General features: G+C 40.9%; 12 protein-coding genes across 15 annotated transcripts in view; 10 read left to right on the forward strand and 2 right to left on the reverse strand.

Moving 5' to 3' along the window:
* The first annotated feature begins 973 nt into the window (after positions 1-973).
* Positions 974-17,033, forward strand: dgat1b (diacylglycerol O-acyltransferase 1b). The gene is made up of 17 exons (XM_070911570.1): positions 974-1,354; positions 2,119-2,206; positions 4,054-4,094; positions 4,599-4,684; positions 7,873-7,925; positions 8,439-8,544; positions 11,633-11,761; positions 12,051-12,119; positions 12,243-12,346; positions 12,683-12,721; positions 12,943-12,984; positions 13,105-13,149; positions 13,594-13,706; positions 14,144-14,209; positions 14,691-14,778; positions 15,601-15,663; positions 16,075-17,033. Exons 1-17 carry the CDS (start codon positions 1,113-1,115, stop codon positions 16,222-16,224), a joined length of 1,524 nt encoding a protein of 507 aa, XP_070767671.1. The 5' UTR covers positions 974-1,112; the 3' UTR covers positions 16,225-17,033.
* A 6,726-nt stretch (positions 17,034-23,759) lies between these two features.
* Positions 23,760-27,485, forward strand: LOC139290152 (G-protein coupled receptor 20-like). The gene is given in 7 exon segments (XM_070911846.1): positions 23,760-23,771; positions 25,454-25,690; positions 25,795-26,061; positions 26,210-26,454; positions 26,687-26,771; positions 26,887-27,012; positions 27,180-27,485. Coding segments are annotated over 7 exon segments (1,278 nt in total).
* A 3,504-nt stretch (positions 27,486-30,989) lies between these two features.
* Positions 30,990-39,322, forward strand: slc45a4b (solute carrier family 45 member 4b). Its single transcript, XM_070912193.1, has 12 exons — positions 30,990-31,242; positions 34,756-34,944; positions 35,037-35,216; positions 35,457-36,103; positions 36,338-36,487; positions 36,597-36,845; positions 37,005-37,124; positions 37,389-37,488; positions 37,644-37,724; positions 37,840-37,970; positions 38,458-38,526; positions 38,787-39,322. Exons 1-12 carry the CDS (start codon positions 30,990-30,992, stop codon positions 39,084-39,086), a joined length of 2,469 nt encoding a protein of 822 aa, XP_070768294.1. The 3' UTR covers positions 39,087-39,322.
* Positions 39,323-48,411: 9,089 nt separating this feature from the next.
* LOC139290063 (DENN domain-containing protein 3-like) lies at positions 48,412-60,839 on the forward strand. Its single transcript, XM_070911754.1, has 27 exons — positions 48,412-48,495; positions 48,686-48,875; positions 49,054-49,143; positions 49,870-49,985; positions 50,177-50,301; positions 50,643-50,754; positions 51,066-51,185; positions 51,293-51,391; positions 51,916-52,035; positions 52,596-52,711; positions 52,863-53,018; positions 53,111-53,207; positions 53,352-53,455; positions 53,713-53,900; positions 54,054-54,213; positions 54,391-54,586; positions 54,734-54,902; positions 56,116-56,375; positions 56,471-56,641; positions 56,850-56,979; positions 57,416-57,523; positions 58,361-58,500; positions 58,740-58,900; positions 59,002-59,138; positions 59,499-59,605; positions 60,028-60,168; positions 60,266-60,839. The coding sequence occupies exons 1-27, from the start codon at positions 48,412-48,414 to the stop codon at positions 60,482-60,484; spliced, it is 3,816 nt and encodes a 1,271-aa protein (XP_070767855.1). The 3' UTR covers positions 60,485-60,839.
* Positions 60,840-61,488: 649 nt separating this feature from the next.
* Positions 61,489-70,555, reverse strand: LOC139289820 (potassium-transporting ATPase alpha chain 1). Its single transcript, XM_070911456.1, has 24 exons — positions 70,544-70,555; positions 69,691-69,795; positions 69,352-69,411; positions 69,026-69,229; positions 68,808-68,921; positions 68,495-68,626; positions 67,852-67,969; positions 67,471-67,739; positions 67,276-67,354; positions 66,855-66,974; positions 66,547-66,656; positions 66,217-66,351; positions 65,829-66,021; positions 65,367-65,542; positions 65,124-65,260; positions 64,774-64,924; positions 64,379-64,547; positions 63,706-63,860; positions 63,315-63,438; positions 62,811-62,956; positions 62,522-62,655; positions 61,936-62,037; positions 61,632-61,723; positions 61,489-61,517 (listed from the first exon to the last, which is right to left on the reverse strand). The coding sequence occupies exons 1-24, from the start codon at positions 70,553-70,555 to the stop codon at positions 61,489-61,491; spliced, it is 3,066 nt and encodes a 1,021-aa protein (XP_070767557.1).
* A 4,052-nt stretch (positions 70,556-74,607) lies between these two features.
* tbrg4 (transforming growth factor beta regulator 4) lies at positions 74,608-81,083 on the forward strand. The gene is made up of 10 exons (XM_070912138.1): positions 74,608-75,082; positions 75,210-75,530; positions 75,972-76,146; positions 76,684-76,841; positions 76,949-77,056; positions 77,148-77,292; positions 78,134-78,376; positions 78,552-78,663; positions 78,804-78,918; positions 80,279-81,083. The coding sequence occupies exons 1-10, from the start codon at positions 74,657-74,659 to the stop codon at positions 80,378-80,380; spliced, it is 1,905 nt and encodes a 634-aa protein (XP_070768239.1). The 5' UTR covers positions 74,608-74,656; the 3' UTR covers positions 80,381-81,083.
* Positions 81,084-83,109: 2,026 nt separating this feature from the next.
* On the forward strand, positions 83,110-95,966 carry nacad (NAC alpha domain containing). Its single transcript, XM_070911849.1, has 13 exons — positions 83,110-83,194; positions 86,691-86,977; positions 87,095-88,762; positions 88,913-90,910; positions 92,205-92,368; positions 92,449-92,633; positions 92,885-93,133; positions 93,683-93,774; positions 94,476-94,544; positions 94,699-94,845; positions 94,930-95,064; positions 95,205-95,327; positions 95,845-95,966. The coding sequence occupies exons 1-13, from the start codon at positions 83,110-83,112 to the stop codon at positions 95,857-95,859; spliced, it is 5,217 nt and encodes a 1,738-aa protein (XP_070767950.1). The 3' UTR covers positions 95,860-95,966.
* A 1,309-nt stretch (positions 95,967-97,275) lies between these two features.
* glipr2l (GLI pathogenesis-related 2, like) lies at positions 97,276-101,973 on the reverse strand. Of its 3 annotated transcripts, none has more exons than XM_070912100.1 (5): positions 101,624-101,973; positions 100,898-101,006; positions 99,305-99,408; positions 98,766-98,843; positions 97,276-97,700 (listed from the first exon to the last, which is right to left on the reverse strand). In XM_070912100.1, exons 1-5 carry the CDS (start codon positions 101,634-101,636, stop codon positions 97,534-97,536), a joined length of 471 nt encoding a protein of 156 aa, XP_070768201.1. In that variant the 5' UTR covers positions 101,637-101,973; the 3' UTR covers positions 97,276-97,533. The 3 variants fall into 3 exon arrangements, with proteins under 3 accessions (XP_070768201.1, XP_070768200.1, XP_070768202.1); XM_070912099.1 differs by lacking the exon at positions 101,624-101,973 and adding an exon at positions 101,147-101,219; XM_070912101.1 differs by lacking the exon at positions 98,766-98,843.
* Positions 101,974-117,695: 15,722 nt separating this feature from the next.
* Positions 117,696-124,663, forward strand: LOC139290828 (metalloreductase STEAP4-like). Of its 2 annotated transcripts, XM_070912694.1 has the most exons (10): positions 117,696-118,194; positions 118,551-118,658; positions 118,752-118,822; positions 118,958-119,045; positions 119,959-120,237; positions 120,328-120,422; positions 120,527-120,637; positions 121,846-121,888; positions 121,986-122,150; positions 123,827-124,663. In XM_070912694.1, exons 1-10 carry the CDS (start codon positions 117,994-117,996, stop codon positions 124,082-124,084), a joined length of 1,419 nt encoding a protein of 472 aa, XP_070768795.1. In that variant the 5' UTR covers positions 117,696-117,993; the 3' UTR covers positions 124,085-124,663. The 2 variants fall into 2 exon arrangements, with proteins under 2 accessions (XP_070768795.1, XP_070768796.1); XM_070912695.1 differs by lacking the exons at positions 119,959-120,237; positions 120,328-120,422; positions 120,527-120,637; positions 121,846-121,888 and having other exon boundaries at positions 118,958-119,054; positions 121,995-122,150.
* Positions 124,664-126,390: 1,727 nt separating this feature from the next.
* Positions 126,391-128,210, forward strand: LOC139290829 (C-reactive protein-like). The gene is made up of 5 exons (XM_070912696.1): positions 126,391-126,407; positions 126,617-126,671; positions 127,315-127,417; positions 127,514-127,811; positions 127,910-128,210. Exons 2-5 carry the CDS (start codon positions 126,617-126,619, stop codon positions 128,129-128,131), a joined length of 678 nt encoding a protein of 225 aa, XP_070768797.1. The 5' UTR covers positions 126,391-126,407; the 3' UTR covers positions 128,132-128,210.
* A 1,050-nt stretch (positions 128,211-129,260) lies between these two features.
* LOC139290830 (C-reactive protein-like) lies at positions 129,261-132,555 on the forward strand. Its single transcript, XM_070912697.1, has 5 exons — positions 129,261-129,277; positions 129,547-129,601; positions 130,398-130,500; positions 130,584-130,881; positions 131,022-132,555. The coding sequence occupies exons 2-5, from the start codon at positions 129,547-129,549 to the stop codon at positions 131,238-131,240; spliced, it is 675 nt and encodes a 224-aa protein (XP_070768798.1). The 5' UTR covers positions 129,261-129,277; the 3' UTR covers positions 131,241-132,555.
* Positions 132,556-139,398: 6,843 nt separating this feature from the next.
* LOC139289666 (C-reactive protein-like) overlaps positions 139,399-140,821 on the forward strand; it is a 1,489-nt gene continuing 66 nt past the window's right edge. The window contains exons 1-5 of the mRNA XM_070911269.1: positions 139,399-139,416; positions 139,656-139,713; positions 139,907-140,009; positions 140,097-140,388; positions 140,537-140,821. The exon at positions 140,537-140,821 is cut by the window's right edge and continues 66 nt beyond it. Coding sequence (XP_070767370.1) covers positions 139,656-139,713; positions 139,907-140,009; positions 140,097-140,388; positions 140,537-140,755 — 672 coding nt within the window. The 5' untranslated portion in view covers positions 139,399-139,416 and the 3' untranslated portion in view covers positions 140,756-140,821. The remainder of the gene's footprint in view (positions 139,417-139,655; positions 139,714-139,906; positions 140,010-140,096; positions 140,389-140,536) is intronic.

Below are 140,821 nucleotides of genomic sequence, written 5' to 3' on the forward strand. Positions count from 1 at the left end.
AGTCATGTTTTTCCCTAAATCAGACGGGATTTACTTATTACTGTGGCCATTGCGTGACCTCATACTGTGCTTGTCAGCCTCAGCTCTACATTGTCAGACTTAGCCCAGAATTAAGATTTCTGTAATTAGCTCAATATTGATTATAGTTGATCATAAGAGTCCATTTATAGGACCCACTGTTTTCTTATCCTCTTACTCCCTGTGTTGTGATATCCACTTACCGTTCACTTACTAAGCCAAAAAAAAAGGCCACTGGCCCAAACAGACTAAAGGCACATTATCACCATTAAAGCCTGTGCCCCCCAATGAAAAGGAGTCTTTCCAATGTTATTCCAGTACTTGTTCAACACCTGCACAGTGAATAAATCATGGAACTCAATAACTAAGCTTGTACCCCAAAAGCCAACCAAGTATGCTGTCTAACTTTCAACCCGTATACCTATCACATCCATCCTTTGTAAAAACATGGAGAGTTCTAGCTCGTCAGCTAGCTAGGTACAGATGGTGCACTGCTGACCGTGTTTAACATCATGACTAAACATCTTATGCACCCTACAGGATATACCAGAGTTATATTTGTGGATTTTTCTTCAGCTTTTTTTTCTGTCAACTGAGCAGACTCTTTGATGATCATGCAAAATGATTGAAAGCTCAAGAACAGCTACTAAAAGGACTTTCAGTTTATATTGTTTTGTGAACTGTTTTATTCCATCCTGCTGTCCTCATGCATCAGATGCAGTGTCTATTGAGACGGCGGGAATGCAAAACAACAGTCCTACTCTGTTTTACTCTATTCTAGGAGGAGCCCAGGCTCGCATGCAAACTGAAACCAGTTCCTCGTATCTGTTCGCTGAATGACTCACCTGTCGGTTATAGTGTGTCAAGTCAAACAAGTTACAGTACTGATTTAGGCTGCTGTCACTTCATGTGGCGTCATGAGTACACTCCTACGTCCATGACAACTGCACGGAAATCGGGCGGATTGTTAGCAACCCGGGCACTTCCCTCTCTTCGGCTACTACGCTAGTAGCAACAGGCATGCTACTATCAGGAGTCAACTGTAGAAGTAAACTTTAAGTGGGTCCATTGTTGTTTTTTTTACCTCTGTCATCATGGGTGACTCGGAAGCGGTCGGGGCCTTTCCTCGCAGGAGAAGGGCGACTTTCGCGGCGGGGAGAACTGAGAGTCTGCTGCCGATGAACGGAAGGTCCGCGGCGGTGTGTCAGAGCTCAGTGACCGCTGACAGTAGCAGAGACGATGGCCAGGCGAAGCGTGACCGTTCACTGGAGACTGTCCGGTCGAAATCGAAGAGTGAGAAAAAGAAACGCAGGAATGATATAAGTGACAGACTGGGGTGAGTTTCAAAACATAAACAAACTGTCGGAAAGTTTGAGGAAAGTTTAGAGGCGTTTGTTTTGACATCAAATATCCAACGTTACGCTTCAAAAGGCCAACGGCTAACAACATTTATTTGAAGCTAGTATTATTAACAACCGTTGTATTTAGTTAGTGTCGGGAGCAACGTTAGCTGGTTTGAATGTGCAGCAGGCAGAGAGCGGTTAACGGCTGTTCAGTGTTTCACAGTCAGGGTCGTTCAGGGTCGTCCTGAATAAGCCCTGTTTCTCTTGTCGCCCATTCATTCATCTTTTGATTCCCACCTTTTTAATGCTGCTTAGCAAGAGTGGCAAACGCACTTGCATGGCTAGACCAGGAATGTGTATGTGTGTGTGACACACCTCTAACGTGGGCTGTTGCATTGACCAGGGGCGTATCTAACAAGGGCCCCATGAACAGGGGATTGTGGGCCACCTTAATCTCCTTACTACTATACTTGTGTGGCAATAAGGGACATCAATTGAACCACACCTTTGGAAAATGAGACCAATTATTCACCTTTAATTTTCTGATCAGCTGCCACAACATTTTTATTATATTTTTTATAGCTTATAGTTTTTGTTGGTATTATCCTCTCCCTTTCTTCTTACTAAAACTGCTAGCAAATCTTTAGGCCAGCGTGTAGGTTCATAATAGACAACAGTTTCTTTTTTGAAAATAAATCTTAAACTCATGATATTCTTGATTGTTCCGCCCCTTTTATCCATCATGTTTTTTCTGTAGCTGTCATAAGACGCAGGAGTCCCTGCTGAGTTCAGCCAGTGGTTACAATAACTACAGAGGAATCCTCAACTGGTGTGTGGTCATGCTGGTAAGACAAACATTTGCACACACACAAGAAACATACATATACATACAACACCAATCTTATCCGGCTCAACAAACATTAATACCACCACTTTTCAAAATCATCCCGCAAATTGGATAAATAAGAAACAATGCAGGTGTTGCAGTGACAAATCTTTCAGAAACTTGCATAATGTTCTTCCAGTTGGTTGGCAGCATTAGGAAACCATATTTCTGTTACCTCTGACTTTGTGATTGTTTGTCGTATGTTTCACTATAACTCACCACACAGTACACCTGCTGTCACTGGCATTTGTTCAGTATCTGTTATCAGACGACTTCATGAGTATAAAATTGTGATTTCATTAATGCAGCAACGCAGGCATTACGGTTAGCTGTGTTCAGCAGGTAGCATTTAACAAGTGATTACAGAGAGAGGCAGGAACAGAGCAAGTATTTATCCTGTTTAAACCAAGCAAGGTGTCCAGCCACTTGTTGAAAGTGTCTTCTGTCCATCCTGCAACAGTCCTCACCAGATGTAGTAATGCACCCCTTGCTGGCCAGCGAATAGAAGGGGAAAAACAGATTTTTCTGTTTCTCTCTATGGTTAATCTGTTGACATTTTAGTGTGTGTGGCTAATTTTGAAATAATGATCTGAATAAAAACGCCAGTGTGGATGGAAGGTGTTTGACAAGTTAACAGCATTTTTAAATCCATCAATTTTATCTAAACTGAGATAATGCCCTGAAATCTCCAGTGAACACTGCCGTCTTCCCCTGTGTCCTGGTGCCTTTTCGTTTCATACATTACAGTTTCGTTGTCCTTAGTTTTTGCACATTACAGTGCGTGAATGCATTATTCATTATATGTGAAAACAGAATATCAGTAAATTCCAAATGTGCTCTGACGTGAAGTAGCATTGTTGTAATTCAGTTAATATCCAGTTTGTGCTCATCATCCCTTTCACAGAACCCACTTTAAAACAGAAGGACAAAGTGAATACCAAGCAGATAATCCACTGGCCCGGATTGATACAATTGAATAAATCAAAATGACTTAAAATAAGAAGAATCAGTCCAAGTTGTTCTATAAATACCCACTTGTTTTCAAACAGACTCACTGTGTCTGATTCTGTGACAAATCTGGTTTCCTGCCAGCTTAACCACACTGCAAAAAACCTGCCTTACCAAGGGGTTGGATTTGACATAAAGACTTGTCAACCTTATTCTAAGATGGTTAAAGTCAAACATGTTCAGGGAATGCAGATCATTTTGGGGGGTTTGGAAAAAAAAAATTCATGAAATAATCAAAACACAAAACAATCTTGAGTTATTCAAGTTTGTTCTTTTTGAGAAATTGTATCAAAACCCTTTTGTTGCCAAATGTGAATTTTCTTAAAATATCAAAATGATGTGCAAGTACAGTAAAATTATTCAGTATGATTAGCAAGTTTATGTCAAGCTCAACACCTTTTGAAGCTCTTCTTTCTCTGTGCTGCCTAGAAACGACAGAATAGGAGAGAGGAGAAGGCAACGAAGCCTTCTGTTAATCCAGGCTTTCAACACAGATCGTAGTGTTCATCGCAGGAGGTTTTACTTCATTCCCACTGAACTTCTGTCCCATCCCCAGGCATAGAGCCTTTGTGCTGCGTAATGAGATATTACAATCCATTTAGAAAGAGGAAGAGCGAGGAGGAGAGATAAAAAAGAATGTGGGGAGGAGGAGGATGAAGAGGAGGAGAAATCGGTTGAGGAGAGGAAAGAGATGAGATAAAGGGAGAGATAGGAAAGCAGCAGAAGGAGGGTAGAAATGACAATATGAACAAATTAAAGAAACTTAGTGTGTTTGTTTGTGTGTGCTTTGTGTTAAAGGTGCTGAGCAATGCTCGCCTTTTCTTAGAAAACCTGTTAAGGTGAGTAAGGAGTCTTTTTTGTTATTCCTGTCTTTTTCACATTACAAATAAATTATTACTTATCATTTCAAGAGTCTTCCTTTATGCTTGTACCCAGTGTAATGATGAAAGATACCAAACAGAAGTACCAGGTTCTGAGAATATCTTGTCCCGCTCTTACAGAGTGCTTTTACTAATCCTTAATCTCTTTTTTGCTCTGTTTTGACAATAGATCTTTTTCGTCATTTTGACATCTCTCGCAGAAAAAGCACAGGTGTAATTAATACAACCATGACAGCCAGTCACACGTTTGCTTCATTTCAGTCAAAATGTCTGCTATAGAATTAAAATTGTAAACAATTCACTCAACTTAAATCATCCATTTCTCTTGTGTAGTAAACATGTGTGCAGTGTGTGTTGTTCTGAAGCATTTGAATTTTGAAGAAAATTTGGCATGCCTTTAAAAGCAATTTCTGTGTCTTTTTTAATCTGCCATTTCCTTTTTTGTTTTTGTTTGTTTGTCAGGTACGGCATTCTGGTGGACCCTATTCAGGTGATTTCCTTGTTTCTGAATGATCCCTACAGCTGGCCAGCAGCATGCCTGATGATTGGTAGGTAAACTTTTCATCCATCCAATGAGTCACCTTTTAGGAAGGCAACACAATCATAGACAGTCAGGTAATTAAACAGCATAATTACTGTGATTAAGATAACAAGTGTTGAATATGAGGAACATTTGCTTGATTTATCATTTTAGTGTCACCTTTGTTAAGAAGAGCTTGAAAAGAAAACAGTTGTTGAACCAAAACTTGAATCAGTCTTAACCACCAAAGCCTAGAAAATGATATGGGTGATAGATTCAGCTTCATATACATTCGTACAGATAGTATATCTACCAATAAACTTTAATCTTACCATGCCTTTGAATTACACCAGTTCAAGTGGTGTATAAGCAGTCTAGCAATAACACTTCAAAAACATGAAGAACCCCCTTTTTTTCTGAAAAGAACATTTAGATAATTGGATAAAATAACCGAATTGTGTTGAACACAGTGAACATGTTTCAAGTTTTTTCTTTAAATAGGTGGTGTGATCTGCCTTGTTTCAAGCCACACACACACACACACACACACACACACACACACACACACACACACACAGACACATGCTGTATTCAAAGTTTTTTCAATATTTATTTTTATGGTATATCGCAGTGAAAGTCTGCAGTGGTGCAGCTCACAGTGTCTCTAGAGGGACAATCACCTGCCCTATATACTGCACTCTGGTACTGTGCTGCAGAAAGAGGGAGAGAGGACTGGAGAGCAAGAGAGGGGAGAGAGATGAGTGGGGAGGGGGGAGGGGGCGCTGATGTAAAGTGCTGCATCGACACAGGGCAAGAGGAAGGGGAGGGAGGAAGAGATGGATGGAGTTAAGGTAAATGACTTTACCGACGGTGGTTAAGAGACAGGTGAAAATGGGAGTCTGTTTACAGTAGCATGGACAGTAAAGCAGCTCATTCCCAGAGGGCTTTCAGTACTTCTAGAGTCACTGCAGCCACTCACATACACACACACTCCCACACACAAATACCCCAACACAGAGTAAATGAGAAGTGTACAGTTTATGGTAGCCTACCAGCAAAATAAAAGTTTGTAAAGCCAGCCTAGAAAGATTAACATTTGAGGAACTGGCCTGTGAGTGACCAAACTAAAATGAAATGTACACTAGAGAAGGGTATTTAACTACTTTACAAGTCTGTTCCTTCCAAAATATCCCCCAAAATCTGGTCTGGTGATACCTGATGAGAGGTTACAGGGGTCTAACAGGTGCTAAATGGTGCTGTCCGTTCCAGTTTGATGCACATGTGGGCTCAATAGTTGCTGTTTGTCAGTGATGAAGAGATAAAAAAAAGAACATTAGCAGTAGCGTGTTGTGCATTTCCTGAGGTCTCTGCTCGTCTTGATGTGTGATGGAGAACAGAAAATAGAATAAAATAAACACATGATAAACACTCATACACAGCCCCGTTGAAGAAATAGAGGGTTTTATTCAGCTTTTGGTCCTTTCTTCAGTGGAGCAAAGTACATTGAAATGAATAGAATTGTAGCAAATCATTTTATGATACTGCAATTTGCATATACTCTGAAAATGTGAGTTGTCTCTGTGTTAAAAGCCACCTGCTTAAAAGAGTTCCTGAGAGGAAATTACAGATAGTTGGTCTCCTGGCTCTATGTGATTTTTGTTTACTTTGTAGAGGTGCTTTCAGGGGTAAAATAAAATGTGACATTTGCCTAAATACAGAATCTCATGTAAGTATAATGAGCATCATTGCAGAAACCTGGTGAAGTGATGCCTACTTTATCTAACTAACTGCAAATTAGGATAACTTTAAAGAAATAAAGGTTTAATTTAACTTGTACACTATTTGTTTGCTTTATGGACATCCGGTCACGTTGTCACACAAAAAAGTTTTGCCTGTAAGGCATTTGTTCCTTCTTAGAGCCTTCTTGTCTCTTCATAATACAAAGTTTACCATGAAGTCAAAAACAAGCATGTGACTGAACCAGTAAACAAATTGATTTGGAATGGCAATGCTGACGGATAGTTGCATTGATGACAGGATGATAAGAACCAGTAATCAGACAGTTAACACATCTGTTCGCTCTAGATTAGATGGATTGACATGCTAATGCTGTGATTAGGGTCTTAAAATGGAACAATTGCTGCAATTATGTGCTATCAGTGTGGCTCAGCCTAGTCTAGTCAGGGTGATGAGCAATCTACATACCAGAGGTTTCCTTAAGTTCATTCTGCAGTGAGTTACTCTACAGTTTAAACTGACTCTGCTACAAGACAAAAAGGAAAAATCAACATAAAATTTAGCCTAAATTGCTCCGCACAGAATGAGGCTTAGTGGCAACAACTGATGCAAAACAAAGTGTACATTAAAGAAAAAACTGGGCGCCAAAAACATTTTTGCTCAAATATGTCCCAGTACAGCCCTGTAGGTGTTTAATACAAAGCAAGTTATCTTTTATCTCATTCCCTAAATATAAACAATGTTTGTGCAGGTACAGTAACTGAAAATAGCAATAATAGAATATAAAATGTGTATAATTGTGTGCACGTGTATGCACACTCACACACTTGCTTTGTCTCTCAACTATGTAGCAGTTGGTGTGTGCTGTGCAACACATATGCTGTGTTAGTGCTGGCTCATTTCTTTCATCAGGTGTTGCTGTTTAATCATGTGAGTGAGTGAGTGAGTGAGTGAGTGAGTGAGTGAGTGAGTGAGTGAGTGAGTGAGTGTGTGTGTGTGTGTGTGTCACTATGAATACAGCCTGTTTCTATATTCATGTCAAAAGCCGATCCATCCAGTTTGGTTAGATTTGTGTTTTCACTGCACTGTGTAACTTTAGTCTTAGGCTAATGAAGCCTTTCAGAACTGACCAGACATTGACAAAATAATCAGCTTGAAATGAGACATTGGCAGTTTGGTAAAACACGGTCTTCACCAAACAGCAACAATGTACAACATAATATTGTATTTACAGTTGCCAACTGGAACTGGATAGTTGTCTCTATACTCTGACATTTTATACCAGCAATGTAACTGTGTGTTTTCTTTTAATTTCATTATTTAGAGAATGACAATGTTATACCTAAGCCACAAGTAAAGACTTATGAGGGATTATACATTTTTTTTCCTGCAGGGACCCCTCAGAAGTGGGTCTGTAAGGAAAACAGTAATATGGACTGTTTTAGAGGAACTGACATGAATCTCATTGTGTCTTGACAGTGTCCAACATGTTCATTCTGGTGGCTCTCTACACAGAAAGGCAGCTGTCGAAGGTGAGTGGTGAAATTCTGCCTGCACTCAAACATCGGAGCACTGACAACTGAACTGTTGAATTCTGAGCACTTTCACAACTCCCAGTAGGGATTATTTTTCTAAAACTGACTGACGAGCTGACCCTCCCCAACTGCATCTGCAAACGTTAAATGGTAAAATGAGAAATTAGTTTCACCATCTGCATTTAGGGCATATTCAGTTATGCTCTGTCTGTTTGGCATGAATATGGAACATCATGAGCTTTTTTAAAACTTTAATAGGGCACCATAACTCAAAATGTCTGTTTTGTTCAAAAGCAGAGCAAACAAATACTTACAATGTTCATGTTTTGCTGCTGTAGTCTTCTCATTGTTTGTAGACTAAGCTCAAGAACAAATGATTGGAGTTAAAAATCTGTAAACAAAATAACTGCAGTTACGGGTGACTGTGGTTTAAAATAGGACAACTTCCTGTTTTTAAGATTTAATGTAAAAACTCCTGCTGTCCCTCTCTGCCTCTCTCTTTCTGCCCAGGGTTCATTCAGCGAACTTGTGGGATTTCTGGTCCATTGCATTAACATGGCAATCATGCTAACATTCCCTGCTGCAGTGGTCCTATTGGTCCCCTCCATGACCCCAGGTAAAATGTTTTTTTACTGTTATTAAAATACCATCTCTGCAGCTTTGCTACTACCTACTGTGCATAACAGAGAAATAGCTGACCAAAATGGTAGCATCAATTACGCAGACAAACCATTATCCAATCACTGGTAGTACAATGAAGCCATGTGTATGAAACAGAAAAGAATGTAATTGTAATAAAGATTAAGAGGACGTTCATATCCTTACCCTTCAGAGAAACAGTCGACCAGTTTGATAGTGCAGTAAAAGAGATCTCTTATACAGAGTCATAATTGGAGTCGGTTAGTGGTAATGGACCAGTTGGTCATGACTGGATTATTTCCAGCTGGCTCTGAGAAGAGGAGAGAGGAGAAAAGAGGAGAAGGGAGGAGAGGAGAGGAAAGGAAAAGACAGGAGAGGAGAGATGCCAAAGTAGGTGTGGTTTGCAGTACAGGGTCGTCCAAGGGTCACCTTCTTCTGTCTTCATCAGGCTGCCTGACAGAAACCACGGCCGCCTTCCACAAACAACACAATTCACCCATGATAAATTATCAATACTTAACATGAAATGATACACCAGCTCATTCAAAACATTGTAGATCCAGTTTTGAAAAAAGTTTCCAAATGTGCATTGGCTATATTTAAAAAGTACAGATGTTCGCATCCACTAAAATATTAGTGTCTTTGTTTGGTAAGTAAATGACTCAAGATAGCCATTAAGTTGCATTCATCAGAAAATTTCACTTTTGAAATGTGTAAGTGCATACTTCTGGTGTGATGGGCAGTTATCCAACATGCACTGTTCCCTCAGGCCGACTCGTGAAATTGAAATGTGGGATACATATTTTGTACTTGAAAATGTAAAATATTTCACTGGCAAGGTCACATTTGTCATTTAACCCACAAATGTTCCACACCATTAACATAATATATTTAGCTCAGATTTTTGACATAGTCTCAGTCCTTTATTCTTCAAGCTTAGTTGGGACACCTTGAACGAGACAGACAGAAAGTGAGTTTCTAGTGTCATTTGGCACACATTTCGGTGTTAATTTGGTCCTAGAAAATCATTGATTGATTCTTTGCTCCGCTCCCATTTTGGTATATTCTCCTCTCCTCTCATCTGTTCTCTCACTGGGAGGTGAAGAAGTAAAGGAGTCAGTCCATCTGTCTGTCTGTTCTCCTCTCTGCGCTGCTGTTCACACAGGAAGGGCAATAACAGAGGGCAGGTGTGTGTGTGTGTGTGTGTGTGTGTGTGTGTGTGTGTGTGTGTGTGTGTGTGTGTGTGTGTGTGTGTGTGTGTGTGTGTGTGTGTGTGACAAGAGCTATTGCATTTATTGGACACTGCTTACGCAACCAGTATTCAGCCACTTTACATGAAGCAGATAACAATGATGTGATATCAAGCTTCATTTCAAATTATAATAAATTTCTTTTGAGGAATACTGTAGTGATGAGAAACTGTTATCTACTGTCATTATTTTATTATTTCCACTGCTTTTGATGTCATTTAATGTTTGCTACAAGTGATTTTTCTACAAATAGGCGTAAAACACAATGTAACACTCTGCTTATGTAACCAGTATTCAGCCATACATTAACCAGCGTGCTTAATATATTAATGAACAGTTTTGCTGAACTTTGTTTAATTTACGTTTCCTGTCTTTATCATAAAAACCTAAAGCATGCTGATGTTCCTGATGAAATGATTAAAAGAGAGCAACAAGTAAAATATGAGGGAACATAATCTTGGGGCAGGCATGTGGACTCTAAAGGAAGACAAACACTTTTTTTGCATGCAGGTGCTCAAATAGCTCTCAGTTCAATGAATGAGAAAAGTAGAAATCATCTGCAGGTGCTGCCTTTTAGATTTCTAAGTTCACATCTCAGATCTCAACTTAGATAATGATCCATATTGCACAGACTTGAAAGCAAGGTGTGTCAGTTTGGCATCTCAGGTTGGTGAGCAGCAGTATCTTGTTACCTGATCGAGCTCATTTCTGGCGGTGGCACGAGTTTGAACTTTTTGCCCTGATCAACGCTCTCCCCAAAGAGGAGAGACATGTCTTACTACAAACAATGAAGCATGACGATTTTAATCTGTGACCCTTTACACCCTAGCTGAGATTTTTCTGAATATTTGAAGTGGATTGTTGTGAGTTCGCAGACAAATTCATGATTTTGGTGGGAAATTGTGAGTGGGTGATGATTGTCTCCTCCTGGTATGTTTTCCCACTTGAGCTCCACCTCTCTGCATTTCTATGATGGCTATCTACTGTAGCTGTCTTGGAGCCAATCTAGTTGTCTAGCAGCCACATAGAGCCAGAGAGACAGATGGTTAATGGATAAGATCTGCTGTGGTTTGATGCCAGGTGTGCTGACCTCCACCTCACCCTGTTGGCACAACAGGCAGTTTTTATTTGTGTGTTTGTGCACATGTATGTTGGTGTGTGTCTTCCTCTCTGTTCAGAACAATCCTTTTCTATCAAGCATATGGTGACTATTGATAAAGCAAACTGCTCAGTTGGCCTGTGTGTTTGTGTGTGTTTGTGTGTGTGTGTGTGTGTGTGTGTGTGTGTGTGTGTGTGTGAGAGTGTGAGAGTGAGTGTACAAGCACTCCGAATAAGTTTATTAATCTAACATCAAATAATTTTTTCTGTTGACTCACAAAAAGGAACACAGTTTTATGAGTGCACACACACACACTGGTAAACATTGTGACTATACTGTATAATAATGTCCTTCCTTGGCATAGTTGGACTGCTCTCATACTTTGAATTGAGGTGATTTATTTTACTGGGCTTGTTTTGCTGTTTCAAGATCAAATGATGACCTCTCTCTCTTTTTCCCTTCCTTTTTCACTCTCTAAATCCTTTGTTTTTCTCTGGCTTTCCATTCTGCCCCATCTCACACATTTGCTCACTTTCTCCTCCTCCTCCTTTCTCTCTATCCCATCCTCCCTTTTCTATCCTCTACTGGCTTTCATTGTTTCTTCTCATCTTCCCATACTTTTAGGCAGTTGGATACATCTTCTCACACTACAGTTCCATCCACCTCATAGTGTCTCTCTCTCTCTCTCTCTCTCTCTCTCTCTCTCTATCTGTCAGTTGGAGGTGTGTTCGTTCTTAGTACTTACACCATCCTTTTCCTAAAGCTGTACTCCTATAAGGACGTCAACATGTGGTGCAGAGAGCTGAGCACTGTCAAGGCCAAGAAACTGGCCAGGTCGCTGTCTTGTAAGTCACAAGACAACACAGGTGCACATACATATTTTGGCTAGAGTTAAGACCTAATTGAGAATGGATTCTTTGCTAATTTTAAGGTCTGTATATGTTTTAAATGTCTTTGTAGTTCTTACCCAAGATGATCTTTCAGTTCCTTGCTCATGCTGTTACAGTGACATCTAATGGCCGATACTTGATACTGTAGCTCTTAGATAAAGTTTGACAGTTCAGCATGCAGGGACTGTCACAGTACTGTGTGGACATTTCTTTGCAATGTCATGATATTGTCTTAATTCTGCAGGTCCATCAGCACAGCACTTCAGTGGAGGTGACCGTAAGGTGTGTTACCCTGGCAACCTCACCATGAGAGGTACTCAGATGCATCCTTCTGTGTTTATATGAAACATAACAGATAATGTTTCTATTATGTACCTGTATGTGCCTGTTTTTCATATGTTTAACTGTCACATTGCCCTCCTCCTCATCTCTGTAGACATGTACTACTTTGTCTTTGCTCCGACTCTGTGCTACGAGCTCAACTTCCCTCGTTCTCCGAAGATTCGCATGAGTTTCCTGCTGAGGAGACTGTTTGAGATGGTGAGGGAATATCTCATATAAGCATCAGCCAGAAAAAAACACCTTTACTGTAGCTGTATGTTGCCCCTTTTCCTGATAATGATCAAGTGCTTAGGAGTGTTTTCTGAAAGCATTTTTGTGAATGCTCTCACATTTTTAAAAGCTTCTCCCTAAAAAGTACTTAAGAGCAAGTACACCTACACAGCTGTTAAGAGCTTAATGATTGCTTTACATGGTGTTGACGGGGATGTAAGGAGTAATTATTATTTCCCTTATTTAAGGGAAAACATTGGGTCTTTGGTAATTATTAATTTCTGTGAGATTATGTCACTCACTCTATTGTGTCTTTGTCCCCAGCTGTTCTTCACCCAGATGTTGGTTGGTCTCACTCAACAGGTACAGTCATATGTAGACCAAAACTGATGTATGGTGCTTTATGTGTCTGTGCATTCACATTTGGAATTTTCTTTTATTTCATTATTTTTATATTTATACTAAAACATAACTCAAAGCTCGCCATATGAGGTGTTGGTGGTTTTTATACAAGAAGCCAATTGACAGTTTACAGCACATGTCTGAAAATGACTAAACACTGTTTTTTACTTTCTCTCTATCAGTGGATGATTCCCATCATTCAAAGTTCCATGAAACCACTAGAGGTGAGGAAGACAGAGTGATAGTGAAGCTTACACTGCACAATACGGTGACATGTTGTTTTCAAATGCAAAGTTCTGCTGTTCATCGTTGGTTAATCTCTGGGTCTCTCCTCTGCTCTGTAGGACATGGATCTGTCCAGGATGACTGAGAGACTTCTAAGATTAGCTGTGAGTAAAAACACAACATATGTACAGTAAATGCAACATTTTGAACCTTTTACTAATGTTGTTTGCCTTCATGCTTGCTGTGAGTTGATGACCGGCACATAAGATGAAATAACATAACAGTAATGAATACATTATTAAAAGCAAAATCCCCTTAACATTTACGTTTCATTGGCATCTCTCCAAATGTTACACAAATTAAGGATTAGAGGCATAATATGCTGCATATTGCATATTGTCATATATATTACAGTAATTAACTCACTTTACATGAGAATGTACTATATCTCACCATGGCTATGTTGAGAGCATGGATATGAAGCATGCTCGAGTTTTGCATCAGGCTTTTACTAGTAGTTGGTCTGGACATCTCCTCTTAAATGTCTCACAGTCATAGATTTTGTTGTTCATTTGGGTCTTCCATTTCTCTTTTTAACCCGTCTCCAGGTTCCTAATCACCTGCTGTGGCTGATGTTCTTCTACTGGTTCTTCCACTCGTCCATGAACTTCACCGCGGAGCTGCTGCACTTTGGGGACAGACAATTCTACAAGGACTGGTGGTAAGTTTCTGTGTGTTTGTGTTGCTTGTGGATTTTATGAGGTGTGGTGGACTGTGCTGAAGGACTGACTGGGTCTGTACAATTCAGAGTTGCTTCATACACTGATATTTACATGTGTGTGCATGGGAATGGATTTGCGTGCATACTCATGAATGACAAATGGAAAGGTTTATGAAAACATGTGTGGTAGATCATTTCAGTACTTTTTTGTAAAAGTTTAAAACCATTTGGAGCAACCTAAAGGAGCACGTTTTGCAGATGCATCACTTGCTGATATTAGTGAATAAATGTCATCTCTCAACTTACTACTATTGTTACTATTATTTCCTCTTTAATAAAGGTTTTAGATTTTTCATGTTCATCAATATTGATCAAACTGCCTTTATTTAGATCCTGTAATGCTTCAATACTTTATATTTTCATGACTCTTCTTTCAGGAATTCTGAGTCGGTGACATATTTCTGGCAGAACTGGAACATCCCTGTACACAAGTGGTGTCTGCGGTGAGTAATTCGCACTCTAACTCACTGAGAGGGAGCAATGAAATTTATAGAACTGAACAAGGCTTAACAAGGCACACCGATGTATTTGGGAAATTGATTCATCTGGTGGCGAGAGAGTAAGTGGTAGTAATAAATACAGTGCCTGCAGCCAGTTCCACATACATAGCAGCAGGAGCAAATGCAGGGAGGTTATATTAGACAAGACAAAGTAAATGAAATGTGGTTTAAAGGGTTTAAAGCCCATTTAATTCCTGTCAGGGAGGGAGAATTACAGCACACAAGAGTTAAGATATTTCAACATTCAGTATTACACATTAGGAAAAAAGTGACTAAATGACTGACAAAACAAATACGTGAAATTTTTGTCCTCAAGCTATTTCTACAATCTTCATAAGTGATTTGACTTTCTGATTTATGTCCATCCTGCATATCATCTGTCCATCAACCCATTTCAACATCTGTTCTTTTGTGTGTCTTGCAGCCATTTTTACAAACCGCTGCTGAGGAGGGGATTTAGTAAAATAGTCAGCCAATCAGCTGTCTTCTTCTTGTCAGCTTTCTTCCATGAGGTAAGACCTGAGCTCAAGACCACTTTCTCTGATCATGTTGACACTGAAGATAGTTATTAATAATTGGCCAAAGGTGGGTGAGCATTCCTATGAAAGCCTGGTATTCATGTTAAATGATGTTTTGACCTATCATTAGGCCCTGCAGTGGGTGTGAGCCTGTGCCATCATAAATCAACTGGGCCCTCTGACAGGCGACACCATGCTCTAGTAGCACCGACCTAACGTACCTTTATGCTGCCTTTAAATCCTACACTCCCCCAAGCAAAGAGCAGATCCTCGTTAGCTTGACCCGGATTTATACAGGTATCTGCATTATAGCCTCTTAGGCTAAACTACAGTGGCTGGCCCTGCTGGCTTGAGGCAGTTTAATCTGAAGGCCATGATCTGCTCAGTAGTCCAGCCATCATCCCTGTTAATGTAGCTTCACTAGTCTCACAAATAGTTACTAGTTATATCAGAAAACCTTTCCCTGACCTAGTGCACCTATCCTTGAATCCTATCCACACCTATGCAAAGAGCAGCTACGTGGCAGCATTATATCTATATTGTATCTGCTTAGGTTAAACTACAGTGGCTGGCCCAACTGTTTTGATAGACAACTTCATCTGAGTGCCATGGGCTGCTCAGTTCTCCAACCACCATCACTGCATATCTGGTTCCACTGGTATGTGTGTAGTATATGTATCTTCTATGTGTCTTCAGTGTCCTCAAAACTCTTAATCCTCTTTCAGGTAAATGTTATTGTGCAGATGGTCAGATAATATTTTATAGAGAACACAATGTATTTGATGTTTTTTTTTTCCTTGTCTGTTTCTGTGGCAGTACTTAGTGAGTGTTCCTCTCAGGATGTTCAGACTTTGGGCCTTCATGGGCATGATGGCACAGGTAAGACCCAACACATATCACTGATGATAAACAGCTGTGGTCGGCACAAACCTGTACTGATATTAAACTGTATTATATGCATTGTGGTCTGGGCACACGACTTAATGTTTGAAAAGGTTAAAGAAAAAGGGTATATGGTTGGCCAGAGGTATTGTGGAACTTAGTAAATAGTTTATTTGTGTTGCCCAATCATACTAAAAGTCCATGATGTCCACTTCATTTCATTTCTAACCTCATTAGCCTGACATGGTATATTTGATGTATCATGGGGAATATGGCAGGACAATAGGCAATATAAGTGCCTCTTGGTCTTTGCTGACTTTGGTACTTTGTTATTCATTATAGTGAGCTAAGTCACACACAGAATATGCGAGTCTGTAATTATTATTATTATTATTATTTACTCATCAGCTTCCATTAGCCTGGTTTGTTGGTCACTTCCTGCGTGGTAACTACGGCAACGCTGCAGTGTGGATCTCAATCATCATTGGTCAGCCATTCGCCGTCCTGATGTACGTCCATGACTATTACGTCCTGCACTACAGACAGGAGGCTGACTGACACACACACACACACACACACACACACACACACACGTACATTCAAATCTACCATCTTTATCTCTCTTAGTCTCACTCTTGTACAAACAAACAAACAAACAAACACATTGCCGTCCAGATATCAGTTAACAGATATCGTACTTTACATGTCAGGATGAACTGATCACATCCTGATCATAGCATGTTTACATTAGACAACTTGGCCATTGTATCTTCCTGCTTGGAAAGGTAAGAATAGCTAAATGTAAATGTTAATATTTTGCTTTTTAAAGTGGAAAGTGCAGAAAAATGTTGAATCTTGAAATGCTACTTTAGCTTACGGAGGAAGGCTTCACTTCTGTATAAAGTGATATAGTCATGCAGCTTCTCACTCAGGTGATTTTTCTTCCAGTTTCTTTTTAAAACCTCTGACGGCCAGTTTGGGCTGAAATGTTTGCAGAGTGGATAAACTAGTGTATGTGGTACTGCCTTCCTTTTTTGTGAGCCAAAGGCGCCTTCATCTGTCTGGTTTTACTGTGAGATGGAAAATCACTAGCAAAAATGAATGTATGCTGGTAGGATTTTATTCATGTACGATTTAATTTTTTTTTACCTTGTCAGTTATGAAACAGCCAGCGTTACTGTATGTTTTTTTTTTTATTGCCTGAAGTTTCATTACAGTAATACATCACGTGTGAGTTTAGAAAAAAACTGTGTGCAAAATCACTGAATCTGTGTTTTTTTCTCATTAGACTGCTGCCAAGAAATTATGTCTAATGATGTGTCTAAATACAATGTGTGGTTCTGGAAATAAACATTCAAAGAGTTCAATTTAAGTCTTTTTTGTTAAGTGTGTGTTATTTTGTGCCGATGTTTATCAGACTTTTGATTTTTTTTTTTCAACAATAACACCTACCTGAAACAGAAAGGTTCTCTTCTTGAAACTCACACAAAATCTCACACAGAGCCTGAAGAGAGAGAGCAAGATTTTCATGCCTTCCATACATTTGTTATACAGTAGCTGACAAATATATGCAAACATTTATCCAATCGCAGTATAAATGGACATACTGTTTACACATGGCAGTTATATAGGGTGCAAATCCTACAGGAAAAGTAAAAGTGAGAGATTTAAAACAGCAGTAGTTGTACACTTCTTGGCTCTAAAGGATGCATCTTCTTCATCTTCCTGTTGCTACTCCCTCGTCATCCCAAGCAGTCACTTCAGTCAGTTACAGGTCCATGGTATCAACAGTAAGAACATTCACTCATCTTGTCACTGTGGGGCAAGTTATTCCACATCAATGTTCTTCTGCTGGGCTACTTTTTTGAGGAGAGTTGTCCACAGGTAGAGGAGGGAATCCCTGACCCACATACAGGTAGGTAGCTTACAAATTTGTGACAAAGATTTTACCAAAACCTGAAGGAACTGTGTTGGTTACTGTTATTCCTCGGTCTCTATGAAATCCTGTTATGTGTTTAAAAAATACTCCATTCGGGAATGTACTCTTCTAACGGTTGAGAAATATGCAACTCCATCATAATTCAGATGACTTCTTCTCGGACTGCAAATAGCCTTAATGTGACTGCAGAAACCCAAACATAAAAATGTATTCACAATCTGTGGTTTTGCACAGTAGGGACTCGGTCATTTCCCGGTTACATGTTGCAATAACCCTCAACACTTATCTGCCATTACTGTAACTGTAACTACTGTTGTCAAATTCAAGCACCTCTTGCTGGAGGCTCTGAAGGAATAAATACCTCAGTAACTCTAGCACAGGCAGTGATTCAGCTCTACAAATCTGTGCCTAAACCGGGTCAACACTCCACCAGATCTTGACTCCTTCACCAGTGGTGAAATGACCCTCGTGCTCCAGTCAAACCAACAGAGTCACTCCCCTCCTGCAACACTGGTTTAACACATTTGTCTTCAAAAACTACCTTGCTTCGCCCTAATCCCAAACCATGACTCATATTTAATCTCCAGCATTTTATTTTCATTGTATGTCTTGATCTGAGATCACATTAATAATATATGTCCATTTAAAGTCAGTTTTGTCTTTTACCATGGCTCTGCCTTGTGTCCATACAGAGTCAGTTTTAACTCTCTCATTCTCTTGTATTAGTTTCAGTTGCAGACATTTAACACACCACAAGTTAAATGACTTAATACCATTGTTAGTCAGTGATATTCATCATGACTGGGCTACCTACTTAAGACAGTGATAAACATGATTTTATCACATTGCTACCGGGCATCTCAGCCATGGGCACAAAACCGTGGCACAAGAAGTGTGTGTGTGTGTGTGTGTGTGTGTGTGTGTGTGTCTGCTTGTACATTTGTCATCCAGAAATGTGAGGACAGGACTGTGAACCTGTATTTTGTCAGGTTGACAGTGAATTAAACAGCAAGTCTGAGGCAAATCACACAGTTTCTGTAGGCGTGTGTGTACGTGCTCTGTGAGTGTGACATTTGGTTAAACAATCGTCAGTGGGGATTAGAGTGTAGATGTGACAGGAGACGTGGCTTTGCAGGATACACGATGCAATATAGGGAATCAACCCCACAGCAAAAACATACTGCCTCATTTTCTCCATCGATCTTGTTTGTTTTAATCCCAAGAATTAAAATGAATTCATTCCAAAAAAGGACTCGATATTTCAGCAAAGGGTGTAAAGCTAGTCTGGGATCTTAAAGCATGTTGGCGCTCATGTACAAGCGTATGTAACAAGCGCTTGAGCATTTATTGTCAAGGTTTAGGAAATGCTGACCTACTGTCCGATAATGAGGTGATTTATTTGGTAAGTGACAAAAAAAAACTCCTAGACACAGCATTCTCAGCATCACAATGTAAAAATCTAATCATTTTCCTCAGGGATCATTTGAGTCTCACTCTGTTGAGCATGAATACACTATGAAGTGGTGGGTAATGGTTTAAAAGAGATGGTGGTGGGCAAGCAATGTGTTTCCTCTCACATTTTCTACTTGCATCTCGACAAGAGGGATATGTGCAATTATTTGTACAAGCAACCGATTCCTCACATCTGTCCTCATAACTCCGTTCATGCTGAAGAAAACCACCACCAGTGCCAGAAAGTGAGCTTTTTGTTGCAGGACTGCCGTAATCCTCCATCCATCCCCCTCTAATTCCTGACAAATAAACCATGAGAGGACCGGGTGGGGGGGTGGGGTAAAAAGTGCAGAATCCTCGTCATCTCTCGTCTATCATCAATATTCAGGCGGGTTCCTGACATAAACAAAGCTTTCCAGTTCCCCTGGTTGGACTCAGTCACACATTTATGCATATTTCTCTGTACCTGCACACATATAGACACAAACATACTGTATGTCATATAATGATCCGTCTGTCATGTCTATACATACAGACAGACTGTACCCACTCTGTCTTTGTCTCCCTATCTTTGCTTTGTCTAATTTTTTTTTTCATTTCACATCGCCCCCCCCCCACCCCCCGCCCTTTTCTCTTTTCTGTCCTCATCCTGCACCTTCTCTTTGTGCTCGTCCTCTGTAACAGGTTGATCCATGGCTCTTCTCCTGACATCCGTTATTCCGGATCTTTCCAAAGAACGCTGACAAGCTGTGAGTGATGATGATCCGCTAGACAGGAAGCCAGGAGACGCAAACCTGTCTCATTCTGCAAGATGGATGGAGCGCAGGTCCAGAGACACGTCATAAAGCGAGAGACTGCGTCTTAACATTTGAACACAACTTTTAGTCAGGCATGTGTGTATTTAGATTCATACATTTAGATGATACACAAAAAATCAATCATACATTTTATTCTAAATTGCAGTTTAAAGGAGATTTACAAGATCTTGATAAACTCTGATTTTTACCCAAATGTTTTGCTTGTCAATACATTTCATATTCAGTCATTTATTCCTCACATTCGAGAAAGAGCCACACAATACAAACATTTTCTGTAAGCAGGAAATGAATCATTTTGGTTTAGTGTCTGAAAAATGTAGTCAAGATAGAAGCTTTCTGTGTTTCTTCTTTTGTCAAATTGTCTGTCTCCTCCTATAAGATAACATCCGCAATGCAAATAACCTCAACCTCAACACAGTATTTACCTTTATTTTCAATGTCCTAATCTTTTAGGATTTATTCTCAATCTCTGATTTTAGTACAGTACAGTCAGTGGAGGTTTAATGTGATTGGTTGAAGCACGTTTAATCATCTTGAGAGAAGTGATTACCCCCATTAAAACGATATTACCTGTCTCTGTTTTTTGTGTCAGGATGAGAAGAAGAACATCAAATCACTTGTTAAACCTGATTTGTTTTGTAGTTCGAGCTCAGCAGAGTGAGGTGAGGTGAGTAATGTTTTTTTAAAACTAGCACAAACCAGAGGGCTTTCTGTCTTCGTCTGCCAGCTCAGTCACATACATCACTCTTCATTCATATTCATGTTTATCAGCCACTTAAATGTCAATGTTTAGAGGATACAAGGTTTTTCAAATAAAATAACAACATATGAATACAATATACGGTGGGGTTTTTTTTTTAAATATATAATTGCACTGTAACATAAAATAAGGTTAACAAGCTTTGTCTTGACCCAAAGCATGTTTCTGTCCACCCACTTTACAATGTTTGAGATCATTTTTCTTCTCATGTTTTGCAAAGTGTACAGTAGCATTTCACGATGGTTACATACTATAACTCCAGTTCCGTGAGCAGGAGCTGAGCCCTTTAACGGACTCTAAGTTTGGAGCCTGTAAGGAGGCAAAATCAAACTTTCATCTTTTGGAATTTAACTTTTTTTTCTTGTTTAAAATCTTGGGGAGTTAGACCTATATGAATAAAAAGTTGAAACACTAATGAGACGAATTATGTTAAAGAAAATGAATGAACAGCTACACTGTAAAGAGGGAACATGCAGAACCTCCATCATTTGTGTTTTACAGTAGTCCTTTTAGCCCAAGCCTTATACATAACAATATTTAATGGTTAGGAAAAGGACTTTATGGACTTACACAGTATGTCACATATTTAATGTATGAGTTGTGCTTGTGGTGTTGTGTGCCCGAGGATATCTGGTGTGAATATGTGCTCTCTAACATTGGTGTGTGTGCATACTGTACATGGATATGCATGTGCGTGTCCCGGCAGAATGTAAACACACACTAAGACTTCCTGTCTGAAGGCCAAACTGAGGGAAGATTTAGAGTGAGAGGGAGGGAAGTAGAAAGACAGAGTCATTGAAGGGAGAGAGAGAGAGGGATAGAGAGAGAGAGAGAGAGACTCAAAATGATGCTAACAGGGAGAGAAAAAGAAGGAGAGAAGAAGAATAAAGACACATTGAAAGGAATGAGACGTAGATCAACAGAAGGAGGCAGAAAGATCTGAGGATGTTTGAGAAATCTAGAGAGAAAACGATACACTGAGTAACAACAGGCAGGCTGACAAAGTGACAGAAATGACAAGGATGCCTCTTGATGCACAGATCTGAAGAAGTGCGTTGATTACTACAGCCAACTGGCATGACTCGAGAATCTGAAAGGAGAGACACAACTGACACAAGACAAATGAAATTCTCACCAAAACGCTGAGCCGCTCCAGACAGAAAAACGTCTAATGTAAGTGGATGTTCAGAGATGATACGAGGGCGCGCAGGTCACTGAAAGTTGAAGCATCCTTTGCTTGGAAAAGATCCATCATCACCTGGTTGGACACTGACCAAGGATCTTTGGATTAAGACGGACATGAGGACACTCCAGCTTCATCAGACACAGATTCAACTCGTCGTGAGTTAGTCTACTGGTAAGTTGTCATCAGCAGTGGATAAACTGTGTCTACATACAGTATAGTGTTTTTAAAACAGAGGAAAAGGAAATCAAGTCTTACAGTTATGTTTCATCCAGGAAACCAGATCAATGAAAACATGCAAGTACAAATGTAACGCCAAAAATAAAACAGGGGCATGATTAGTAAAAAAAAACAAAAGACTTAAAAATCTTACAATTGCATACTTGTTACATTAAATAGACTGAGCAAGCAAGCAAAATCATCCATTAATACATTTTTACATAAATGAATACACTTATCGGCGAATGAAGCAGTGTTACAATCATGCCCCATCCTAGAGCATGTTTGTAATATGTTACACAATCAGAGTACATGGAAAGGCCACTGTGAACTTTTATTGCAAGTACAAGTACAAGTATCACTAAAATTAGAGTTTCAGCGGCAACCAAATGTTCCGTTTGCCTTGAGGGGCTTTCTGTGAAGCTATAATTTGATGCAGGACAGCGTGAGATCTGTATTCCACTATCCCATCCTGTCTCTCTCACTTTCTATATTTTTCTCTCTTTCACACAATCTTATGCACACACACACACACACACTACCACCCAAATGAGACTCCCACGCTGCTGGAATTTATTTGGACAGTGTTATTTGTGATCTGCCTCTGGGCCCTCTGCTCTCCTCTCAGCATCACTTTACAGTCATTGCATCACCACAGTCTTTGATGTTGGAAGAGGAAGAGCAACAATAGGACAGCAGCAGTGACGCATTAGATTGATATCATAGTTTCTGCACAAACTTGTATTCCAGTATTCCATCCATTTCCAATTAGTGCCACTGGAGACAGTTTAGAGTAAGAACAGGTCCTGAAACGTGTTGCTTTCAAAAACTTATAAATACTTAAAAATGATCATGTTTTATCACTGGAAATGCTACCAAGGTATCAATCACATATGATACTGACTTGCAGATGCAGTCTCATTAGCACAATAACAGTACATCGAACAATAGTGCCCTTGTTTACAGTCTACAGCCACAGCTTGTGATGATGAGCTTTTCAGAATGACCACAACCCATTCACTGTAGGCCTGTACGAAAGGAAAAATTCATAAAAGGTTTTGATTGTTTTGTTTTAAAGTTGGTATTAGAAAACACAGATTTTCAGCCTGATATTAGGATACATCCTAATGTGTAGTTGCTTGGCTAAAAATAACTAAATAAATAGGTAGGTCAGGATATGTTGGGGCTCTACATTCATCTTTCCAAAGGCCAGCTTTGACAATACATCATTGTAAACCACTGGAATGTATGACTTGTCATTGTCATTTGTGTCTGAACAGAGGAAGTAAGTGGTTTAATACACAATTTCCCCAGAGCAGCGCTCATAACACTTGTTAGCGCTGTTAATGATGATGAACTAGCTCCAGTAAGCTGAACAATATCAGGGGATGTTGCTGTGAAAACATCCATTTATTTCTTTCAGTGGTCTTAATGTTCTATGGCTGGACTGGTCTTGTTAATGCAGATGAATCACATTATTCATGCCTCACCCTCAGCTGAGCATGTTATTCTCATTAGCCTTTTTTTCTCATTAGCTACATGATTATTTTGCTGTGAGAGATTAGTTGTGAGCCATGAGCATACACAACACAATATGTCAGGCTTCTTAAACCTTTCCAGTCTGGGACTCACATGAGCAATTAAACTACATTTGTCATGGAAGGATACAGTAGCAAGCCAGCCTCCAGTCAATTTTGGGCTCACACTCATTGGGACGCCCCCATGGAAAATATGGTATGTAAGCTCATGTGACTTTTTTTATGTTTTAGAGCACCCAGAAACACACATCTGCAATAAAGTCAGTGTGTATGAGACTGTCCAGTCTTTCTCTTCCCTTCACACACACCTTTAATACTTTTTTAATTATGTCCTTCATGGATGCTGAAGGCTCTGTCCTAATATGGCCATTGACCACTTGATGGGCTGTGTCAATTGACAAGGGAACACCTACTGTATAAGGACAAGAAGCAATTCATCTATCTATTCAATCTATCAATCTATCAATCTATCTATCTATCTATCTATCCATCTATCTATCTATCTATCTATCTATCTATCTATCTATCTATCTATCTATCTATCTATCTATCTATCTATCTATCCTCATATTATGTTTCATTGAGATTTATGTGGCACAGTCAATGACTGCCCTCTGCTGTCTACATATATTCATACCTGTTAGATTCTAGTTCATATTTGCATATTTTCCTCCTCACAGCTGAAAACACCATATGGAAAGGGTCACATAGTTAACTCGACTGCCTGATTTCATAAAGTCTCACTGCAGCAGGTACAGCAGATTTTGCTTGTTTTGCTAAAAGAAATTACCACCGCAAAAGCGCACTGCAGAAGTGTGAAAAATACCCTTAAGATGATATGTTGCGTTTTGTCACAATGACATCTGTTGCAGTTGCTTTTTCAGTCTGATTTGTTATCTAGCCAATTAATGTGTTACTAGGGCTGAAATGAAATGACCCAAAACTTGAAACTGTATCCGGGAAAGAACTGTTATCCTGTCCACACATATACAGAATTTATCCAGTTTACCCCAATCCACTGTTTATCCCAATTACAAGAATAATTCTCTCAATCTTAGAGGTAAATAAACACAAACAGGCCATACAGATCAGGTTTGATTCACACAGGCACAAAATGACTCTTTGTGGTTCAGATCTGATCTGGTCTGAGCTATTTATATGGGGTGAAACCACAAAGGACCACATCACCCTGTTGTGACTGCCATGAAAAGGTCACATCTTGGCCAGAAAGGGGAAGATGTGTTATTTCTGTGTTTTTACGAAAAAGAGTAAGATCTGTGCCAGTAAGAGATAAAATCAGAATTTTTAAATTCTTAATAAAAACTTGAAATAAATACACTCATAGCCCCTCATCACAGAGGACTGCATAAATAAATATAGTTACATTATAAATAAATCGTCTAAATAAATCAGATATTGGTTTAAAGAGGCTTCGTCAGTGTGGCCATGCCAACAGCAACATCCATACTGAGGTCAGAGACAGTCAGAGAGAGTGGATGTGAGTGGAGGGGGATGTTTATGAATGTCTGTCTGTGTGTGTGTGTGTGGGTGCATTGATGTGGTTAAAGCTATCAAAAAACAACTCATAAACTGAATGGTGGTTTGAAAAGTCAACCTCAGAACAACAGGCTGAATCTTAACCCTGCTCCTAGGGCTTACGTTATTCCCACAATCTTTTACTGTAAGTATGAGTGTGTGTGCATGAAAGTGTGTTCGAGGTGTTTTCCTGGTGCCCAATGCATTCTGGGATAGCCTGCAGTCCCTGAAGAGCTATAAATGGGTATAGAAATGAACATATTTGTGTCTTGCAGTTTCCACCCAGACTAAGATTTAAAGTAAATGTTTACTGTATCACAACATTGTGATTTTGTCTCACAGTTGCTGCGCCAACTTCGGAATATCATCACCATCACCATTATGATGGACTTCAACAGCACTGAGTCTTGGCTTTTCATCAATACTTCATTTCCCGTCCTGCCAGTAATAGCCAGTCCCAGTAACAGCAGTGGCATGGAAGGATATCTTCAAAGACTGGCTCATTTAGACGAGGGGCTCTACAATGACTTTTATGGCCTTTGGATTGCACTGATGGTCATAAACTCTCTCATATTCCTGGTAGCAACTCTTCTGGGAGCCCTTGTGGTATAAGCAGATATTCTTACATTCTTATATGAGTTGTGTCCAGTCTGTATATACTCCTCTCCTCTCCTCTCCCACAGGTGGGCATGGTGCTCAACATAGTCACACTTTATGTTTTCTGTTTCCGCACCAAGCAAAAGGCCACCTCAGTGATCTACACCATCAACTTGGCGGTGACAGACCTTTTGGTGAACCTCTCCCTGCCGACTCGCATCCTGCTCTACTACAGCGGAGGAGCTTGCCTCACCTGCTCCTACCTGCACATCTTCAGTTACTTTGTCAACATGTACTGCAGCATCTTGTTTCTGACCTGCATATGTGTCGACCGTTACCTCGCCATTGTGCAGGTGGGTTTTCTCTGACGTTTTGTAATAGAATTTGTCTCAATGACATTTTCTGTTGCTTAAACTGTCCCTTTGCAACATACTGGATACCTGCTCATCCCGGCTTCAAAACCGGAACTTAAAAACTGCATATTTTCTTTTGTCCTTGTAGGTTGAAGCTTCCCGTCGGTGGAGGAACTCCAGTGTGGCCAAATGTGTGTGTGTGTCTGTCTGGCTGTTTGCCATCGTGGTCACCTACTCCTTCCTTTCCACCGCTTTCCAGCACCCAGGCTGCTGCCTCTCAAAGCTCCTCTTTCTTACCATCACCGAGTTCTTTCTACCCCTCATCGTCATTGTGGTCTTCACGTTGCGGATTATGTGGGCACTAGCCGACCGCCGACTGATGCAGCAGAGCAGGTATAACCAATGTTTAATACAGGAAGGACAGAACATCATGACATTTCTGGTCTTGTTCTGTTGTTTAACTGCATTTGTTTAATTAATTTAAAACTTAAAAATGACAGTGTTTTACATACCATAAAAGAATAAAAGGACTAAGAAAAAAAGACTCACATTTGCAGCATTGAAAGCACTGGAGGCTTACAGCTGACGGGATGTCACACTGATGGTTTTAACTGTGTTTCCTCAGGGAGAGGAGAAGAAGGGCCGTCCAGCTGCTGACCACAGTGCTGATCATCTTCACTATCTGCTTCACGCCCTTCCACATCAGACAGGTGAGTGAGAGACAGGTGTGACTTTAATATCTGTTGCTGCTTTTATACATTTATGAAATTAACAGTTTTGGTTGAATGTAACAACATTGTGTGTGATCTCATGGCTGTATTGTAGGTGGTGGTGTACTTCTACCCTGACATGCCTCATCATATCATAGTCTACCACTTGACTGTCACTCTCAGCAGTTTGAATAGCTGTATGGATCCTGTCGTCTACTGCTTTGTTACAAATAATTTCCAGGTAAGTCCTTCTCTTACACTCTTCCTCACCTTTCTTCATCCCAACATCCTTCCACCTGTCCGTCTATCCATCCATTCTTCCCTCCGGCCATAATTTGTCAATCCATCACTTATTTATTCACTTATTTACTCTTCCCTGAATAATTTACTGCCCTTTTCCCCCCTCAGGCCACAGTGAGAAATATTTTCCGTCGTGCAGAGCCTGAGCAGACTAGTGGTGACATCATCAGCATGCAACACAGCTCCAAGGCCTCAGGAGGAACGGCCAACGCCGTCACTAATAATGTGATCATGATGACCAAGATTCCCACTGCAGAGAGACAATCTGGGAAAAAACCACACACTTTAAATCGCCTTTCACACGGAGTGAAGAGAACTTAAAGCTACCGAGACGTCACAGTTGCCTGGGGAAAGGTGGCCGATACTTCTGGACTCTGCAACATGCTGACCAGTGATGACAGCATCAGTGTATAATGGCACGGTACTCAGGATAAACAGCCAGTGCTGTTGTTAATAATAATAAGAAGAAGAAGAAGAAGAAGAAGGACCAACCAATTCACAAAAACAGTGCTATATCACAACAACCTTAATATTTACAGTAAATCAATTATTACATTGACAAGAGACACATTTAGTCTGCAACTAAACATCCATGCTAGGAAACCTTCCCATGACTTTGGACCTGTGACTTTTCAATTGTGAGACAATCTCCCTAACTGCTAAACCAGTTTACTGCCAAATTCAAACAATACAACACTGATGATGATGTAATCCTATCTACATCATCCACATTCCAATATTATATATTTTACCTTTATACATGTACTTGAGCAAGGAATATTTACCTTGTCCAAATACACTTCCCTGAGTCAGTTAATTTAAAACAAACACAAGATTGACTGCAATGAGGCTGATGAGTACTGCAGCACTATCTAAAGGGTTCTTTCATACTGTATGTAATCCTTAAATTAATCCTCTAGCAGAGAGGAAGCACAATTGCCAATACAAAAGGAGCAATGATAGCTGTGACTTCTGTTGTTCTGTGTTGACATTCACAAAAGGAGATATTGACCATCCTAATACCTGTCTTGGACCATTGCATCGTTTTCATTAGAGGGGAACATATACTGTTAAACCGACTCGGATCAATTTCTTACTGTAATGCCTGGTTAAGTTTGAACATGAGAGAATTCAGCAATATACAATTTGAACATAATGTAAAGCAGAGCACAGCTGTATCAGTTTCCCACATGGAAGGATAGTGACATGTTTTCTGCCTGGATTACCTGAGGATCCACTGCAAGAAAATATTTGGGAATAATAACCACTTTTGTGCAGCAGAGGGCAACATTGCGCTTCCTTTCATGGACCAGCACAGTAAGAGACCAAAGAAAATGTTAAAATGGCAACTGTTTTGATGACTAAAAGCAGCTACAATGTGAATGTTTGGGCTGTAATAATGTTGTCTTATTATAAGTTTGATATTATGTGCTGTTAAGTAAACATTTGCTATCTATGTTTCATTAACAATCATCAGAACCTCTTTTACAGGGAAAAATGTCACGTTAAATGTATAGAAATTTAGAGGGGGGGAAATAAAAGGGTTTTCAATCCAGTCAAATGCTTTGATTTGCTTTATGTATTGATGTGGTGCTTCCCTGGTTCGAGAATAATTGTTTTATGTATTATATATTTTCCTTGTCTCATGTTGATGGGATCAAGTTCTAGAGAAAAATGTATGAAACATTGTAGTTAGATCACATCTGTCTGGTTCTTCCAGTGTAAAATCCGTGTCATAAGATTTTAAATTATATATCTGAGGAATGAGGTTTGGGGGGGGAAAAAGACAGTTGAATGTTTCAATATAATGCAACTGATGAGTAATAAAGGAATAATGAGTAATCCCCGCCATCCGTAGGTGAGTAGCTTGGTGACGTCATCTGCGCTCTCCTATGGCCACGCCTCGCTTTGTTACTGTGGAAACCAATGAGACTGATCAGTGTAGTAAACCAGATGGTCACTCGGTTAGCTTGCTAACCCAAACCGAGAGTTTTGCTGTAACGTTGTCGAAAATGTACGTAACGCGGGACTGCTTTTTCCTTACCTTAGCGGAGTAAAACCTCAGGTATGTTACATCTTTTTGTCTGTAATGTAAGCTGTTCTCTCTGTCTTAACGTGCTAACGTTAGCTGCCCAATTTATTAGCCAACCATGCTCGCTAAGGTAACGTTAGCCATACGTCAAACCTCAGTCAATGTAATGTTATCATGAATGTGTCCAGAGTCAGGTGTGCAACATCCTCACACGCTAAAAAAGCTTTGTTATTAGTTATGTAGGCTGTAGAACAGGTGGGTAGGCAGCTCAGGTAAGTCAGCGTTACCGTTAGCAGAGCAGAGCAAAACAAACATGTCTTGACTGGTTCAAGAAGCCCCTCTGACACACACCCATCATACATTCCTGTGAGAAACACGTGTTTTTTACTCTGGCACTTCTTCTACTTAACAGCCAGGGGAGGTTAAAAACTTTAACGGTTACTACACACAGGGGGAGGTTAACGTACTCTGTCACTCATCACGACAGAAAGTTGCACAAAACTGTCTCCCATCTGTGGGAAAGCTCATCTTGTTTAAACATTAACTTATACGTAACCTAACCTCAGTTTGGGATACCTGTCCTTTGTTGACCTCAGAAAGAAAGTAAGTAATGCTTAAGGAGAAATCACATCGCTGTTTCTTGACATATATCCACCCCAGAGGTAGGTTATGTAGCTGGTTAAGCAGATGGGATCTACCTGTTAACAACTGTGCAACAGCTGTGGTGTTGTAATAAGGGTTGATTTCTTAATGTGGGCATTGTTCATGTCTCTGATGTCTTTATAGCCTGCTGGTTTTGTGGTTTAAAGGTTATGCTAACAGGTGATGTCACGTGAATGAAAATCTTTACAGTAATCCCAGACAGGTGAGATGTGGCTAAATTGCTTGATCCTTTGTTCCTTTATTCTGTTTTATGATGTCTATTCCATCTGTAAACTTCAGGGCAGGGCAGAATTTTTCCTAAGCCAAGAGAATTTCTATCATGGGAACCAACTGCCATGAAACATTGTTACACATGGGAACCTTCTAGTATTTGGCCCATGACCCCATACTTCCCCATACAACTTGAGAAAACAAGTTAAGACGGGGAATGTTAACACCAAGGCTGACACCATGCTACCCCCTGCACTATTTTATAGCTTAAGCTTACTGTCTAACTGGTGTGTGTTTCTGCAGGTTTCCGTGTTACTCAGTGTGTCTTTGCCAAGGAGTATCCACATGCTTTGCCAGGAAGTACACTTACATGCTCTCTCACAGACTTCTGCTCACCCACACTCTAATCCTGCACAATCCAAATACTGCATGCACACAACACTAACTGTACAGCCACAGAAAACACATTAACAGACCCATTCCAAACTATTCTAACCCTTTTCACAGCAACTAGAGTCCATAACACACATTGCCACCCCCTTCTCCCACCTATTCTGCTCTTTCCCGCTCCTCCCCTCTACATACCTCTAGAGCTACGCAGAACTTCTTTGCCCTTCCTGAATTTTGAATCTTTGCAAGCCACAGTGAGGAACACCACCACTCTCCCACTGAGCTACTGAGCCACATATCAGCATGATGGCCACAGGATAAAATGTATGGAATATATTTTTACTACATCAATGCTTTGGACACATTAATCTTATTATAATGATGATTCCTGCCTCTCCTCAATTATTTGTAACCCAGAATGTGCTGACCACCAGAGATGCTCGCTGATTAATCTTTCTGGATGTCTTCTGCTTCTCTTACACAGTGAGTAATCAAGATGAAAACCATGAACATTACATGCTCTATAAGTATATAATAACAAGCACCGTTCAGCTTACATATATAGGGAAAATAATACCAATAAGTGGTATACCCTGATATATACCAATCATCCAGGAAAATAAATGGTTCCTCTGAGGTCAAACCAGACTGTAATGGGAGGAGAAGCAGACGAGAGGGAGGCTTCTGGCCCTCCGGAGAAGAGGAAACCCAAAGAAGAAGCCGAAGAGAGTGAGAGTGAGAAGGAGGTTGAGGAGGAGGGCAGAGGTATGCAGATCCCCCTGCATCGCTGGGTAATGCACGGGGCAGTGATGTTTGGACGCGAGTTCTGCTACGCCATGGAAACAGCCCTGGTGACGCCAGTGCTGCTGCAGATAGGTAAGGAGATGCAATACAGTCATATATTACCTCCCACTTAAATATGTGTTCTCCTGGCTAGTGTCAGGAAGATGGAAGACCCACACTGACTGTTTGCCCAGATTCAGCTATGAGCATCTTGCTATTTGTTAGTTTTCTATATATAAGAGTAGTTGGGTTTGCCCGCCACTGTTATCCAAAAAGACATACTCATTGGACTAAATTCCAGCTGCAACAGTAGTCAGGTAACAGCAGCAGCATTGTGGAATTCGACTGTTACTGCATTAGCCAGACTGGGTCTATTGATTTCCCTGGCTGCACCGCTGTGTCGTGTAACCTGTGTGCCCAGCACTAGCCAACCTATGCAGTTAGGTGTCAGGTTTGCCACCATAGCAGAAATGAAACAAAGGCATTTTCCCCTGGCTAGGTATGACAGGAATGTCTAACACAGCACATTTCAGTCTCTCTGTTTTCCTCCCTATTCACAATATCGTAAGAAAGATTATGTTTAAAAAACTTTCAACCAAGCCCCGTTCTGGATGATTTCTAAGCATCCAGTTTTGCTTTGTTACCATACCAGCAATCTCAGGAAAATGCACAGAGTCATTAAATTTGTAGTTTAATTTATCATTTACATTGTGTCTGTATGTAAAATCGGTTGTTGTCTTCTTTTCATAGCCCATAGTGAAAAGGTTGTTGATAGTTAACAGTTGACTATTGTGGTATAGGATTATTGTTTTGAAGTAGTTGAACAGAACTTGTCACACTTCTTGTTTGGGATGAATCTTTTCTAAATGGGTTACTTTAAAAGGAGAGAAATACGCACATTGAAAACAAACTTTTGAACAGGTGCTGGACAGCCAAAATAAAAAGCAGAATACAACATTTTTTGACAACACCACTATCGGAAACATTAACATGTTAAGCCTGGAAGAACTAGTTTGAACAGTTGAAACATCAGCGTTGTGTGTTTTTATAGGGTTTACTTGGTTATAGTCAACACTGTAAAAACAAACATACATACACACATACATGTACACATGCAATACAACGTATTTTGTACGTCAGGACTGGTTGATTGCAGTCTTGTATTTTACTTTATTGTTACTTAATAAATCTGTCTATCTATAGTTGAACTTGCCAGAGCTCTTCAAGCTTGCATGCATTTATTACTGCAATCTCTTTGGGATTGTCTGTAAGCACAATAGATGTACATTTTTAAGGCTGTGTTACAGGGACACAGCCTTGCTCATGTTTCATGTGGAACCTTCTTTGGTAAGATTTCTTATTAGGTGGACCCGTTTAGGGCAGTGAGTCCATGTGCTGTTGAACATAAACATGGATCAGTTGGAGTGGAGCTTATTACCCCGTGAAAGCTACGCAGGACCAGAGATTTGTGTTAATTTTTTATTTAGTACAAGATTTCATGATATGCTTTACTTCTGGTTGGAATATAGAACATTGTCATGTACTCTCTTGTTTTAGAAGCTATCTAATAATGCAATTATTCTATTACTTTACTAGGAACACCCAAGAAACCCTTAAAGTACTGCTTGTTTTTCTAATTCAAGCTTAAAGAACCAATAGTTTAGCAAGAAGGATCTGATGAAGCACTGTTCTGTTGAAAGCCTGAACTTGCTGAAAAACTGTATCTTGAGTCATTTTACCACAAACAGTGGAATTTGGTATCCTGTTTTGCCATTTTGGAGAGTGACAAAACAAAATCTATCAAATGTGATCGACGATTGATTGATGACAAAGGCGGTACCCCTATCTGAATAAAACAATGACCTCAAGTGTGACTGAACTGTCAGCCACTGCAAATTACTGTACTTTACAGCGTTGAACTCAAGCAGCATGTTCAGTTTTGCCTTCTTGCAACAGAAACCTACCTAATGAGTGTGTCATAGTTTTGCTTAAAGATGCCTCGTGGAGTTTTCCTTAAACAAATAAAAGTTATGTTGACATACAGTGTTACTCATCAAAACTTATTGTGTTAATCCTTGAGGTCTAACAAGCGTATTGATTGCATTTCCTTCCTCAGTAAACATTTGCAGAGCTGATTTGGCTTTACTTGAAACCTGCACTGTTTACATCAGTGGTTACTATCTAGCAGTCTTCTTCTTCCCTGCCTTTGCTGGAGCATTGCTGCATATATTGGCATTTTACTGCCTGTCGATTAGTCCATCGACACAATCCATTAGCAGGAATGTGTATCACATCACCCGCCAGTGCATGCACTTGCAAGTGCATCCCTGTCCGTGTGCATGAGACAAACAAAACAGATACCCTCTCATAAAAAAACTGCTTCACAGTGCTACTAGAGGTCAAAAACTCCACAGTGTGCCTTTAAATCTGGCAGTAGGCATATTGACAAAAGAGAGCGGCAATGACAAAGACATACAGAAAGCAAGATAATTTTCCTACTGCAAAAAAGTCATCTGCTGTTTTGTTGACTTAAGGGAGAGGGAAGGCCGGACCAGAGCAAGGCAGCGAGAATAGCATGTTGTTCCCGTGAGAACCAGCCAACTGACTGGATTTGAATCCATCAAACTCCTCTGCTAGATGGCAATATCCTGATTTTCCACTCCCCATAAAGAAGTGGAAAATCAGGATATTGTCATCTAGAAGAGGCAGATGTTTTTTTTATTATAACTGACAGCTGAAAATGTACATATATTTGGGCCAAATCAGTACATTGAAAACCATGTCAAATCATATTGGTATTGAAATGGCTATAAGGAGTTTTTCTAGAGTGTTTCATATGCTGAAGCCTAGGTCTGTAATTTGGCAGGGTCAACTGGAGGTGATTTCACCAATTCCCTGGCTGGTTGCTTCATATTTCTGTCTGTGTTGTTGTAACAGGCCACATCATTATCTGAAATGTTCCTGCCACCCTGAAAGCTGTTGGTTAAGGAAGCTGTTTAAGAGCACAAGTGGTTCTTCAGCTATGCACTGGTATGCAAGAGCTTCTATGTGCTGTGCTTTTATAAACAATGGAAAATAGGAGGGACTTTCGCCTTTTTGTGTGTAGAAAAAAATGAAAAAAACTTCCCAGACTTCCATTGTTTTTGTTATTCTGGCAAGTTCCTGCATGATGATGAAACCACTAATAGTGAAGCATTTAACCTTTTCTACATGTAACATATTTGCCTTCTGTTTTCCCATTCGCACTCTTATGTTCTTCAGTGATTTATACAGCCTATCGGCACATTAAACCATTACTGTTTCATTAAGTGCCCACCAAGGACTTCTATTTAACTGAGCTGTTTAAGAAATACTGGCAAGATTCCACTGCTATAATATTGTGTAAGTACAGACAATTTAGCAGTATGTTGCTGTAATGGTGTATCTTATTATTATTGTTTAACAAAGTGTTCTAATTTAATAAGAGAGAGGCAAATGTGAGGTAAAGCATTGTTTCATATCAAGTCCTAAAAATAAAATATATCTGCTTTCTTAGTCTTGCCTTGGCTCTAATCTGATCTAATGTATTTGAATGAATGTACCATTTTGTTTATGTGTGTTTTCTAGGTCTTCCTGAGCAATATTACAGTTTAACCTGGTTCCTCAGTCCTATCCTGGGCCTCGTCTTCACACCTGTGATTGGCTCAGCCAGTGACCGATGTACTCTGCGATGGGGCCGGAGAAGACCTTTCATTCTGGCCCTGTGTGTGGGGGTGCTGCTGGGAGTGGCTCTGTTTTTAAATGGATCGTTAATAGGTGAGTAGAAGAGAGAAGATCACCAGTTATTGTACAAATTATAATAGTTACTGTTTAACCCCATCTGTATATATTTTGTGGTGTTCTGTCAGGCCTTTCCATTGGTGATAGTCCCAGCAGCCAGCCAATTGGCATCGTCCTCACTGTAGTAGGTGTGGTGGTGCTGGACTTCTGCGCTGATGCCTCTGAGGGACCAATCAGAGCTTACCTTCTTGATGTTGCTGACACAGAGGAGCAAGATATGGCCCTGAATATTCATGCCTTCTCTGCTGGTAAGAACAGCCACACAGACCGTCTACATAGATCTGTATAAATATCAGCTATTCAAGAAAACATATATAAGTATTGCACACATGTACATCATCAAAACCCACAAATTATTTCTAACTTCTAATTTCTCTGAGTTTTGAAAATGTACATAGACATTACTGTTTCAGAAGCTGCTTGTACTTGTTTCTTAGACTTTGTATAATAATTGTGATGTGTAACTGTGTCCATACCTGTCTCTCCAGGGCTCGGCGGGGCAGTGGGCTACATGCTGGGTGGTCTAGACTGGACTGGCACAGCTCTGGGCCGAGCATTTAAATCACAGGAACAGGTCCTCTTCTTGTTTGCAGGCATCATTTTCATTATCTCTGTCATACTGCACATGCTCAGTATCCCCGAGCAACCTCTCGCTCCATCCAACCAGCTTAAAGTCACAGGAAGTGGGGAGTCTACCAGCCAGCTGTCTTTCAGGCCTGTTGGCCACATGCCACCTTTACTTGATGTGATTGCAGAGGAGGATGCTTCTGCTCGAGCTCCATCCCGAGAGGACAACAAATCAGATTATGAGGAAGGGGAAATGGACTTCCTTGCTGTGGAGCGAGTGCGGAGTAAAAGCGATTCAGTCTTAGCCATGCCAGATGCCACAATCAAGTTGGATCCTGACCTCAATCCCGATGTGCAACTTTTCCTGCCAGAAGTTCATCAGGGAGAGCTAGAAGATGTTTTCAAGCCATCAAACCACAGTATTGGGTCCTCATCTCCTTCTGGGGGACCACCCACCCCTTTTGGTGGGATGGTGGTCTTAGAGCCTGAGCTTAAGGGTCCAACAAACGGTCCTTCCTCTCTCCTTCAGATCAGTTCTGGCTCAGAGGACTCACATCTGAAAACACAGGTGAAATCAGCTGCTACAGTGGCAGATGTTATTTGTGTTGGCTTAAAAGTACATTGCCAGAAAATAAACAAATGTCATCATGTGTCACTGTCAAGTTAGATTATTTTCCTTATTTTTCAAAGGGTAATAGATGGAACTCTGTACTGTGTTTCAGATATTAAGTCCCATGTCTTGAGTTCCTTTCCTTTCAGTTCCCTTTCTGTCTTTAATGTGTATGTGCCTCTCCAGTCCCAGCAGGTCAAGGCTGCCAATGGTGTCAATGCTGGCTTGTCCTCTTCTGACCACTCCAATGCAGTGAAAGGCCATGCCTCCACTAGGCTGGCGAGCCGCCCCTCCAACACCTCATCTTCATCACGGCCACACCCACACACCTTCTACAGACAAGTATGATTGCATTTACCATTCTTTATTAGTTTCTGCAATAGTCACAAATATTGGCTTGACGTCATAGTTCATTTTGTAAATGCTAATGTTGGTCTTTTTTGCTCTCCAGCCCTCCTTTACTTTCTCCTACTACGGACGAGTGGGATCACAGCGCTATCGTTTGCGACGGACAGCACTTTTGAGCCCTCGGCCAATCACCACCTCCCGCAGTCTGAATGATCTGAGTGACCTCCAGCGGCGTGCAGACAGGCGAGAGTTGCAACTGTCAGCCAGCAGTCTGTCATCTGAGGGCTCCAGCAGTGAGGGAGGACCAGACAAGGGTACAACTGTTCGCCTGCTCTGGTTATCCATGTTGAAGGTGAAGTACATTGGAAATTATTTTCTTCCTTATTTTCCCAATTTACTGTTGTACTACGTCACATTTGTTGCAGATTAACAAACCACCCTTTTTTGTGGAATTCCTTCTTCATGTTCACCTGCTGGTCTTGATTCCTTCTTTCTTTTCGGTCCTCGATAGATGCCGAGGCAGCTGTGGAGATTGTGTGTGTGTCACCTCCTCACGTGGTTCTCCATCATAGCTGAAGCTGTGTTTTATACCGATTTCATGGGGCAAGTCATCTACCACGGAGACCCCACGGTACGTACACACACACACACACACACACACACACACACACACACACACACACACCCTCATACCCCATGTGTTTAATGTTTAAATACAGTACTAACTGACATCATTGGGCATTTTGTCTACCATGGAGACCACACAGTAGAGGAACACAGATGAATAAACGCAACATGCTACACAAAGTCAAGTATTCCACATATAAACACTACAATGTCACCCAGTCTATTTGTCAAGTTTATGATAACATTGAAATTATTCCACTTTTTTCAGGCACCAGCCAATTCCACAGAGCTACAAAACTATCACAGAGGAGTACAGATGGGCTGCTGGGGACTGGTGGTCTATGCTGCTACTGCTGCTGTCTGCTCTGGTAAAACACAAACACTGTTTCCATTTTTAGATTGAATTGAAACCCCCTAACTGTAGTCAGTGATTAAGCTTTTTCCCTCCCTTTTCTAACCTGCTTCCCTACAGTGTTTCCATTAATTGATATCTCTGTCTCCCTCTTTCCATCTCTATTTTCAGCAATCCTTCAGAAGTACCTGGATAACTTTGATCTGAGCATTAAGGTTGTCTACATCGTTGGAACTCTGGGATTCTCAATAGGTCAGTTTCCACAATAGAGTAAACAGCTGGCAATAATAGAGTGAAGTACAGTTGGATATTGTCTTAATGGGTATGCAGAATAAAGAATAAATGTAATGTATCTCTCTGACCTTAGGAACCGCTGTCATGGCGATCTTCCCTAATGTTTATATTGCCATGGTGATGATCAGTGGCATGGGCATCATCTCCATGAGTATCTCCTACTGTCCCTATGCTTTACTCGGGCAGTACCATGAAATCAAAGAGGTATGTGCACAAACAGACAGCACACACGTATACATGCACACTGTCCCTATCTGGTGATACGCAATAAAACTTGAGATAAGAGCATGTACTTTACACACATACAAACATCCCTATTTGATCATTCCCATTTATCATTTTGCCTTGGTACTTCAGTAGAGGCTTTGCAATTAACAAAACTTTTAAATGTGTCTACATTTAAACTAGTTCAGTCAGTCATTAAGTGCATATTGTTGTATTTGTTCTGTATCTCATCACCTAAGACATTTAAGACATTTTCTGATGTAGCAGTTCATACAGAAATTGTGTATGTTTGTCTTAAGCCTCTGCCCCAAAGCATTGAAGAAAGGTGTAAGCTTAGTCAACATAATAACAGTTTTTTAACTTCACCTAAAAGCCTAAAACACGACATCACAAAAATGTACACACTGACAATCTATTGGATTTGTGATTGAAGTGACAGTCTCTCCTCTGCTGTTCCTCTCTTCAGTACATTTATCACAGTCCAGCAAACACAAGAAGAGGTTTTGGTATTGACTGCGCTATCTTATCCTGCCAGGTGAGCATTCATACTTTTTCCAGCAGCATCCACCCAAGCAAAGATTTGCTATTGAAATGAGCAGGACACAGTGATTTCTGGTCTTCTTTAAATATGCTGATCCAGAGACACCATGGTTTAGGCTGTGGGCGATACTAACATGATGTATTTTTCCAAAATGTTGTCATATTCAGGTGCTAGGGGTGGTCATGAGAATATATGGAGTGTCATCACAGTGTTAAACTATTGTGTTAAATCATTCTATTTTGTTTAATTGCCAGGTCTATATCAGCCAGATTTTGGTTGCATCAGCCCTTGGAGCTGTGGTAGAAGCAGTTGGCAGTGTGCGTGTCATTCCTGCAGTGGCCTCTGGGGGCTCCTTCCTTGGCTTCCTTACTGCCTGTTTCCTCGTCATTTATCCTGATGTGGAGCCCAGCAGCTCAGAGCAGGACCAGGGTTTGGTGGGTTTACCTGGAGATTCGGACCCAGATGGAGAAAGGACCAGTGACCAGAGGTTGGCTCTGCTGAACCTCACAGATGGAGATAGTTTGAAGAAGACAGAGGATCACTCTGTTGCCTGAGCATTAACATGGAAAGAATTGTTCAGGTTTCTAGATGACGAAAGTGGGAAAACATGGCAGAAAGTTGACGTCCCACCTACAGTAATGTGGGTGGGATGGATTTGGATAGATTATCTTCTTGGAGTAGAGAACTGACAAGAACTATTTCAGTTTTGGGCAGCCCTGCTTGCCTTGTTGCTACCTCAACTCTAAAACAAATAAACTTTTGGATAGATGGAGAGAAGTAAGCCATTAAAACACAGCGATTTCCTCTACTACTGAAACAATTGTAAGCCTTTGTTGCGAAAATGTAAATGGGAAGCACACAGAGCACTTTCTGTCTCACTTCAGTGTCACACTGATGCTGCAGAATGACGTAACGTGTGACATGTTACTTCACAGAAGCTGCTCCATAACTGCTTAATGGACAATCATAATGCTGTAAAAGTGTTACTTTGTGTACCTCTGCAGTAGGGGAGACCGGGACTTGAAGTCACATGGGTAAGTTGTCACATTGCAATTATCTTCCCCACCAGAGGGCGCAAGTAAAAAGTTGAATACTAGTTTTTTTCCTACACATGGTCAGGTGTCATGTCCTGTCTGAGAAGATAGTCGCACATTGTGAGCTTAGGTGAGCATCAATTAACCATTTTGCACAACCCAAAGTAAAAAATATCAACTTGATAGATTTCGAAATAACCTTCTTTCAGATAAAGATCCTAACAGCTATACATGTAAACTTGTAAGAGGAGAGATAAGGGCATCCTGTCATAACTCAGTCATTGTTCTGTTGTAAGCTAACTTTAAGCTAGAGCTACTGTTAGCACATATGGTAGTTTGGGGCAACATGTCTCAGCCATTTTGGGGCGAGTTGTCACATGTGACATCTTACCCCAGAAGAACAAGCTTGAAATAGGATTTACATTAAAACAGAGGGTCTGCTTATCAGCAGCTATCATAATGACATTCGGACTTTATTTTTTACAGAAAAAAAGGTGGTTTAAAGGAGAGGAGAAAGCGAGAAGACATGGTCAGGAATTACAAAAGAAAAACAGAACATGGTAGTGCAGCACCGGATGTGATGCTGAGGGCAGTAAGGCAGGTGACCATTGGTCATAAATCAATCAGGAGTACTGCAAAGGATTTTAATGTCAACTACCGTACCTTGGCTCGGTACTGCAAGAAATTCACCCCAGCCGAAATACAGAGTCAGACAGCTGTCCCAACTACAGTGGTTGGGTACAAATCACCACGGCAGGTTTTTAGTGCAGAGCTGGAGCTGCAGCTTGAGAAGTATCTTATGAGATCCGCTGACATCTATTTTGGTTTATCTCCAACTGAGGTGAGAAAGCTGGCTTAGGAATTTGCCGTGGCACAGGGCCTGCAAATTCCACATGGTTGGGCTGACAAAGAAAAAGCCAGCAGTGATTGGTTTACAGGCTTCTTAAAGCGGCACCCTTCGCTCTCTCTCAGAAAACCAGAGGCAACTAGCCTTGCCAGAGCTAGTGCCTTTAACAAGGCGAATGTCAAGTCTTTTTTTGACAATCTGGAGAAAGTGTTAACCAGACATTCCCTGGGACCAGGAGATGTCTGGAACATGGATGAAACTGGTGTGACAACTGTACAGAAACCAGATCGCTTGGTAGCCAGGCGTGGGTTTAAACAGGTGGGGTCACTGACATCTGGTGAAAGGGGTACCCTGGTGACACTTGCTTGCGCAGTCTCAGCTACAGGGAACAGTATACCCCCCTACTTCATATTCCCTCGGGTGCACTTTCGTGATCACTTCATCAACAATGGGCCGCCCGGCAGCAAAGGAGGAGCAAATCCCACAGGGTGGATGAAAGAACCTCACTTTGTTGATTTCCTCAAGCATTTTGTGGAACATGCCAAGTGCTCAAAAGAGAAGCCCTGCTTACTCCTCCTGGATAACCACTGCTCACATCTTTCAATCGATGGGCTGAATTTTGCCAAAGAAATTGGCATCATTATGTTGTCTTTCCCACCTCACTGCTCACACAAGCTGCAGCCTTTGGACAGAAGTGTTTATGGGCCGCTCAAAAAGCATGTAAACTCTGTCTCTGACTCCTGGATGAGGAACAACCCAGGTAAAACAATCACCATCTATGACATCCCTGGGATTGCGGCAATTGCTTATCCCCTGGCTGCAACCCCACTGAATATTCAGGCTGGCTTTCGGGTGACAGGGGTTCAACCTTACAACAGAGATGTTTTCTTGGAGACAGAATTTGCACCATCTTATGTCTCAGATTGGCCCTATCAAGACCCAGCACTACCAGGCCCAAGCACCAACCCAGTCGTTGCAGGCTCTGACACTAACTCATCCTCTCCAAGCCCAAACACCAACCTGGTCAATCCAGAACCCAGCACTGACCCATCCATTCCAAGCCCAAACACCAACCCAGTCAATACAGGACCCAGCACTGACCCATCTCCTCCAAGCCCAAACACCAGGTCCTCCACCTCTACCTCTGCCAACACAACTCCAGAGGATATTAGGCCTTACCCAAAAGCTGGTCCAAGAAAAAAAGTTCACCAACAGAGAAAGAAAAGAAAAACTGCTATTCTCACTGACACACCTGTGAAGGAGGCACTTGAAGCTGAAAGGCAGGCACAAGGGAAAAAAAGGCTATTCAAAAAGAAATGCAAGGCAACCCAATCCAAAATCCCAAGGAAGCAAAGCGCAGGGAAGAAACAGAGGGCAGGTACAAAAAGAAAAACTCCAGATGACTCCTCATCAGAAGAGGATGAGACCTTGTGCCTGGTCTGTGTAGAGCCATTTGGAAACAGCCGGCCAAGAGAAACCTGGGTGCAGTGTATAATATGCAAAGGATGGGCCCATGAAAAGTGCACCCCTGGCAAATCAGTCTACGTATGCCAGTTCAGTGCATTTTGCATAATATTTTGAGTAACAGTTTGTTCAATGGCCATATTCAATGGCTTTTTCAAGCTCAATGATTAACATTTTCTGTGCCTGACTTCAGTGTTCACTTTCAAGTAAAAAAAAAACAATAGCAATAATTTTGTCCTTGTCTTATTAGTTGAAAAATCCAGTGTGACATCTTATCCCATATAGTGAGACAACTTACCCGATGATGGGGCAAAATGTCACATGTTGACACTCTCTATTTTAATGCCTATAACTCTGCATGGGCACGAGATATGAAAATGACATGAATGCAAAATATATACCTGAGATTTTGGTCATTTGTCTGGTACATTTTTTTTTTTAATCTGATGGATTGATTCCAAGAAATACATAAGAGTCTGAAAAGTGTGACAACAAACCCCGGTCTCCCCTACTTGTAGACTGAATACAGATGTACATAATTATTCCAGTCTGTTAATGGAATATCTTGTTATTTTATAAATGCCAGAAACTACAGGTAAAGCCTTCTACATTTGTTGTAGACGTATTTCATATACTTTTTTATTCACATTTATGATGTTGGAACCTGTTACACAGCAAGCTAGTGTGCAGTTAGAAGTGCCCTTTTATGATGTTTTTTTCTTGCCTGTACAGAAACACACTAAAATTCTGAATGCCATATTCTCCTTTCATGACAGAATTGACACTGTAAATGATAGTGTATCTTAAATTTGACCTCAGGCAGTTTCGGGTTTCAGTGTGATTTGTATTGTAGGGTGGCATTAGTTTAGCTTTCTATTAAATTCATTCAAGTGTTTTGACATATACATTCCAAATACAGAATTAAGTTCATGAGCTTGTGTTCATCATGGCACATTTGTCATATTCAGTCAAACTAAAAAATAATTGGATAGAAATGCTCTGTCCTTGGTAAAGGGAATGCAATTTCTGTTTGTATATTGTATTGGAAGGCAGTAATGCCCACATTAGTTTCGTGAGCCATTCTGTTCATTTGACAGCCGTAAAACTCTGTCCTGCTGTACAGACAGGACAAATAAGAAGATAAATAGCTCCCATACTGCCAGGTTTCAGTTTACCTCAGAATAACAAACATTAGCGTGAACACTGAGCAGCATGCAAGATAATGTTTAGCATAGTCCCCACCACACTTTAACATATTGACAGTGTCACAAACCTTGTACAGTACATGGTGTAATAAGCTCCAGATTTGTACAATGTACAATCTTAATTGAACAACATAGTCTCTCCTTTCTGAAGGCCCTTCTTCAGTTGAATCTCATCACTCTTTAATATGAGAGCTGAAATTCCCAGAGCAGACTTAATTTCACTAATACAAACACTAGTTCTGTAATTGGGGAGGTTTAATGTCACGTGGTCTGAAACTGAAACCTGTAATGCTGCATATTGAATGGTGGAGAGGACCACTTATATGCAAGGCCAACAACTGATCTATGCATTATGTTATGACCAAAATAAACCTTACAGAGAAGCACGGGATCTCTTTCCTCTTTTAAAGGATTGTTCTACTCAGAGGAAAGAATGCCACGAGTGAAAACATTGCACAGATTCTCTGTTTCACAGCGTGAAAGAGTCTGCTTTTATGACTTGACTGAGGGCAAGATGTCTATTGTCATTGAGAGACTTATTGACTCTGTTTATGGGTATTTGAGCAATGCCAACATTTGTTTGGACCTTGTATCCTGCTAGCTATGCCATTGCCATTTGCCTGTCATGACAGAAAAGTGTCTTATGGTGTGATTGCTGTCATTGAGGACCTGATTTACAAACACTACAAAGGGAACACCCTCATTCTGTGGAGTTTTATGTCAGACTTTAAGGGAAAGTGTTCATAGAATAAACACAATTATCAACACATTTAATGCACAGATTATGCTTGTGTGTGTGTGTGTGTGTGTGTGTGACATGTGGTGTGTGCCAGTGTGTTGTTTGGGAATTGTTCTGGGCCTGTTTTTCTTTTTTTAAGCACTTTTTGACATAAGGTTAGGATACATAATTTTGTTATTATTACAAGTTCATTTTTGCTAATACTATGTTTTCCAACCAATGTGAGGCACTTGAACAGAAAATCATTTGGATTATGACGAGTCCCTGTAAATCAAAATAGAACAACTATAACAAACTATTTCTTTGTGGAATCTGTAGAGACATTAAAACTTTTCTCTACAGCTTCCACTCTTATTACATTAAATAAGTTTCTCCAGTTCGGTTCAATGAGTGATTTAACTTCAGCTGGTCTAAATGTTTCAGAGATGTTTCCATTTCACCAAGATGCTTTTCTGCGGGAAATACTTAAATTTTAGTGCCAAACTACTGTACTGAAAGTGGAACTGGTTTATTGAAATTATTTTAAGGCGAAATTCTATGTTTTGGTTTCAAAATCAATCACTGGTGTGTTTTTTAAGGGATGTTTGGTTCTTTTTGCTGCTGTACAGACTTTTGTACAATGACAACAAGATCTTTTTGTACCAATTATTTGAAACAAGGCTATGAATGCACCTTCGCTTGTGTCTGTGTTTTTATTGACAATCCCTCACACATGCTATTTCTACATGTAGTCTTCAATAGCGCTTTTCTTTCCATTGTTAGCTGAATATTTGTGATTTTGTTATTATTGTCAAAGTAAAAATGGAAATGAAATAATCTCACAATTGAAGCAATATCTGTTATGGTATAAGCATCATTTCTGACCCTTGACAGACAACTTTGTATTAAGAAATGAAGGAATATTTTGACCAGTGACCATGTCCATCTGTTGAAGAGACAGAAAACAAAGTACTCATATCCAACTCCAAGTGTTTACAATTTGCTAAAGATACAAAATCCAAGATGTTCACAATGTCTACAACTGCGGCAAATCCCCAAAAGTTCCCCAATGCACAATGAGTCCTTAATAGTACTAAGTACATGAAATAAAGGTACTTAATTTATCACAAATTCATATTACAACTCAGCCAACGTGTTTCAACATAATGAAACCATCCATCTGTGCAAACTCATATTGAGAGTCAGAATATGTTACAAAATATAAAAATGAATGAATATTGAATATGAATATTGTTTTACCTATTTGAAAAACCCCCCAGCATGAGATGTCATAATCTTATGAAAGGAACACATCTTTTTTTTATCTGGTTATTCTGAGTGATAGTGATACCATGAGGTGGTGCTAACCTGGAGACAAGAATGTAAGTTAATGTTTTGTATTGCAACATTTTGCCTTTTGCACAATCTATCTTGGCAGAACACACCAGCAAAAAACCTGTCTGTAATCTTATTTTCTATTTGCTTTTTTCCTTTTTATCTATTTAATAGAAACTGTTTGAAGCAAACCCTCTCGGTGAAGGTAAGCACACTGTGCACATGGAGTGCTGTCTGGCTGACTGTATGTGATGTTCAATTAGTCAACCATCACCACCACCGTCAGGCCGGTTTGAGTTATTACAACACGATCAGTTATTTTGAGCCAGTATCTACTCACACAGGTGTCTCCAGCAGAGCATTAAGATTTAAACTTGTGTTTTTGTCAGGTGACGTCATTTTAAAGTGACAGCCAATTAGTAAAATGTCACAATGGCTCCAATAATTTTTGTCTGAAATATTAGATCTCTTTATTTAAATTATGGAAGACATTGAGGAGCCTAATTGTGGCACAAGATATAATTACTATACAATAGATTGGAGGCTACAAGGTCCTTTATCAGTCTTTAAAGTATATGCATTATATGACACTGCGTTGAGCTTCCTCAAATCATCAATGCGCATGTTTGTGCTTCCACGCAGGGAAACAGGAAGCCGACTGACAGGCGGTAAACACGGACCCGGTATGAGCTCGTGCCCAGTGTGTGTGTGTGTGGAGTGACTTTAGCTCCGGACTGCTGACAGGACAGTGAAGGGGGATGAATGAGGAGCCGCGAGGTCGTCTGTGAGGAGGTTAGTGAGCTGAGAGAGGAGCCTCGCTTTTAACGACAGGTTGTTCATTGAGATTTAAGAGTTTTTTTTGTTTTTTTTTTAACAGTATATCGTTGAGTTGAAGCATCCTCTCTCACCTGTACAGCTTGTGACTCGGTATCACATGTCACAGCGGCTATAAAACCGTTTTAGGTAACTCAGTTATAAACTTTAATTTGTAAACCGTAACTTAATGCTAGAGCAATTTTTACATTTATCCTGTTTAGACCTTATGCTATGCGTAGAAATTTGACTACAAAATTATATTTTCTAGCATTAATATGCAGACATTGTTACTTTGGATCATAATAGTGTGGCAGTGATCCTACATTAGATCCTAAATGTGTAAATTACCTGACAGCAGGCCCATCTTTACAATTATATCTTGTTTTGTTGTTAAGTGCCAGTGACCTATTTTTAACTTTGCTCTAACATAACAACTGAAAAAGTCAGTCAGTACTTCCTCTTCATGCGAGATTCAGATTAACTCTGTTTTGCTGCTACATATACTTGTTGAAAGAAGTGAAAGAAAGTCGTGTTGCTCTGCTTAAGATATAAAGGACTAAAGAGCCAATGTGCCGTTCTTCATGAAAACTGGAAAAGTACCCTGCTTGATACAATCTTCTGGGTTTGCATGGCAGCAGATCAAAGGAGTGACGTGAAGTCTGAGACATCACACATTGTCAGTTGCTCTGCAGTCCACTTCAAGGCTGTGATTATAGCGCGCTTTCAACTTCCATCTAATTGATTCTGAAGATCAGATGTTTCTTTTAGACCCTTCAAATCTGCTTATATTTGTGTAAATGTTTGTCTGTATTAGTTTTTCCTGCTCCTCAGCTCTGTACCCTCGCACTAGTTCCCTTTTCAATTAGTTTTCATTTGATTCTGACTAATTTCAATCCCATTGTAAGCTTGACCTGCTCAGGTCTGGAAGATAGAAATCGTGTCACTAACTGTGCCGTGATATTATGAGAAGATGTAATGCTATTTCAAATATTAGATCTAAAAAGACTGCATTGTTGTGGTTTGATGTGGAATTGGCCCTGTTATTCATGGATCATATGATTGGACTGATTATTAGGATGATCATCCTTGAACCAGGGAGAGCAGCAGGTCACGTGGCGTGCTCACATTCTTGCTGCTAGTGAAATGTTATCTATTCATTTTAAACAAGTGAACAGAGTGACAATGTTGCAATGGCTATCGTGATGGTCAAGCAATTTTTAGGAATCTTTAACAGTAAAATAAGGATAAAAACAGAAATGTTTAAGCATGCTTTATTTCCCAGGGAGAGCACTTGAAGCTATTTTGTGCAGTTCAGCCTCAGCTTTTTAAGGAAAGTCTTGAAAGTTTTTTTGCACCTCGAGTCTACATCTGTAGCTATTTTAGGGTGGATTTTCATCCATGCAGCCCGTTCATCGTGGCCCGGTCACAAGTCATTTTCTATGTTTTTTCTGTGTATGTGTCCATCCTCCTCTGCACACATGAGCCTAATTTTCCAAGAAGAGACTAGACTAAGAAACAGGGAAAATTTGATTTAAGATAATTTGCTCCTCACTGTGGTGATTAAGCTGTTAAAAATGAGCAACAAGCCGTAGAAGGAAAAAGAACAAACAAACATGGGATGTAGAATAATGTGGATATGCAGTAAAAAAAACAACTAATTAAATGATGAGGGACATCGTGTTTCGTCATATGGATTTCTAGGAACACTTGGGTGCCACTGGGGCCACAAACTAAAAACGACAAGCTGATTCACACAGCAGTAATCAATATCACAGTGCATTAGATGGATAAATTCATTCAAATGCACTGTCCAGGCTGTCCACACTTCACTCTGTACGGGGCTATAGGGGGAAAGTGTTAGTATAAAACACTGATCATTTTAAACGTGGACTGATTTAAGATTTACACTACAACTTTGTTTTTGTTTGCCCTCAGATCATAGCAACATTACTGTGTTTTGGACAACATTTATTGAGAAAGGTAATTGATTCAGTGATTTTCTTATTTGATAATATTGCCTCTCTTATTGGCCATCATACCCTACATTAAACTTGACGTAAAGGGATAGTTGTCTCCTCACAAAATGTTGTTGTTGTCAAATTGCAAATTTAATTTATTGCTTCAGATCGTCCTCTCTCCATACAGGGGAGATTGTGTGCATTGGGGCTACAGTGACTTTCTGAGCAGCCAGCCAGCAGCTTCAGCTGTCTCAGTAATTAGTTGTAATGTCACATGCTACCGTTCACTTCTTGTAGCCTGATTAATGACGCTTGATTCAGAGCAGAGGACTAAATATCTTCATGTATACCTTTTGTATCACTCACTGCCCCCTTTTCCTCCTCTCTCTGACTGACCTCTCTGCTTCTTCTCTGTTACTTTCAGTGGTTGTGATCCAGCAGGTCTGAGTTGGCCCTCGGCCCAGTTCTGTTGGTCCAGCTGGGCCCTGGGCTGGTGTCAGTGATGACGGACCATCTGCCTCCGGTTCTGCTGGAAGCCTGTGTGGTGGTAGGAGCGTCCAGCGACAAACTCAGGGAGGTCTACCAGGTATTTTCCTCCAAATGCACTTCACAAAAGATCCTAGATAACAAACGTTTTTACGTTTTTCTATTATGAGGTTCATTTTTGTTTTGTTTGTATTGTCATGAGACACCATTTACCTCCCCCCCCCCCCTTTAAATGGCCGTTAAATTAAAGTTAAAAATGTAAATATTATTCCCTCCTATCTCCCACTCAGACCATTAACAATAATGGAACTCCAGAGCTCCTACTGTTGGAGCCGGAGGTACTGCACGTCTTGGCGCCTCCCTTCGTTAGCAGGCCGCAAGCTGAGAGTGAAGCAGTGAAGTCACATGGGAAGAGGCGGCGCTCCTTTCTCAAGAAGAAGAGGGAACAACCTCTTTCAGCTGCAACTATTCCCAGCCAAGGTCAGTTACTTCTATCCACACATGCTACCCAACCGGTGTTAGTTTGTTTTCAAATCCAAAACTTCTGTGGAGCCACAAACACATTGTTGTCCCTGGCCTAAATTTACCAATGTTACTATAAGTAATGTGTGTAATCTTTGATATTTTTATATTATTTGAGCCTATCATATTTTTGCAGGTGGAGGAGCAGACGGAAGAGGAGGAAGTGAAGATGTCAGTGTTCCTAAAGACATTGATCTCATGGCTTTACCTCAACTCTGCTTCCCGGGTATTTGATATTTCCTGGCATGGACACACACACACACACACACACACACACACACACACTGCTTTCACCTGCAGGACTGAAGTGAAATGTGTAGTCTTTCCTTTTGAGGGTTAGCATTAGCGCTTTCTTTTTGAAATTAATATTTTACTTATTATATATGGGCAAGATCTGGGACCTCCCCAGACTGGGACCACAACCAGCACCAGTGCTTAATTTGTAAATCAGGATCACAGAGAGGATGCTGGTCCGGTGGGTCACAGAACGCATCAAAGATCCACAGAGCCTGGAGCACATTGGACAACACCTCGGTGCTGCTGTTAAAACTAAACTGTCATCACAAACAAGCTCTATTTATTAACATTAATTAATCAGAGGATTCACAATAATCACTGAAGATCAGAGGAAGAGGAGGAGAAACAGCTGATTACAGTCTGCAGTGCTCTCTCTCTGCACATGGAACTGGACAATATATCTTTATAATATTGATAGTTTAACATAAGACTTAATATTGTCTGTGATTTTTATTGTGATAAATCTTGTATGTTGACTCATTATTAGACTGATCGAGGACACTTTTTTGTCACATCCACATTAAGATAATTTCTCAAAAATGTCTTAGGTGTAAATAGTTTCTGTCGTATAATCATCATAATTTAATTATTGAGAAAATGTAAGTATATCATGACTATTTGTTAACACGTTTCAATATGTTTTTCTTTTTACCAGGCGGGCTCCAAGTAACCAATAAACAGAAAGATGAACAATTCCACTTCCTGGTTTTCACTGATGTCTTTGGCAACAAGACCCATGGAGTAGTAATGCAATGTTACCGACCAATACTGGTACACAGTACCACACGTAATACTTGACACACAGTTGACCTAAGTCCCAACTGTGTTTTACTGCTACAACCAGATTTCTAACCCAATGCAGATCAAAAGTTATTTAAGATACAGAGGCCATAGTTGTTGTGTCAATAAATAGCATGGCCACACAGAAAAGGTACATAAAACTCTCTCCTGTGTTTTTACAGGAAGAGACATCTTTCTTCCAGAATGGAGCTGGGTCCTTTAAGTTTTCTAAACTTTTCTCTGCCTACAGTTTCTGTGTCATATCCAAGTATCCTTACTTCACTGCACTCAAAGACTGTCTGTCATGGTGAGAAACAGTGTACAAACCAGCCAGACTGCTTGGCTAATTAAATCTGTTTTGCTTTACCATATAAAACAAAGTGGTTTTGATTCTTCGTGTTCAGTTTAGCCATATTTTTGTGTTAATGAGTGTTAAGATATACTTGTCAACAGGCTAACAGCGTATGTGTAATACTTATTTTACCTGCAACATTGCTTAGTCTTTATTTTAAGAGATGCTATAAGTTTTGTAGGCATTGTTGCACTTGCTAATTGTTTGCACCTATGAATGTATTAAAAAAGAATTCTTCTTGTGTCTTCCTCGTGTGTCTCTCTCAATCTCTCTGTCTTTTTCTGGTTCTTTGTTAGTCTGTTAATCCAGCTGAGAACTTGCCGTTTATCAGACTTGGAGGAGAGAGTGAAGGAGTTTGCTGGCAAACTGGCACTGGTGCCTATCCCTCCTCCTGGACAACTACATTTGGTGTGTGTGTGTGTGTGTGTGTGTGTGTGTGTGTGTGTAGGGTGTAGTTCAGTAATGGAAAGACTTTGTTTGGACTATTTTTTAAATGATACTGTAATTCTGTAGCCAAACTGCAGTGATATGAGGATCCATTCACTCTGTGGTAACTTGTCCTAAAAATGTTTACTTTCATAATATCATGATTCAGGAGTTATCAGATTTATATTGCTGATATATGTATGTGTGTACATATATTCATTTTCATTGGATCTTTTGATTGTGATGCAGCCAGACCGAAGATCACAAACTATAACACTGTGTATGTTTTGCAGATGTTTACCTTGTGTCCTCTGACCATTGTATTACCATCCAGAGAAGACAAAGACCTCCCAGCGATAGATTTAGACCTCCATCTGTCTTTCTTTTTCTTCAGGCCACAGCAACTACTGCAGGTATTGCACACATCAATTGTGTTAATGTTAGTGAAACAGGAGAAGGCTCACATTAACTCTCATGTCTCTTCCTCTGTTTATCCATATGTCTGTCATTGTCTCTGCAGGTGCTTTCTTGTCTCCTGCAGGAACAGCGGGTGGTGTTATTTTCTGCTGATTGGGCCAGACTCACACTGGTGGCGGAGAGCTTATTGCTTTTCCTGCAGGTGAGTTGAAAAATCTATGTCTGCATATCTGCAAAGGGAACAGTAGTGTTAAATCTGGATTGTTATTAAATTTACCTCAATTTTCAATAAGACTCAAACATTGGTCTTAAAAGCACAGTGCTTCATGGCTTGTAATTGCAGTTGCAAGCCTTGGGATAGGGACTTCCTGTTGATATTCAGGAAAATAAAAGCCCCTTTTGTCTAAAGGTGTATCTTTGGATGCTGAATGCAAATTGTAAATAAAGGTTTCAGCACATTACAGTAAATATTATAATAATGAACTAATGAAATGTTACATTCAGTTTGCAATAGTACCTACTATTGAGTTTTCTCAACATAGTAATTGTCATTGAATTTAACATTTAGGCAATTTAAGAACAGTCTTATATAGAAAACTTAACTTACTATATCTAAAAAAGTTGCAAAATGTGTTGAGTCCTCTATAATCCTTCATCAAGCCGTCCATCCTTTAATCTTCTGAGCCATTCATTTGTCCATCCATGCCTCCCCGATCTTTTTTCCAGCCTCTGTCATGGCAGCAGCCCTATGTTCCTGTCCTGGCCAGAGGCATGCTGGACTTTCTCATGGCTCCTACCGCCTTCCTCATGGGCTGCCATCTCAGCCATTTTGAAGAGGTTGCTGTGGTGAGTACACAACCTTCCAAAGTAGTTAAAACTTTCTCTTTTTAGAGAAAGGGGGAAGTGGAAAATGATGGGAACGCTGTGTGGTGAATGTACATTAAACCTATTAATGGTACATACTGACTGTCTGGTAGCTTTTTTTCATCCAAGCTATCCATCTCTGATTCAGACATTATGATGAAAAGAGTGAGTGAGAGTGACAGGACAGACTCGAGCCTTCTGCTTCAGACTTGGTTGGATTATTAGAGGAATGGGGCCGCCATTGTTTCTGTCTCACAAGACATAGAAACTTATTTTTACTGCATCTAAATAAATGTAAAATTAAGAAGGTTGTCTACAGCGGATTTAAATACAGTTTTAGCTGTCAATACTCTAAAGTCAATACTTTCTTTTACATTTACTCCTTTTTTCTTGTTGGTTGTTCACAAATGATGACTCAATTTTCCTAGATCTACTATTTTTGCTTAATATTGTCATATGTTTGTTTGCATTAGAAATTGGAATCTGTTTCATTCTGAAAAAAAAGGAGAGATTTATTTTATTCTTGATTTTCCTCCATCCAGGAAACCGATGATCTGATCCTAATCAACATTGATAACGGAAGTGTCATCACTTCTTGTTCTGAGACTGTGGACCTACCAGAGATTCCTCCGGCTGCTGCAGACTGCTTCACACAGAGGTACTCACTGTAATGCCAAAAAATAATACAACTGCTGCCAATTTCTACGAGTATCTACGACTATACAGAAATACAAACAAACACAAATGATGCATATAGACTTGGATTGTAGATTGTACAAATTCACTGATTACTGATGCTGTTTTTGCAGGTGTCTGTCCTTGCAGATACATTTTGACCTGTATCAGTGCCACCATGCAAGCTGCACTGACATAAATGAGCAGCGGGAACAGAGAAGAGCGTGGCAACACAACCTCAACCACGACATCCAGAGGATCACACTGGAACTGATTGTCAACATATTCAGGTTGTGTGTGTTCTTTGTGTACTGAGATCTAATAACATAGTTCTCCTTAAAAATGTATATTTTGTTAATATATACATGTATGTATATAACAGGGATGTTAGCAGTCATCTGAACTATGAACACCGAGTGTTTAACAGTGAAGAGTTCCTGAAAACTAGAGAGCCAGCCGAACAGCTTTTTTACAAGAAGGTAAATTCTTAAATCATTTGGTTAAACAAATGATATATGCTTTTTATTTTAACTTGAATGGGTGACAAATTAGCTGCCATCTCTTAGCAGACATGGGATGCTGAGTCAGGTGCTCAACATCAAATTTACATGGCTGTGTTACAGGTGTTGGAGACACACATCTTCCATTCCTTCCTCAAGGATCGTCTCAACAGGAAAATGGACAACTTTGCTCGAATGGAACTCTGCACTCGTTCTGAGATGCAGAAGTGAGTTATTAAAATCTAAAAAGGCTCAAACCAACTGATGATATTCATGAAGTTCAACACTTACGCTGTGTGAAAAATGTAGTGGTATAAGTGAATACACTTGAAAAGCACCACAACCTAAATCCTCGAAGAAAAGTTGAATCAGCACCTCTCTAAAACAGTTTCAACAAAACCTGAACATTATAATCCTCATAAAGGTAGAATTTATTGCAGGGATGTTTGAATTAGTTTTAGCTTTTCTATCACGTGTCGTCTAGGATGAAGGCTATGGTTGAAGTCCCACGCAGACCCACCATGCAGGAGATTCAAGCCCGGAGAAGGAGCTCTATTATAGAGAGCACGCTGAGTAAGAGACTGGGGATGAGCCTCCCTAACCTCAGAGACGACCAAACTATCAACCTCCAAAGAAACACCCTGCAGACCAGGACCATCATGTCTGACCCTGGTGAGACTGGAGAGGAAGTTTAGGCACAACAGAGGTACAAACTGTCAAGATGTAGACGAAGACTAAACTTTTCTCTGTTTCTCTCCCATTCTTGCCGTCCCCTCCTCCCCATATTTTTTGTCTCCCTGCACTTCCTGTCTATTTGTCGACTAGCACTGCGAGCTCCTCCAAAGCCGGTAAAGGTGTTCAAACTCCCAGATTTCCCAGCCTCTCTATCCTTCCACTCTGCCCAAAGTTATTACAATGAGCTCATCCAGCAGCTTGGCAAGTCCATCTTCTCTGTCCAAAACGAGAACCCTACTCTGCTGGCCAGGTATTCTGCTTTTATTATTCTTTAGGCCTCAAGTGTTTTACCACGTTACACCGGTCGGCCTGTTTGCATTTCAAGTTCACTTTCAGTTGTTTTCCCCCTCCATTCCTCCTCTTGTTCATCTTCTTTATTCTACTAGAAAACCTTAGGCTTGAGTATAATAACTGTTTTTCTTGGCAGATTCTACTACTTGCGTGGTTTCATCAACACATTGTGTTTGCGGCGGCTGGATGCTCTGGGTGATTTCCAGAACCTCTACAAGACAGACACCGCCATCTTCCCCACACAGCTGGTCACATGGCTCGTGGACTCACTGCACCGAGACGAAAGACAGCAGGCTGACAGACGACCCGAACTCAAGAGACTCATCCTCAAGGTCAGTCAGTTTACATTACTCCCGTCTTGTTGCAGTTGTGGTTGGAGGGCAAACTCAATGTACCACATCACCAAACTATCAAAATGAAGAGTGCCTCTGTTGGTGATTAAGTAGTGATGATAGACGTCCTTTTTTTTCATCTATTAGGTGAAGACAGAGAACGAGAAGCCATTGGTGCAGCCTGATGACTATGTCAAGAAGTTTGAGCTTCCCCGAAAGGATCTGCATCAGGAGGAGTTTGTGCGTTGCGTCCAGGAGTGCGGGATTGTTAAGGACGTACCAACCATACACCGTTTATTTGATGCTTTCACTGATGGTGAGTGAGGACAGGAAGACTTATGTGTGTAGTTTAAAAGATCACTTTTGATATTTGATATTTTTATGAATTGTATAGTATCTTGCAATATCAAAACTCAGACTTACAAATGCTTTAACTGCTGCTTGTAACCAGCAGTGTGAGTCAAGACAAAGTGCTAAATATTCTGTACCATCACTGGTGCAGATTCAAGTTCCAAATCGTTGTCGACATAGTGGAATCAAGCAGCTCTCACATGATCTGTTACACTCTTTTAATGCTCTGTAAGCATGAAGTACAATCTGTACAGCACGTTCTCTTTTATTCACACACACATAGATTGTTAATGAATGAACCCTGCCACACATAAATGCAAATGCAAGTGTCCAACTAAAGTGTTATGTTTTTACCTATTGACCAGACAAATACTAAAAAATCTTAGATCACTTACTGTTTATTTCTGTATTGGGGATAATTTCTTTAGATAAATAAAAGAAAACTCAGACCTCAGAATGACCATATGGGGCACCAAGTGGGAGTTCCTGGTCACTGTAATCTGAAACAAAGTCAAGTCAGTTTTTCCTCAGAGGAAACCCCAAATTTCCGTAATTTTTTTCCCATTAAAGCTTTATGAGCATTTTAGAGTCTTTCAGCCCGTTGTTTTGGTTTTACAGTCCACAGCTTTACTGTTCTGTTGTTTTCTGTCAGCCACATCATGAGATATAAGATAAGGCACGTTATTGATATTTTGATGGAAATTAAGAATTACAGATTTCTAGTTAGTAGTCTAATTAGTAAGTCAAAGGAAATGGACTTGCTGTGAAGTCTCAGTTTAGGGCAACAGAAAACATGAGAAAAAGTAAGAGTGGATGTCCTGTGACAAGGGTCATGTAATGAATCCAGACTTCAGACTAATTTTTTCTCAAAATGGTTTCCCCGTCTTTGTTTAGATTTTTATCACATGTGAAAGGCAATCATGCATTGCTAGATGGAACAGTACTGTAACAGGACTGAACAACAGACGGTCATTGAGTAACATATGAAGAACAATATGCACTACTCTGAGATATCTGAGGTTGAATGTGGAACTAACTTAATCTGTTTGTGTGAGTGGGTTTATGTACATGTTTTCAGCTTAAATTTGCACATGTTTTTTTCCCCTCAATCTGTCTTTGTCTTGCATATGTTTGTCTGTCTGCTGGCACCTGGTTGCATACCTCTCTCTCTATCCCAGGCCAGACAAAACAGGTGGACCCCGAACTCTTCAAAGTCTTCTACACCTTCTGGAAGGAAACAGAGGCTGAGGCACAAGACGTCAACTTGCCCTCTGGGGTCATAGACCATCTTGACAACAGCGAGTGTGTCTACAAGTTGTCGTCGTGTGTAAAGACCTCCCATGGCGTCGGTAAAATTGCCATGACGCAGAAACGTCTGTTCTTGCTTACCGAGGGACGACTGGGCTTCCTGGAGATCACAAGGTTCAGAGATATACAGGTCAAGTGTCTTTAATCCCTTTTTTTTCTGAATCAAGTTTTCTTTGGAATCTTAATTCATGACCCTGGACTCTTATTTCAATAAATATCTTGCAGGAGGTGAAGATTGCCTCAGCTCCCTTTCTACTTGTTCGTATCCCTTCCCTTCGTATCCAGACCTCCGGCAGGCCTGAGGTATTTGAGGCCAACCTGAAGACAGAGACTGAACTCTGGAACCTTTTGGTGAAAGAGATGTGGGCCGGACGCAAGTTGGCTGACCAACACAAGGTACAACAAAGACCGCAAAGAGATCCTGAAATATTTTGGCTGGCCTGGCCACTTTTGTCTGGGTCAGACCTAGAAAGGAATACTGAGCATCATCATAAACTGTATACAGGCTCGGAGAATGATGCAGCATATAACCTAACATGATTAATTATAGTGTACTATACTAACATTTCTTTAACATCATGTGATTTATTTATTGTCTCGTCAGGACCCTCAGTACATGACTCAGGCTCTGACTAACGTCCTGTTAATGGATGCTGTCGTGGGCTGCCTGCAGACCCAGAGATCCATCATTGCTGCCTCAAAGCTGGCCTACTTTGACAAGATCAAACATGAAGGTCTGGACTCACTCTTGTGCTGCTTTTTCTGCTTCTCTTTCTTGTTTTCTTCCTTTTAACACAAACAAATAGCATCTTTAAGCTTGTAGACATTCTGACATAAGATAAACTCTGAGTCACCATTATTCTTTATAGAGCTTCAACTTATCCAACTAATTATCAAATAACTATCTAACTAATGTTGAGTTATTTTTATGAATCTGGTGATTCTTTTCTGGATCATTGGATTAATCATTAGGTCTTTAAAATTGCAGAAAATAGTGCAGAAAAGTCAGTTAAGGTTGCCGTTGTCCGAACAAGAATCCAAAGTTCAAATCTAGTCATATTTACTATCTCATACTACCGAGAAAAGCATGAAATCCTCACCTTTTGAGAAGCTGGAACTATAGAATTACTAATTTCTTCTCATTCATTCGTGGTGTTTGTCTCTGACCAGTGCCCATGATGGTGCCTAAAACTACCTCAGAGACTCTAAAACACAAGATCAACCCATCACTGGACCTGGCTGAACCTCAGACTGTACATGTGCTGCTATACACACCAGGTACTACGTAGAGCAATATACAGAGTGTGTGATTATTTGTTCATGGTTGTTCATTTTTAATGCCCTACACAGTATGTTTCCCTGTTGTCTTCTTGTTGATATTAACAGCCCTTTACAGTTCAGAGTATCAAAGAAGTTTCTGTGTGGTGATAATCAGTTTTTGTGTTAAATGGTAATCAGTGTTCACACACTGACCCTCTGTCTGAGTAGAGAGATCATCATGTGCCTCGCATCATATCTGTAAGCTTTTTTCTCTCTGTTTAATTTACTGTATAGCTGTATGTCTGCTGTACACTACTAAAGTCACAAGACACCCACTGCCAAATGATGTCATGTTGTCATAATGAGCATTCAGGTCAGAAAGGACAAAGAACAGACATTTTCAGTTTATTTGTTCCGGCAGCTGTGAATATCTGTTTCTGTGCATGTAGTTCTCAAAACTGTAAATTAGACTCTGATCTGCTGTTTCTCAGCTTCAAATGTTTAGGTTTACAGGTGTCAGCATAAGGACCTAATAATTTAATTCCATCAAAGTCCCTGCCAATAACTACGGTATGTTCTAATTTGTTTATCAGGACAGTGGAGAAATATAAAATGCTAATCACTTAAGTGTCAACTAACTAATGTATTTAAGACCATATTCACTCCCCTTGCCACTGAAGACATGTATGAATACTGTCTGTGAAAAACAGTGGCAAGTGGAGGTTCTCATTTTCATGGTGGTGTCACTAAACAACTCATGCTGAGCAATATGTTTTTTTCACTGCGTACAGTCAGCTCTCACAATTCACTGGTCCTTCGCTCTCTCACCCTTTGTCTCTTTCTCACTTTCTCCAGGTCAGTTGACTAACAATGACTCAGAGGATGAGATGAACCCGAAACTGTGGGTGGCTCTCAGTGGGGGCAAAGTGGTTGTGTTTGATGCAGCTAGCTGGTCCACGCTGCAGGACTGCATCCAGATCGGAGAGTCGCAGCTGGTGAGAGCAGACAGGCTGTACTCTATAACTAGGAATAACATTTATTATTATTTATGATTATTATAATTATTTAAGGAATTATTGTAACCTCCATAGTACATACTGTGTCTTTACAGATGTATAATATAAACATAATAATATTAATTATACCTATACGTACAACTAGTTTTAGTCTGCTAGCCTACCATTTTCTAAGAGAAGTGAAACTGAGTTCCCCTGTCACATTTTCTTTCATGGAGAACTGTATGCTGGGATTGATCCAGGAGCAGGTGTGGATTGGCTCTCAGGACTCTGTAATCTACATCATTGACACTCACAGCATGTCCTGCAACAAACAGCTGACTGAACACAGACATGAAGTGACTGGACTCACAGCGGACACCAGAGATCAACACACCAGGTAGAGACAAGATTATCTCTTGTTCAGTTGTCAGTTTTATCAGGTTAAACATTGAAAGCAGCGTGTGTGTTTAATCACTCTTTTCAAACCGTCTTCTCCAGTCAGCAGACATACTCCTGCAGCTGTGATGGGACGATTCTGCAGTGGGACTCGGCTAGTCTCAAAGTGAAGCGACAGTTCCACCTCAGCTGTGACCGTCTCTCCTCCGTACAGATCCACGATGGCACACTGTGGTGCTGTAAGTGCATACAATTCCCTTTGCTTTCTACTCTTACTTTGTTTTTCCTCATTTCTTTTACACACTAACACTCAAATAACAAACTCCATTAGCATTAATTGGTCTTCACTGATAGCTTCTTTGTTGCTCACTGGATGAATGTACCCAATTCTCCATCCATCAATGTGGCTTTTAATTCCTTTTTTATTACCGCAATTATCATCATCATTTTATAGTGTAAACTACATGGCAACTATAAGACCTATATCCCTCTCTGAACATACCTTAACTCAACCCGTAGCATCTACATGTTACTTATAAATGCACCTTACCAGCAGAAAGATAATGATTTGTTGAACTGAAATGTGTGTGTATGTGCAGGTTGTGGTGACAGCGTTGTGGAACTGAAAAAAAATGGGACCCCAAAAAGAAGGGTGGCACTTCCTGACGAGCTATGGAGCTTCAGCAGCTTCATCGTCATCCCAGAGGTGACTTTGCAATCCTCAGCTAATCCGTCTATCAGTTAAGCAAGCTAGCAGTCATTTAGTGGTTTAGGAAGTCATTCAGTCTGCTGTTCAAGTCTGTCAGTCAATTAATAAATGAAGCAATTATGCAAGCCAGCAGGTCATTAGACAGTTCATAGGAAAAAAAAAACTCCCATTAGTTTTGGCATCTTGACAGTTATAATGTAGCTAGAACAAGGAGTCATTACAACCACTGCAAGTATTTACTGACAACTTTCCCAACACTTGATATGCAGATACAACCATAATATAATTTCTTTGGCTGCTAAAGATGTTGGTATGCATAAAAACTGGTTGGCTACAGATAAAATGTTTTTTGTCGGTGTTCAAAATGTTTGTAGAAGTATACATGTGACTTCTCAGTTTTTTGTGTGTGTTTGTTCCAGCGAGGTCAGTTGTGGACGAGCTGTGCAGACTCAGAGGAGCTGTGTCTCTGGAATACTAACACTAACCACAGACGTCCAGCCAAGAGAATCTCCCTGCCAGGCAGTTCAGGAGTCACCTGTATGATTCGAGTCAAAGACCAGGTGAGCTATGATCTGTAATGAGTGTTTTCTTTTTTCCTCCTCTTCAATCATCACTTACCCACTGCTACCTTTCCTTGATGCCCTCTCCTTCCGTCAGATCTGGGTGGGCTGCCGTGGTCGGAGCGGTGTCGGAGGTCAGTGTAACGGTCAGCTGAGAAGTCAGGTGTTGGTGATGGACCCAGAGAGCCACACTGTGGCAAAGGAGCTGCAGGCCCATTCAGACAGCGTCCAGACGCTCTGCTCTGCTGAGGATCGCTACGTCCTGAGTGGCTCTGCACGCGGAGATGGCAAGATCGCCATCTGGAAAGTCGAGTAGAGAACACAGACAGAGAAAGCACTTGAGAGAACATACACAAGAGGTGACAAATATTTGCCCTTTGGGTATTTGACTGTGAAAGGATCATCGTATGGGAGGCTGAGTAAAGCAAGGGTGGAGACAGGTGGACAAAATGGTGAAGAATGAGTTTGAATATGAATAGAGGTGCAGAGGAAAGTTCTTTTCTTTCACTTGGTGGAGCATCTTTATGTGCCGTATTTCAGTGTTTTTTTTGCTGATGGTTAAAATCACAATTTGAGCATTTTGAGCCATTAAACAAAACATATACTGTATGTGACAAGGATTTGGTTTCTGACACTGGTCTATGAAGAGATAGGAGCATTAAGACATTGAAGTGCCTCAATATAATTGTTAATAAAAATTAAATTGATAATAAGTGTTTGTGTGTAAGTCTATATGCAGTCCTGCTCTAGGTTGCTTACTTTTTGTCACCTTCAGACAGACACAGCCTCCTGTCTCAGTCTGCTTTAGAAAGTGATGAACGCGGCTGCTGCTGAATGATCTTGATACTATTAACTCTGTACATTTCAAGTTAGGTTCCGTTAAAAACATTCAATTTAGGTGTTCGCTTGAAATACTACGAACAGCAAAGATCAAATGCAAACAACTCTGAGTAAAGATACAACCTTCAACACAACACACATGCAGCAATATAGAATACTAAAAGAGTTGCTTTTATCGATTTGAGGTCCGTCTTAAAATTCTTTATTAGTACAAATACAGTGAAGCCACAGTCAAAGAGCTGGAACACAACAAATCTTTATGAATTATTATATTGGTGACTTTAAGTAATGATTACCTTTTTACTTTGTTAAAAGGATTTAGGAAGACTTGGATATTAATATAATGTTAACATTAAAAGACAGTTTAGGCTATAAATACATAGATCACAAAGTAATAGAGTCCCTCTGGGTTTGCAGCATTCTGTTTATGAGTGATGCTTTCATGCAGATGGATGGATGAATGGAAGAGTTTCTCTGGTCTCAGTAGTACAATTCCTGATCCCACCAACCTGAGAGATCACAAGCCATGGATTAATGAACACTGAATAGATGTAGAGATATTAATGATGACTGATGAATGGATGTTAAATGGCTTGAATGAAGGATAAAGGATCTTGGCTTACTTCCTGGATATCTTCTGACTCCTAACTTCCTGATCTCGTCGTAGACAAAGATTAAAATACCATATGGAACAGGAACAAACCACCACTGGACTCTGGAGACAAAAGAACATAAAACATTAGACCACAGGCTACAGCTTTCTTTAAAACTCACATATGGAAAAAGAGGAAAAGAATAACTCCAGTTCCATATTTATGATGTTTTAAGTAAAATTTGTATTCTCAGAATTCACAATATACAGACCACCTTTTCTACTCCAGTTTGAGCTTTGATTTCAAGTGAACGAGGCTCTGTGTGTGTTTTTACCTGATCGGCATGAAATTGAAGATATTGGGCATCCCAGGGCAGTAACAGAGCAGATTACCCAGGCAGAGCTGGAAGACAATGGCAGAAACCAGGACACGGTTCCTGCACACAAATAAACACATGCTTAACCAAACACTGGACTCTTGTTGCAATCAGAAGCACATTAGTTCAGATTTAATTGTTTCCATATAAGATGGAATAACAAAAACATAAATAGACTGGATGCCTCTGTTTGTATATTAATAATTGTTTTTATACAATTGTAATAGAGTTTCCCACAGATTTAAAATATACAAAGCTATTCATAAATCACAAAATTAGGTGTTTAAAGCACTGGCTCCCGAAAAGGAGCTATACACAGTTTGTTTGTATCTGTTCTAAATACTTGCAATAAATAATAAATAATGCATTGATAATTTCCTGTTCCTCCTATTGCGCCAAAAACTGAACGCAGCTTAAACCCTGGAGGTGTTAATGTTAACATCATACAGACAGAATTAACCCTGCAAATGTTAACGCTATAACTCTGCTACTAAGAGACATTATGCCAATAAGCGATTCATGTTAGGGATGGGTATTCACTGACCTGAAGAAGCCTTGCTGGAACACAGAGAGACGTCGAGTTTTCCTGATCAGCACATCTGAGATCTGGCAGATCTCTATACTGACGAAAAATACAGTGTAGCACGTATACTCCTGGTACAACCTCTGACTGAAGGTCTGCAAGCAGAGCGGAGGACATGAGGGAGGAGTTATTTGGTTTCTATGCTGATAAAAAATAAAAAATATTCACTTGGCCCAGGAGACAGATATGAGACATGTTGTGTCCACTGTTTGAAAAGGGCCCAAAGATAGGATCTCGTGTCTCTGCTAACCCATTCTTGTCCATAGCTGTCCTGTAAGTCTTGCAGATGAACGTCCTCCCACTGAGAGCGCAGGCCGACACACAGGAGTGGAAACCAGCCCTCCTGGGCCATGGCTGTGAAATAATCTGTGAAACCTGCAAAAGACTGGATGGCTCCTTTAAAAAGAGAGAGAAGACATGAAAAACGGGTCAATACTATTTTAAGAGTATAAATCTGGCTCAATGGCTGCGTGACACCATTCAGAGAGCATGTGTGGCTCAGCCTCCTCCAGAGGGATTCTGAGGGAACCCCGAGGGCTATTGTCTTATCTACTTTATTGTACAAGGCTGTAACATGGGAGACATGTGTCTAACAAAGTCTGTTAGCAGGCTATGCATGTATTCATAGAACTGGAGAGTTTGTCTGTTTTGCGTCCGTGTGAAATAAGTATTCATTTAATGTAACTGAGGTTAATACAGTAGTAATAAACAGTATGCTGGTGTATGTTTTGTTGACCAGCACACACAGTCTCACCTATCTGGAAGTACGAGTACACAGCCAGGGCTTCGTTTACCAGACGATCACGACGAGGGTTCCTGGGCTTCAGGTGCATGATGTCACTTTCTGCTTTCTCATAAGCCAGAGAGACAGAGGGGAACTACAGGAGAGACGGGAATTACCAAACAATATATCACTGCACAGCAGATAAGGGAGTGAGGAACATAAGGATGTAGCTCATTTACTGTTAATGTCACCAAATCACCCGCTGTAAAAGGAGGAGGCTGGTGTGTGTGGTGATTGAAAATGAAAGCGTACGTGTCACAGTGAAATGTGAGCAAATATTCGACACGATCATCACCTTTGATGACCTTAAATAAGTGATTTGCTTTCTTGCTGAATTGGTGACAATGACATGATTACTCACAATGTCAGTGGCCAGTTCGATGAAGAGGATAGTGATGCAGCCCAGAGGAAGAGGCACGCTGACGGTGATGTAGATCAGATATGGAGTCAGCTCGGGGATGTTCTTGGTTAGTGTGTAGGCAATAGACTTCTTCAGGTTGTCAAAGATAAGACGGCCTACACACACACACACACACACACACACACACACACACACACCTCAACTTAACAAAATAGCTCAATATACTCGATCAATGCTCAGGACATACTGGGTATAGCAATTATTTCCAAACATGTCACATCCTTTCAGAGATTTGATTTTCTTATATCAAAACCTAGACTTTATTCAACTTTATGTGTACTTTTACGGTATATCGTTATCTAGCTAGATAACAATGCATTAGGATGTAAAAAAAAATGTGAAAAAACAAAGAGCTCTTTTGAGTTTAGGGGCTGGTACTATTTGACAATGCTTGTCAAGTATTTTAACTATTCATCTATATTATACGTCAGATTAATTAATAATATTTTAAAGACAAAATACGGAGAAGAGAGACATCCTTGAACAGAGACGGGTGTGTGACCACCTATATCATGTGAACAAAGAGCCATACTTAGATCAAGTGATGACAAGTGAGCCATCCCCCGGATCTTAAAGTTAAGATCGTTTTGTCAAAACACACTGCATTTCTCACCTTGCTCCACTCCTGTGACAATAGAAGCAAAGTTGTCGTCCAACAGGATCATGTCTGCGGCGTTCTTGGCAGCATCCGACCCGGCGATCCCCATGGCAACACCAATATCAGCCTTCTTAAGAGCCGGAGAGTCGTTCACACCATCACCTGTTACAGCGACAATGGAGCCCTGGGTGGGGATGAAAAGATGAAAACATCTGACACGATCCTGAAAATGTAATCTGATCATACACGCTGGATATGAATACATGCAAACCAATCTCCTCCCCTGCTGCTTCTTCATACACCATCCTCCCAGGGGACCATTTTGAAATAAATGATGTGCATCGGAAACTTGCTTTGGATACATATCATTTTTAAATTCAAACCAAACATGTACGCCTGTGTGTATTTACCAGACGCTGACAACTCTCCACGATAATCAGTTTCTGCTGAGGGGATGTTCTGGCAAACACCATCTCAGGATGGTTCCGTAGTGCGTCATCTAACTCGTCACTGCTCATCTCTTTCAGCTGACCGCCGCTGATCACACAAGCACGGGCGTCCCTGCTCGCAGACAACACAGTGACAGATTTGCATAGATTAAACAGACACTTGCAACAGTCCAGTGAATCTCTTGTGGATCTTTGATGATGATGATGATGTAGCTCCATGTTGCAGTCACACAGTAAGAAATAAACTTTACACTGCAAAGGATAGATCTGGTCTTGAAGATGAGCATTGTGGACAACAGTGATGAGAATACCTCTTGTTGACTTGTTCGACAGGTATGCGCTTCCTCTGGGCAATATCTTCCACTGTTTCACTGCCTTCTGAGATGATGCCAACATTAGCTGCTATTGCCCTTGCTGTAATTGGATGGTCTCCAGTCACCATGACGACCTGAAGTTCCAAGATATAAAAGACAAAAGTTACGAGACAGAGAAATAGACATAAACAAATGCAGTAAACAAGCTGTTCATGTGTATGTGGGACAATGTGAACACACCCTGATACCGGCTGTACGACATTTCATCACTGCATCAGGCACAGTGGCTCTTGGGGGGTCAATCATTGAGATGAGACCGGCAAAGCACAATCCTGACGTGGGGAAGTTCATATCGTCAGGGTCAAATCGAAAGCCGCGAGGAAACTCTTTCTCATTCAGATAGAGATGACAGAAACCTGGGAGGGGAAAAAGGGAACAGCAGATAGTTTAAATAGAAATTTAACATTGTGTGTCATAAAAGGTGTCTCTGTACACTAATGAATGTATTATTAGCTATAAAACTAAAAAGCAGAAATACAACTGATTGTGTACTTGTGATTTGCTTGCAACAACTTAAGACTGAAGATGGCTATTTCCAATATACTATAAGCAAAAGGGAAGTGACAGTTTTCAGGCAGCCACTTTCAACATAGCAAACAACATGATTTGGTCATATCTGGGTCATAAGAAGTACTCTCTCACCCAGTACTCTCTCTCCCAGTCCTCCCAGGTCCATATAAGCTGTCTGAAAGGCTTCGCTCCACTGCTCGTCCAGAGGCAGCTCCTGGCCTTTAATCAAAATGGTGGAGCAGCGCTCTAAGATACGTTCAGGTGCTCCCTTCATCACCAACAGGTAACGTAGGTCCAGAGGATCCTCCAGTTCATGGACAGACAGCTGGAGAGAGAGGGGTGGTTCATAGAAGAATAAAATTGGACATTAATCTGTGCTCTTAGATACAAGATCAGGATTTCAGGATTTTAGTAGTATCACAGTATCAAAAATCTTTTGCCCACTATTCTTCTGGTTTACAATGTGGTATTGATCAAGGATGATACAAAGCCCATTAACAACCCAGCCTCCTGCTCTCACCTGGAACTTGTTGGTGGAGTTGAAGGGCACTTCCACTGCTTTCTTGAAACGATTACGGTAGTCCATGATGTTTCCTACAGTGAGCTCGGTGAACTTCAGCAGAGCCGTCTCTGACGCATCTCCCACCACGAGCCTCTGTGTGAGACGGTAAAAGTGAGATACAAAGAGACAAAAGAAACAAATCTTGCCTTATAATAATTTTGAAAACTAATAAGTTTGGTGGAAAATTAAAGCTAGAGCAAGATATAACACATGTGGTGTCACACTGTCGGCTCAGTGTGACACCACATGGATGATTACTACAAATGTCTTAAAACTATAAACATGTACCTTAGGTATAGGTACACCTTCCTGATCAGGTCTGAATGTAGCTCTGTTACACAGGGAAGCCACTCTCGCCAGTGAACGCCATGTTTCTGATGACTGGTCGAAACTCTGGCCTGGAATTCACATAATCACATGATAATTAAAAGATTACTCAAACGTAAAATAACACTAAAGTTACACGTAATAGTTGAAATAGCAACCAACAAGTATTATAGCTTGTATTGTATTTATATAATATTTCTCACAACAACAGTGTTGACTGATGTCAAAAAGGAAATGCTTCGGACAAAAACTTTTATCTGTGTGTTTACCTGACTGATCTTCAGTGGTATCAGCGGCGTGGATCTGGTTGTCAAACCAAAGATGAGCCACAGTCATCCTGTTCTGGGTCAGGGTGCCCGTCTTATCAGAACAGATCACTGAAGTGGAGCCTAAACACACACAGTTTAAAGGTTACACATAAACTGTACATACATGCATGCTGGAAGAGCTTAACAGGGATGTCAAATCTTTATGATATACTTTTAATATTACATTTGTGTCAATATGCTGCATGAGGTGTGGATTTGTAGTTATATATAAGCGTATGTGATCTAAACGATTTCTATGGATGGCAAAGCTACACGTTGCAACTTGAAATGACCTGAACAAAAATAAAACAATCACTTTCAGTGTTCCCAGATCATCTAACAGACAGATAACAGGATGCGTCTGGTATTCAGGCATACTAACCTAGAGTCTCCACAGCCTCCAGGTTCTTCACAACGCAGTTCTTCCTGGCAAGTCGTTTAGCAGTCAGAGACAGACATACCTGTTAACAGAGACACAGACTGTTACAGTCCAGGTCTGAAACTAAAAAAACATAATGGACACTAGGCACCATAAACAATCGTATTACACAAGTTCACACTTGCTGCAGTGACTCACAGTAACTGTAGCAAGTAGCCCCTCTGGCACATAAGCCACCACGATAGCCATGAAGAAGATCATGGCTTCCAGGAAGGCATATCCGATGAACATGGCAACCACAAAGAAGGTAAACCCGAAAAAGATTGCAAGACCAGCAATGATGTCGACAAAATGCTCGATTTCGATGGCAATGGGCGTCTTCTCGTTGCCGACGCCGCTTGCCAAGCTGGCAATCCGGCCGATGATGGTACGATCACCTGTGTTAATGATCACACCAGTAGCAACACCTGGAGAGGATACAAAACTGATAAATAAACAAAGAAATACTTAAATAAATGGCTTATGAATAGATCATATCGAGGCCAGGCGTATATGTGTATATGCATGCACAGTATGTACCCTCCAGACAGGTTGTAGAGAAGAAAGCAATGTTTCTGGTCTCCAACGGATTCTCATGAGTGCATTCTGGACTCCTGGTTTGCGGTTCAGACTCCCCTGTCAAGGACGAGTTGTCCACCTGGCACACAAAGTATGTTCATAAAGCATTCATTACAATGTCCACATGATCAAATGTGGTATTAAGGGAGGATGTCAGATAATGAATTGGGCTTCATCTGCGCCTCAAAATGACAGTTTCAAAGGTCTCCAGTGTCTGCTGGGTATTTAAAAACATTACAGTAACTGGCCTCATATGCTGTTAAATCTGATTGGCACAAAACTCATTATGTAAATACTAAGTACATTACACTGGCTGGTCCACTGAGGATGGTATAATTAAAAAGGTCACAGTTTTTAAGTTGAACATGGTATTTCAGTTAACTGTAAGCCAACTTTGATCAAATGTGGACATTTTGGCATTGTATTCTGGTGTTGGAGAAATACACTGACTTCATTAGGACCCAAAAAAGATGTATTAACATTTCAAAGTCTGAGCTTAAGCTTGCATCATGACATGTTTCATTAGTTTGAACAAGCAGTATATCTGTCCATATGTATGTATGAATATACAGTATATATATATATATATGTGTGTGTGATCTACCTTGCAGCTCTGACTGATGATGCGAACGTCAGCAGGTACTCGGTCTCCTCCTTTGATCTCCACCAAATCCCCCACCACCAATTGGTTCGCATTGATCTGGTTTTTCTGGCCATCGCGGATCACAACGGCTTGCTATTTTTGGAGTAAGGTTAGGAAAGATGAAAGGAGATGAACGCATAAAGGACACAGAGTGAGAGAGGGAAACAAGAGAGAGACAGAGAAGGACAAAGGAAAGCGATATAATGACGTGGAAGCCATTCATATTAAATTCCAACAATGTGCTTATATGGAGTTTGCACTTTTTTCATCTTACCTGTGGCACCAGGTTCTTGAAGCTGGCAATGATGTTGGTACTTTTGAATTCTTGGTAGTAACCAAAGCAACCAGTTACCACGACGACAGCAATTAGGGTGATGGCCAAGTACAGCTGGAGTGAGAAAGAAGATGCAATCATGCCACAGATGCATTCTGTCTCTGCATTTTTCCATAGCACACTCAAGGAGAGGCACTCAGAATGGTAATATAACTCACATCGTCAAAGCTGGTGAGGTTCCCTCTTGCAAGTTCAATTCCAAAGGCGATGAAGCAGATCACGGCTGCGACCCACATCAGACACTGCAGCCCTCCAGCAAGCTGCCTGGCAAACTTCACATACTCAGGAGTTCCTTTAGGAGGCTTCAGTTCATTGGGCCCATCTCTCTCCAAGATCTGACGGGCAAAGGTGGAGGTCAAACCCTGTGGATGGGGAACAGAAAAAAACAGATGATATGAGTGAGTATGGTTGGACACAAAGACAAAAAAGCAGCTTGGATTATTAAGATGAAATAATGGAAGTAATTATGGAAGAAATGTCATACCTTGGTAATACTAGTGGTGTACCTCATTTCTAGTTCTTCAATTGAAATCTCGTGGTCGTCCTGCAGGAGGAGACAGATCCCAACATTCATTCAGAACAACCCAAGCTTTAAAAGGTCAGATCAGAGTAATTTATTCATAGCTAGTTGGTTGTAACGTGGTGGTTATGAGTGGACAGTAATGGAATAAAAGTAGGAGTTCATTACTTTTTCCTACTAACTAAAGTTACATATTCTTACGTATACCTGTCAATCACAGGTAGATCAGTACAGAACAAAACAAGTTATTGATCCATGAATTTAAAGGATCATATATTGTTTGCCAAATAATTCTGTACTTACTATGTCCATTTCTTTCTTCATGCCCTCCAGTTTTTCCTTCTTCTTCATCTTCTTCTTCTTCTTCTTGTCCATCTCTCCATCCATCTCAAACATGTCGTATGTGTCCTAAATGCAGATAGCAATTGGCAGAATAGTCATACATTTATGCAGGAAATCTCTCTTTCCAGTGGCTTGACATTCTTGAAGACATGGATGCCAAATGTAGTGTTTTTTCTTATTCTTTTAGCAGTATCTGCTGTATGCTCTTCAAAGAGACTGTGCATTATATGTGAATATGTGACCCAAAAGCTCATGAAATTCTAATATTTGCGTGCTCATTTGCATACAACACATTTGGTTTGTAGCAAATAAGTCAATCTCGACACTTCATAGATTGGAGTACATTATGTCCATGCCAGTCAAGGAAATCAAATGCATTCTGAAATAACTTGAACGGATAGAAAAACTTCTGACAAAATGGACTGCATTATTTTGTTTGACTATATTGACATGTATTGTCACCAAAACAATGTGGAAGTTCGATAACTGAGGTAGATATTTGTACTTTTTCAACTGTTTCAACTAGATCTTAAGTAGTTGAAATACAGTAGTATATACAGTATATAGTATATATAAAGATACTGCTGATATATCTATCAATTGGAACTCTTTAATTGGATTTACTGAATGCTTCAGAGACATTAAAGACCTTCAATGACTTGTTGAAAGTATAATAACACCTATAAAAAACAATATACTTAATACAAATATTTTGTATTATTAAGAATTAAAACCAGTTAACTTTGTTTAGTTTCTATCATAACCACTGCTACACAAAGTGAGTGGTCATCAGCTAATCTGCTGGGTCTCCTACCTGTTTAGTCATGGTTGCAGGTGTGATAGGGGACTGCTCTCCTAGATCAATGGAGGTCCAGACCACTCGATCCTTCTTCGGCCCCGAAATGTTGGCTCTCAGTTAGGGTCCAGTCCCAAACACACACCCTGTTTCTCCCTCTCTCTCTCTCTCTCTCTCTCACACACACACACAGTGGTCAGAAACAGGACAGATTTTCAGGAAAAGCCTTTTATACATGACAACTCCCCTTTTTATATGCACATGCGCACAAACACCTTCGGACACACACGCACACATATATGTTTAAACATGCACTTTAATATGACTACCTGCGTAGAATGGTACATCAAGTAGCAACAATGTCACCCCTCGCAGGTCACACACAACACACACACATACAAATGCACTCATATCATAAGCTATGCGTAGGTTAGAGTTTCTCTGGTATCTCTTATCTCCCCTCAGCACGTTTCTTATCCTGATAAACTGATTGGAGTAAAGAGCAGGGGAACAGTGAAGGTTAAAACAGACCAATGTCCTTCCTTCCAGTCTGCTTGACATTGCACTGCATCAGTTTACACCAAACGCTGCTCTCCACAACTACAGCCTACTATTGGGCATTCTGGGTCTGAGCCATTCTGGAGGTCGAAATGGGATTGATTGCCTGGATATAGTGAGCATTAACTGAGAATCACAAGAAGAGAGAAGAACTCCAAAATGCACAATCCACAGCCTGACAGCAGTGCCACCAGGCCAGTCAGCCAGCTATGCCCTGCAGCACCACAAAGCCAACCACAAAGTGAGAAAACATCAGGGAGAAAATTGCCTGCAGCTGGAGTTAATTAGCAGTCCCACCTGATGCCAATCCCAGCTCATCAGTGGGGCTATAACAGGTAGCATCAACCACAGAGGCGAGTTAATGGTGTCATCATGTCCACTGAGGTTGTTTCCTCCTCCTCCAACAGGCTAAGTGGTACAGTGACTGGCTGTGACCACACAGTCCTTCAGTCTTCACCCATCTCCTCCTCTATCCACCCCTTCTCCCCCACCACCACCACAACACACTAAAAACAGACTTTATTTGTTACCACTACTAGCACAGAAAAGGCATCACCCTTGAACAAAGCCCCATGACTCAATATGTTTTATTATGTGTGGATACAGCACATTTTGAATTTGATGTGCCGTACCAAATGGGTTGAGCAACATCTATAATAGACTTGTGAGGGGTTTATGAGCTGTTGTTCTAAATCCTGCCACTAATTTGCAAGGTTGATGCAATTAACACCTGTGCATCATAGGACAGAAAACTATTCAGGGCTGTAGTACGTGACAGAGAAGAACGACTGTTTAGAGTAATAAAAACACAGCTGATCAAGAATATCAAGAACACAATCAGTGACATTCAAGCCCAGCACTAACCTGCACTAGGCTGTTGAGGGTCATTATATCAGACATGCGTCAGAAACTCTCTCTATCATGCTCTCTACATTAAGAACCTCTGACAAAAGACCATTAGAGGTTAAAACGTGTACACTTTTATAGATACAGTTGCAGATACTGATTTATCATAAAATATAATTGATCAGTAATATTGCCAATGAGAAATATCCCACCCAAACACACACATAAGGCCTACTAATTTTAATAATAGACAGTAAATCATTCCACAATATGGCAATATGACTTCAGCTTAAAAAAGCATCTTTTTGAATCCTGTAATATCCCATTATCCTGTATGGAAGGAAGTAAAAATCCAGCTAAGGTCACCCTGTCCCTTAACTGGGTTTGCCCAGAACATGTTGCATGCTGGGTAAATAAGAGCCAGGTAAGATAAGTTGTGTTTAAGAGAGTCAATATTGTACTGTATCGTATACTGTAGAGTGACAGTGGCCGTGTAATCAAAGCAATGTTATCAGCCCAATTTTATCAGCTCTAATTACACATTACTAGGGGGACAGGTGAGGAGAGAGAGAATAGGGAGGATGATGGGGTGACAAAAGAGTGACTGATGGGCACAGACAGATGGACCAACATACATATCTAAACACACACACTCCCTGCTCTCTGTAGCTAAATTCAGCCATTTTGGGTTGGTTCACCCAAAAGAAGTGTGTATATGGACAACAAAAAAACAAAACAAATCTTAACACTGCAAGTTTTGTCATTTCCCCCCCAATATACTTGAGGTCATGATTCATTTCAAGATCCACCTGCTTTCAACCAACAGTTGTATCACGCAGAAAAATACAGTTTGACGTGGATCACAGAGGGGCAGAACAGGGACACAGTCTCAGGGGAAGAGATGTGTTGCATTTTAAAATTTAAATTTGTCAATGCTCTGAGCCCCATAAAAATCCTAATAAAGCTCCAAAGAAAGACATTATTGAGTTGCATTATGGGATGCATTATGGGAAATATAGGATCCAGCATTTCTGGAGTTTGTCCCATAAAATGGACTAAAAGTCTGGATATCTTCTGAAATCTGCTTCGATTTTAACCATTATTTTTTGTATGTCTTTTGTGAGCCCCCCAACTCCATGGAAGTGCAATACTAAATTGCTGGTGTGACCCTTTAGAATCAGAATCAGAAATCAGAATCAGAAAACTATTCATTGCCAAGTAACATACATTACAAGGAATTTGCTGTGGTCTGATGGTGCTACATTTTTTTTTTTAACATGTAACATATAACCTGACAGACAACAAGCATGTAAAAATATAAAGGTAAAAGATAAAAGAATAAGATAAGATAAATAACAAACCCCAGTGACCAAAATAAAGAGTCCATGTAAAGTGTCCAGTATTGACCAGTAGGGGGTGCGTGCGTTAATGTAACTCAGGGGGGACAGGGTGGTGTACGTTAATATAACGTTTAAGACCTTTTTTTTTTATTATGTGCTCGCATGGAGCTTATCCTTGAATAAATTTGTGTTTAATCAAATGGAAGAAAATGGCGTCCTAACAGCAAATTCTTGCCCCTGGACCCCTAACAATTTAATCCAGCCTTGTTTTATTGTATTGGGGTTGAAACCAAATTATCATGGCAGCTACCCTGAAACCTGGGCAAGTAAAACCAAAACCATCTGCTATAGGCAGATGTCATTTGGTGAAGCTAGCTAGCTACACGACCTGCCAGTAACTAAAATTCCGGCTGTTGACTCACGGTTTACTCAAAGTGGGAAACCATTTCACTAATTCTGGAAGCTGCAGCTCGTAATGCTGTTGAATTATTGGTGTTTCTAATGTTTTGACCACCAGCTTTACATCACTTAAGGTAGACAAAATTATAGAAACTGCATTAACGTTTAGCTAAGTTTGGTTTAGCTAGGTCTACCCTATAAACGGACAGTAAAAAGCAATAACATTTTATGTGTAACTGTGCTTATTTGGAGTGCAACCTCTTTGGAATTAGTCGAACATTTCTAGCCAATTACAGCTACGTCCGTGGGTCACGTGATAGAGTCCCGCGACGTCATTTTCCTGCGACTATCTCTGACAGATAGCTCCATGTGAACAGCTTTCACCAAAGTTATCCTTAATCACAGGTAAGTCGTGTATTAATATGAAAGCCGATGGTGCTATGAGTTCTGTCTGCATGATGCCTTCAAAACTAACTTAAGATAGGAGACTGAGCAAAGCGCTGCCGGTCGGCGTTTTTCTTAGCGTCTCTTCCTTTTCGCGACAAGGTCAGGATTTAACGTTACATGACAGGAGAAACATCCACTCTCTGGCATTACCTTTACAGTACGAAGGGTCTCGTTACAACAGCATACATGTAGCTGATCTCAACCTAGCTACTTAATTGTCATTGTGTACCTCAGATAAGTTACACAACCAGTATTCCCTTGTTTGTAACATTACACTACCCAGGAGCTCTATATTTATCACAAATGGCCAATGAAAGATGGTTGAAGCATTTGGTTGACATTAAAGTGAATATTCGACAGTATGTAATTGTTGCTAAATTGAATTGAACAAATGAAGGTTCGGCTCATTGTTGAGTTGTTTCTTTAACCTGTCAACCCTTCCTGCCTCCCTTAGGTTGGATGTGGGATGGTGACACTGGCTGCTGCTGAAACTTTTGCTCTCCTTTCCTACTTGTAGCCACTGTCTTGTCTCTCAGTCCTGATGGCCAGCCGCCTCTTGGGCAGATATGCCCGCCTGCTCAGCAGGGCCTCCTCCCAGGCTTCAGCTGCTGCTGCTATTGCCCGTCTGCCTCCGCCTGTGGCTGTGCCTGCAGAGGTGCAGAGGGCTCAGGGCTGGCCATGGGTCACAGAGAGGTTAATGTGTGAGGGAAGGACAATTACCAAGGAAGACACCTTTCCAAACATGCCTACTCGCACCCAGCTGGATGAGTTGGTGGAAAAGGCAGCAGTGCCAAAGGATGTCCTGCTGGCCTGGGCAGAACATGGAGGAAACGGTAATCAGGCTGCTAATGCTCTGATGAAGTGGACTCAGTTGGTGCTAAGGACGAAGGGCAAGTTTAAGCAACAACAACCAGAACTCATGACAGATTCACGGCTACTGGATATGATGGATACCTTATCTCGAGAGGTAAGGAAGCCAGATACGGGTAGACTGGCACTGTCATCATGTAAGGTGATTGACATCTTATCCAAGCCTTTATGTTCTCCCGTTACGATAAATTACTCCTTTTTGTGTGTGTTTTGTTTTCATCCAGGTGTCTTCAGTGTGGAACAGCACTCTAGTGTCTGTCTTGCGAGCTCTCTGGATTATGGGTGGGCCCTCCACTGATTCAGTACTTAGTTCTGTCCAGACTGAGGTCCTGTGGCGAGTCCGCAGGTTATCCTACAAGCAGCTGGGCTATCTGGCAGATTGGGGAGCAGGCAGGAAAAGACAGCAGGACGTGACAATAGTGAATGCTGTGTTAAAACAGCTGGAACTGCGCTGGACTGAAATCGCTGATGCTAAAACTGTCAGTGCACTAATATCCAAAGGACAACACATGTCACCTACCTTGATAGACAGACTTGAAGACAAGGTAAAAACATCCATCACTATTTAACACAGAGTTAAAGGCTCAGTTAAACATGTTAAATTGGCCTTAACCTCGTATATGCAGTACTAGACCAGGTAGTTGGGAAACAGAATGTGAATTGCTGTAAACTATTTTTCCCTGCAGAAAGAATTTGAATGTAATGTCAAAAGATCATTGAAAGGAGAAATCATATATGTGTTTAATAGTATAAAATGTAAGCATATAGTAAAAAACAAATGATATTTACTTAGTCACTGATGGGTATGCAGGCTAGAATATATCTGAAGTCTGGAGAGGCCAGTCTGTGAAAACAGTGACCACTGCATGTCTTGGACAAAAAAGTGTACACCTATGAACAGTACAGCATGAACACCTGTGGATGAAGGTATGATTCATCCATAATCCAAAACCATAGTGTAGCCCTTCTATCTGTCTCTATTGCAGGCGATGGAGCTCGCAGAGAGCTTTAAAGCAGAAGAGATCCGCAAAGTCTGCGTGTCTTTGGCAGCTCAGAACCGCAGATCTGTCCCGCTGCTCAGAGCTCTGTCCTACCACCTTCTCCAGAAGCCGTCGTCAGAGTTCACCGCTCCACTGATTCTGGACATGGCGTTTGCATACGGTAATAACACCGATGATTGTAACATATCCAGTAACACTGAAGGCACGCATAAACCAAATGAATATAGTTTACATCCACGTCTAAATTGGCCCATCTGTTACTTTATTACCTGCTTTCATCTTGTCTTCTTGACATGATTATATGGATGTTTTAAGGATTAGCTTAAAGTGAATTCAGATAAAGTTCGAAGCAGGCAGGAAATTGGAAGCTAGCTGAGAGAAAGCTATAGTATGTTTCAACCTGGACCAGTGAAGTCATACGAGACAATAGAAAGGGGACTTTATTTAGTTGGATGTAACACTGAAAATGTAAACTTTAATGTCCGTACAACTGTCCGTTTTTTATGCAAGTATCTTTTGTTGGTACTATTTAAATCTTTTTAATTCATACATAAATCTTTTTAAAGGCTAGTGGCAAAGATTCTCATGGGTAAACAGCTTAATGTCTAGTGCAAGTCCGAACGGAGTAAAGCACTGCCTGATCAGTAACATACTGTATCATGCTAACAGTAATAACTTAGTCTTTGCCCTTCTACAGGGAAGTTGAATTTCCACAATTCTCAGGTATTTCAGCGAATGGCCTCGGAGTTGTTACCCAGAGTCCCTGAGCTCAGCTCTGCTGACGTCACACGCTGTGCTAAATCACTGGGCTTCCTCAAATGGCTCCACATCCCTCTCTTTGAGGCCTTTGCTGAGGTCAGTCATACACCTAAGATGGCCTCCAATTCAGTGCTTAACGTCTAATCATTTGAATGATTTCTTCTTGCTCACTGTGTCACTCTCTCTGTACATTGTTTCACCAGCACTACACAAACAGACAGACGTACAGCACTCTTCAGCTCTGTAATCTGCTCATGACTTTTGCCAGATTGGGCTTCCAGCCCAGCAAAGGAGAAGAGTTCTATAGCAAGGTACTAATGATATTAAAGGCTGTCTGTTGACTGCACATGGTTGCTTCTACTTCCTATCTTTACTCCTCTATGTGTGCCATTGTGTGTAAAGGTACACTCTGTGCTGGAGGACTCTCTCTCAGGCCTGGAGCCCTTCTTGCACACAGATGTGGTTTGGTCTCTGTGTGTGCTACAGCAGGCCAAGCCCCAATACCTCATCTCCCTCACACAACAGAATCACGTTACCAAACTGTCAGGTAAGACACACAGCTGTGGCCGTTCATTCTTCTTTCCTGCTTTTGATAAATAGTGAATTTATAAATATGCAGATACACATTGTCAGCAATTCAGGGGAACATTGGAGTAAAGCACCTGCTCCTCAAAACTAGGAGAGGCTGGTGAAAGTGGTTCAGGCACCTGGTAAAAAGTGCCCCCTGCACATGCCTCAAGAAGAAAAGTGACAGAAACAACAAAGCATGTAATCAGGCTATAGCAACATTATCAACTGTGAAAATTAGCATTAACCAATATTTCACAAAACACAATAAAGAATGTAGTATATAGACCTGAAAAATTGCTAGTCATGCTAAAAATGGGAAACGTTTTCTGATTCCAGCTTCTCAAATTTAAGGATTTGCTGCTTTTCTCAGTTTGATATCATTTAGATAAAATTGATTAATTAGAAAAATAATGAATATTTTAATCCATGATGAAAATATTCTTTAGTTTCAGCTCTTGTGTGCATGTTATAACTATATATATGTACGTATCCTGATGAAATTATTTAAAAACGACAGATTATAATTAAATAAAATACATAAGTAGTAATAAGCATGTCCACATTTGAAGCTGTTTTATCTTTACATTTGCAATGCTTAAACATCACTGTCATCATCATGCTCACTGCCAACATACCACTCTGGCTCAGTAGATGGCAGTGCAGCACCAATAGATTTCTGGTTAGACTGGGACATTAATCCCATTTTCTCCCACAGACATGATGCATAGTATTGATTACTAAAACATTCTTGAAGTGGTTTTGAAAAGCACTGATGCCAGTGTGGGTTGTCAGCAATCATTCTTTTTCTGTTGTCTTAGAGGACAGTCCAAGTCGAGTGGAGAGCTATCAGCTGAAGCTCCTCCACATTGCTGCTACTCTCCACTTAGAGCACCTGGGTTCCTCAGATACTCCATCCTCCCTGAGTCCCCTGTCTGTCCCGGCCAGCAGCTCCCCCCTCTCCACCCTGCAGAGCAGTCTAAGAGAGGCTCTACAGAGTTTGGTGGGTGGGAGCACAGAGGCCCTTCGCACTGGGGTTCACACTGTGTATGGATGGACTATTGGTAAGATAGAGATAGCCCATATATATACTTTGAGATCACATACATGTCACACTGTCTGAGTTTTACAAGACTTTTACACTGAAAGCAACATTCACCACATCTCTCTGTAAACTGTAAGTGCTGTGTCATTCAGTCAGAGGGCTTTTTTACAACTGACATGCCCTTCTCTAATCAGAAGGTGAGCTGGTAGTGGATTGTGACAACAAACCAGTTGACATGTTAATGATGAAAGCGCCTCATCTACCCAGCGGAGGAGGAGACCAGGATTTACCTGTAGGGGCACGGCGGTGAGTCATAGAGGAGACTCGTGTGGGCTTGGGCTGTTAAAGATTTATTTTTGCTTTTTTTTCGTTTTGAATATTGCATCTGCTTTTCTTTTGCTCTAGCTGTCTAAAGTTATTTTGCTCTCATCTCCATATGTTTTCAGGCTTGCTTTCTTGGCTTGGGAATTTCCTAACTTTGGCTCAAAGAGTAAAGACCTTCTGGGACGGTTTGCCATGATGAAGCGGCATCTCCAGTTGGCTGGCTTTATCACCGTGGAGGTAGGGAGAGGCAGGAGATCGGATAACCCATCTTTGTAGCAGTATTTGTGACTGTGTTTTAGTCTCTTCAAAGTAAAAGCTTTTTCTTTTTTTTTCAACAGTGATCAAGTTACTTCAGATCAGTTTTTCATTACACACTCACTAAAGCCAATTGCAAAAGGAATTCTCTGGTATGTTGTGTTTGCTGTGATAGTGAGTCATAATTCAATAGACAGAGGCAGAGAAGCAGCACTGCTGCTGCTGTATCTGACAGTCGAAGGCTATGCAAACAATGGACTTAATACTTTGGTAGAGCTAAGAGTCAGGTGGGTCCCGCTGCAGTCTGTGGTATAAATAGAGCTCCAGTCGCAGCTCTGTCTCATCTAGGCCAATCTCCTCAGCCAACAGTAGCATCACTTGCCTCTCAGGTTTGCAGTGCTGCACGATGAGTTAACTGAGCAACTGTGTCTACCTGAGACTTAAAACCAGCATTGTCCTTTTTTATTATGTCTCTGCACCAACGATAGCAGTGGCTGGAGGCATTATGTTTTCAGGTTGTCCAGCCGTCCTTCCCATTATTGTGAACGTGATATCTCAGGAACGCCTTGAGGGAATTCCTTCAAATTCTTCTCAAACGTCCTCTTGGACTCAAGCATGAACTGATTAGAATTTGGTGGTCAAAGGTCAAGGTCACTGTGACGACATAATGTCCTGGGAAAACATTATTTGGCCATTTTGGCAATAACTAGCACAGTACGGGCTTTCCTCCATCTCGTCCATTCGGCCTTTCACTTACTCACTTATTGAAATCACTTTACTGCAAACAGTATTTGAGTGTGCTTAGCTAATCGTTATCCTGTGAGTGAGTGAGTTTCACCTACAGCTCATAGAGAGGCTTTGCATCTAAAAATGCCAGGAGAAAACAAAAGCACCATATTTTGTGTAGCTATACTCGATAAGAATCCATCTTTACATAGTAATCAAGTACATGTGTACCTGTTTAGCCAATACATCCATGATAATCCTTCATTAATCAGTTCAACAATGTATATTCACTGGAATCATACATATGAATCATCAATATAGTGATAACTTCCATTTAGCCAGAAAATACACTTCATACCTTTTTACTCAATTCCTTCCAAGTATTCAGTACATATATTATATCTGGATACATTCTGGATGTGAACTGCAACTTGACTGGCTGGTGGAGGCATACTGTGGGGTGATAATTCATGTTTTTTTAATGAGTATAAATATATAACAATAAAAGGAGTTTCACAATTGCCTTCTTTTAAGCACTCACAGTTAATGAGAAGGTACTTGCTCATCAGCTCTTTAAAGAAATGTTTTTAAATCCATCCTTTTTGTCCTATTTCAGGTGCCATACTATGAGTGGCTGGAGCTGAAGACAGACTGGCAAAAATTGGCGTACCTGAAGGATAAAATGGGGAAGGCTGTGGCCGAGGACATGGCCAAGTGAACCGATCAGTCTTGAGCAAATTTGCAGACTCAGCTAAATCAGAGCTTTCCCAACCAAATGGGACCACAGGGAATACACACGAACACCCACGTTCACACTCAGATTGGAGCAGCATTGCAGAAAAGCTCTCTCATACTTTGTAAAAAAAAATCATCATATTTTTACTCTGGTTCCCTTGGTAACGTGTGGGGCTTTCCCTGTTTCCATGGTGATGACGAGCAAGAGTTTGGAGCCAGAGAGAGACAGAAATAAACACAACAGCGAGTCCTTCTGTAGAAATGATATGATCGAGTCTTTGCATCTGCGAGTGAACTGTCAAAACAGAAGCACCCTGGCCATTTGTAGAATTTTGGCCAAAAGATTGCGCTTAGTATCGGCATGTTGGAATAACTTAATTATCTCTGTGAATGTGTGTCATCTTGTGAGGGAATAAATAGTTTTATTGCCATTTTTACTTGTTCTGGCTTTTAATTCTCACGAGATTAACGATACGCCTTGCAGATTTGAGACTCAGGATGTGGGGCATGTGTGTGATGTGCACATTTAGTTAGGGTGTGTACCGTCAGGGGCTTGCATAGATTGTATTTGGTGTGGTATTCAGACAGAATATGTTTCATTTTACATCTAACTGCTAATGGCACACCTCTCTGGCATACTGGTGTGTGTGTGTGTGAGTGCATCTGTATTATTAGCAAACATTTATTGGAGCAGCACGGAGCAGGGCTGATGAGTCTTATCACAGCTTTGCTAACAAAAATGACGAGTTATTGTGTTCACCCAGTGCTTAAATAGTCTATTCTTTTATCAGCTATTTTTTGGTTTGCAGTATGAAATAAGATGCATTAAAATCACTAAATATAGCAAGTTTGGGTAATGGATGCATTTGTACATGTTTCATTTCCTCAAGTACTCCGTTAAATTTGAATGGATATTCTTTAATGTCATACTGAATCCATGTTTGTGTGTTAATGTGCATGTTTCTTGAAGAGCAACAGCATTGTTATGAAAAGACAGCAAGCGTACGATTCTCAGATAAACACTTTGCTGACCTGAAACTGCTTACACAACTCCATGGGCAGCAGCAGCAGCAGCAGCACACTGACATCAGAGGCTGTTGACTGGCAGAGAGAAGAAGACTGACAAATGCAAGCCAGGGCAGAGGAGAGAAAATGAGTCAAACTGAGAGGGAGCCAAAAAATAATACAAAGCCAGGGAGGCAAATGACATGACAGGAAACGACAAACACAAAAATGAATTGTTACTCTGATAAAGCATCACATGATCCAGAGGCATGGTGCCTACCTCATTCTTCCCGATATTCAGGGATTAATGGATCGATTGATGGACCGTTGACAGAGAGCCCAGCTAGCACTTCCAGTATTGAAATCCTTGGTCATAGTATCTCTTGTCTGATGGGTTAGCAGTGTGTTGGTGCAGCCAATGTGTTCAGGCAGGGCTAATGAACAGAAGATGTGGAAATACTAAGTTTCCTTCTTAATAAAGTAAACAATGAAGCCTTATTGCCACCCAAATGCACCACATAAACTGTATTATATTAAGATAGACTTTATTAATTCCACAGCGGGGAAATGTACAAGTCACAGCAGCAAAGACAGAAAGGTGCAGAAACACACAGCATATATATATATATATATAATGGAACAGACAGTATTGCTCTGCACCTGAGAGGTGCTGCTGTGACCAATTGGGTTGCACGGAGGCTATTAGACTATTATCCAGTAAAGCGGCGACCATTTCTGCTGAGCTGGCACTCTATCATGGGAAATTTTGGGTTACCATGGAAACTACCCTTGCTGATCATTTCAGCTCAGTGCTGCCGCCCCCTCTCTGTCTTTCTATTTCCTACCCTTTTTCCCCCCCTCACTTGTTATCTTTAAAAGTTGTAAGAAAAACTGAAGAGAACAAGCAAGAGTGCTGGAGAGGTGGGGAGCAGAGACAGATGCTATAGCTGCCCTTGGGGGAAATGTCTCCCTGTTGATTCCTTGGGGATGTAATCAGAGCAGGAGGCAGAAGGTATAATTAGCAGTGGACTTTTAGGTTTTGTTTCTCCCCTCATGACTCAGTTTCCCTTTGCCCTGTTTGTTTTGTTTTCCTTGAATCCCCCTTCTTTTACTTTATTTCTCCATCATCTGCTTGTTTTTGCAGTACTGGTCCTTTCCTTCAAGGTTGAGGGCAGCACTGAGAGAGCAGCGGAAATCTGCTGACATCATCTCCCAAGATCCAGTCATAGCTTGGCTAATGGCGGGGGGGGGGGGGGGGGTACAGGAAGGAAGGAAGGGAGGGAGGAGGAGGAGGGAGGGAGGGAAGGAAGCAGGAATTGGGCATCAAGAGAGAATACTGCAGCTCCCTCTCAGATTCTACACACACACTCACACATATTCAGATGAACTGGATCATGAGGCTCTAAAACACACGCCCACAACAGCAGCATCACTGTGCTGCACCACAGAGAGAGAGACCAGCCTTTACTCCCATCTCTCACCCTCACTCTTTCTCCCTCTGTCTGTCTCATTCTGTCTCATACACAAACACACACACATAGACAGACACGTGCTGCAGGGGAGATCTGAGTGTTGGGTCGCTGAGCATTCAGCTCCCCCCTCCCCTTCTTCTTCTTCTTCCTCCTCTCACTCTCTCACTCCCTCTCCCTGTTCACCTTGTCTGTTCCGGCTGTATGGTTTATTGTTGCGTCAGAGCCAGCGAGAAGCATGCCGGGGGAGAGCGCTCACAGATCTGTCCCCACCGACAAACATCCAGAGCCGGGAGCTGAGGAGACAGGGCTCCCTGGACCAGGTAGGGCCTCTGGGGTTGGGGATGGAGAAGGGAGAATGGTGTAATGAAGAAGGTAGATACGATCGAGGACAGAGACCAGGACATAGTTGAGAAGAGAGGATGAGGATAGTGTAGAGCAAGTCGATAGTGTTAAATAGATTGGGGCAGGAGGGGAGAGAGGGAGAGAGTTAGCAGGATAGAAAGCATGGCATGACATATAAAGACTATTGGGCTTGTGAAAGTGTAAGAGAATGTTAGGTAAACACTATCTGCTTGAAACTGGCATGTGGAAAACAGTCAGTTTAGAGCTTGGTCATTTCTGTCTTTCTGTTGACATGTGCAGTCTGAGTAAGCTCCATGTTAGCCTCCTCACTAAACTGCATGTTGTCTCCCCCTCCAGCTCCCAGCTGTTAGCAGCCTCCCCAAAGCCTCCACCCAAGAAATGTCAACTCCCTGCCTCTATGCACTCCTCATCACTAAATCCTAATTAACAACAACAAGCTCTCGTCTAAATGCAAAATCTGACTTCCGAAACCTTTTTGTAATTGCCCTCCCTCCAGCACCACATCCCATCCCATCCCACCCAGCCCCATCTTCCCCTTACCTCTTTACCCTAACCCTCCTCCCACTGCCCCATCATCAGCCCCGGTGCCACCCCATCTGCATCCACATCCCCCCAGCAATTTTGCGAGCTGTAAGGGCAGTGTAGAGTGGCTCCTCCCTTCCCCCAGCCTCAGCAGGAGCATGACACAGCAGCATGGCAGCACTCTGTAGAAACACACAAACACAACCACACAAGCACAAGAGCTTTTGCTGTTGTTGCCAACTGTTTTATCTTGTCAGTTATTGCTCATGTTGCTGCTGTAAAGGCTGATCTGAAGTTGTGAAATCTTGAAATAAGTAATTAAAGGGAAATGAGAAGAGAGAGAAATAGGGGTAGGTAAGGTTGGGTCAGTGCAGATGAGAGATTGGGAGGGTCAAGATTTAATTAAAGTCCACTTGATTACAGCCAGGCAATAATGGACAGAGTGAGAATGTCGTTACTGGAAGAGCTTGAGACTACTGTGCTGCACACAATATAGTTTTCATGAGTACAGTGTATACTGTTGTAAACAGCTGACAGTTATGATGGATAACCTCAATGGCTTTTAAGAAAACTCCCTGCCTCCTTTCTGCTGGAAGTAGTTTTCAGTGGTTTGCTATTTTGGAAATTAACCTGCTTTAACTTCATCATTGCCCTGATCTGTTCTTAGGCTTGAAATTATTTTAAGCTTTCTTGGCCTGAATTTTGGCAGAGGAGGGAGGAGAGAGAATTGTCGGGTTGCTGAAGTTACAACTTGTATTCTGGCACATACTTGCAGAAATAGGAGATGTTAGAGGATTGATTATGTCAAAAGAAGGGGAGCAGATAGAGAAAGACATAGAAGCATATGAGACTATTGGGGTGCCTCTTTGTGGCTCATTCTGAGCCATAGCTGAAATAGAGGCTTCCCCTGGGGCTGACAGGCCAGCGCTGCAGCCTCTGTGACGCAGCTCCACTCTGCTCAGCTCGCTGCGGCCTGCTCCTCGTATGGCAAGCCGGGTGTTCGATTTCACTGCTTTCCCCCAGAGGAGACTCCCAGGCTGGGCCAGAGAGGGGAAGAGAGGAAGACATCATACACAGACTATTTGCAGCACCGAATCTGCCGCAAAGAGACGGAGACTGACAGTTATGCTAACAGACATAATGTCACTAGCTTGTTTAGCAGCCTAGCAAAACAGTAGTTCCAATAGTATGCTGTTCTTACATATGATTCCAATGCCTAGCATATAAGGGAGGAAGATAGAGTATTTCTGTAGTTGTATTGCTTAATTTTCTATAAATCAGATGTGGCATAATTATTGGATTTTGTTCGCTTTTGCATGGTCACTGAAGCTAGGTGCCTTTTGATTAGGCCATGCAGGAAGAAACAATCACAATCACATGGGCTACCCATTAACCATATTAGACTGTGCATCTCTCTGATTACTGGCAGGTTTTAGTCTCTGATGCATGACTCAGCACGCACGCAAACACACCTAGAGCTTATTAGTGGGGCAGTGATCAGGCAGAGCTGCTAAGTGCTGATGACTGCATCCCACCACCACAGGCAGGGCAAGAGAGCAGCGAGGGAGGAGAAGCAAAGGAGATGTACTATGTGAAAAGAAAAAAAGAACATGGAGGCGAAAGAAGGAAGCAAAGAGTCACAACTAAAAGTGAAAAAAGGAGAGGCAGCTATTTATATATCCATGTATAAAACAGGATTGAGAAGAAGATTAGACAGGAAAAAGTAAAGAGAGAAATTTTGAGGGAGTGAGACAAAGGAGGGGATACAGAGAGTGAATTAGTGAGTGATATCTGGGTTCCTGGCAGAGCAAGTGTGTGTAAGTGTGTTTGTGGCTGGCACAGAGCTGAGCCACTTGTGTGTTATAATGGCCAATCAGCATGTGGATTGAGGTCACCGTGGCAATGGCCCAGTTAAGAGAGCAAATGAAGGTTCTGTTCCCTCCCTGTGTGTTATAGAAAAAGAGGCTCACGCCACATCCTTCAGGGATATTACTGTGAATGTATGGTTTTGTGTTATGGTAATCAATCCGACATAATATAATCATCGAAGAGAAGCATTAGAACTGAAACAAATGAAGAATACAGTGTTTTATTCTATTGTTTTCCGTTTGCTTTCCCTTTCTTGGTCATACAGAAAATCCCCCCACTCACCCCTGACCCCATTTCTTTAATTCATCCTGTCATTTCATCTCAGTGATTTCCCCATTCCTGATGACAGTTATGAAGATGATAGCTTGGTCTAGAAGGACAAGAGGACAGAGAACACCGTAATTCAATAACAGTTCCTTTTTGCCTCTGGCTAATTGTGCAATTGTGCATGTTGATACAGAAAGAGAAAGAGAGATGCAGAAACTTGGATAGGTAAAGTAAGAGAATGTAGTGAATGTAGAGAAGCATTGTTTTCCATTTCCATGTTTTGAGTTCAGCCTTATGGTGGGCCACTACAGGCCGTATTATTCAATTTCAAACACTTTTCAAAAAAACATTCCAAAACAGCCTGCTAATAGTCGATGTTTTCAATATTGGTGATTGTTTTGCTCTCCAAAGCCATTTGCAGTGTCAGAGTAACATACTTTACAGAGCTGAGAGACATTTGGTTAATCTACTGACTGACATTTTGGTGACATCTTTTTATAGCTTTCTCTCAGTTACTGTGTGGGAGAAGAAAAATAAAGGTCAACTGAAGACATAAAAAGTCTATTATTGTACACTAAAGGAGGCATAGCCTTCCACATCACGTCTAGTGTCGTGGTACTGAGATAATTCAGCTAATTGAACTCGGTTGATCTTACTTCTTTATTAATTACTCACTACAGTTAAAATTTATCATACATTTACCATAAAGTACCCCCTTTTTCCTTAATTCAAGATGCAACTGCTCCTTCCTTTTATTTAAACAGTTGTTTTACATAGATTTGTTCTGTTTTTCAGACATGACCAGACACCCGTCTACTGACTCCACCCCTAGTGACAGTGGCTCCTCCCCTAGTGACAGTGGTTCTAGCCCTTCTCCTAGTACTCCTCAGAAGCTACTCCCAGCATGCACCTCCCCATTTGGACCACGACTATTTCATGCAACACCTAGCTCCTCTGGTACTCCAAGACCTCAACCTGAAGGCTCTGACCATCGCAACAACAACACACCCAGATTGTCTGGAAAGTTAGGTGGTCATGGACCTTGTGGCCGCCATGTCCCTGTTAAAATGGAGAGAATCAAGGTGTGTGTTATGTGTGTATGAGCATGTTTTCAATTTTACAGCAGATATGCTGCTAGACACATTTTAGTGGTACACTGATATGAACTTTAATATGGATGTATAATGTGTTATTCCCAGGTCCTGACTGGTTCTGAGGTGGAGAGTGACTATCAAGAGCCACAGACCATTGACACAAGAGTGGTGATGGGTCAAGAGACACTGCTCAAAACAACAGAGATTCAGAAAGGGAAATCCCTAGTTGAGCCAAGTGGTCAGGCTATCCCTTTGCCAGCTATTCCAAGCTTTTCAGATCCTCAGTCACAAGCAAAAGAGACCCAGCTGGAAACCAGCAAAGAGGAAAGCCAAGCCCAAAGCCCCCCAAAACAGCAGGATCAGCAAAAAGGCCCTCTGCAGCCCCAAACCATACTCCCCACCCCTTTTCATAACCCTGCCTTCCCATCCTCCTCCTCCCTAGAGCCAATCACAACAGATGACAATTTGATAGACAACCAGGAAGAGAGTCAGACCCATTCTCAAGACGAAGTGCCTTCCCTTTCCTTTTCTGAGCTGGCCTGTCCAGTTGCTTTGTCCTTCTCTGAGCCAGCCTATGCTGTTGACCCACTTCGAGTGGGTGTGCCCTCTTCTCTTGACCCTGACCTATACTATACCGCCCCTTCCACCCCAATCAAGATGGCTTCCCGCTCTTCGCACCTTAAACATCATTCATATCCTGGCTCTCCAGCCTGCCCATTATCCCCTGGCTCTCCCTCAGACAGTGAGGACCTCTGTTCCCCTCTCACTTCTCCCTCTGGCTCTTATATCACTGCAGAGGGAGGCAGCTGGACCTCCTCTTACACATCTTCCACATCCCCCTCCACTTCTCCCAACCTGCTCCTCACAGAAGAAACGCAGGAGGCCCCTGCTTGCTTTGTTAGCTCCTTATCAGAGATTGGAGATGAAGTTGGGGAGGAAAAGGGACGAGTAGGTCCGGATGTAGCCCAGAGTAGTTCAGGGGACTTCTGCCTGTACCGTCCTGAGGATTTTGTCATGAATACACGGATTGGTATAACAGGGACAGTGATACTCGAGGAGGAAGAGGCACCAAAAGGGGAAGAGATCAAGATTTCCAGAGAAAGTTGTCGTCCTTGCTGGGTGACTGAGGATACATCCCCTCTAAGGAGCAGCAGCAGCCGTAGCAGTGACTCCCAGGAAGATGGGGGCGAGTCTGAAAGCTCACTCTGTCCTCTGGAAGAGGCCAGTGCAGGAAGAGCAGAGTACTCTAAACCCATGCAGACAGGCCTGAAACTGCAACTGGAGGCATGTATATCAGAGGAACATTATGGACAGATGGATGACCACTCAGAACTACCCTCCACTGCCTTGACTCCTGACTCAGAGAACATGACCATGGCTTCATCTAGCCTTAGCCCTGACTCACCTGTCATCCCCCTGGATGCCTTCTGTCCTGGAGCCTTTGGTAGGCTCGGCCCCAGTTCTTTCTTGTTCTCCCAGGCAGCCTGCGCTGATGATATACCAGAGGAGGAAAGGATGATCCCTGCCTCCCTCATCTCCTTTCCCCTCCACACCAGCCTCATCTTTAAGGCTGATTCAATGGAAATCACACTCTTCCCCACAGAGGAAGAGAATGAAATAGGAGAGGTTAATGACAGAAATGAAGGAAAGGATGTTAATGCATATGCGGCAGGAGAGGAGGAGGCAGATGTTGAAGATGACGACGATGATGATGATGATGAAGAGGATGATGATGATTATGATTATGATGATGATGATGATGATGATGATGATGTTGATTGCAATGCTAATGGTGCTGCTGACAGTAATGACAATGATGAAAATAATGAAGATGGTGACAGTAACGTTGATGATGAGGCAGGTGAGGAAGCTAAGGTTGAGGTTAAAGTGGTAGAAGAGGAGGAAAAGGAGGAAGAAGAAGAGCAGGAAGAGGATAAGGGGAAGCATGATAGCAAAGCAGTGGAGGATCCTACAGATGAGGACAGCTCAGCATCCTTCCTTCATTCACTTTCAGAGACATCTATCAATGAGGGGTTGGACGAATCCTTCTGTTTCCAAGACGATACAGATGACTCATTAGATTCTGCCTCCTATAATGGGGAGGAAGATGAACGTCTATACAGCACTGAGAGGCATGCACAATCACTAGAACCCACACCAATGGATGCACTTGATCCGACTGAAATCCAACCAGAACCTGAACAGGGGTCTGCCATTGGAACAGTTCAAACTGAACCTTTGCACACACAACTGAGCACAGACAAACTAATGGATCACCCAAAAGCCACCTGTCTTTCTGAAGCCATTGCTGCCCACCCCAAAGGAAACAATATAGAACCCAAACCTTTAGATAAATCTAAACACCCTGAACCCCAGCCAGACCCTGAACTGGAATCTGCCAGTGAAATAGGTCAGACAAAACCCTTACACACACAAGTGAGCACAGACAAATCAGTGGATCACCAGAAACTGTCCGGTCATTCACAAGCAATTTCTTGTCAGCAGGAGTCCTCCAGCAACCTGGATGAGAGTGGGAGTGAGAGCGAGATGATGGATATATCTGGATCCTCCAACCCTCTTGAGCACCCTAAAGACAGCCCTCATTTGAACCCTTCCACCACTCCTGTTGTCATTCATGCTCCACCAGACCCTGCTGCTGAGTCCCACACCTCTCCTCCTTCTGCCACTTCCACGCAGGAGACGACAGACCTTAACAGTTCAGTTTGCCCAGAAGAATTGGCTGAGGAAAATCCCCAGATGAAAGATGTTGATTTGAAACAGAGCAATGATTATTCAGGAGAAGAACCAACAGAAGAACCAGAAAGAGATTCTTTCAAATTGCTCATCAAGCCTCGTCATTATCAGCCAGAAAGCCACAGAACTGTAGGAGCAAGTAGACTTGTATTATCAAAGTCTTTCTCCAATAAATCTGATGTGAAATCTGGAGGGGCAGAGGCCGTGTGTAGTGACATTGAGCTTGACCAGAAGAATGGGAATACCTCAGCTGAGTCTATGAGTGTGGAGTGTAGAAGCATTGATTCTGGTCCCTCTCTGAGTATGACCACTGCCACCAATGACTTGAATAAAGGTGTTCTCTTTCTCTCCTGCCCTAAAGACTCTAGTCCCAACCCCAGTAATATCCCTGTTTCGGCCTCTCCAGAGGTCATCTCAGAACTTGCTGACAATCTGGCCCTGACCCCTGAACACTGCCCTGGAGACTCTGCCCAGGAGAACCTGAGGGAAAACACTCTGACTACTGATGAGGGTGTGCTGGGAGCTGTTGGATCCCCACACTCTCCCCTTGCCATCTCACCAAAGAGGGAAAACTCAGAAACAGACACGAGCAGGGACATGGGTCCTGGAGCTGGGGCATGGTGTGATGACAGGATGGGACTAGGGTTTGGTCTAGGATTAGCATCAGGGGCTGAGTTTGGTGTCTGGGGAGCAGGGGAGTCTCTCTCCCTGTCTCTGGGGAAGAGGTACGAGTTAGAGGCGGAGAGTCTGCTCATGTGTGACACAGAGGGTCAAAGCACACAAACGGCCGTGGTTCCCAACATGAACAGTGAAGTGTGTGAAAATTACGACAATGTTCTGGGTTCTGTTCTGGATGAAGAAGATAACAACAGTCTGTGTGGAAAGAGGGACCGGATGGCGGATGAAGAATTGGTAGGAGAGGGAGCTTCTGAGTCCAACTTGGCCCATTGGAAGTCGATTGAGGAGATCTCAGAAGCAGGGGGAGGAGAGGATGGAAGCTCCAGATTCCCAGAGGATGATGTCAGTAATCTAAATCCAGACAATGATGGAGATAACACAGACACACAAATACAAGACACTTGGAAGAATTCTAACAATAACAATGACTCTGCCTTTGACTCCTTGGAAGCAGCCATGTGTGGAAGTCTGAATGCTCTGTCAGAGGAAGTGAGACCCCAGAGTATGAGTGTCAATGTTAGAGAGTCTGTATCTAATATTCCACTTGAGGAGATGCCACCTCAGGTTTCTGACACAATTTCTGATGAAGACAAAGAACCAACTGGCAGCTCCATAAACCAGACATCAGACACAACCCAGACACAATCCTCAAAAGAAGGTATCTGTAGAATCTCAGTGCCATTAGTTGAAAGTCAAGTGAACAAAGCTCTAACAAACCAATATCTCAGTTCACCAGATAAAACCAAGATGTCAAGATGTCATACTAGTCCAGAGTGTCAGACAATCACTCCAGAGAGTAATACAGCATTTTCTTTGCTACACGGATCCTTTGGGTCCTTTACTCCTAAATGTAAATCTAATGAATCAAGACCAAGAAGAGCTTGCCAAGACAAGATGGAAAATGCTGGTTCTCCGTCAGAACCAGAGATGGTGGAGCCTCAGACGGAAGGCCAAACAAAAGGTGATTTCAGTCCTGTGACTGACAGACCTGTTGATGAACCAAAGACTAAAGATGCCTTTAGAGGACAGCAGAGTGTTGTTTGTAACTCAGGAGAAGATGAGGAAGAAAAAGCTGGAGAGAAAGCGAAAGAGAGAGATGAAGAGAAAGATAATAAGAACAAAAAGGATAGAAAAACCTCTCCTGCACCGAATGGCACAGAGCACTTTGCGTGTCACACCCCTAAAGGGGAACTTTGCACAGACAAACCAATTGCTGCGAAGAAAGGGAGGAGAGGGAAGCAGAACAAACACAGGGCATCCCAGACAGGCAGTCATGCTGACTCTAGCCCTGAATCTGTTGATGATCTAAAGAAACCTTCTGTTCCATTAAATACTGCAGCAGATGGACGGTCAAAGGGGATCGCAGACAATTTTAAAACTAAAAAAGGCAGAAAGGCAAACAACAAAGCTTCATCGTCAGACTGTCAACAAAGGACATCTGGGACAAACAAAGCTGAATCTGGTTCGCAGACGCCGGGGGATAACAGTCCCAGTCCTGATGTCAAAAGTCCTAGCCATGGATACTGTAATTCTTCCACACATACCCCAGACAACCTCAATGTTGTGCTGGCAATGAACCAAGAATTACATCAGAAACAGGAAGTGCTTGATAACAGACCACTATCTGATAATCAGATAGGAATCACAGTGGACATTAATGACAACAACATAGATACTGGCCACAGCCCAGCTACCCAGGATACCATATCATATTCTCTGACTCCACTTTCTTCCTCAACATCTCCTGTTTCCTCCTCCTCCCCTCTACCTTGTGCCTCAACAGACCCAGAGGATAATCTTCCCACACCTGTGCAGGAATCCCAACCTGTCCTCTCAGCTGAGCAACAGTCTTCACCATCCATGTGCCGCACCAACCCTTCGCTTTGTTCTACCTCCCCCCCAACACAACAAGATTCCCAATTTCTTCCTAACAACAACCTCCAAGAGGTCACTGTTGTCCTTTCTACATCAACTACATCTGCCACAAGTGTCTCTTCGCCGTCATTCTCCACTGCTATGCTGCTAAGCCTGTCCCAGCCTACCCAGGAGTCGTCTTCACCTGGGTCTGGGACTCTAGATTTAGCATGTGTTCCAGAATCTGCTTCTCATCCCCAGTCTCAGTCCTATTCACAGTCTCAGCCTAATGTCAACATCCAGCCTCACAAACAAATTAAGCAAGGTCGCACGTGGAACACACAAGACAGGTGCAGAGGTGAGTATAGAAATTATGACTTGTAAGATTGATATCACAGTGCAGTAGACACAGAGGAATTCATTTTTGTTACAGTCAGTTCTGGCAAAAGTGAAAAGAGCAAGTTGGGATTGTAATCAAAAAGAAAAATGGGCACTATTCTCCAGGTCCGTTGGTTTTAAGCAATGAAAAAGAAGCAGAACGTTTGTTCAAACAAAGTCAAATGTGAGCTTCCTAATAGAAATATGATCAATTAATGTGTGCTCTGTAAGGTCCCAGTTTTGCTGAGGAGGAGACAGACAGTGAGGATGATGGTGGATTGCCTCGACGTGGTCACAGATCCCAGCCCAGAGGAGTTGCAGGAAACAGAAATGGATCCATGCAGAAAGAGTCTGGTCCATCCAATCAACGAGAAATACAGCCTTTCTCTGCCCACCAAATAACCGACAGACAGTCAGGCTGTCCAATCAACCACAGCCACAAGATTTCTGAAGAGATCGACCTATCCTTCAAAAACAATTGTGAGTTGTTTCTGACCTCCCATGTGACAGATTTAGGAATCCCCTAAATTTCTTTCATTCTGTTCTTTCTGTTCTATACACTCCTTCCTTTTCTCTTTCTGCCTCTTTCCATCTGTCTTTGTGTTTCTACAATAGTAAACATGCAGTTATTGTTATTCTGTGTCACATTTATTTATTCTGTGTTTGAATATAAATTGATGCTGTAGGACAGAATAGCTTAAAGTGGCTGTGCTTTTATGACAGATGACACTCTTCATATGGATGAAGACTGCCCTTATGTTCTCAATAGCGCATTGCACATAACGTAAATATCACATAGTATATGAAGATAATTATATTCATTTCCATAGGCTAATTTAATTCCCTGGTGATGATTAGATGAGCTTTTGGATTTTTTTAATGAACACTGTCCATCACCATAGCACTAATGAGATAGAGTCACTAATGCCCTCATCACTTCTACTATGGTAATTAGTTTCTATAGCAATAAGGATATGATACACTTCACTTACATGTACTTGAATGTGTGTTGAATATGTGCTGGTGTAGGTTCCATACTGGCTTCCTGTAATGAGTCTGAGAGTGAGGGGTCAGTGCCTGAGCTAGAGGAGCCAGAGCCACTGAGACCATCAGAACCCCAGGTGAGTCTGTTCATGCTGCTTTATTGGAAACCATCTTTTCCTGCTCTGAGTTACCCCCATATCATTTTCAACACCTTTTGTAACAAGTATGGCATGGCAGAGAGGACATGACTAAAACTGATTTTCTAATACCTAGAACGTGTTGTACTTTCAAAGATTATGTTAGGAAATATAACTTGTTTTTTCAAGATCCTGAAATTATGATTTCACAATCAGGAGGAAACAGTTTGCTTCACACTAACAGCCTGAAAACAATAAAGTGTGTTATGTAGAGATTTTGACATGACAAGCTAAAAGTAAAGCTAAGGAGAACATGAAACATGAAAAAGAATCACTGACATGTTGTTTTTGGTCTTCTGTAGTAGTCATGATATATATGCTTCTTTTTGCTCTTGCACTCTCGAGAGATAACCTGTTATTGCCCTGCCTGCTTTATATTTGATAGATTGATGAAGTTTAAGGATTTTGGGGTATTGGTCTTTTCTTAATTTAGCCATAGTGGTTAATGCTAGACATGATAAATAAGTATTGTTTTGTACATTAAGCAAACTGCTGTTACTGCTGTTGCTATGAACATAAAATGCATTGCTTAACAGCAAAATTGCAGCAAAAACCCAAGTGGGTATAGGATGAGTCACCTTTGAAAAAAATAAAAAAAATATTATTACAGTAAAGTAATTTATATATGGTTTTTCTTTCAGTCTATCTCCTCTGCAGATGAAGGGCTGAACAGGCCAAAACAGAGTCGCAGTGAGAAGAAGGCCCGCAAGGTCAGACAACTGGCTGTATGAAAAGAAATGAATACAGTGGTCAAAGATATTATCAAAACTAATTATGAAAGCAATTGTTCCTTTGAGGATGCTGTTTAATTTGTGCTATGTTGTTTTTCTTGCTCACTCTCTCTGCTGCTATATGTGTATTTAGGCCATGTCCAAACTGGGTCTGAAGCCAGTCCACGGTGTGACCAGAATCACCATTAGGAAGTCCAAGAGTATCTTGTTTGTCATCAGCAGACCAGATGTGTTCAAAAGCCCCGCATCAGACATTTACATTGTATTCGGCGAGGCAAAGGTAAGTCTTTCTTTCTGTCTTTCTCAGTTATTGAAGCTTTAGTACATGTGTTGTCTCTCAATCTCTTCTCTCCAATCCTCTCAGATTGAGGACCTGTCTCAGCAGGCTCACAAAGCAGCCGCAGAGAAATTCAAGGTGCCTGTGAACTCTTCTCCCTTGGCCCCACCTGTCCCACCCAGCCTCACCATCAAGGAGGAGAGTGAAGAGGAGGAAGAAGAGGTACTTATTGCCTAAGCTATTGTTTCTGACCGCTTATCACACTAATGTCAGAACAGTAAGTTGAAGTGCTCTATAAAATCTTTTATTCTGTTGTTAACTTTAAATCTCTCTCCGTCCTTTTCTTTCTTTCTACACATCAGGTGGATGAGGGAGGTCTTGAGCAGAGGGACATTGAGCTGGTGATGGCTCAGGCCAATGTGTCACGAGCCAAGGCAGTCCGTGCACTGAAACACAACAAGAATGACATTGTGAACGCTATCATGGTGAGGAGGAAGGAGGGGGAAGGACGGAGCGAGAGGGTAGAGGGAGGACAGATGGTGAACAAAATAATGAGTCATAGCCAGTGAGCAGGGGAGTGCATGGGGGGGGGGGGGTAAAGCAGAAAGAGCAGAGGACAAATGACAAGTAGAATTTCTCCCCAGTAACTGAGCAACCTCTACATTTCTGTAGGTCATCAGTGCAGTTTGTTGTCCACTAGGTGGCAGCAACAACTCACACTGAGATAACTGAGTTGTTTAAGTGACGCAGATGATTTTGTCTTGGTGGGGCGGAAAGCAAGATGAAGCTGCCTTAACATCACTAGCAAAAGTTGTCTTGGCTCATGTCTTATTTTCAAAAGTAAGGAAGACAGTGTTTAGTGTTCTAATTTAGTGAAGGACAATCAGCTGTTTTTGTTGTCATCTGGATGTTATTTATTACATTGTATTTTCAGTGTTTCATTTTTACAGGCTGTGCCTATCTTACTTGAATCCCTTTTCTCTTTCTGTCTCTTCCTTATAGGAGCTGACCATGTGAGTGGTGAGGATGATTTGACTCCTGGCCCCCTCCTCCAGCCTATAAAGCCGAAACGCCACTGATTCTTCTGTATCGCTGCTACTCTATGTTGCATCCCCAATATCTGCTAAATAAAGTCTGTTCCAACGTGGGCTGTGACTGCATTGTAAGATTGTTTTTTACTGAAAAGATTGCAGCTGGTTTGGTGTAACTTGTTTTAACATTTGGAGCAGCACAGTCCTTAACATTCTGCAACTTCACAAGGCCTATATTTAAAACATACTACTTACTACTCTTTACCCCATTTTCAGAATTAGCCCATCTATCTACCAAACAACCATGCTTTCTTTTCTTTTTGCCAATCTTTTTGCTAAAGTGTTTGAAATGATCATGTCATATGTAAAATCTATAAAATGTTTCAAATGTTTTGTTCTGATAGACATATGTGATCCAAATATGAACAAAACTAACTTTCAACACAGAATCATAACCTGCTATCACTCAAACTGAGTGACAAAATCATATCTTAAGTTAACTGTTTTTTGGTGATGATGTTATTTTCAAGTATATGCAATTGAAAAAGGCTTATTTTTCATCCATATCTCAAAGTCTTAATGTTAAACAATTAGTTATTTATATGGTCCAAAAATTACTCATTGGGCATTTAATGTGAAATGTGTGCTGTATCATCACATGCTGTTCATGTGTGGCAGATGCCAAGGACTGGGTGAAATAGGCAAAATCATAATTTCTGGGAATGGCTTTTTAAAAGAAACATTCCAAGTATGCTGCATTGTAAGATTACCATTACATATAATTGTTGTCATGCTTTGCAGAGGCAGTCTGCAAATATTAAAGAAATACTTTGCACTGCTAAGTCAGTTTTTGGACCCAGAAGATTTATGCAAGTCTCACAGTTATTCAGACCTTTAAATGCTCATTAATCAGTATATAAAACTGCTTGCACTGTCTAAAATGTTCCTATATTAATCATACTCCATACAGTTACACTTTGCCAGCACTGTGCCAGACTCAGATGTCACATTTTTCTAAAAAAAAAAATGGATGTGTCATTATGAAATTAAACTCTCATTTTCTTCTGTTTCTCACTCTCTTATAATGTCACATAATACAGATGACACAAGTGTGCACAGACAGATGCCAAATGCATTTCTATCAACTTTATTGTACAAAACTGATTAGAGTACAAAACACACACTCAGTTCTGCTTTGACAAGTGGTGGCAATAACACCAACTCATACCAAATATGTTGAGTCATCAGCTTTAAATTACAAGCAATGACTCCACATGTAAATGTGTAACTGGCTTAGTTCCCATTCATACGCAAATACAGATGTGAGGCTATGATGTATTTCAGTGTGTGAAAACATAAATGTACTGGCATTAATGAATGAAATACTGTCACAGGCAATGTGTGTTGTTAGCAATGTCAGTAGTGCTTCTTTAATTCTAAACACTGCATCATACACAGGTCCATTTTAAAATGACAAACACAGGACTAGAGTGCATTTCATCTTATAAATCCATTCAAGATAGTACGGGTCTCTACTAGGCAAGACGTGGTGCTCTCCTGAGTATCCCCCATAGCAGTGCAGGCAGATAACTTCAGAGTCTCCTGGAAAATGAAATAAATGCCTTTGGGCTTGAGTCAAGTGTTGGTGATCTAGACATCTTTAGGTGGTGGCTTTAGCTGGGAGGACATTGTTCTCAAAGTGTCCCTGGTTAGTGACATTCCCAGCTGGGAAGTATCTGGCCACCACGAAGGAAGAGCCGTCCGATGCAGTGGCCTTACCGACACCCAGGTTTTTAGTGCTCTTCCACACCATCGCTGTGAAATGGCCTAGGTGGTGAGTGAAATGAGAAATGATAAATAGAAAGAAATTAAAGGCAAAAAATAGAGTGAAAAAACCCCCAGACAGTTAGGACATGGTGGAGGCTGAGTGCACACAGACTTGAGTTCCTATAAATGTTTACTTAGTTCCTCTCTCACTCATCAGTCCCAAATCTCTGCTTTCACCCTGCACACTACTTTAGTCCTTTCTTTTGCTATCAGACAACTTTATATGAATCAGTGTGAATCACTGTAAGGAGTGATCTGCTTCATGTGTGATTAAGTTAAACAGAGTCTGAGGCTATGCGAAACCATCTGGAGGATTTAGGACGAACTGGACTGACATGTGGGCTGAGGAGTGATACACAGGGCTGTGATTTCCCCTCAGTTTCCCCATGGCTGGTCACTGAGTCAGACAGTCACACGCTGACTGAGGTGTGACATCAGCACGGGAATAACAACAACCCTGCCCATGTCTGGGTAAACGTGACACTGAGACAGACAAACTGACAACGAGCAAACAGAAAATGACAAAGAGAAACAGAGCAAGAAATAGACACATTGAGATAACTGCACTGAAAAAAATGAGATGAGAAATAAGATGAGACAAGACAAGATGAAAACGTATGAGGAGGGAACTGTTTGATGTGTTAGGGCAAAATTTATTTATTTTTGTTTTATATTCCCTTGATTGATTGATTCATCTGTGGGATATTGAGAGTGTCAGAAAATATCACAATTCCCAAAGCCCCTCTCAAATTGCTTGTTTATCTTACCAACTGTCCACAGCCCCAAGATATTCACTATCATATTCACTATCACAGAATTTTTCTTAAAAATTACTTAATTAATCATTTAAATTATTCAACACGTGATTATGCACACATAAGCCATATTGTTATATATCGTCCATTTATAAGTTCTAACAATCACTTATGATTATCCTGATATTGAATTTAGTCATTTTGCCCAATTGTATTATTGTTATTACACTGTAGGTCAGAGGTCTGCCACTGACTGAAATATGAAAGGTAGTGAGAGAGACAGACAGACGCTCTCGCGTGTGAATCTCACCAGTGCCTGAGGAGAATCCAGGACGGTTGAAGTTGTATTGTTTCACTTCATCATACCAGCGGTCTGCGACATCCTTTCCTGCACGCGCACAGGACAAAGTGTGACCTCAACTTAAAGGACAATCAAATCAGTCTTGTGTCGTACATATTGATCAGAATGACAGCAATGTAAGAAGGCTGCACCCTGGAGCTATAAATCCCTTTTGGCCGCATGTTGTTTATAGTGCTGCACTTTTTGTCACCCAGTGCTGCACTGTAGGAGATGTTTTATGAATCACATCGAGCTGCGCTGACATATTTCTGCAGTGAGTCATGGTGTCTGAGCTCTCAAACACAGTGCGAAGTGGAGGGGAAATAGATTCCAGCTGTTCACTTTTTACACAGGGTACAACAGTCTGTTTTAAGCCCCATAGACTAAACTATTGTATCTTTGGAGGGATGTGTCTTATTATATCTTATATATGTATATCTCTTAGGAGGATCAAATCATTCAGTTGGTTTATATTGAGTATGTGTGTATGCATATATATATATGTGTACCTGATTGGTCATAGGAGGCCCATGCCAGGTTCTCTCCACAGCTCCCTCTACTGGACTCCACGCTGTGTTTCAGGATCCGTGTGCTGGCCAGACTTTCAGCATAACTGTGGACAGAGGACAAATAAAGTTGCGGATAGCGCTGCTGAAATTGTCCTCTTCACTATGAATCCTGCTACAAAATCCACTCCTGCACTGGAGAGATTGCCACTGTGCGTGATGTATACTTTAAAGCTCATCACCTCTTCAGATTTAGCTTTCCCAGAAGTCTCAGTTTTTAAGAGCTTGCTGCTCCATGCTGTCCTCCCCCCCCCCAAGATAAACAGTGACACATTCTTCCTCAGAGGTTTGATCTTATGTAAATCTGCAATGTGGGCACAGGAACCAGATCCTCTAAATAACTGCGTTTGGTAATTGGGTTGATATTATTACTGGTTAAAAGACCATCTGGGGTTTACACAATATTTCCATGTCCTAATTGTAACTGCTGCACAATTCCACAGTTCAATCTCTACAATGACAAAGGAGTATATGTGAAAGATAGGGGGAACTGCTAACCTAGTTAGGTTTGATCAACATAGTATTCATGTAATGACAGCATTTACTCTAATTTACAATCTGGGATGGGGGGGGGTTCTACCTGGACAAGGTTCAACATCTTGGCCTGGTAGTAACTAATATTCATGTCTCTATTTATAAGTCTGTATTGACAATCATGTGGCTGCCATGTGGCCTCACTGACACTCTGCTTTTTGAATGACAAGACAAACTCCAGCTCTTCAAATACAAGTTCAGTGAGCTTTGTTACGTAGCTTGCTGGATTATGTTCTTAATCTAAACTTTATCTACAAATGATTCCCAAGGCATGCAGCTGTAAATGAGCGAATGATGCCTTTAGCTTCCTCCTGAACAGGGGTGAAACAGTTATGATTGTATCATTTTGGTAAGTTCCTTTACAAACGTCAGTTGACACAGAGGGAGAGGTAAAAGCCCCATTCATAATTTTCCAGTGAACTGTGCTGTGCTTTAAATGGTAGATTATCTCCAAACTCAAATATTTACCATCAGAGATTAACAGTATATACAGCATTTAAAAGACATCCACATTACCAAAGGTGTAGACTGTTTATCGTTAAAGTTACGACATACAATAGCTTTAGTTCTCTTCTTTTAAAATGTATTTTAACATATCAATTGAGGAATAAATATATATTTTTTCCCAACGCAGATTTTATTGTGCTTTGAATGTCACTGTACCTGTATTTCAATATCAGGTATAACAAAATAAAAGGTTGTTTAGCAGCTCAATATTGCTGTTGTCCTTCCTGATAGCACTGATCAAGTTTACATTTACTCAACAGAATAAATAAAGTTAATATAACTGCAATTAGTGGCAACACTTTGTCAACACAACTTGTAATCACAATGAAAACAAACCCAGACCTTTGATATCCAGTTATATTTTGAAACTAATTCATTTGACAGGCTGGGCTGGAACTGTCACTGTTATCCAGAGCAGTTTGACAATGACTGGTATGGGTGGTCCTTGCTAATTAGGTTTCCACTATAGTTTGATCTGTGTGTGCATTAACCCACCGGGCAGCCTCTCTGCTCAACTTGCTGCTCAGCTTCAGTGGAGGAGCCTGGTGCTTTCTCCTGAACTCGTTATGGCACTGAAGCACCTCCTCTGCAAACTGCTTCGAGGCTGAGAGACAGAGAGGACATAGACAGGAAGGAGTTAGACAGCCAGAGAGAGAAAACTGACAAAGCAGACGTGATGATGCAGTCTGAAGATCCGTGCATGAATACAAACTCCAGTTGAAATGTGAGTTATAGTCTCACCACCTGAAGACTGACTGACCTCACACAGTACGTGAAACTCAATGACAAATGATAGAGAGGAAAACGTCATCCACATCACCCCCCTCTGACTGGTGCCTATCACTCACTGGCCTTTTCACGAGTCTCACAATCTCTCGAGTGCTCACACAATAGGCACATTGAAATAGCCACACACAAACAATACAAATACCAATGCTGCCTAACAGCATCTACTCAGCATGCTGCAAGATGAATCTTAACAAAGGATCAGTGAAAGCTGTTTCTGAAATCTCACTGGAAGCACCACTAAAGAGGGAAAGAAATAAGTGCAATTTTGTATGTTCCTTTGTTGTATTTGTCAAAGATGGCAAAAACTCACAAACACATACAGTAAACAAGCGAGCACACATGCACACACACTGTTTCATGGAGGCAAAGTCCTAACTCAAGCCAAATTGATACAATCAGAGTTAAAACCCTCCGGGTGCAGTTTCCACTTACCTGACTTCCCCATGGTGCTGACACAGGAAGGCTTCAGTTAGATCAGTAACACCCTTAGCACTGAACGAAAGCAGCCTCTCCTCTGTCTTGTTTTCTGTTCCTGCTCTCTTTCTCTCTGCCTCCTTCACTGTTGCTTGCTCCCTCTCTTCCTTTAGTGCTGTCTATCGAACGCTGATGCTTTGAAACAACTGCTAATGCCTTTATTTCCTTCACTTCGTCTCATTGCACCTTAAACTTACGGCAGTTGTGCAGTTTCCCTTTAGCTATTTATCTGGGTGTACTGTCATTACGTAACATGCTTCTTCCTCAAGTTTTGTTTCACTTCATTTAACCTAACCTGACTGTCTCTCTTGAGGCCACACACCCTACTATCTGCATGCGGTGCAACTAGCTTTATGGCTCAGAGGAGCACACACCCACTCTGTGTCTTTTACATTCCTACTAATGAAAGGGGAGCCCTGGCAGTCGCTGGTGACATCATCTCTGTGAGACACATGCCCAAATATGGCTCTGAGATTCTTGTATTCTGTAACTTGGTAGCCAACGTTACTCCTAGCAACTGTAACTGGGACAGTGGCTTTCCTCACAATCCACTCTATCATGACGCAGCATTGTGCTATTGATAATGTGCCACTGAAGACAACAGCAGACTCTGAGATAGGCCACCCAGTTGCATGCTGTACATGCTGCTATCTCTGAACTGACATATCTCCCTTTTCAAAGCATCCTTTCACTTTCACTAATGCTGATAGCTTCAAAGTGCTTTGGTCATAAAAACGTTATAGGGGACCTCCCACCTCCATGTTTTAGTTTCTTTAGTAAGTTCTGGATCAATAAGTGACTTCCAATACACCAAACTGTAAAACAGTGATTCCTTTACCTCCATCCTGGATTAAAAAGCAATGATGATGAACAATTTGCCTTCTGGAGTTGACACACAGGGAGGGGCAGAATCACCATTCATCATGCTGCAGAATGGGTTTCCACTATTTGTTTTGTCTGCATTAGGTATGATACCCTCTGTACTTTAATGGTATTTCCGAACTGGGACATCTATCATTTCAGAAAAAATAAATGACACCTGCTTTAACAAAGGCAGCAATAAAATGGATTACCTCATATTTTTGTGTGCATCTCATTACTCAGCTTTTGAGGTTGTCTGTCCACTTCTTGTACAAGCTGCAGCTTAAGCCTTTTAAATCAATAGCAAAGTGCTCTGATCAAGCAGCTTAATGTGTAACAACAGAATGCTGAGGCTTGATTGCTAATCTCCCAGTTGTGAAGGTGAGTTTATCCACACTTGGTTTGGCTTGAATAAATCAAGGTCAATAAACACACACACACACACACACACACTACAGTTACTGTGTTAACATCAGGTACTGTAGATTGTCATGAAAGCTGGTACAGACATTCATGATCCTCAGAGGATGAACCCTTGACTTTTCCTCTAGCACCATCATCCGCTCAAAATGTCAATGGTTTATAATCACATACCTAATCACATTCCCATTATCCTCAGCTCTACTTTGTGTTTGGTGCTAACACATGTTAGCATGCTAACACACTAAACTAAGATGTTAAAACATGTTAAACATTATAACTGCTATACATCAGCATATTGTCATTGTGTGCATGTTGCAATGCTAGCATTAGCAAGATCTTCTTCATCTCTGAAAGGTGCTGACGTACTGCTCAAGCTTTCTACCTCTTAAAAGGAAGTTTTTCCTTGCCACTGCTGCCAAGTGCTTGCTCATGGTGGGAACTGTTGGGTCTCTGTAAAAATATGAATACGGTCTAGACCTGCTCTATATGTTAAGTGTCATGAGATGACTATGTTGTGATTGCTATATAACTAAAATTTAATTGAACTGAATTCAGCTCAAAGCACTGCTGTGTAGCCTCACAGCACCGCTAGCTGACTGTTTGTGTGTGATTAAGTTTTGTGATCAAATTTTAATATTTTGCGTTATTGGTAGGCAAATCAAAAGCACCAAGAGATTCTGAGACATCACGTCAATCACTAGCCCATGTATACATACATTTCCTGGACATAAAGCATTCATACATACTCTAAATATATTAGTACCATTTTCTCCCCATGTACATTACTGCAGTAATTAACAGCTCAAAAGGAGCTCATCCTTCCATTCATCTTCTCTCTTTTGGCAGCTGCCAGACCTAAAGGGAGAAGTCTTTTCTGAGATTCAGTAAGACTAATTCATGAATCTTCAGTTAAAAGTATAACATTAGGTACAATGGGAATATGGGTTCCAGAGGTTTAGGAAGATAAGGAAGACTAAGGGGGAAGTTGAACATAGGAAATGAATGTTCCTAGACTACCTTATCTGAGTTATGTTCCTATTCTTAGATTTAGATTTATTTTATGTCTCTTGTATTCAGTATATACACATTCATTTTGTATTCAATTTAATTCTTTTATTTCGAAATGTTTTCCTTTCTATTTTTAATGTTCTTATTTTTGATATTGTTCCAATCTCAAAATACAATCCTATATCTTTTATATCATCTGTTTTATATCTGTGAATGTACATGAATATCATTTTAATGAAACGAGCATTGACACAACAATGCTGTATGTATAATACTCAGTAAAAAATATATATTTGAAAGGTAAAACAGGTTCCAATTATGTCCGATAACGCTCTGAATCAAAAACACTTCACATCCAGCATTGTCTGTGTAAATTCCCACGTCATAATTATTATACAACGGGCAAAGAAGTGTGAGAAAACTGTAGATGGAAGTATTTCCTGTGGGGTCAACCACTGATTTTAATCGACTACATTTATATAAAAGAAACAAACATTAAAATGAGTTTTTAAAGCAGGACTACCATTTGCTTTGTGAGGTGTTTCTCCTGTCTGTGATCCTTCTAAGTGTAATTATCTCACTTGCCACAAGGTGGGACTGTCAGCAAAGGCACTGAACGAGGACCTGGTCAGACTATTAGTCACACTAAGTGCAACTAATGACATCTTAGTTTTATAATATGAGTGGACATGATGGGATTCATGTGAAAAGTCAAGCCACTTGATTTCTCGTTAGCTGGATAGTGCTATCTTAACAAATTGATTTCCTCCTTGCCTCCTCCCACCATCTGCATTGTGATGGGACTGGACAGCTGGAAGAAGACATTTACATAGTGGTCTCGAGACACTGAGACTTTACAGCCATACATCTTAATTTATACTAATTGAGATGTGCTGTGGAGTGTGTGTATTTGTGTGTATCAGTGGTGTGAATGTGTGTATTTGAGTGCACGCGCGTGCACATGTGGTAGGAGGGATGGTGATGTAATTTATAGAGAGAGCCCCTTTCAGAGGGACAGTACAGACATCGATCCATGCAGATATTACATCATTTATCTCTGCACATTGGCCATATCTGCTGTACTTATTGCTTGGCTCCCCTCCCCGTCAGCTGCGACATCGTTCCTTCGCTTCTCCTCTCCTCTCCATCACTTTCCCTCTGTCTCTCATCCCCTCCCTCCTTCTCTCCAATCTGTAATTTTCATTTTTTTCCTCACCTGAAGCCCCTAATGAAAATCCACCAGCAGATCCCTTATAGAGAGGAAGGAACACCAAATTCTTCCTGGGCCAGATATAATTTTCCACTCCTGTCGTGACTGAAGTGAATGTGGATTTATGGTAACAGAAATGTGAAATAACTCTAACTGGGGCTGTAAGTGCACTTAGTTGCATATAATTCCTCTTTAGCAGTCCCAGGAGGAAGGTGAGGACTTTTTAATAACTCCTTCCATTCACCTCCATCCTCATTAAGGGGTCTAGCTGACTGAAAATGGAGAGATCTACTGAGGGGGTGTTGAGAGGATTGATCTCAACTGAGAGGAATAGAAGTGAGGGGGCTGTACTTTTTCCAAGGAGTTGTTGGAAGCTCTCTCTCCAGAGCTCTGCTCCAGAATTTGACACATCAAGAAGCCTTTTATGGTGTCATTAGTGTAACTGTTCCACCGAGGACAAATGATTCTGCGGGTTAAGAGGAGTTAATCACCTGCCAATCAAACCTCATCAAGCCGCCTCTACGGATGAGACGCTATACAAATCTCATCATATTTACGGAGCCTTCAATTAAGCAGACACAGACAAGGAGACACATGCAGAGAGGAGAGAGTGACAGGGCGAGCAAAGGGCAAGCAGGGAGGGCAGGAAAGGAAGAAAGACAGAGATAGAAGGAGACAGAGACAGTAAGCAGAGCTGGACGACTCCTGTCTGACACTAAGCAGCAGAAATGTAATGTCTTAAAAGGCCATCGCAGTCAATAAAGTTCTTAATGTGCTTAAAGCAATTACTGTGTCCGGAGAGGAGCAGAGTGCATGCAGGATATTAACCTCAGTAACCCGCTCTATCTGGTCCATAATTAAATTATCCTCACATCCTCATTCTAATACAGACACACATACACATGCCCAGGCACACACATCCAAGCATGCATTTATGCATGTTTACATAAAATGTGTGTTGAACTGTATCCCGACCTGACAAGAGAGGAGAGAGAAAAAAAAAGAATAAAAGTGAAAGTAAAAGATTGATGATGATGTGGGATCTCAGGCCTGGTAACAGTGTGCCTATTGTTTGACCTTGACAGTGACGTGTTATGTTTTGATGGTTGTTATAGTCTCATAACATACTGTAGGTTTCCATGCATCTATTTAAGGACAAATGAGCCACTCTCAGACAGTGTCAATGGCTTCTCTTTCTCTCTATACGATTTTTCTTTTAAGAGTTCCATAATTTCCTAATTTCCTTGAAAAGAACTGATATGTAGGTGTAAAGTCATAGGAAGGTTTCTGGAAAGGCATTTGTACTTTAGTACTAATTCTAGGGAAAATGGAGACAGTGTTCATCTGATTTCTAGAAAGTCGGTCAATTCAATCAATCAATTCAATATAGATGGGTATAATGACATTTCCAGTAGTAAATAAACAATAAATGTGTACTCTGATTTAAAAGGAGCATTTCTTTCAAGACTACTTTGCACTACTTTGATAATTTTCTTGGAACTTTGTTTCTATTCTCCCATTAAGTTGTACCAAATTGTGTTGTTCTTTCTAGGAGACTTCCAAGAAAATGCTAAGTAAATCAAAGCACTTCAGAATTTCCTTGCACTCCACCTATTTGTACAGAATGTCCCCTTTCCTCTTTGCTCTCGCTGTGTACAGAGGCCCTGTAATCCTGGCTTACAGTTGGATCTGCTGCCTGTTCCTTCTACTCTTCTTCCTTTCTCACTCTGCATTATGTATATTCAAATTTAAACAGCTATGTCCAAGTGGTATAACTAATAAGCTCTTCAAGCTGATTTAATGCTGTTTAATAGTTGTCATACAAAATGTTATTTGCAGAGCCAGGGAGAAATCCTGACACTATGGCTGCTAATTATTGCTTCTGAAAATAACTAACCACCCTTGAGCATTATGCATGAGCGGCCAATGGCGCTTTCCTCAGCATCTGGGACAGCTTTTGTGGTTGGACTGGGCAGCAAGCTAAGTTAGTATTTCTGGATGGTGCCTCTTTGGCTTATTTTGCTGTTGTGTTGTATTGATAAGTAATATTTTCTGACCTTGCCTTTGGAATGCTAAGCCGCTGCTTCAGGTCAACATATAACAAAGCTATCTGTTAAATATGAATTGTGAGCATGATTGTGCCTGTGAATGTGTGTGTGTGGTTGAGTGGGTGGGTGTCTAGGTGTGCATTGTTTGCCATGCTGGGGAGGACTCCGTTGCTCTGCCGAGACGATACAGGAGGATAGGCTGTCTGGAAAAAACATGTAAGCCCATCAGCAGACTGTCAAGCACACACACACATTTTCATGCACTCACACATACAAGAATAAAATACAGCCATCAACTACTGATGAATACAAAGATGGGGATAGGAAAGGTATTTTTTGCCAGCGGTCTGTTGCAGCCACCAGTATGCATGCCTGTTCAAGAACACATGCACATGGATATACTGCTCCCATCATGTAAGCCTTGTCATATAAACAACAATTTGTCACCCTGTAGTGTTTAAGTGAATATTATGAACTGCTTTAGTGCACTGAATTTAATCAAATCAATTGCTGCAAACCCAGCAGGAATCACAGTTTAAACCACATTACAGCAAGTAAGCACTTTAAAAATTCAAACATATGTCCTTGAGGTGTTTGAATATCACGTGTTAATGAATATTTAATGATGAAAATAGTAACCTCCAAGCAGACTTGATTTTCAAACATGCATCACTGCACATTTAAGGAGATATCTCAGTATGTTAAGTGGAAGGAAATTAATCAGTATATGTGAAACTGTATCTATGCTTCACTCTGATGAACGCTGTAAACTGACAGCCTCCTCAAGGCACTGAAGAGAATTAAGTAGGTTGAGAAAGTGAATGAATAAAGCTGATGCATTAACAGCTTCCCAATGTCATTTATACAAGGATTGTAATCATATGTGGGAGGATGTGATCTTTGGAGCTATCATGCCACCCCTCAACACATATAAAGAATTGTCTATCACAAAGGGCTCTAACTGATGACTGCAGTTAATGACATCTGGCTACTGCAGATTGATTTCTTTATACCTTAGTAAGGCAATTTTTAAAAAAAGATATAATGTATCTCATGCAGTCTTAGGACGCTGTATAGATGAGAAATATGAAGTCAAAATGCTGTTAATGACAACATTATATTATCTAAATGAAGAGCATGGACAGGATTCAACTTTTAAGTACGGTTTGTACGGAAAAATCATGCGGCTCACAATATGTCATTCAGTGCAAGTACGTGTTCTTAAGGACAATTAAGTTACAGCGCAAACATGTGCATCTACAGGGATACAGAGATACAGAGCAAGCACAAAAGAGCAGAAATTTAGCATTTTTTTTGTTTGCCTTGAGAAGTGCTGTCTAGTATTTTAGTGAGGGACTGGACATCTCAGTCTGTACTGCTAATATCCATTTTATTTGCTCTCACTGTGCGTTCTCTCTCCTTTTGTGGTCATGGATCATAGAAGGCCAGGGAGAACAAACAACATTTTTTCATATGAAGCGAAAATGCATGACCACAGCCTTGGGGAGCAGAAGAACAGCACGGTAGGGACCATTTTTGTGTGTGTGTGTGTGTGTGTGTGTGTGTGTGAGAGAGACATAAAGAAAAGGACCATTTCTCTCAGAGCCAAAATGAGGTTGGGGAATTGGATAGAACACTTTCGTTCCCCCCAATGAAAGTGGCTCTCTCATATTCGCAGGAGGACATATGGGGTGTGAAGCAAAGCCATCGGATGACGACAGGGGGAGAGGAATGCTTGCAGGCCTGAAGAGATGACAAGGAAAATAAAATTGAAACTGAGTTAAGGAGGAATCAGTCGCAGAGATTGCTTGGGAAACCTCGGGACTGGCACCACTGTAAACTTTAATGAAGAAACTTCCCGAGTTTCTCCTATGGGGCTGGAGTGCCAGTGTTTCAACCATCTAAACAAAACACAGGGATTCTGTCAAAACGCTGATGGGCAGCACAGCATGTTCTAACACCGCGGAGTGTAATACACGGTGTCCACCTCACCTCACTCCATCACTGTGAATGCGCTGATACACTTAGGCTCGCACATGTACAGCACACGCACACCTTTATGCATGCACACACACACACACACACACACACACACACACACACAGGCAAGACAAGGTAGACAGTCAGTGTGGAGATAGATGGGGGAGGTAAATAGGGGTGTCATGGCAGTGTGATGGAATGAGGCAGAGGAGAATTCATCCTGTGTTTCCTCTAGCCTCTGTCCCCCTGCTGACAGCATCCTGAAATAGGGCCCACTGTGTCTGTATATATATACCTGTGTGTGTGTGTGTGTGTGTGAGAGAGAGAGAGAGAGAGAGAGAAAGAGCGCATTTCTCTTTTGTATGTGCTTCCTACTTTTCTCTGTGTGTGTTTTTTTAACTTCTGTGTGTCTGTGTGTGTTTCTCACTCCGTGTGTTGTGTGTCTCCTCAGCTCTGGGAGTGGGATGAAAGCGGCCAATGTGGAGAAAGATAGAGATAACACTAGGGACTGAGCGAGAGAGAGAGAGACAGAGAGAGAGAGAGAGAGAGAAAAAATGAAACATCCTCCATGTTTCGTTTTTTATGTTGAGATCTGGTTTGAACTGGAATCCCATTGGGCCAGTGGTCAGTAAAGTGTTATTAGATCCCACAGAGCATCTGTCTGCGTTCTGTACAGGTTGCCCATACCTGGGGGTAATCATTTAAATGTTGTTGCTGCTAAAGGTACCATAGATGTAAATGTGTTAGATATTTAGCGTATGTTTTCCCATTTCTGGCACCGGTGGGACAGGTTTGGGTCATTTAAATTGTGTCTCTGTGAAGAAAAGAAAGGAAAAGAAAATCAAAAGAAAACATAATTGGGATGTGGGATAATGTTCCCACAGTGGCAATCCAATATGCAAATCTACCTTCTGCTACCTTTTAACCATGGCTATGAAAGAAGAGGTTTAGATTTAGGTTTCTCTTTTCATCAGTACTCGTTAAAAATAAAATTTCATAATCAGGCAGTGGACAATTTTGTTTTTTCTGCTGCCTCCCCTTTTTGGACCAAGACTAACTGTTGTGTTAAATTATTTCTGTTTGGCAGACACGACTGTGCCCTCTTGGGACATACATATCAAATATGGCATCAATATGGCAGAAAAAGGCTTTAACAGAGCAGCTACAAACTGTAAAAAAGACACCAAACCTTGCTTTAGGCAGTGCTTTGGGAATGAACGAGAGATCGTTTTGTTCCGCATATTTTAGATTTTGGGTGCTTTGTCAACATTGTTGTTTTGCACGGTTTGCACAGGCACCCTTTTGTTTAGTGGCTGCCCTCTCCAACCCAACCTGACCTGCTGGTTTTAAGTGGCGTGTTTGTAATTGTCTGTGTGCTTGTCAGCCCCTGTCATTTAGAAAAACAAAAGCTTGCCATCAGTGAATTAGTGTTCTACCTTAGTTGTATCATAGTCCTACCTTTCTCTTTTCACTTTCAACTATCTGTTTCTGCCGTTCTTTCCTTCTTCTCTCTTTCTGGCTCTGTCTGTCTGCCTTTGTCTCCTACAATCTCTCCCTCTTTCTCTCCCAAGGGATAAAGACCCTCCCAGTCTTCAGCTCACTGAAGCCTGTGTGGAGTAATTAGAATTAAAGTATTAGAGTTAAAAAGGAGGATTTGAGTCTGATTATGATGAAGGAAAAATTATAATCCAAATACTCCCTCATGGGTTTTTATAAAAATTTCAGTGCAATCCACACAAACGTTAAACAAACCAAACATTACTTGCTGTTAACTGTCGGAAGCTTTGAACATGTGTGCGCCTGTTTGCTTTAGCTGTGTGTGAACATGTGTGGTGTTCATAGGTGTGTGCCTGCACTGTGCTGTGTGTGTGCGCAGGTGTAAGTGAATGGGCCTCATCTATCTGCCGTTCTCTTCGCTGTGAAACTGACTTTTCCTCCTAATTAAAAATTAATGCCCCCCCTTCTGCTCTCTGTCACTTTTCTTCACTTCTGTCGCTTTTCCTGCTCCTGCTCCCTCTCTTTTTTCACCGTTATCCCCTCTATATCCTCTCTATTTTCAACCCCCCTCCCACACACACACACACACCCCCCCGACACTTTCTTCCCTCCTTGCTCCTCCTGGCTCTCTCCTCCCATCTCATTCTCTACGACCCCCCCCCCCCCCCCCCCCCCCGCTCTTTCTGAACATATTTCATCAAAGGTCTCCTCGCAGGTAACACTCACCCTGATCTCATTAACTGCTGCTAAGCACAGAAGACTTGAAAGAACACACTGTCTCAAACACGCACGCACACACACACACACTGCTTGTATAACCCTAACAGCAGCATAGGACAAGAGAATCAAAGACAGGAACCTTCCAGAAGACTCATGTATAATTCTTAAACTGGGGATAGACGATCTAATGATTTCAGGCTGCTGCACGAGCACTTTATGTTGCCTGTGTGTGTGTGTGTGTGTGTGTGTGTGTGTATACCCCCCCTCACTCAGTCTCTGTCCTGTTAGTAGCTGTATTAACCTGGGGTCTGTCTGCACTCCTGATCACTGTAACCCCATTAACTCCCATTAAGTCTCATTACCACCCTCGTGAGGATCGTTACCGTTTGCTTCATCTCATTTCCTAAACACCACACTATGCATTTTCTGGATGTCTGCTTGGTGCAACACAATTTTAGTCAGTAATTGCGAGTCGTTGTGCGTTTCATTGGAGGCGGGACCAGGTGTGAATGGTGGTTTGCCAGTCAGCGATTGACAGTAATTGAGCAATCCGCTGCCTCGACTGACGAAAAGGCTGCCCACACTGCCAAGGAAACATTTTTTTGAGGCCCGAAGGGTTGTGTGGAAAAACTACCAGAGACGGGGCACCGGAGTGACAGCTTGACACAGAGTCAACTATAATTATACATGACTGTCAGAGTGAAATATTCAGCAATGTGTGGTCATGGGGATGAATTATATATTCACTACCGTCAGGACTTCTGTTCCAGAGTGGGATTTGATGTTGCACGGTCTGAGAGGGAGTGGGATCTGGAGTAAAATGGGGAGAAAAAACACAGAAAAAGGAGTGAGTGGAGTGATTAAAGACGAGAAGGGAGGGCAGATTAGATTAGACATGGAGGAAGAGAAGTTTTACTTCTACAGCTCACTCGTCTGTGATGTCCCCAGGTGCATGGAAGATGTATGCCAGGCACGACTGACTTACGGCCAAAGGATTGGGATTTTTCTATCACTTATGTTATTCACAGTTTTTTATTTGAATTTTAGTTTGATTAAATAGTTTTAGTTAATATTTTCTTTCTGGTTTGGTGGTAACAGATGACTCACTGAAACAGGATGATTCATGCACCTACCTCTGTGAAAAGTGCTGAACAGAGCCTGCCACTTCCAATTTGTTTAGTTTCTGTTCTTGTTTTAGTAGGTTTGGCAACATTTGGTTTTTGTGAAATATATAAATAATTACAACGCTCACGAAATTTCAGCATAGGTCTGTTGTAACAGCAGGTATTATATAATACAAAGAGTAAATCATAAATGGGATATATGGAGCAAAGCCTTCAAAGCTAATACAGGCAGACAATTTCGAGCTGCACTGCCACACTCACGTGTGACACTCTCTACTCGCTGCACTATCCAACAGATCCTTTGTAATAAGTCGGTGTATTTAAGCTGTCAAAAGCAGTGGTTACACTCCTGGTCTGCCAGTGCTGCTGCTTTATGGCTCAGTTTGCAACTAGTGCTGCCACAGTTACTGCTGCTGCTGCAGCTCCTGCATTTCATCAACATAGAAGGTTTCCCAAGATAGATATTCCTATCTGGGGCTTTGAGGTGTCTAGTAGTGAAATGGTCATATGTTAACTGGCACATAGAAGATCCCACATAATATACTGTGGCTGATGTCTGGCTCTGTATTGTAGATTTGATTGACAGTGACCAAACAACCCAACAACTGCCATCAGATTCTGTTGCTAAGTGTTGCTAATTCTGATTGGCATGCATAAGTATGCAACATCAACAACTGAGCACCGCTCACTTCAAACCAGAGGGGGAAAAAAATAAATACAGAAATCTCTCATGGTAAATAACTGGATTGCATATCCAGATCCCATCGCTCATACTAAGAAGCTGATGGTGAAAAATAAATTTTTAGAACCTTTAAAATGTATCTTTGCAGGGAGTGTAGAGATCAGAGCCTCAAAATATCAATCCTGTAGATACTCCTGTGCACACAGTACTGTACATATATTCTATTCAATGAGTTTATGTGAGAAGACTGACATTCAGCAAAAATAGCCAGAAATTCTCCTTTAAAACATTTTTTTCCCAGCGTGAAGATAAAGACAAAAGTTAAAACATTTTATGTAAATCTTTAATTTTGAGTTAACTATATAATTATTGTAGTGAGGGTTTTTTTCTTCTAATTTTTGTTGAAAGGCTCTGCACGCACAGGCGCTATGATTGGCTGATTAGGCCTCTTACAGAAGTGGAGTGGTGCCATGGAGTTGCAAGTGGGAAGGGCTGCTTGTTCAAAAGTATTCCTGTTTCAGGTTTTTCTTTAAGTGATGTCCTCAGTGTAGCTTAAGAAATATTGACCAATCTCCTGACTAATGTAACAATCAAACAGATTTATGTTATGACCACTATTATGGCGTATGGGTCTACAGTGAGACATTTAGACGCATCAACCAGTGCAGTGGCAAATTCAAAATGCTTCATTGTTGAATTTATGAATTAAAAAAAAAACTAAATTGAACACCATAAACACTGTAATCTTGAGCTGTCATCCACACGTCACATCTTTTAAGCTCAGTGACTGAATGTTTCTTGCCGAAAATACACCTTGGGTGTCAAACTCAACTTCTCCCCCAAAGTTTTTATGTATACAGGCTTGTACCTTCAGCTTTTTATCAAGGATCAGATTTTTTCTCTTGCGTAGTTGTTGACCTTTTGTACTGTTAATTCATTTGTACAAAACTCACAGGAGACTGAGGGAGACATCAGTCAAGCCTAGTCTGTACACACCCACACAGTCCTGAGAGGAGGTCCAATCAAGCAACATAACCTGTGTGGGTGAACTATGGGTGTGTAGGGGCTTTAAGGGTCTATTTTTTAACACCTCCACATCATTTTATTTTTTGGGGACAGAATGGACAGGCTCAAGTGTGTACACACAAGTGGACCCAATATCCAGCGTCTCAATTCTTTAGGGTCCCCGTTTTATTGCATAGATCAGTGTTAACCACAGAACTACTGCTCGCTAATTCTGTCAGGTTTTATAACCACTGTGAGTAGAGTCCCTATAAAGCTGAGATCATGTCCTGATGAGGCTCTGAATTGTACTACATAGAACGAGAGACAGGAATGTGTGTGAGCGTGTGTGCGTGCGTGTGTTACAAGGAAAGATTGGATCTGACCCATTAACTTTACAGGCCACTCATTGAGCACCAGTGCAGTAGGGGTCAGTAGGGAGATTTCACTGTAAATCTCTACAACGATCACAATGATATACCGGAGAGAGAGAGAGAGAGAGAGAGAGAGAGAGAGAGAAAAGCACAGCTTGCAACACTGTTCCTGACTCTGTCCAAAGCCAGGATAAGTTTCACTAAGGATGTCATCTGCTGCCAACCAGCCAGCTGGACTTTATTTTCTTCTGTTACTCATTAAACGTTCTACAAAAAAAGGGGCTTTGACAACTTTGCCATTTTCTGAGCAAACGACGAGGGTATATGCGGGCTGTTTTTTTCAGCCGGGCCCTCTCATATTTCTGCCTTAAGAAAAGCTGCTTTTAGATGTGGCCTTTCTGGCTGTGTCGGGTCATGGCCTGCGAACCCAAAACATAACCTCAAAAAGATAGCTAAGGGGGCTCATACGAGGACACTCTGTGCCTCGAGGAAAACACAAACATCAGATGTGTCATGTAGAGGAGGTGAAGCGAGAAGAGGGAAAAGTCACCGTACCAAACATCCTGGCCTCAAACCAAGATGTTTCTAGCCCTCCCTTTTTGCCCTGTGGCACAGCAGCTTCTTGGCTTGGTCACACCTCAGATCCAAAAAAACACTACCAACCAAACCCCTGCAGTTCTGTGCAACCATTATCTAGCAGGAATTCTCACACACCCACCCTTTTCTCTATATCATCACCCTCTTTCTTTTTGACATCAAATCACACTCTGCAACAAATCTTTCCACTGTAGAATATTAATAATTTATCCCCCCTGACCACGCTCTTCACTGAATAATTGCTACAGTTATTCATGTATCTGATAATCCATTACCTGGGGAGCATCTGCTCTGATAACCCCACCACTGTAGAAAACCTACATCACTTCTTCGTTACTTCTCCTCAGCTCCTCTCTAAAGTCTAAATTCCACCATGGTCACAATTATGTATTTATTAGAGTTGCTTTTAAAAATAGCACAGAACCGTGCACTTTACCAAACACAACACATTGCTTTCAAAAATCAATCATTTTCATTATACAGTACAATGATCTAGAAAGCAGGATGTATCAGTGAGGCTCATTTCATGCACCAGAATTCATTAGCATAGACTTGTGGCTCTAATGCACCCTGCGTTTTGCTTAGACAATCAGATATTGCACAGTGTAAAGCTAATCATGGTAATGGCTGTAGCCTGGGAATACTGGACGGTCCAATCATCACCCTTGCCTGAGAGTGCCTTTTTCCAGACTTGACATTTGATATGTGATTGCTGCTTCCATTCAGTTTTGTTTTGATCAACAGAAAACCACCCATGCTGTTCGAGGCTTGATTGTTTAGTGTGTAGCTCACGAGTACTTGACTGCTGCTCCTGTGCTCGCTGAGGTCGAGCTCTGTTCTTTAGTGCCTGGGCTGTTACTGGCCGATCTTTGAGCTTGGCTTCAGGGGGCAAGGAACTCTGGGTCAGTTATAACTGACCACATGACGTGGGAAAAAAATAAAACCCCATACCACAGCGCATAAATAACACTGACCCGCTACAACTACATTAAACTAACACTTTCTCCATCAGCCATTCTTTTGTTTGCTTTTGTTCTTATTTACTGTTGCAAAAACAGTCCCTGTTTATCAAGCCTGAACCTCCTCATCTCACAAGCATCACTTTACTTTAGGCTTTCGGAGGAAGAGTGGGAGGAAGAGTAAGCAAGTAATTGTTTACCCAACAGCAGATTAATTGCTGTTAAGGTCTCAGGCTAATTACTGCCCAAGAAACCAGATCAGCGACAAATTTCATTACATTATCTGTGTGTGTGTGTGTGTGTGTGTGTGTGTGCTGGTGAAATACCATTATAATTGTGTCACATGTAGTCACACACACACACAATCACAAAAACACACACTGGGCAGTTAGTGAAGCAGCAGAGCAGAGGGAGTAATTACAGTGTAGGACAGGTCACTAGGCCCGCGGTTCACCTCAACCCTGAACACTGGAGCTATTCTGGACCTCTGGGAGAATAAGAAGGGCTGCACTCCGAGGCCAACTTCAGTTACGAGGCTAAGAACATTAATTACTCATAGGGGCAACACAAGAGTGCAGATTAGACAGTAATTGGTGGGTTTGTCCGCTTGCATGAATCAGCGAGTGCCTCTACTGACCACCATATCTGTGACTGATTATAAGGATTGGGTTCTTTCACTCCAAGTGCACAGCAAATGACCTCCTGCTAATATAAATGTGTGTTATTTGTTTTGCACACATGTCAAAGTAATTATGCACTTGGTAGGCCATGTGGATTTTATGGTCATAAAATAGAGATCATGCAGAGGAAGGCAGGAGGGGGTTGGGAGCATTCCAGCACATTGTGTTTGAATACCGTGACCTAGACTTGGTCCAGATAGTGTGTGTGTGTGTAGAGAGCCCAGAGTTACTGCTTCACAGTTGTGATGAGTAAACTCTCAGCTCATGTCTGAACTGTTCTGTTCTTGTAAAACCACTTTTATCCTGCATTTAATCTAGGACACTGGTGAACGGTTTTATTTTGTTTTCACCACTTTGTTTTTTATTCTGTGTAAATGCCTGAACCTGTTATAATGATCTTGTCTTTGAGCAGCTGACATTAGATGAATTCACACTGTGCCAGTCAGAGAGAGTTCATTGTGGGTTTTAGATGTGCATTTCCTTTATGTCCTCACATTACCTAGAACTTTCACAGACTGTCTACCTCAGTGTGTGTTTCTTAATGTGTGTTGTCAAGGCAGGGATTTGGTAAAACCGGAAAAACCAAAGTGTATTTGGCACACTGTAATGAGTGATGTTTTCCAGTGTTGCATAATCTTCCGGTGATGATCCGTTGGTTTCCCAGAAGGAGGCCATACTTGAAATTTTGCCACAATATTTCCCAGCCCTATACAAACACACACACACACACAGTTCTTGTAAAAAGAAAACATAACCTCTCACTGACACCCGTGCCAGAAGAGACACACATGCCTCCCACCTTTGCTGTGGAGTTTCCCAGTTTAGTTGGACTTCACCCTGAGCCATGGGAGGGGATGGGCCAATACAAAACTGACTCAAGACTGAAAAATCTGGCAGTCTAGAGAGTAATGAGTTAGTAGAATGGACTCATGGGCTTGAGGGGCAGACAGCTGATTTGCTGACATTTTTTCCAGAAGCACCCAGAAGAGCTGTTACTTTGAAGACTATTATTTTGTTACATCTGCCTTGAATCTGGACACATTACTCAGTCATATTCCAGTTCAGCTGTCCAGCTTTGACAGAAAACCTGGTGTTTTGTTCACAGGAGATATCTTCCCTGTTTGTGTCAGACTGTAGCCTTGTCGGCTGACAGACTGAGCAGCATGTCAAAGGAGGTGAAGGCAGAGAGCGTGTCGCTGTGTCCTCTGGGCACGGCAGCTGCCCCTGAGCAGGAGCCACTGTGTATCTTTGGGACGGGGGACTTTGGGCGCTCTCTGGGCCAGCGTCTGCTCCAGTCTGGCTACAGGGTGGTGTACGGCAGCCGCAGACCTCACAGCTGTGGCGCCCTGCCTCAGGGAGCTCAGGTAAAACATTGCATGACGTCTTCTTAAACTCTGGAATTCAACTTTTTTCCCAGCTTTGTTTGATGATTGTTGCTGATGTAATTGACAGTAGATACTTCAAAACGCGTGTTGCATGATGATCCTGAACCCGCTCAAATAAGTGTGTTGATAAAAGTGTTCGGAAAAAAGAAACAGTTGTTACCAGGCGTTGAAAGTTGACTGAGCTAAACAAGGTCACTGATAATGTGTGTGTGCTTGTGTGTCTGCACATGCTGCCGTGCATAACGAGTGAACTATCACTGAACATGGTGAGCCAGTAATTAGCAAATGTGTTGCCACATGTAATGTGACAATAGTGCTGTGTGTGTGTTGTGCAGGTGATGAGCCATGCGGCAGCAGCCCAGTCAGCCAGTCTGGTCATTCTTTGTGTTCACAGAGAACACTATGACTTCCTGGAGACACTTGCACCTCAACTCAGGGGGAAGGTACTTTGTTGCACAGTCAGATGCCTTTGTGTAACAAAGCAGTTGCTTAATTTCTAACTTTTCATCCACTCTGCTGATTTCATTGATTGGAAGGTGTTGGTGGACGTCAGCAACAACCTCAAGAAGAATCTATACCCAGAGGCCAATGCTGAGTACCTTCACAGGTAAGAGGAAATTAGGCAACGATGTAGTTACCTAAAATACTGGGAGATCTCATGGACCATGTGGTTTGAACCAACGCCTGATACCAACAACGGGCGTAACATGAAGCAAAACAGAGTTTGTTTTTTGTTGTCCAGGCTGATCCCTGGAGCTCATGTGGTGAAAGCTTTTAACACCTTGTCTGCCTGGGCCCTGCAGAATGGACCCTCAGATGCCAATAGACAGGTACTGAATGTTGTCGGTTTGTGATGTTCTGTTTCCAATCAGATTTGTAAAAAAAAAAGATCTTTTAGTTGGCAAAGTATATTTGATACTTGCTCAAATTAAAAAAAACAAATTGGGGTTTCTTCTTCTGCTATTTAGGGATGCATGTTTTTTTTTTCTGATGATGACATTTTGGAATTAAACTATTCAGTGTTGCTTGTCAAATTCTTCTTCCACTGCAGAACTACAAGCATTTTACAATTCTCTGATGTGTTCACACAGTGGGGTGTTGACCAACAAGTTAAAAATAATAGTCTCTGTCAGAAAGGAAAGCATTTCAGTCCAAATTATATTATTAACTCCTTTTGAAGTTTTGATCAAACCAAATCCAAGTAAAAGAAGCCAAATCTAAGGAGTCAGCCTTATGTCTTTGCTGTGAATGCCATCTCTGATGTATCCTTGAATCAATTAACTCCACAGACTCTCTTAGATCTCAGCTTCCCATCACGTGCTTTGCTTTCGTGCTCTGTACTGCAAAGCTCCAACATATGTGGGTTTTTCTGTTTCATTTTGATCTGGGTGTGCAATCCCAGAGGAACGTAAAAACCACACAGGAGAGAGTGTATGTGTTGCGGGGAGCATGTGTTTATGTATTGGGGTGTGTTGGTGTATTTGGAGCACATTTAGCAACATCACATAGGTGTTGATTTAGCAATGTTGTTAGTTTTTACCTGCTTTCTTCAACTAAATTTAGCATTTTATACAGGACACTACAGAATCTACCAGCACTTTTATGTTCAATCCTCTGGAGTCAAAACCATCCTTTCATCATTATATGTGCAAATGCATAAACATACATAAATATAAAATAATGAAGACATACTCCTCACATAGGGCATTTCAAGTTCTTTAATGGATGTTTTCAATGCTCCAGGTGTACCTGTGTGGAAACAGTGCTGAGGCAAAGCAGGCAGTAGCAGAGATGGCCACCAAACTGGGCTTCACTGTTCTGGACAGAGGGTCTTTGGCTGCAGCCAGAGAGCTGGAGGACTTCCCCCTGCAGCTGTTCCCAGAGTGGAGGCTGCCACTACGCCTGGCCATTGGCCTCACAGCCTTCTTCTTCCTCTATGTGGTCATGAGAGATGTCGTCTATGCATATGTCGTACAGCAGAAAGACATCTCCTTCAGAATCATGGTGTCCCTGGCCAACAAGGTAAAGACGTTTATTGTCTTGTAAATTAGCATTTGTTCCTCCATGGTGCATGTTATCTTCACGGTAACCACCTCTGTGTTTATCTTCCAGGTCTGTCCCATTGTGTCTCTCATCATGCTGTCTCTGTGTTACCTGCCTGGTGTTATCGCTGCCTTCCTTCAGCTCTACAGAGGAACCAAGTACAGGTCAGAAATCAAAACAGGATGGACTGATATTTACAGTCTGCACAGACGTGTACAATTTCCAATATATTTTGAATATTGCATCATACAAAATGTGTTTGTTTCAGGCGTTTCCCTGACTGGTTGGATCGCTGGATGCTGTGCAGGAAACAGCTGGGACTGCTAGCACTTGGCTTTGCTTCTCTACATGTGCTCTACACGCTCATCATCCCCATAAGGTATGTAGCAGGTGCACACATCCTCCCACTCCTTCATTCAATATATCGGTTCTATTATCCTATTAAATCAAATTAAACCAAAACAAGTAATGACAGCTCTGAACTTGGAAGTACATGTACATGTAACTTTAACTACACCTAGCTAAAACTAATGCAGTCTAATAAATTAATTCTGCCTTTATGAAGGTTTTAATATTTAGTTTGTGTTGAAAGTGGTTACAGGGCTGCTGTATTAGACTGCCTTACATTTATCTGGGTGTACCTAATGACCTGTCATCTGAGTGACCTGGCAAATAGTAGGGTAATTATATGGCATAATAATAGCCCACACAGGTGTTAACAGCATATGTAACCATACAATTCTGAGAATTAGCCTTAAGTGTCTTAGAAATACCTAAATAAACGTACAGGGACTCCTGTTATAGAAAAGTCCATTATCAGAAGAAAAGGCATGATTGCTGACGGCTAAAAATCTATTATTGCTTGATGAGCTGGAAAAGAAGACGTCAAACAGTAGAAAGAAATAAAGAAGTTTGACAAGACCTATAGAAAGAACGAATTAAAGAAAGACAGAACAATGTACAGAAGTAATGAGAAAAATCACACAGGAAAGAGTTGGAGGGATTTTGATTGGCTGTTGCCAAGATGAAGCATGAATGTTCATTCTGGACCTTGGAAACAGTGGTTTCTTTACTCAAGGTCAACTTTTGGTTGGCTTTTTCAGAGCTTTTAATCACATCTCACTGTCCTCCTCAGTGGATGGAGCATAGAACAACAGTGAAATAACGCAAGTAGTAGTAGCAAGATGAGTAGAGGTGCTCAGTCTTTTAGAAGCACTTAACTGAGGTGCAAAGTTAAGGTTTAAATTAATTGTGGTTGTGTACTAAAATATACTGTATGGAAAAACAAATAACCATAAAAAGAAGGAATAGGAGAAAAATATGACAGAAGGAAGGAGCTGTCTGACACAGATCTGTTCATTGTAGAGACTAATAGCACACAAAAAGACAATTTAAACCATAAGTGCCTACAAGATCTTTGAATTTATGGCCACTAAAGAAGATGCCATAAAGAAAGTGCAGCTAAATTACCAAACATTGGGAGTTATAATGTGTTGTGGTAACTGCTACCTCAGTTATGCAACAGTGTTAGGTCTACCTGAACTTTCCTGATTTTTCTCTAAAACGTTTTGTCATTTTCATCCCCAGATATTATGTGAGATTCAAGATTGCTGCACACACCATCTCACAGGTAAGACAGCCATCTTGAAAACAAGGTAGTCTGATAAATTCAAAGCCTTGCCTTTGCATAAAAAAAAAATACTTGTCTTGTTTACTGTCACTTTAAGATCAAGGAGAACAAAACGTCAGAGTTTGACACCAACATTGCCTGGCGTAGTGACTCTTACCTCGCCATGGGGATTCTGGGATTTGGCCTGTATGTCCTGTTGGGAATATCCTCTCTCCCCTCCGTCAGCAATGCTCTCAGCTGGAGAGAGTTCAGCTTCATACAGGTGGATACTGGCATGTGTGTCTGAGTCATATGATATGTGGGATGGATGTTTTAGAGTGTGTGAGCTTCAGTGTGTCCGCACATTCACAGTGACAAATTATGGACACAGAATACTGAGCTCCTCTTTAGCTGTGCAGGATGCTGTGCAGCCCATCAAAGTTTGGCTGAATCCCTACATCCTGTTTACTGTTAACTGGCGGTCTCTGGAGGAATGAGACTGTGGGATATTTTTTTTTTAACAGTCTCCAGTGGTGCTGGCACTGTGGTCTCCTAAGCAATCTGTCCAACAGCTTTTCCCTTATGCATATGTTGGTGTTTGTGCCTGTGTGTGTTTTTACAGGAATTATTAAATAACAGATTGTATAGTTATTGCCTTGATCAGCCCACAAATTAAGGAGGCACACGTGTGTATACTATCCACTTAGATTTGACTTTAACAAAATGAAAGATAAAAAAGGACTTCACACCTTTTGTAGCCAACAGATTTGGCACTCTTAGCCCACAAAAAGGAGTGGCAGACAAGCACACTGCTGGCCATTTTAGAGCCATTTCTATGATATTTCATGAGCCAGCTTCTGATAAAATGAATACAAACAAGCTCATTGGGAAATTTCATTTTTGGACAACTGATTATTTCACCTCTACACTGTGGCCTTGAAAAACTGTAAATGACACCCAGATTGATGATTCAGTTAACACAGAGATACATGCTCGCAATATTAAATAGGCTCCGTAGGTACCCACTCACAATGTGCCCGCTGGAGATATTTTAAAGTGCGTTATGAAATGTGTACTGCCACGACAGTGTTGCACCTGTTTATGCTCTGGGCTGCTGAGGTTCAGTTAGTGTGGAACTTTACAGAGAGGCTACTGGACCTTTAAGGAATGTGGATACTGGCAGAATCACTGCTACGATCTTCACATCATGTTCATTAGCCAAGATTCAAGCTATGACTGATGAGGATGACTCTGTGTGCTCCAGCCCAGACTGAAAATAGTTGCGTGGGCCAGATAACTGTTTCCAACATCCTGTCGGAAGTAATCTGTTGAAAGTGTGTTTGTGATGTTTCCATGCCTCACCGCTAAATATTATATAGTTTTAACTTCGACACAAATGTTTACCTTTTTCCCCCCACTTTGACCAAAGATAATGAAATCGTCCTCACTACAGGGAACAAACTCATTCATAAATGTAACTGGGTCATGTCAAGCTCATTTTCTCATTCCACACCCCTCCCTGTTACTCCAGCCCAAATTAGAGCAGCGCTTTAAATGTTAAGTTATTCATCAAATGTAATTTGGGGGGCATACATTATCCTTGGCCACAGTCTTTAGGTTTTGTTCATGTGTATGGAAAGAATCCACGTGCCCGTACATTTGCAAGTGTGTATGCGCGTCTATGTGTATGCACGGTTTCTACTCTGTGTACAGTAGTTGAATTATCACTATGTACCATTATGTACATCTGTGCACACAAAGTAGACGAGTGTGTGCACATGTGTAGGTCAAAAGCTTGTCTCTGTAAAGGTCAGTGTATCACACTCCAGCTTACTGAGCCTATTACGCAGTGATTAGCTCTGTTTATCAATGCAAGTGTAACTATGTGAATCTGTGAATGTGCACATATACTCAGTGAGTGTAAAGGTATGTGTCTAAATTTGTTTTTCTCTCTTTCAGTCCAAGCTGGGATACCTGACGCTTTTCTTCTGTACCTTTCACACCTACCTGTACGGCTGGAACCGTTTCCTTTATCCTTCCTCCTACAAATGGTACACTCCTCCGGCCTTCATGCTCTCTCTGGTGGTACCTTCTGTGGTGATGGTGCTCAAGCTGCTGCTCCTCCTGCCCTGTGTGGACCGCAGCCTCACCCGCATCCGACAGGGCTGGGAGAGGATGAATCCAGAGGAAGACAGTGAGAAATCTCTGCTAACATAGGACTATCACAATAACAGGCGCAAAAACAATTGTATACACAGAAAACGCAGGCACAGGGATACTGCAGACACCGCATTGACTTGTTCCAAGAGCTCTTTTATCAGGTGACCCCAGCTCATGGATCCAAAACTAAACAATCACACCTATTGTTCGGCTCTCTATTGTCAGCAAAAACAACAGAGAGGTTTTCATCAGTTATACAAATACCTTGGACTAGCATAGAGAATCATAGACACATGCATTGAAACAGCTGTACTGCATTTTAATGTTACTTTGTAAGGTCTTTTTTCCTCTGGAGTTTAATAACTACAGTAAACTCATGTGCTTCCAGTACTGTTACAGACTCTAACTCGGAGATGGTTGACTTTGCTGTATTTCCTTTAACATCAGCTGTTTGACCAATTCTTAAACCTTCATCTATGGTATATGGCAGCTTATGTTTATTGGATTTACTTTGTATTTGTTTTTCTGTGAATTTTGGATTTGGTTCTCCCTGCTTTGCTTTTGTTCTTCCTTTTGTTCCTATATGTCAAGTGTAACCACAGTGAAATCCTTTTCATTATAAACTTAAGTGTAACTAAACAGCATTATTGTCTTGTCTCTCCTCTCTCCCATATATATATCTCAGCTCAGTCAAAGTCAAAGTTTTTCCCTGCTGAGTCGAGTGTGCTCTGTCTAGTCGTCTCGGTCTGATCCCTCTCCAGGGTTCATCCCTCTGGCTGATCTGATGCCGTTTTCCAGGAAACATTCGCTCTGAGCTGCAGGCTTCTCCCCAGTCACTACTGGATCTCATCACATCAGTGGGGAGAGGAGAGCACACTCCTCCATCACTGAAGTCCTCTGCAGAGAGGGTATAATATTTGGATGTGACAGTACAGATAGGCCCTTGATGTCGTGTGCTGCAGAAAGTCATTTTAGTTGATTGTGAAGGGAGTGAAGAAAGTATAGAACTCAGATGACTGGTAGTTGCTAATGACTTATGATCAAGCATTAATCTATAAACATTGACAAGTAGACATGTACACATGCAGTATGTTGTCATAAATGCATACAACAACACAGGGCACACACACACACACACACACACACACACACACACACACACACACACACACACACAAACAAACAAACACACACCTCTATAATGTAGGAAGATAAAGAAAGGAAATAGATAGAAAGAAGTAAAGGAAAAAATAGTTTTACAAAACTATTCGTTACATGTTTTTAATCACCGTAAAAACAAATGTTAATAATCTAAAGAATGATTATTACATTTTGTAAATGATGTTGAGGAGTTTTTTCCTACTTAAGGAAATGCCTTGACAAAGAACCAGCTGCTATAAATTGTGAGATCTTAAATTGGAAAGGAATATGAATAAATAAATACTCTATATGTATATATCGTATAGTACAGTGTCTTTTAGTTTGGCAGGTCAGAGTGAGTGAAGGAAGAGATTGAAGGGTCAGAAATTATATCACACATGGGGAGGATGGGTTTGATAATTATGCACTGATGTGACACAACTGAAAGACACTAGAAGCGCAATGGTGGAGATGCTGAGGTGTACCATGCTAATACATTCCTGAAAAGGTAAGTCGTTTGATGTGTTATTTTGGACTATTTAACTATTTGGGAAATTTGCCATCCACCCTTTTACAGATAAAGATAAAACCTATAGTGCCTCAACAGAAGAGCCCCTCAGCCAGACAGCTACTATCACCACCAGCTTCACAAGAGGATGTTGTGTTGCTTTGGTTATGTTTTCAAATGTCCTGCATTTGCCAAATGTTTTGTTGTAAGCCTCGGTCATCCATCTTTGTTATCATTTTTTTTAAGAAGATCTATATTTTACACATGAGATTTGTTAGATTTGTCACTTTGAGTTGCAGGACATCCTTCGGTGCAACTCTTGTCATTTTTTGTCATCTCTCATGTGCACAGCAGTTATGTTGTAGCCCATGGATTGTTAGTACTTAGATATATTCTAAAAAATGCATTTATAACGATGAATGATGAAAAACGATGAATAATGTGAATATTTTAAGTTTGTTGTCTGTAGCCCTGATCATGTGCTCTCTAGTACTGACAACACAGCACCAGGAAAGATTTGAAAAATACAGAACATGATATTTCAACATGAGCGTGATCTTTCAACATGAATTCTGCTGAATTAACAGAAATTATGGGATAACGGTTTTGACAACAGCAGAGACAGCACAGAAACAGTACAGAAAGACATCATAAACAGACAGTAAGGAGGAAGCAGCAAGAGTATATGAAACCATATTTCCTGTTGCACACAAAATCCTGCCAGGCTTTAAGGTAAGAGCACAACATGATGCGCACTGAAAAATAGAGAAATTGACTTTTTTTTTCACTTTTCTGTCTCTATGGTATATTGTAGCAGACCAAAGCACATATCAGTACATTACTTTGTAGTCCATTACACAGTGGCATTGTAAGTATTAGTAGCAGTACGAAAATATTGAATTTATTGAATAAAACTTTGTGTCTTTTTATCTTTGAATTAGATGCAGTTTTTGCTTCCCCTGGTGATGCTGACAGCATGTGCTGCAAGTCCTCAAGGTAAAAAATATATTCTTTATTTAACAAAGGGAGTACCAAAAGGAAACGCCTCAATAAAGTTGCATGCAAGTGTAGAGAGTTTATAGGAGTTTGTTGTCTTTTGCTTTTATGTTTACCTTTATGTTAAGGTATGAAAACATCTAATTCAACAGGATGAAACAAAAACAAATATATGTGATATATATATTTTATTATATCAATGACAGACTTTATTGTATGACTAAATCACTGATGCTGTCTACAGGCATACATATACATATATACATACATATATTCTCTTCGTCTTAACATAAAAAAGAATTGTTTAAATGTTTAAACTTAAATTCCAGTACTAGTAAAACTTAGAGACGTGTCAGTTTTCAGTATAAGTCCGTTTTGTTACCAAAACAAAGTACAGTATAATATGTAGGATATTTTGTTGTAAAACCTAAATGTTTTATGCTTTTCCCATAACAACAACATACACAATTGACTTTTATGCTTACAGACAAAACAATTTAATCTATGCTAAAAACCAGCTGTAAATTAATAAATTATCTCCACTAATTATTTTATTTTTGTTCCTGCTGTATAATTAATTCCTTATGTGATTTACATGAACGTTTGATCTCAAATTGATCCCTCTCTCTGTTTTTTTTTTTAGATCTCGCTGGTAAAATGTTTATCTTCCCAAAAGAAACCAACACAGCTCATGTGCAACTGATTACATCAAGACGGGATTTCAGTGCTGTAACTGTCTGTCTCAGGTAAATGTTAAATATCAAATATAATGATTTAAAGAACCCACTGTAACGCTGACTGAATGGGCAGAATACATGATCATATCTTTACAATGCCTACAGGGTAATTACAGACCTCTACAGAGACCACAGTCTTTTCTCTCTGGCCACATCTGCTGCTGACAATGACTTCCTGATCTTCTGGACTTTTGCAAATGAGGAAATGAGGATCTTTAGCAGAAACATTGAGGGATCGTTTGGAGGGATGGACTACAAGTTGAACAAGTGGCACTCTATTTGTTCCACATGGGACTCTGCATCTGGTCTGGTGCAGCTGTGGTTTGATGGACAACCTTCAATGAAGAAATTTGTCAGCTCTGGGTCAAACATCAGAGGCTCCACTATAATTATCTTAGGCCAGGTACACTTTTATTGATGTACCGTGTGTCTCTATTGTATAAGTTAGATAGAAGTCACAAATATTGTCAATATTAATGCTATTTATCTCTATCTCTACAGGAGCAAGATTCCCACGGTGGGAGGTTTGACCTGAAGCAGTCTTTCGTTGGCATGATGTCTGATGTCCACATGTGGGACTACATCCTCTCCCCCTGTGAGATCCAGAACTACATGGATGATCTAAACTTCACTCCAGGTAATGTGCTCAACTGGAGCGCGCTGGAGTTTCGGATCACAGACAGAGTGCTGATCGAAGACAAGCAGAAGACCTGTAACTTTTGAAGCAAAACGATCAATGTCTTGCATATTCAGGTTTTCTGTAATTTTATGTCCAATAAAATGATTTTGGGATATAAATAAATGTCATCATTTGTCTTAAATCATTTCTTATACATTAAGTGATATTTTATGTATCCCCTTCTTCCCTGTTTTACATAAACAATTCACAAAATTCTAATAATACTTTTGTTGTAACATTAAAGGGCTGAAAGTTTTTTTTTTGCTTACCAGCGGTGGGTGAGGGTATGTTCAGTGCACCATGATGGTGTAGTTAGACAATTTCACGCTAAAACAAGTACCAAAATTGCACTGCACTGCCTTATCTGAATAAACAGCCTCAGTCCACCCCACCTTGGCGCAAGCAGGTTTGCCAGGAAAACACCAAACAAGCGCAAGCTCAAGGAAATACACAACTGCCAAATGAAAACTGCATTGCTACTGCATTTGGTCTACTGCTGACTTTGACATGGCATTAAAGATACCCATAATACCTTAAAGTGAGAGAACAGAAAGGCCCTTGTTGTTGTAAAGTGTCATGTCATCAAGAAAGCATGGAAGCGACACCTATGATATCATATCATATGATAACTGATGGGTGTTACATTTAGTCTGTGTGTACAGATCAATAGCTGATGCATGTGCAAACAAGGATCACTGCATTCAAAAAACGCGCGCGCACACACACACACACACACACACACACACACACACACACACACAGTTGTTTACAAAGTATTTCATAAAATACTGTACATTCAATTTATAGTATGAGGACTGACACAATTATTTAGATAGAATATTTCATATTTCTTACTTCAATGAATCATAATTTCTGAACAAATGATGGACACATGCAGGCCTACTTCACTTCAGCTTTATGGAGTACCTCATGATAGTGTTGAGAGCCTGCTGTTTGCCATGTTCATTTGCAGTACAGAACCACAAAGATGACCTGCAGTGTGAATTCAGTTGACTCAGTAGAAAGCACTGTGTATGGGTTAAAGCCTTTTCACAATTCAGGAAGCCAAGAAAAAAAAATGTAGAAGTAGATAAAGGAAGGAAACACACAGACAGAAATGGGGAAGCAGTAAGTGTACAAATCTCACAATCCTCTTCACTGCTGAGCACAAAGTCCAGACAGATTTCAAGGTAAGATCTGCACATGTGAAACTGAAAAATATAGGAATTTAAAGTGATTGTATTGTATGTTATCTATATTATGTTAAATATGTTGTATGTTTTTTTTTACTTTTTTCACCTGAGTTGTTTATTGTAGCAGTCCAAGACAAACAACAGTACATTGATTTGTAGTTTTTACATACAGTAATACAGTATTAGCAGCAACTCAAAGGTCTTGGATCAAAAATACAAAGAGTGTTTTCCATGGTGTCATTTTGTCTTATTGTCTCTTGTATTAGATGAAGTTTATGCTGTTGCTGTTGATGCTGACAGGCTGTGCTGCAACTCCTCTAGGTAAAAAAGAAAACAAAAAAAAGAATTTAGGGGGGAATACCAAAAGGAAAATGTAAAGTTGCATGCAAGTGCAGGCAGTTTGTAGTAGAGTTTGTTTCCATTTACCTTTAAACTTACTTACTACACACCTGGCATGCAATACTCCTTTAGCTAATTTTGTAAATGAATGAATGTGAATTCTTGCCTATTTACCTAAATTACCAATGTTGTCTTTAGGCATATGTCCACTATATTTGTCATAATAATTTTATTCTTTCCTATTTCGGTATGTGGATGTGCTTATATATAATTTTCAGCTAACATGTTTCTTATACAGAATCACCAAAATTACTTGGTTGCATAACTGATTGTGAAATTGTGTAATTCTGTACATTTGCTTGACTTAACAAAACACTGGTGCTCATTCCACTAGATCAGGAACTAATTACTCTATTTGCAGAAGAAAATTACCTACGTGTCACTTGTGAACTTGTGAAAAACAGTAAACAAATCAAAAAGCTAAGTGCAGTATCAAAAAGGCTGTTATTAACCATAAATAGTGTCTCTCTTTGTATAAGATTTTTTATAGATTTAGACTACCTAGCAAGTACTTCCTTCCTCAAAGTTTTCTTTAAAAGCTTTTTTCCTGTAACATGAATTTCACCCAGAGTACACAGTAAATTCACCATGTGTTAAAGTGTTTACCACAATTTATGTATTATAATGATAATAATTTATGTAGTTAGTATAATGAATTCAGTCAACTTTCAGAATCACCTGATGGACGAAAATGATGCCTCTCTCTTCTCTCTCTCAGATCTGTCAGGTAAAATGTTCACCTTCCCACAGCAAACCAACACAGCTTATGTGAAGCTGAACACATCAAGACAGGATTTTAGCACTGTCACTGTCTGTCACAGGTAGAACTCAATGTGCAAAATGTCCACTGTATCTCTGCCTGTGAAAAGAATCATGAATGCTAATATCTTTGTGATGCCTACAGGTCCTTCACAGACCTCAAAAGAGATCACATCCTTTTCTCTATGGCCACGCCCACTAATGCCAATAGCTTCCTGATTTTCTGGGACGAGACAAATAAGGAGATGGAGCCCCACATCAAGGATAAAAAGTCAGAATTCCGAGGGCAGGACTACAAGCCGAACATGTGGCACTCTATTTGTACCACATGGGACTCTGTGACCGGACTGGTGCAGCTGTGGTTTGATGGACTTCCTTCAATTAAGAAATTTGCCAACTCTGGATCGAACATCAGTGGACCCATTATAATTATCTTAGGACAGGTACAGTTGTATCAATAAGCATCATAGTTAAAGGTCAACAAATGCTGCATATTTGATTTATTGTGTGCATCTCTAATATTAAGATTTCACTACAATTTAGCTTTTATTTACTGTATCTCAAACCTCTGCAATCTCTACAGGAGCAGGATTCCCACGGTGGGGGGTTTGACCTGAAGCAGTCTTTCGTTGGCATGATGTCTGATGTCCACATGTGGGACTACATCCTCTCCCCCTGTGAGATCCACAGCTACATGGATGAACTTAACTTCACTCCAGGGAATGTGCTGAACTGGAGGGCGCTGGAGTTCCAGATTATGGACAGAGTGCTGACAGAAGATAAACTAATGACCTGTCATTAAACTGTGAAACAATACCATCGATATTTTAGAAAGTCAAAAATCACATGTTCTCTGCTTTTATGTCCAATGTAAAATGTTACAATGTCAGCATTTTATGTTAAATCTGTGGTTATTAAAGGATAGGTTCTGATTTATCTTAATACAATAATCACATGAAAGAGTTATTTTGGTCTTTCTGATCATTTCACCTGTCCGTACCATGAAGAGATCTCATGCTAACATAACTGTGCTGTAGCGGATGGGGGACAAAATCAAATCAAGTGGGGTTTGACACCATCTTTTTCACTAAAGTTGTTCTGCGAAGGTGTTGCTTCACAGCCAGTATGGAGAGGAAGAATGATTATGGTTATCCATAACTCTCTCAACGTGCATGTAAGTTGTAATGGCTCAAGGAAAACAGTTGTTGACCCAAATGCACAACGTACAGGCAGTAAAAGTAAAATAAAAGCTAAAAGGTGTAATAAAAGCTGAGTTTACCGTGTTGTTGAACACAAAAATGTGTTCAGGCAGTAAAGAATGACATGAGAGAAATGCTGGGGTGCTATGGCAGGGAACAATACCGAAAGGGGGCATGCACATATAACAGCGAGCTGAGGAGGAAACTGGGAGTAGGTGTGCACATGGGTGTGGAGATCAGGTGATGTAGAAAGGCAGAGACACACCCGAGACAATTGCTGGACAGGCAGGGAAGGGTAGGATCTGAAATAACAGGAAGTAGACTGGCAGACGAGCAACAGCTTGTCTCAAGACTTCATAAAATCCAAACCTATCCTTTTGCTTGCAAGTATTATGTATTATCTTAGATTACCTATATCTTTAGCAATAATGTAGCTTTAAAATAAAAAAAGAGAAGTGCAGAACGCGCATGGATTTACTGCGAGAGCATCTCACTCAGCAGCATGTTACAACACGCAGCTGACAGGGAGATGCATAGTTCTTCATTAAATGTCAGTCTGCAATCTGTGTGTCCAATTGATTATGGTCGCTAACATTATTTCCTGGTCTGTTTTCATTTCCTGGCTTGTCAAGCTGTAAAATTCATCACCAGAGAGGAGTCAAATAAAAACACTGAATCAAATGATCACATGTAATGTGAAAGGAGTCGCTTGTTGTGATTATCCGATGGAGAATTATCACTCTGCATGGCTACCTGCCACATTGTCTTGTTTTTTTCAGACTAAAAGTAAAAGGTGGTGATGTTGCTCCATGCCTTCTGGGTGTGTAAGTAGGTGATTGTTTTTTAACGTGCTGGCCATAACAAATTTATACGGGGATAGTATCAGGGCAGCCCCCCCCACTGGACAAAAATGGATAAATGCAGCTTTAACTGAGTTTATTGCACTGATTTTAGTGCTCTGTTCTGTTATTTTTGTTTTTTAGACACTGAAATAAACAATGACTTCATTCAACGAGAACTGCTTTGTAGTTACTCCCCTATATGTGAATGGAACTATACTTAGAATATTGGCAGAGGCCTAAAGTTTCTTCATATTTCATCACTTCTTCCAGTTCTTTGATAATAAATCACACACACTCGCTCATGGACTTTTGATTGTTCATGCGAGTCATTCTGTGCTGACAGATGCTGCCAGTCTCGCAATCAGTAAAGCTACTAGTCTCTTCCTTGGATCCACACTTCATAAAGAGGACTACACCGGTCTCTGAGGCTGGAGATTAACAAAGCTGTGTTTGTGGTACATGTTGAAGGTCACACAAATGATCTTACGTTTTGCTCTGGAAGAAGCTATCCGCTCATGAAGCTCAAACAGCTCTTGTTTGTGGGAAGGATGAAGCTCATGAGAAGACACTGACCTACAGAGAGTCTAGGCCTTTCTGTATACCCCGAAGTCCTTAGCATTCTTCTGTGGAGGAGTTGTAACGTGTGCACTGGTGATGCTGCGGGCTACTCGCAAACCTGCAGGGACTTCCACAATAAATTAGGCTGCACAATAGGAGTTGTAGCAGCAACGCTACTCACCATAAACACCTCTCTTTTGATATTCCTGTTGAATCAATGTGCTGCGTGAGAACTCAAAGGAGCCTCTTGTGTTAAGATAGCAGGTTGCTGATGTAATGCAGGGCAACATGAGTTTGCAATTAACTATTAGTTAATTCCTCCTCAGCGTGACTGGTGAATCTCTACCTGCATTGTCAGTGGCTATTAGCTATTGCACAAAAATTGATTGGCTTTAACAGCCACGTGTGAGGATGTTTCTGTAAAACTTCATCAGTAATTTAGCCAGTAATTTAACTTAAACATGTCGTACTTATATCATTGCACAGGAATCACATAAAACATTTTAATAAAACTAGTTGTAATAGTTGTAGTTGGAAATGATTGGTCTTTTTTTACTGCATGTATTGTTAGGTTGAAGGGCACTTGGTCTGATCAGGTGCCTGTTTCACACAGTGATTTGCTAGCACTGTTAACGCACGGATCACAAATAGTGACAACAGCACTTTTCACAAATGATTGCCACTCGCAAATTGCAGATACATTTGCATGTCCTACAGGGTTCTCATATGCTCATGCATGGGAGGGAAGTATAGCATTTGTTTTGATCAGTGAAACGTGTAAAAATGAGCGAGGGGAAATTATCTCATGTTGCAAATCACAGCTTGCATATTGCAAATTTGGTGAAATGGGTCTCAGAGGAACACTGTTCCCTCTCAAGTGCACTTCTGTTGAGACTTTTTGTGTTGGGAGACAGAATTTTTGTTTAAATACTTTAAAGTGAATCTTGCAACCAAAAATTATAGCCTATGTTTTCTTGTTAATTAAAGTTGAACTGTTAGCAAACTGTAGTAGTTGTGCTAGATATTGTATTTGTTTTTTGCAAAATTCAGAGCGAGACTTCTGTATCTCATATTCATTTTACTACCATTATTAAATGTAACTGTGTTGTTAACTGTTTTGTCTTTCCTTGTTTGTTTTTCATTTTTTACAGTGACTAAGCAGTTCGAAGTCTATGTTGGTAAGTGTAATACACCTTATCAGACAGTTTTAAGAGCCCACAGTTAACATTGTACATATGCAAATTATTGGAATCTGAATCCATAAATTACATAGAAAGATGTAGACGGGAAGGAAACACATGGAGCCAATGACTGCAATGACGAAGCAGCCAGAAGAAGACATAAGACATAAGAAGACATAAATGCAGTCCATTTTTCAGTCCAGCCAAAGCTCACAATCCTATACACAGATGTACACAACATCCTCACACAGGATTCAGGGTGAGATCAAGGCATAATATTAAGTATATTGTAAAATAGTAATTTAACATGACAGCATTATACACTGGTAGTGAAAGTATTGATTTGTTGCATTTTGTATCATTTTTATCATCTTCATTTAACAAAGAGAGTACTAAAATCATGTGGCATCACAATAAAGATGCATTCAAGTGTATCGTGCTTGCAGGTGTTTGTTATATTTTGATGTTTGTTACCTTTGTGCTCACTCTTAGGTATATACAAATAATTTTGTTTTCCTGATTTAAAAGGATGAAACAAATACGAGCTTTATATTACAGGAATAGCAGCAATTGGGCAAAACATGCTGAATGTATGACTAACCTTCCAATTTTTCCATAGGCATTCGTCTATTATGTTTGTCATTTTTTTTTGTAAAAATGACAATACAGTAATAATACAGTACAATAGTATCTTAAATATCTATTAAGACAATTTCTTGGTCAATTTGCAGCCTGACGTTCAGCAACAAGTAGGAAGTCGGGACAAGTAAACAAGTCCAAAGGCAAACAGGCAGGAGGTGATCAAATAATAGCAGATATCAAAACAGGAAACAAAGGCAGGGACACAAAGGACAGACACACTGAACGCAGTGAGCTGGACAGAGCCTCCAGCTCCAATTAATCTAATTTTCTCGTGAGGAACCCGATGGGGCAGACAGCAGCTATGGGCAGACAGTGCAGGGGGCAAAGTTCAGCTGTGAACCGAAGGGTGTGGAAAATGATTACGCGGTAACCAATACAATTTTAAATACATTATACATTTATTAGGAATTAATGTATTTTGCAGTTTACTATTAGCTATACTAGTGGTGTGGCTCTACGGATGGAAAAGTATACAGTAAATTCAACATGTTTCAGGTTTCTTACCACAATTAATCTAGTCAGTGTTCAGTATTGCCAATGAAGATCTTTTTTGCTATTGTACAGTTCATGTGTTTATTATATTATTCACTTTTCACGTACAGTTTTTATGCACCATACATACAAGGAATGCTTCAACATTATGGGAAAAACGTTGATGAATGACACATTAATACGCAAATGCTTGTGTATTGTTTATTTGCATGCATTCTCAAGCTGATGTGCTTTGAATTCTCGCAGCCATCACAGAACTTTGAACATTTGTAGGAACGTCCACAATAAATCAGTTACACATTGTGTGCTGCATTGTGTTAATCTAGATGTTTTCCTGATGTAATGCGGGTCAGCTATGTGTTTTCTCTTCAGCATGACTGTTGAATGTCATTGTCAATGGCTATTAGCTAATGCACAAAAAACAATTGCTTTCAGCTGCAGCAAGTGTTTCTGTTGAAGTTGGACTATGCGTTGGTGATGGATATGACAGAATAGGTATTAGTGTTTACTTGCCAACAGCCTGTTTACACGTACCTGCTTAGTCCCTCACAAATATTTAGATTTATTTTAGTTTTGGCAACATGACTGAATTCTTTTTCTTTGATTCTGATGAGCTTATAATGATAGGCAGACAAAATGAAACATTTTGTATAGTGCTTTTTAACAACCTATGTACCTCAGTTTGACATTAATATTTTTAAACCCAATAACTCAACTTACAGGTGTCACTATAACCATATGTTTTTGTATACCACAAAATCTTTGACATCTCATTTCACCGTTGAATCCTGGGTGATTTCCTAATGAACTTTGGTCTATAACATGTGTCTTTACCCACAATTTCACCTGTTTATTTATGCTCATATAGAAGAAAGCCCTGAAGGCTGGACACACAGAATCTTATTAAGGGTTTCAGGGTAGCCTGGTGTAGAGGAAAAAAACGTCACCAGGGCCAGATGGGTGCAAGTCGCTCTCCACATTGTCTGAAATAACACAGTGCTAGATCTTCAGAGTCTGGTATGTTGTAAATTTATTGAAGAATAAAACAGAGTACAATAAATCGAGCTGGTTCCAGGAACAACTAAAAAGTCTCTGTGTATGCAGTAATTTTTATGGCAAAATATGCTCCTCCTAATGTGATTGTGATGTTTCTGGTTGGTCAATAGTTCAATCACTCAAACATGGAACTTTCATTACTCAGTTGCTATGCAACCTATAACTCTTCTGACATGTTCAGTGCAGAGTGACCTTTCACTTTTCAATGTCCGTGTGCTCGACTGTACCTACTTTCTGCTCATTAGTGCTTCATATTTTCTTTATTTAATTAAACTTTTACGAAATCAACAGCAGTTCTTTCTTAATCGGAGAATAATACAATGGGTGTGGGTGTAAGGGCTTGCAGATTGTGTGTGCAGATAATACTGTTAGATGCTACATAACAGGATGTCTCCGACTAAATGTTCTGCTTTGGGCAAAATAGGCGCTGCATATTTCTCTTGTAGCACCAGACTCTGTCATGACGACAGCTGCTCCGTCCTCCTCGCTTCCCTCCTCTGCATCTCGATCATCTGATTAATTTCCGTGTTGCACATACTAACTTCTGCTGTTGTTCTACAACTGCCATTCTGCACCTGCCCACACGTTGTTCCTACCGAGTCCAAGTCACATGTATACTCAGCTGCTCCTCATGTGCTACCCAGTGCACTTTATTTACGTATTCACACTATTTTAGAGTGTCCAAAAAAAAAATATATCAAAGGCTTGTCTTTATAAAGTTCAGCCCATCACATTCCAGTGTAATAAACGTGTGGCTCATTAATTAGATCTGTGCTTTTTTAATTATCCATACATGTGTGTACTCCAGGTGTAATGGTACGCACCTTAACTGATTTTCTTCCCGTCCAAGCTGGGCCATCTGACAATGCCAGACTCACTCGACAAACAGATCAGCATTCACCAATTTTTTCGGAGTTTGAATATGTTATTGAAATAACTCAAATAAAACATATAACCAAGACAAATTTAAAGTTTATTTAATATGTTGTTTATATTATGTTTAATATTCTGGCCAATTTACTTAAAGTTTGTTTTGAATGTTTTTTTGAATGATTTTTATTGGCATATGTTTTGGCATATTTCGGCAAAGCAACTTATACTTCTTACTGGGAAAATTCTCACTCCGACAGCAGCCTCAGGGTCTTTATGCAGGTCGCTGTCCAGTATCATCCTCTGTTGCACTTCACACCTACTGTTTTATACAACGTTTTTCTGTGACTGTCACAGTACAGCGCTGCTCTGATAACATGTCTTTGACAGCTGTACTCTTAATAGATTATAATTGTTTCAGGTCCTCCAATACTACCACTGACACTGCTAAACTTGTTACTTTTGTTTGCTGATTTCTGATAGCAGGAGGTGAAGCTCCATGGTATGTCTTCTTTTTACTCATTTGTGAATGAATCCTGCCCACACATGTAGTGGAACAGGAAGCCAATACGCTAAAACGGGAGGCATTGTTCTGGCTGAAACAACCAACTGACAACAAGTTTGTCCAGTTAAGGGAGTTTGGTGAATCTGATTTGGAACAATCAACCTCACAGAACAAAAGCACCAGAGGTTTAAGATAAGAAGTTGACAATATTCTTTCACCCCCACCCCGCTGGCTGAGGTGGTGCCTTCTGTATATATACTATATTTTCACAATGGTGAGGGATAGTGGCAACAAGGGAAAGACCCAAATGCAGACAGGCGAGGCGGACAGGCTAATTTCAGTGACTTATTGATATTGAAAGGCTTACAGACAGGCACAGGGAGGTGCAGGGGGGCAGAAAGGTTCAGGTACAGGAAGGCAGACAGGCAGGAGGTGGGCGGGGGAGGCCAGGCTACTTCAGAGCAGATGAGGGAAGTTGAAGTGGGAACAGGTGTGACAATGGGTGGGGCAGTCAGGTGATGGGGAAAGGAAGGAAAGTCACGTGGTGGATGGATGGAAAACAGCAAGAGGCCTGGAGAATTAGGAATGTGGCTGGAGAAGGACAGAGAGACAGACTGTGACGCTATACAATTGCAGCTTTTAATCACATATAAAAACCTTTTCAAACCATTAAATGTAACAACGATCTCCAAAATAAACTTTAGTGAGATTGAAGAGTGTTTTGCTCTCACTCTCACTCTCTCTCTCTTGCCCACCAACTACATCTTATCTTGTCTGGAAGCTCAGTCAAAAGTTTTCCCCTGCTGAGTCGAGTGTGCTCTGTCTAGTCGTCTCGGTCTGATCCCTCTCCAGGGTTCCTCCCTCCGGCTGATCTGATGCCGTTCTCCAGGAAACATTCGCTCTGAGCTGCAGGCTTCTCCCCAGTCACTACTGGATCTCATCACATAAGTGGGAAGAGGAGAGCACACTCCTCCATCACTGAAGTCCTCTGCAGAGAGGATATAATATTTAGACGCGACAGTACTCATTTTCTTACGTATTTATTTATATTATATTGACTTAAATGGCATTCCATACAGATACGCTGTTGTGCTGTTGATGTTGTACTGCAGCAAATTATTTTAGCTGATCAAAAGCATGGAGCATGGAACAACACACTAAGTATTAACCAGGATTTTCCCCCCAAAACAACACAATTTTGTGAATACATTTACTAAGTTTGTAAAATGTCCCTTACCTTTTAATTTTTTATAGTAACTAAAGAGCTTCAATTGGGTATGTGTTAATGTAATAAAGCTGATAAAACAGCATTACTGTGAGGGCCTGTAATGTGCAATTGCCTGCTCTTAGTAACAACATTGCTCCATGAAGAGAATTAATAAAATAAGGACACAATGTTTGAACCAAGCATGATCTTTTACTGTCAACTGTGTTAAAAGGAGGGTGTTTACAAGGAAGTCAAATATCTTTTGAATAGCAGTGTTACGTTACTGGATTCTAAAGCCATGAATATTATAATAGAAGATCCTAGATTGAAATCTCTGCTGAAACCGACAGGAATGAGGAAGCAGCGAGAGTATAAAGCAACATTCCTCTTCAGTGTTGCACACATCATCCTGACACAGACTTGAAGGTAATGTAAAATGAGATTTAGTTTTGTGAAGATTTATTTTGGAGATTACCTTCTCAGGTTTAAGGACACATATGCATAATTCTATTCTTGTTAAGGTGACTATATTGTATCAGGCAAAGGCAAGTAAATTGATTTGAAGCACTGGTAGTTATTAGTGTGTTAATAGTACGACAGCATTTGATTTATTGGATTAAAGCTGAACATTTTCTTTGGTGTCTGTTTATTTGTCTTTGCATCAGATGCTGATGTTTTTGCTTCTTCTGGTGATGCTGACAGCATGTGCTGCAATTCCTCAAGGTAAAAGAAAAAAGTATTTTTAATTTAACAGAAGACAAAAAGGGATTGGGGGTTGTTACCACATTTCTACTTTTCTCAAACATCTTTATATTTTTGAAGTATCTCAGCTTAATATTTGGTACACTGTTTGCTGTGTAATGTATTTGTTCATTTTTTACATAAACATTTAGCTTTTTTCTTTCTTTTTTTGTAGATCTGTCTGGTAAAATGTTCACCTTCCCAGAGGAAACCAAAACGGCTAATGTGAGGCTGACTACATCATCACAGAATTTAGAAGCTGTGACTGTCTGTCTCAGGTAGAGTTAAAAGTGCAAAATGCAGGAAAGAACTCACTGACTATAAAAGTTTCGTGTTTGATCACATTCTTCTTTCAATGCCTACAGGTTCATTACAGACCTCAGCAGAAACCACGCCCTTTTCTCTCTGGCCTCACCGTCTGCTGACAATGCCTTCCTGATATTCACAGGCACTGCAAGTGATGTGATTAAACTCTTTATCGTAAATAAAGAGGTACCGTTTAGAGCGCAGGACAACAAGCTGAACACGTGGCACTCTATTTGTTCTACATGGGACTCTGCATCTGGTCTGGTGCAGCTGTGGTTTGATGGAAAGCCCTCAATTAGGAAATTCACTAGCGGATCAAACATCACTAGTCCCATTGTTATCCTCGGACAGGTACGTTTAATTATTAAACATTATGGTTTATAGTATTCCAGAAAATTATGTGGATTGGTAAGTTTTTATTTATTCTATGCCTGTAAAGTATTGATTTCAGAACAAAAATTGATTTTTTTTCTTTATCACAACTCTGCAATCTCTACAGGAGCAGGATTCCCATGGTGGCTCGTTTGACGCCAAGCAGTCTTTTGTTGGCATGACATCTGATGTCCACATGTGGGACCACACCCTCTCCCCCTGTGAGATCCAGCGCTTCGTGGATGATCTAAACTTCACCCCAGGGAATGTGCTCAGCTGGAGGGCGCTGGAGTTCCAGACCACCGGAAGAGTGCTGATGGAAGATAAACAGATGACCTGTCACTAAAGCCACACTAAAACAACACCTTAAGTCATACTCCACATAGGGTTTTGTCTTTTGTGGTTTTATGTT

Source organism: Enoplosus armatus, chromosome 9 (genome assembly GCF_043641665.1).
Source record: "Enoplosus armatus isolate fEnoArm2 chromosome 9, fEnoArm2.hap1, whole genome shotgun sequence".
NCBI classification, from domain to species: domain Eukaryota; kingdom Metazoa; phylum Chordata; class Actinopteri; order Centrarchiformes; family Enoplosidae; genus Enoplosus; species Enoplosus armatus.

Bases quoted from the DNA above. Each gene is read 5' to 3' on its own strand.
- dgat1b (XM_070911570.1), top strand. From the start codon at position 1,113: ATGGGTGACTCGGAAGCGGTCGGGGCCTTTCCTCGCAGGAGAAGGGCG. The intron at 4,685-7,872 runs GTAGGTAAACTT...GTGTCTTGACAG, and splicing joins AGCAGCATGCCTGATGATTG to TGTCCAACATGTTCATTCTG. The intron at 12,722-12,942 runs GTACAGTCATAT...TCTCTCTATCAG, and splicing joins TGGTTGGTCTCACTCAACAG to TGGATGATTCCCATCATTCA.
- slc45a4b (XM_070912193.1), top strand. From the start codon at position 30,990: ATGGTTCCTCTGAGGTCAAACCAGACTGTAATGGGAGGAGAAGCAGAC. The intron at 36,104-36,337 runs GTGAAATCAGCT...CTCCAGTCCCAG, and splicing joins ACTCACATCTGAAAACACAG to CAGGTCAAGGCTGCCAATGG. The intron at 37,125-37,388 runs GTACGTACACAC...CACTTTTTTCAG, and splicing joins TCTACCACGGAGACCCCACG to GCACCAGCCAATTCCACAGA.
- LOC139290063 (XM_070911754.1), top strand. From the start codon at position 48,412: ATGACGGACCATCTGCCTCCGGTTCTGCTGGAAGCCTGTGTGGTGGTA. The intron at 50,755-51,065 runs GTGTGTGTGTGT...TATGTTTTGCAG, and splicing joins CTCCTGGACAACTACATTTG to ATGTTTACCTTGTGTCCTCT. The intron at 52,036-52,595 runs GTGAGTACACAA...TCCTCCATCCAG, and splicing joins ATTTTGAAGAGGTTGCTGTG to GAAACCGATGATCTGATCCT.
- LOC139289820 (XM_070911456.1), bottom strand. The intron at 66,657-66,854 runs GTAAACACACAG...TGTGAATTCCAG, and splicing joins TACCACTGAAGATCAGTCAG to GCCAGAGTTTCGACCAGTCA. The intron at 62,038-62,521 runs GTCAGTGAATAC...ATTTGTGTGCAG, and splicing joins TTCCAGCAAGGCTTCTTCAG to GAACCGTGTCCTGGTTTCTG.
- tbrg4 (XM_070912138.1), top strand. From the start codon at position 74,657: ATGGCCAGCCGCCTCTTGGGCAGATATGCCCGCCTGCTCAGCAGGGCC. The intron at 75,531-75,971 runs GTAAAAACATCC...TCTCTATTGCAG, and splicing joins TAGACAGACTTGAAGACAAG to GCGATGGAGCTCGCAGAGAG. The intron at 78,664-78,803 runs GTGAGTCATAGA...ATATGTTTTCAG, and splicing joins TTACCTGTAGGGGCACGGCG to GCTTGCTTTCTTGGCTTGGG.
- nacad (XM_070911849.1), top strand. From the start codon at position 83,110: ATGCCGGGGGAGAGCGCTCACAGATCTGTCCCCACCGACAAACATCCA. The intron at 86,978-87,094 runs GTGTGTGTTATG...TGTTATTCCCAG, and splicing joins TTAAAATGGAGAGAATCAAG to GTCCTGACTGGTTCTGAGGT. The intron at 90,911-92,204 runs GTGAGACCCCAG...GTGCCTCAACAG, and splicing joins TGAATGCTCTGTCAGAGGAA to ACCCAGAGGATAATCTTCCC.
- glipr2l (XM_070912099.1), bottom strand. From the start codon at position 101,219: ATGTGGATGACGTTTTCCTCTCTATCATTTGTCATTGAGTTTCACGTA. The intron at 101,007-101,146 runs GTGGTGAGACTA...TCTGTCTCTCAG, and splicing joins TGAGGTCAGTCAGTCTTCAG to CCTCGAAGCAGTTTGCAGAG. The intron at 98,844-99,304 runs GTACACATATAT...GTGCGCGTGCAG, and splicing joins GGCCTCCTATGACCAATCAG to GAAAGGATGTCGCAGACCGC.
- LOC139290828 (XM_070912694.1), top strand. From the start codon at position 117,994: ATGTCAAAGGAGGTGAAGGCAGAGAGCGTGTCGCTGTGTCCTCTGGGC. The intron at 119,046-119,958 runs GTACTGAATGTT...TCAATGCTCCAG, and splicing joins CCTCAGATGCCAATAGACAG to GTGTACCTGTGTGGAAACAG. The intron at 120,638-121,845 runs GTATGTAGCAGG...TTTCATCCCCAG, and splicing joins ACGCTCATCATCCCCATAAG to ATATTATGTGAGATTCAAGA.
- LOC139290829 (XM_070912696.1), top strand. From the start codon at position 126,617: ATGCAGTTTTTGCTTCCCCTGGTGATGCTGACAGCATGTGCTGCAAGT. The intron at 127,418-127,513 runs GTAAATGTTAAA...CAATGCCTACAG, and splicing joins GCTGTAACTGTCTGTCTCAG to GGTAATTACAGACCTCTACA. The intron at 127,812-127,909 runs GTACACTTTTAT...CTATCTCTACAG, and splicing joins CTATAATTATCTTAGGCCAG to GAGCAAGATTCCCACGGTGG.
- LOC139290830 (XM_070912697.1), top strand. From the start codon at position 129,547: ATGAAGTTTATGCTGTTGCTGTTGATGCTGACAGGCTGTGCTGCAACT. The intron at 129,602-130,397 runs GTAAAAAAGAAA...TCTCTCTCTCAG, and splicing joins CTGTGCTGCAACTCCTCTAG to ATCTGTCAGGTAAAATGTTC. The intron at 130,501-130,583 runs GTAGAACTCAAT...TGATGCCTACAG, and splicing joins ACTGTCACTGTCTGTCACAG to GTCCTTCACAGACCTCAAAA.